This window comes from Uloborus diversus, chromosome 6 (assembly GCF_026930045.1).
Source record: "Uloborus diversus isolate 005 chromosome 6, Udiv.v.3.1, whole genome shotgun sequence".
Lineage (NCBI taxonomy): Eukaryota > Metazoa > Arthropoda > Arachnida > Araneae > Uloboridae > Uloborus > Uloborus diversus.
In genome coordinates this window covers 52,679,664-52,823,842 of record NC_072736.1, presented here as the reverse complement: position 1 = coordinate 52,823,842, position 144,179 = coordinate 52,679,664, and the positions used below count along the sequence as shown (strand labels likewise).

The following is a 144,179-nucleotide window of genomic DNA, read 5'->3' as shown; positions in this document are numbered from 1 at the left end:
CTTCGGTAATGTGATCTATTCTGGGTAAGGTTTTATGCAGTTTGTTCACGAACTTTTGGATCGTACTACGTACAATCTGTATAGGGTATAGTTATGTTTCTCCTTTTTTGACTGCTGTATGATGAAAGAGAAAGAACAACAACCAAAAAACAAAAAAAGAAAGAAAGAAAAAGGAAGGAAAACAAAGAGACTGTTTAATAACCAATTGATTTGTTTTTTTTTTTAATTGAACATATAACTAAGATTTCAGTAATATTGTAATAATGTATGGATTTAGGTACATTAAACATAGTTAAAAAACATTAAATTATGTTGTTTAATCATTCAAAAAAAATTAAGAGTTAGTCATCAAATAAAACAAAAAGGAAACAGATAACTTACAATATTAAATCAAAATAGGAATATTTTTATACTTATTTAAAATTTATGAATAGAAGAGTTTGCCTTTTTCATAAACGCTATAACAGTGACATAAATTTTGCTGAAAAAAGAAATACCCATGAAAAGAGCGAGGTTCTTAAAACGCAGCTACAATAAACAAACTAAATATTTACACCAAGTTAATAACTGAATACATATACTACTTGATCTGATGTTTGCACACATAATATTGAACAATTTGATTGTTTAACCTTTTATGAAGCTTTACAAACAAGTTCAAAATAAATTTTTGAATTTAACAATAATTTTCTGAAATTACAAAAATTGCACAATAGAAAATCCTTGAAACTTTTCTATAAAAAAGGAAAATAACTTATTCATTGATTTTATATAAATACATAAAAATAGTTACTTACAACAGAAAAAAAATCGATCGCTATTAATGATGCAAAAGAGATGGCGCATTACGAAACGAGGGTGAGAAATACGCAAAATGACATTTCTTGACCAAAATAAATAATCGCTAAATATTTAAGAAATGCTTGAAACGACGAGGTAGGGTAAGGGGGGAAGTCACCCTCTGATTTTGGAGTGACTCACACTTTGGCCCCAACCACGGCCTCATTTTTTTAGTACAGAACCGCTACCACCAATGACTCGGAAGAGTTTCTGAGTCTACTTCAGTACTTACGAAAAACAAATTCAAAAGTCCCTTTGATTTCCGAATTATGTCACCATTCAAAACGTCTTTAATCAATTTCTTAAATTAATGCTATAAATTTTTTCTAAACAATAGATAAAGTTTGTAAAAAAAATCTTCAATTTTATGAATGGTGTTACTTTAAACAACTCAGACGTACGACTAGAGTTTAATTTCAGAAATTGAGGAAGTGGGAGGAGGGGCACGCAAGTGCAAATTCAAAAAATAGTTGTAAACATAGAGTTTAAAATAATCATAAACATTGAGCGGAAAAACCCTTTCAAAACATGCACCCGAGTTTGTTTTGACGTGCAGTGGCGAATTTAAAATGTAGCAAATGTCGCAATCGTGCGAGAGGGCCCATAACCATAGGGGCACCGTAGGAGGTACAAAAATGCTCATGATAAATATTTTAAAACTTCTGTGATAGAGAAATAGGGTTCCAAAGTGTATTTCGACGGGCCCCAAACTTGTAGCTCCGCCGAAGCGATACTGAAAAGACTGCATTACTGTGATTCATATTACAAATATCGAAAAATTAAAAATTACCGTCGGTTCAACGGGAATCTCACAAAATGAAACAAAATCGGTTTCGCCATCTCATATTTGTTTCCATGGTCTCCAATTCGGCAATATATCAACAAGTGATCGTCAGTCTGAGACGCTATATTAGTTTTGCATTGAAATAAGTAATTAATAGCCACAAAAAATGAGTAAACAGACTTTTCAGAACATCCGATTGAAAACAAAAAGGGAAGTGCACAACTGGAACGTACGCACACCTCACATGCGAAAATTTATCCTTCCTTAGCTTACCATTTTTGAGTTATGACTTATGAGAGATACATACGTACATCCAGCGGCGAGAAACAACGCAATAATTAACTTGTTTGGTACCTGAATGCAGTATTAAAACCTCTTTCAGGGGGGACTAAAATAGAAATTCATACTGAAATTTAAGTAAACAATTTTATATGAAAACAATAACTCCCTTTACCTTGTTTTGAAAAGTAAAACAGTCAAGGTCTTTTTTTTTTTTTCAAAAACATCGGCCAATTCCATCGGCTTTTCGATGTTTTCTAAGGCCGATGGACCGATGTTTCCCGCAAGTTAGCATCGGCCGCCGATGCCGATGCCGATGGCTAAATTGTTGAACCATCGGCGCCAATGCATTGGCCAGGCCGATGCATCGGTCGAGTCCTACTAATTATATAGCTATAACCTTTAAAAAGCCGTTACTTTATTAAGAAATGGAATGCAAACATAAAACCATCTTTACCTTGATGATATCAGATGTTTCCATGAACTTACATGTGAAAATTTGCAGACATTAAAAACAATTGTTTAGACAACTTGCAATCATAACCTCAATCTGAAAGTGGCAGGAATAGCAGAAACTTTGTTTCATGTTCTAGCATCTGCCTAGTACTGCCGCCTGTCATACAGAAGGTTTTTTAAGTCTATACATTGAGTTTCATAGGACCAGGACGGATTTTAAACATTTTTTCTCATGGATTCAATAGCCCCTGGAGGCTCACGCAGCTCCACTGTACGGCACTTATATCTTCTTGAATATGAGTGCTAACTTCACGAAAATATAAAACTAAATTTTAATAGGTTCGTAAACTAATTTTATAGAAAGTTATCGCTTATTCCCAGCTATTTACGATGAAAAATGATAAAACAAAACTTTTGTTGTTTTCATAATTTATTACTGGTCATTTAAATGCATGAGTAATTCATTTTTAATTCATTTACAAAAAAGGAAATATTGTATTCGCGAAAACATGTTCACTCAAAAATCGGCCTTAATTTCCATTTTTCTCACCCCCGAATGAATGTTGAGCTTTTTTTTTCGATCCGATCACACGTGGATATATGCCTAGGAACGTACAGACACCCGAGTTAATTACAACGAATTTTCTCGTGACGTCCGTATGTATGTATGTATGTGTGTATGTTTCTCTTAACTCAAACACGGTATGTTCTAGAAAGTTGAAATTTGGTACGTACACTCCTAGTGTCTCCTTGGTTCTTCTCTTTTGGTTGTATTCGGATGTTTCTAAGAGGGCCTTTTGCCTCTTTTTGGGGGGAAACCATTGTTAATTTCGATGTAAACTCAAGTTGTGTTATAATTTGTCGCACACTTGACGATTTATCACCAGTCTTTTGGTCGCCAAGCTTTGTTGCCAAATTGGTGACAAATTTAGCGATTTTTTTTTTCTCTTTTTTTTAAATTTGGTTTCAATTTGGCCACTATTGGTGATATTTAGAGAGTAAACAATTGAATCACATTAAAATTGCCAATAATGGGGAAATGACATTAAATTGGAGTAAAAGAAAGTCATGTGATGCACACATCAGCTCGTTTTATTAAAAAATGACATCTGGAGGGAAAAAATATGCCAAATGTTCAGAGCAAAAAGTCTCTTTTTTTTTCTCAAGAAATCCTTAAGAATGCATTTTTGAAAGTGTTCCAATACTTATGGAGATATACTGTAGAACACTTCCTTTCGTAATAGGTAGCATCAGCGAGAACGCATAAATAGTAATGTTATTACTGCTTGCACTATCGCACTGATCATACCTGCTACAAAATGAAGTGTTCTTTTTCCGTTTCCGGCTCATCCGCCATATTTCCGTGGTTATGCTTTACAATTTTCGTAGCGTATGATTTTCCCTAAAATTAAAAAAAGAAATGTCTGCTAACCTTGATTGGGTACAGGTGTAGAAATGATATAAAATGGCATCTTTCAACTGAAGGCAGCAAATAAATGTATATTCCGCTTTACTAGAATAATTGCAAAAAGGAACGCATCATCCCTTCATTGATTCATAGTTTTACTTTAGTACAGTTTGACGTAGTTCAGTAAGTTTTTTCCGTTATTTTTAATTGAATTTTCCCGAAATATATTTTCAATTTATTTCTAAATCCATCTTAAAATTTTTAATACACGAAAAAAAAAAAAAAATAGAACAGCCAGCTTGCAGAAAATCTTTGGATTTAGGATATCTTATTTCAGTAAAATGTCTAAAAAAAGAGAGCTACAAACATAATTTTTAATGCATAGTTGACTTGACATTTCACATATATAAGAGCAGTAGATTTGATTTGGGATACTTCATTTCCAATCGCAATTACATTAATAGTATGCCAAATTTTACTTATGTGCGTGCTTAAAAGTATTTGCGCATATGGAACAGATTTACACACTTTCATATTACAATAAGCATTTTAAAAATTAACTTGAAACATGTTGTTACATTTTACGTGTGTGGGTGTGTACATACATGTTCTCCACTTAACTGCTGAACAGCTACTGCTGTAGTCGTTAAAGGGGACAAGTGGAGTAAATTCTCCAGTAAATAATCTATACACTATCAGATACCCTTTTTAGCGCAAACTTAAATAAAACGGAAGAATTAGAGTGAGGTTGTTTCCATCAATCAAAAGTACTACTTTTAGTCACTGAAGTTCATAGAATGATAAAAAAATAATAATAACATTGAGCGAGAAAAATCTTTTATATTCAAAACTTTTAAGTTTTAATTATTGTTTTAAATATCCGATTTTTCAAACAAGGCATATTCGTTATGACGTCACAAATGATGAACTTCAGTCGTACTCCACTGGCGCAATGAATGCTTACTTGCTGTCTTCCGCGTTTCCGGGTTATGATAAATCAGAAGGGAATTCAATGTTGCGCTAGACCATATCGTTGCCAGTACATGTGTGTAAAAATGCGAGTCAGATATTGCGCTAATGGCATCAGTGAATGAAATTTCATCACTTGTGGTGACATATGCAGAATCATAAAAAATAAAATTGAATCTGCGCACCAACTAAAATAATTTAAAAAAAATATTAATTTTTATTAAATTATTTTTAAAAAATGGTCAACCCTATGTTTTTAAGTATGCTCTTTCAGAAAAAAATAATTTTTAAATTTTGAAAACAACCCCATTCCTATCTGGAAAACAGTCCTAGTGAAAGATAAAACGGGAATTATAATGAAAAACAGATAGACACTGTACGAAAGGAAACTTAGTATATATTATGAATGCTGTAATGATAGATGGCTTAAAGTGAGCATTTGTTTGTTCGCAAACTTTTACTTTATAGCGTCACGAAATTTAAGTGAAAGGGGGAAAGGAATATATTATTACAAATATATATATGAACAAAAAAACTAATGTAGTTGATGTAGATATGTAGATATGTTTATTTTTTTTGTGATAACTACAGTTGGGACAAATCTAACTTGACAGCGTCGAAATGTTTGATTAGGATCTGCGTCGCCTTCACAATGCTGCAAATTTAGGATTACTCCAACAATAGTTCATTTTATTTATTTTTTTCTTTCAAAGCTAAAAATCAAAATTAGGGATAGGTATAAAATTTTCCCTTAAAATTAACTCTACCAGCAAGCGCATAAAGTAGCTGATTATTTTTTTTCATTGCTTTCCCTCCTATTACTGAAGATGCTTCTGATGATTTGTGGAACTCCCTGGGTTTTTTTAAACATAAATTAAAAATGTTTGAAGAATGAAAATTCAGAAACTTTTTGATTTCTTTTTATTATTACCCATCGTTGTTTACATACATTTGCACTGCTAGAAATGTTATAAAACAATGAAAAAAAATTAAGAAAGTAAAATAATTACCAAAACTTCTTCCAATTATGTTTTTTAAAGGAATTTCTTAAAATCATTGTGTGTTCAGTGCTCGATGGAAACAAGCTTATGAATATTTTATTATGGCATACTGATCAAATCGTACGCAATGCAAATTCATTAATAAATTATGAGTACTAATCTTTATCCAAAGTATAGGCAACTACGTATACATTTTTAATAAACCGCTACTTTGAACTTCTTTTCCTAAAACCTAAGTATAGAATAAAAACCGTGTTTCAGTTTATCGAGAACATGTCATCTGATCTTGACACCCACTGTATATTTCCCAGGAAAAAATGGTTGAGTGGGAAGAACAAAATGGAATAAAATCACTGGATGTTTATTTCCATTCTATGTGACGTGAGAAGAAGTGTATCTCATAGAGGAAAAATCTTCCCATTGGAGAACTGTCATTCCTTGTCGAAAGTTTTGTTCTATTTCAAGTGCCATTACCTTCGACTCTATCCAAAGAAATGATTCTCGCTTCATGTTAACATTCTTCTGTTCTATCGAATTTTTTTGTAGCTCTTTATAGATATCTACTAAAGGTATGTTTTATTACAACATTTTCATACGGTTAATGTAACTTGATATTAGTTTTTACCAGGGCTGTAGAGTTGGAGTCGGAGTCGGGCTGAGTTTGATGTAAATGAGTTTGAGTCGGAGTCGAAGTTTTAAAGTTTCAAGTGTCGAGTTCGGTCATTTTTCCCTTCAATTTCGCAATTCTGCCAGTGCTCATAGAGTCGGAGTCAGAGTCCGTGTCGAACTGAGTGTGGATTAAAGGATTCGGAGTCGCTGTCGAGGGATCTAAAATTCCTTCAGTCGAAGTCAAAGCAGATCATTTGTCTCTCCATCTCCGCTGCACTGGTTTTTACCATTGAGAAGAGATAAAATAGATGGAGTGAAGACTTAACTTCATGAAACCAAAACTCCAAGTCACGTGACAGATTTTAATGCAAAGCATTGGAAGAAATCAGGTTTCTTTTGCTTACCTCACGAAGAAACATGCCAACCATTCGTCCTTTTTGAGTCACGTGACTTAGGGTCAGCTTTTGCTAAGTCAATGATTGCACTTGCTTCCTCAATTTTAATTCCTGCTCTAAGGTTTTAACGCGGGCTGTAAAGTCGGAATTCGACTGATTTTGATGTAAAAGAGTCGGGCATTCGGGATTTTATTTTGGGGGGTGGGAATTTAGTTATCTTGATGTTTTCGGGTGTCCAATAGGTTGTCCTAAATCCAGAAAGCTGGAGGGGAAAATGCAGTAGTTCTACCGTGCTATATAGTAGTCTTAAAGCTTCAAAACAAAATATAAAGAATATTGGGAGAATATTTGGAATATTAAGAGAAGGTCAGTGTGTAGAGAGATGTAACTGTGTACAATTCACTGTTTGTACCTAAAGCATAGTGGTTGTTTTTTGTTAATGTTTCATATGGCAAATTGAAACTTAATCCATACATATCGTCTGATCAGAAGAATTGTTTTCAACAATCTGCGTCTCAAACTGAAAATCCCAAAAGAAGTGTGCAAGATAACCCGCCTTTAGTTAGATTAGTTGTAAAATGTAAATGAGTATACATTATGATGTTACATTTAAAAAATACAAGCACATGCTGCCCATGGAATGTATGCAAAAAAATACAGTAAAATTTTACTTTTGCTAAAATTTAAAATTAATTTTGGTTTTAAAACATTCAGGTTTTTCTCGCTCTCAATAAAGAACGGTTTACAGACTTCATCAAGAGTATCTACGACGCACATCGCAGCGTAGCGCTGTTTCTACTATCGGGTACATCCGGTCACTCACCATGCAAACAAAACTCTTAAATCCACCAACAAAAATAGCAAACTTTTGAAAATAAGCATGAATAAATCACATAGATACATACAAAGCTCTAAAAACCCTTAAAAAACGCACCGAGATTGAAACTCAAAGGTAAAAAAAAAAAAAATAATACTAAGTTTAAGAGGTTAAAGCAATTTAAGAAAAGTTTCTGGTTCTCCAATATGAAAGACAATAATCACTCCTTTCTAGTAATTCAGGACGTCTACCGGTAACTGAGGTTAGTTCATTTTTCGGTCTTATAAATAGACCATGTGTTATGGTTCAAAATACCAATTCTAGAAAGGTGTTCGACCAAACAGCCATGCTCGCATCTTGCAAAGAAACGGTATGAAGTTGTGTTTCCAGAAGAAAAAAAAATTGAATCATGGTCCTTATGTATATCGAGAATGCTGAATCGGAAGCAGAAGTCTTATTTCATTTTACTATTATTATTATTATTTATTTTTGTAGTTTTTCTTTTTTCCAGGTATACGCGATTGTAAATGTTGCATAAAATGATCATGCTGTATGGTAAAGTGGAAGCACAGGGTTACAAGAATAATTAGAATTTGCTTTGATTTGCGTTGTGTTTCTAAAAGGTTTCTTGCAACACCCGATTCGTATCACTATCCTCACCATTTTTGAGCACGTGCACAGAAAAGGCAAAAAAAGCATATCTTTGTCAGTCAGCTAAAAAAAAAACATGAAAACACAGTATCTCGGCAATGACGACACAGGTTGTAGAAAAAGGCAAATTTTACTTGTAAGATATTTTAGGGAAACTGGCTGGTGCGCGAAAGCCGGCAAGCTAAGCTCCTTCTTTCCATTCACTCACACTCAACCCCAGCTGGCTCTAATGCCGGAATGTTTGGACACATTGTAGATATCCTTTGGTCAAATAGCTTTCACGTCTTACACTTCGGAGAATTGCAGGCGGTCGTGCTTGATCAGGGCTATACCCTTTGCTTCTTCTGTAGCGTTAGAGAAAAAGGTGTCGAGAGAGTCTCATGGAAAGGATGTAATTTTTATAGTATCGTCAGCAGCTATCTGGTTCGCTTGTCTCAGCAAGGAGTCTGGATACTGTCTTTCTCATGATAAAAAAACGTTGTTGCTCCCTTATTATTCTGGGGAAGGTCCCATCTCCATCTTTACTAATAATAAAGCAGAAAGTCTCTCTGTCGGGATCTCTGTCTGTCAGGATCTCTCTCTGTACGGATCTCTGTCTGTCAGAATCTCTGTGTGTGAATATCGGTCTAGGCGCATAGCGCCTAGACCGTTTGGCCGATTTTCATGAAATTTGGCACAAAGTTAGTTTGTAGCATGGGGGAGTGCACTTCGAAGCGATTTTTCGAAATTCGATGTGGTTCTTTTTCTATTCCAATTTTAAGAACAAAATTATTATAAGACGGACGAGTAAATTACGAAATTATCATAACGTGGAACCGTAACATGGGCACAAGCTAATTGGCGAGAAAATTCACCATACATTATTTGTAAATGTACAGGCGAAACAAAAGGCCTTTTAATTTTTCTATTACGGGCAAAGCCGTGCGGGTACCACTAGTATTGAATAAAAAGCGTACTCGAAAAACTTGAGAGCCGAAAAAAAAAACACGGGGCAAACCCGTCAATTTTTGTAGCAGCACTGAATTTTGCACGTGTGCCAAACCGAGGCCCAACTTTGTATTGCCATTTTCATATAATAACTTTTCGACCAAATGCCTCTTCTTCCTTCCGAGAGCTGTGGAGGTCGAAATTATGTCCCCCGTGATAAAGAAGAATGTAGGAAAGAGAGGAGAGCCGTAAAATATGTGTCAAGCTTCACGACATATTGTCCGATGCACTAAGTATTAGGCCACTGAAATAAGCCATTGTGAGCTATTTTTCAATCGCATAAATCTCGAAAACAGAAAAAGGTGCGAAAAATTAGTTTTCCACAATCAACTTCATCCCATCGATGTGTAGAAAACTAAGTTTTATTTTTTCCTTAGAAAAAGAGATTGATACCCCTTGTTATTGTAAAGTAGCCAAATCCTCTATACGTGTTTTTGAATCTTGACCTGTCCAGCCATCCTTAATCCTTCCTCAGGCTGTTTGCAATTCAAGTAAAAAGTTAATTCATCACACTGCGGTGACACAATCCTGTTTCATATACGGGAAAATTATTTTTTGAAATTCCGTAGATTTCCTCTTTGAGCCTGGTAACTTCTACCCAAAAAATGCTCGCCAAAACTCATTCAGACTGAGTGTGACGTCACTTTCTCAGCAACATGGTTGCAGTGACTTTAGAGCCATTTTTCAGAAAAAAGAGAAATCATAATTTTAAGCAGGATGCCAATAAGCCAAAAAATTTCTTAATTCAAAATGGTTCGTTGCGGTATTTAGTATTTTAACTCCACAAAGACTTGTGTTGGAAAAATGACTCGTTGAAAATAAAAATTACGAACCATAACTTAAAAATATGCTTTCCGGGAGCTGTTTTTTCTTCTTTTAGTGTTATTTCCTCACTTTCACTTTCTGTAACTTTTGTTTTCTGACATTGGGAAAAATAAAAACATACAATCATGGAAACACATTCCCGTTTCGTGTGAGGAAGAGAAAAGAAATGAAATCAAGTATGTGTTTTTTTTTTCTTGCCATTCGATGCGTGCACAACGCAAGGAATCATTCCATAAAAGAGCTGCCATCACCTGTCAAACGTTCTGTTCTATTCCAATACCATCGCAAAAGTCTTCTCCTATGCAATAATTTGTTTTGTTTGGAGTATTTTTTCCGGAATTGACTATGCGGGGCTTTTTTTTTTTCTTTCTTTCTTTTTTTTTTTTTTTTTGTTTGCTCGTACTGTGTAGATAAGTATATAGATGAAATGATTTAAGAATTAGAGTTCTTCTTGTATAAAAAATTTATTATTCTGCAGTTGACGGGATCACTATTGTCTAAGGTTGAGAGTTTCGTTATTTTACAGTTCAACTGTTCTTCAACACTTACGTAAATATTTGTTATCTAAATATTTTTCTGACTTATATAAAACTTATGTTTCACTATATGCGTATTATTTTGAATCTATATATTCTTTGTGTTATTTTCACTCACATTCCACTTTCTAAAGTTTTAGAGACTTAGATTTGTTTTATCCCCAAATTTTATTGCACTTTTATTGTTCGGGGTACTCCGTTAAATGTTTACTTTTATATTTAACAAATACTTTTCAGTTAAAATCTATAAGTTATAAATAATACTAAAAATAATAAAATATATAAAAGTTAATATAAAATATAAAAACTATTTCTATGGTATTAAATTTCATTTAAAGCAGTTTAAAATAAAAAATATAGTATATGACATTTGATAATTTTTTGGATTTATAATCTGTTTTGAAACTACAATCTTTAAGTTGGCGCGTTTCGCTTTCTATAAATTTATTTCGTCGTTATTCGTCAAATCTGAACAGTGATAGCCAATTAGCCCCTGCACACACACATATGATCACAGTGCTGTGCCAAAGTAATCATGGGATGAATTTCTTCAACTGTCTACAAAGAAAAAAAACGTAGATTAACAATTTTAAGAATTTTACAAAATCAAACTGTCAATACATACATTTTTTTATGTTTTGATAAACGTATGTTAGTACATATTGGATATAGAAGAAAGCGAAAAGAAAACGCTTATAAATGTGCTTCATTCGATAATATCAGGATCGTCCTTCAGAGGGGAAACATAGGGCAATAGACCTCCCCTGGCGTTATGTATAGTTCATCTGTTGTACAGTTTAACCCCTCCCCCTCTTCTTGAAGAATTTTAAATTATTCAACCTGGATATTATTAATTATAATATTTTGAATATAAAATAGGTTTTACAAATATAATAATTTTTAATACATTACAAATATAAAATAGGTGCAAAGCGTAGGGCTCCAACATTTATAGTTTTTAGAGTACATGTTTGTGGTAAATTAGACATGAAATTTGAAGAATATTTTCGGTATCATTATACAGTGCACCATATAAAAGTAAAAATACAACGTATGACGTTTTCCTCACTGATATATTCTTGCTACAAAAACTAAATAACATCTTCTGTTACTTGTAACTTAAATAACTAAATATGAGAAACGCACGCATTTCGTTATAACAATAAGCAAAGTGCAAATTTGGATTTCATTTCTACATCAAGGAAAATATCATTTAATAATTGAACTTTTTGTGAATAATTTAGAATGGAACTACGGATAAAATGCGTCACTAGTGCAGCTCCTAGCTTGAATTCAGAATTTCATTAGGTAGAAGTACACTATTTCGATTAAGAGAACCTGGAAATTAAAATATGTTGCATTTTCTTCTGCATTTATAATATAGAAATTATGTAGTGTTCTCTGTTTCTGCGTAGATTTGATTAGTCGGAATAATGTGCGTCCTGTTATTCAGAGCAACGTTACCGAAAGGAACACGGCAAATTTATTATGACAGCATTACTTATTTTGACCTGAGTTTATCGATACATCTTTCAGAAGTATGTTAATTTTCGACAAAAATAGTAAGGAAACATCCAATTAGCACTTATTTTAAAACAAACTGAATGTACTTAGGTACCTTAAAATGGTTTCGCATGCAATATTTGATAAAATTTAATGGACAATAAAATGGACTAGTTCCTGTTATAAACTAAAAATTGATGTGATGTTTTGTACTTAACAGAGCATAAAATATAGAACTTTTGGCTGATGGGTTGCTGCAATTGATGTATGGGCTATTTCACAGCATTTGGTCTTAATGTAGAGTCCGTAACATGACTTTTTTTTGCCATAACTATTTTATTTACTGTTTGATTTGCACATCATTTTATTTTGAGTTAACCCAACCAGTGTGCTAATCAATCAGTAAATTAAACAGTTATGGCCAAAAAAAAAAAAAAAAAGTCATTTTGCAGACTCTACATTTTGAGGAAAAAAACTGAAATGGCCCATATACATTTTCATTGTTTTGGGTTCCGTTAATATTTTAAGACCATTCAGTAAAAACGCTTCTAGGTAAGACCTACTACGTATATTCAATAATATTCAACAATTTCTTGACGTTCTTGCTGGACAAAATAACATGTATAACTTAATTGTATGTTGCGCAGAGCATTACAAGATTGCATTATGTTAAAAAAACACTCTTTAAGTCATGAACACTTGTCTAGAATGCAATATACTTCCATATTTAAGAGGGCAAATAAGGTTTACTTTCAGAGACTCTAAAGTACTCCAAAAAACTACAGTCTTCAAACATCACTAGATGACAAAACAATTTGACCATTAGCATTGTTATTTTAGGTTTGGTAAATTAGGCTGTTATATAAGAGTCAAAAATTATATTTTACAGATTTTAATTACTTTCAAGTAATTAAAATCTATTTGAAGCCGATGTGTTAAAATAAATTTATATGGATAGAAGCTCAATTTATAATTGTTGTTATTAATGCTGATTTTGATGCGTATAAAAAAATAATCACATAATAAAATAATCTAATTTTAAAAAAGTTTCGAAAAGCTGATTGTCGCAGAGAAAATACTCAATAATTGTCCAATAAGTATCAATTGATTCATGTTATAAATCTGAATTTAGGTATATATGAACTTATATGACCATTTTCACATGCACACACGTTAATGTTTAAACTAAGCATGAGGAACATTGTATGAAAAAGTCGCCATATTTTTCCGTACCTGTGACAGCGCTTGCATTTCATAAAAAAAATCATAATTTCAAAAAGTTAGAAGATTAATTTTTATATGTTGTTATAAATTTGGATTTAGGTATGTAATGTATCATTCTAATTTTAAAAACTCTTCCAAAAGTTGACTACCATAGAGAAAATAATCAATATTTTTTTCAATGAATATTCAATTTATAATGTTGTCTGTCAGAATGTAAAGATATCTGGACTTTTAAGACCTTTCTTCGCACACATATACGCATAAATGTTTAAATTTAGTGTGAGGGTCGCTTCTTGAAAAAGCCGCCATTATGTCTTAAACGTAACAGCTTGTGTATTTCATTGAAAAATTATAACTAAAAAAGGTAGTGAATGCAATGTTTAACGTCAGAAATCCCACATACTTTTGTGATTAATAAATCAAGAAAATTTTGTTGATAAGCTGCCATTTATTTATTACGTAAGACTAATTCCCCTCTCCCCCATGTAATGGAACGTAAAATTTTTCAAACCCCTCTCACTATTCTTAAGTAAGATTTTATTTCATTTTTCAAATTAATAAAGTGACGAATCTTATATCACTGAAATCGAAATTGAATTCACTAAACTATAAAAAGTTAAACCATATTGTGTAAAGAAATATTTACTATAAAGTTGAAATTTAGACTGATTGTTTTTTAAACATTTTTTTTTGCATATGACGCGGTGCTAATTAAAAGTAAAATATGCTACATATAGTGCAATTCTTTTATTATATTTTACACTAGTGTAGCACCGTTTATACGTTTCTCTTTTATATGTTTTTATCAATTATACGTTTTTAAAATTAGTCCCTGCAAAGTCTAATACACGTTAACCTATACCTATTTTACGTTTTTTTGTTTGTACGCTTTTTTCATATAGTCTCTTCAAAAACGTATAAACGGTGCTTCACTGTATTTATTTTTTGTAAAACAAATAAAAAAACTGCTCATCCTTATTTTATACCTTCCAGGCACAAATGAAATATAATCCCTGTAAAACCACTTGACCGCGCGTTTTTTAATGTAAACTATCGACTTGGAAAATATTACGTAAGAATGGGTTTGAACCCCCTCCTCCCCTAAAGTAAGGGATTATAGATATTTTTCCAACCCCTTCGGTACCCTTAGCTAATTAATGAATGGCCCCTTACCCTTTTGAATTATACTTTTTAATGAAATATATTAACTGTCACGTACAGGACAATGTCGTTTTTTTTTTCCAGAGAGTGGCCAGTGGGGAGTTTTTATTAGAGCGATATACTTATGTAATATATCCAGATATAACTCTGTAATATATCCAGATATAATTCTGTAATATATCCAGATATACTTCTGTAATGTATCCAGATACATTTCTTTAACATATCCAGATATACTTCTGTAATATATCCAGCTATACTTCTGTAATGTATCCAGATGCATTTCTTTAACATATCCAGATACACTACTGTAATATATCCAGACATACTTCTGTAATCTATCCAAATACATTTCTTTAATATATCCAGATATTCTTCTGTAATATTTCCATCACCACTCCCATACAAGCCTCAACCTAAACAGTTGACTTCGGAAAGAATGCGGATTTCGTTACAAATATAAAAAGAATGCGACTTACGATTTGATTTAATCATCAAAGGAAATATCACTTATTAAATCGAGTTTTTGTGAATAATTAAAATGCAGAGATAGGAAACTCTCCCTTTGAAATGTCTTCCCTAACTCTACTTCGGAATTTCATTAAGTTGAAATACACTGTCTCGATTACGCGAAACACGAGAACTAAGAATTGACTATGTGTTGATTTGTCTGAAGCATTCGTTATGTAAAAATGGCGCAGTGCTGTCTCATTCTGCATGCGCTTGATTCGTTAAAATAAAATATGCGACACTGTGTATGGTAACGGGGACAATGGAGTGCCATAAGTTTTATTAGTAAAAATTTCGCTTACTTCAGTTTCAAATTTAGTTTGATGCACGCTTGAATAGTTACACGGGTTAGGAATAGAATAAAGATTATAGGGGAATGATATTTTGTGATTTGATAGAAATAAAAATTTTGAAATTATAGTGAATAGCATAATTTTTAATTTCCCAGCTTCAATAACACAAAGAGATTATACTAATGTTAAACCAAACTGTAAAAAAATACTGAAATGGAATTAAAATCTGTACGCAAACTTCATAATACGGTGAAAAAACTAATGTCTAAAGACATGTATCTATTTCATTGCGTAATTAGTTAAAAATTCAAAAAGAGTAATAAAGGTCATGCAAAAAATATAAAATAGGTAAAATATTTAAAAAAACGAGCTGATATGTGTGCATCACATGACTTCCTTTTACACCAATTTAATGTTATTTCCCCATTTTTGGCAATTTTAATGTGATTCAAAAGTCAACTCTCTAAATATTACCAACAGTGGCCGAACTGAAACCAGATTTAAAAAAAAAAAAAATAAATGAATAAAAAATCGCCAAATTTGTCATCAAGTTGGCGATAAAACTTGGCGACCAAAAGACTGGCGATGCATCGCCAAGTGTCCGCCAAATTTTAACACTACTTGAGTTTGCATCGAAATTAACAATGATTTCACCCCAAAAGGGGCAAAATCCCTCTTTAGAAACACCCGATTGCAACCAAAAGGAGAGGTGCACAACTAAACCCCGCTAGTAGTCTACGTACCAAATTTCAACTTTCTAACGCATACCGATCTTGAGTTATGCGATATACATACGCATATCCGCACATACACACATACATATGCACATACATACGTATATACAGACGTCATGAGAAAATTCGTTGTAATTAACTCGGGAATCGCCATTATGGATATTTCGTGTGTCTATACGTTTTTAGGCACTTATCCACGTGTGGTCGAGTCCAAAAAAAAACTCAATATTCATTCGGGGGTGAGTAAAAGGGAAATTAAGGTCGATTTTTGAGTGAAACTTTTTCGCGAATACAATACTTCCTTTAATGTGAAAGGTAGTAAAAAATGAACAGAATTATTTTTGTACATTGTAGGAAAACTTTAATGTATGAATTGCTGCTTTAACCTCAATGTACCGTGAAAATATTAAACATCCAAAAGTTCCCAAAAATATTAAAGATTTGCTTGAAGGTAATATTATAAATTCAAATGCAAGTACAAGTAAGTAGGTCATCACTTTCACATGCCCATCATCAATGTCACAGTTGATGACCTCATCTACCCAAAGGCCAAAAAAGTGCCCTTTAGATGGAAACGCATTCATACGTACGTACGTAAACAGATATTATTTACTTCCTTTTACAAAAAAGGAAGTATTGTATTCGCAATAAATATTTCACTCAAAAATCGACCTTAATTTCCATTTTGCTCTCCCCTTAATGAATGTTGAGTTTTTTTTTTTTTTTTTTTTTTTCAACCCGACCACACGTGCATGACTGCCTAAGAACGCATAGATCCCCGAAATATCCATTTTGACAATCCCCGAGTTAATTACAACGAATTTTCTCGTGGCGTTCGTTTGTACGTATGTATGTGCGTATGTGCGGATGTATGTCGCATAACTCAAGAACGGTATGTCCTACAAAGTTAAAATTTCATACGTAGACTCCTAGTGGGGTCTAGTTGTCACACCTCTTCTTTTGGTTGGAATCGGGTGTTTCTAAAGGGGGATTTTGCCCCTTTTGGGGAGGAAATCATTGTTAATTTCGATGCGAACTCAAGTGGTGTTATAATTTGACGGACACTTGGCGATGTATCGCCAGTCTTTTGATCGCCAAGTTTTATCGCCAACTTGGTGACAAATTTGGCGATTTTTTATTTATTTATTTATTTTTTTAAATCTGGTTTCGATTTGGTCACTGTTGGTGATATTTAGAGAGTAAACTATTGTATCACATTAAAATTGCCAGTAATGTGGAATTGAGGTAAAATGTGAGTGTAAATTGAAGTACAAGGAAGTCATATGATGCACACATCAGCTCGTTTATTTTACTAATTTCGATTTTGATTTTTACTGAATAGGAAAAAAAACATCGATTACTAATTGACACTGATCGATTACTAACTGACACTGGTCGATTTCTTCTGATCAACCACTAATAAATTCTGCCTTCTGAACTATCATAGAAAGTAATCATAATTATAGTATTGTACTGTATTAAATTATAGCTAGGAAAATGTTTCATTGTTGTCAACCCTAATACAGTGAAACTTGTAAAATTTACCATCCTTATAAGTTGAGCACCTCTCAAAGTCCTCAAGACCGTTTTTGTGACGAAAGGAATTACTATCATTTTTGGTAAAGAATGAAAAATAGAGCAACTTATCTACTTATCATAACCTCCTGTTTATGTAGACTACTAATACAATTCACCAAAACTGGCTATGAGTGTTCTAAAACTTCTTGTTAAGCTGGCTATTTGGTTAAATTTATTTATTTATTTATTTATTTATTTTCTTTTTTTTTTATCTGAAAAAAACACACACATGCATATTCAAGGATATTTTTAACATATGTTAAAAGATAAGTTAAATGAAATGCAACAAACTACTGGGAAGATTCATCTTGCTAAAAATAGCTTATAACGGCTATTAATAATTTTCGAGAAAAATATAACATTCAATCATGCCTAGAATTGATTGTACTTTTAAGAATTATTTATATCGAATAAGATACTTTTCAGGACATATAAGATATGTAGAATTATTGGAACTAATTTCTATAATTTAAACGTTTTGTGATTCTTTATAAGTCATTCGTGTAAATAATTCACAATGCTATTTCAGATTATTGTTAGATAAAATGTTTAAATATAATTTATAGTAAAAATAAAAATAAATTTGATGAAAAATGACTTTAAATAGCCAATAAAATGAAATAAAACGATTCATGTTGTAGAATGTGTAGAGCAATTTTTATCACTACTAATTATAATTTTGTAGTAATATTTTTATCGCTAGTTACTATAATTTTATAGGAACATCAAAAATTTTTATGAAATTAACGAAAAATGACTTTTATTGGCAAAAAAAAAAAAAAGAAAAGAAAAGAAAACAATGCATGTTCCAGAAAGTGTAGAGCAATTTTTATCACTACTTATTATAATTTTATAGCAATATTTTAATCACTCCTTTTTGTAATGTTATAGTATCATCAAAAATAAAAACAAAATAATAAAAATTGACTTTTATTGGCAAAAACAAAAAAAAAAAAAAAGAAAGAAAGAAAGAATACAATGCACGCTGTAGAAAGTGTACAGCAATGGCAAAAAAAAAAAAAAGAAAAGAAAAGAAAACAATGCATGTTCCAGAAAGTGTAGAGCAATTTTTATCACTACTTATTATAATTTTATAGCAATATTTTAATCACTCCTTTTTGTAATGTTATAGTATCATCAAAAATAAAAACAAAATAATAAAAATTGACTTTTATTGGCAAAAACAAAAAAAAAAAAAAAAGAAAGAAAGAAAGAATACAATGCACGCTGTAGAAAGTGTACAGCAATGGCAAAAAAAAAAAAAAAAAAAAAAAAAAACACAATGCATGTTGGTGAAAGTGTACAGCAACTTTTATCACTACTTATTGTAAATTTCTAATAACATTAAAAATTTTTAAAAAAATGAAAAATGACTTTCTTTCATCGGAAATAAAAAGAAAAAATGAGAACAATGCGTGTTGTAGAAGTGTACTGCAACTTTTATCACTACGCTCTGTAATAAATTTACCGCCTGCTTAGTTGATCACATTTCATTGTTAAGTTTCGTGTTGAAATTTTACTTCCATCAAGCCAAAAAAAAAAAAAAAAGGAAAATTTAAGCTCTTTTTGTCAAGTTTTATATTTTACCAACCTCGTTTCGGATCTGTCTTACTTAGCTGATGGCTGTCTTCTCTTCCACGGTGTCCCCCTCTTGAATATCTTGAATTTGCAACATTTCCTGCAAACCTTTTACACACTCTGTTCCGTAAATAGTAATTACCTATGCTTTATCAAGTTAAAGGACGCTCTTCTGTCATTACTTATTCATTTGAGATTGTATTTCTGAGAATGCTCATTTTGCTAAGTTTTACTGTGTCTCACATAGGTAACAACCTGCTAAGCGGAAAAGTTTGCTCTAAAGTTTGAGCAGTTTCATTTTCTACTTTCTCTCATATTTTATCTGAAGTAAAATGATTCTAATTTTTCTTTAGATTCCCATTGTGTTCCTATTTAACTCAAAACCATGTTTTGGTTCCAAAACTGTTATTTACCTGAAGAAAAAATATTAATAATCGGTTCTTTGTTTTACAAGCAATAATAATTTCGTAATTCATAGTTACGTAAAAATTATATGCTACCGTTTTGTTTCTTTCATTTTGTATACTGCACACTATTTTGCTTTATTTATTTTTTTCTCTTCTACAGCACCATTTTGTTTTAATATTAATTTGCAGAGATAAGTGTTTTGTTTCTAACTTTAATACTATTTGTGACAGGTTCTTTGTTATAAGTAGGATTTGATGCATGATTATGTAGCTTTCAACTATCCGTAGACGACGAGTTTAAACGCTCTCGTTTTTTAGTAATTTGAGATAACCTCAAAAACGTACTTGAAGGGCAAAGCGGATTGGGCAAAGCAGACACCAAATTCACCTTGCCCGGTCATGAGAAGTCACTTCATCCGAAACTGGAAATCTTCCAATTTTGTGGTCTCAGGACAATGCTACCATTGAAGACAGTTCTTATACTCCCATGGGGTCTGAAACCGCTCCTGGGGGAAGGGGACTCCCCTGGGGTCTAAGGCAATGATCTTCCCGCCACATCATCCAAACCTGGATATTCTAAGAACTGCTGTTGTCTTTCAGTTTTACAACCTATTCCTCAGCCTTATAAACAAATAACAACAAGCTACAAAGATCCACACTCCTGACAAGAACTCCAGAAAAGGAAGATCAGAAACAAAAATTTGAAAAAGCAAAAAAGACTGTCATGAAGTCACTAGATGATGTTTCGACTAAAGCTTCTCAGAAGACTTAAAATGACTACTACCGGAAAGACTAAATCAAATATCTCTACCACAATATATAAAACTGCAAAATAGAATAATATGAAGATAGAAGGAAAGAAATTTTAAGATGTGTAAGGTGAATTTTCTGTGATGAAATGTACATCGAAAAAGATGACCAGCCAGATGAAAAAGATGTCGGGAAACTGCATACAATGCCGTATTTGTACACAGTGGTGCCATAAAGAGTGTTCGTCATTCGAAAATGGTGATGAAATTTTTTTATTTGTTACAATAATAACTGCAATAATTAGTATTGTAGAAAAAATGTTTTTAATGTGTGCCTTTAATCTTCGATGTTTATTTCATTTTTAATGATTAGTTTTATGACAAATAATGTTGTTCGCTTTGCCCTAGTACTGAATCCACTTTACCCGCGGTATTGGGAAAAGTGGATATTGATGCCATTGTTGAAAACTGGCCTTATGTCTAAAAGTTTAATTAATATTAAGGACAACCGATATTGCATTACGTAAGTTCATTAAATGAAGAGCTACTATAAACATTTGTTTCAATTTTACAAGTTATAACTAAACGACAATAATCAAAGAAAGCTTAATTCACGTTGTCCGGGTTTCCCCTATATGTGTCCCGAATTGCAAGCTTCAGCATCATATGAAAAGCGTCTGCCGATTTTTTAAAACAGTTTTTGATTAAATTTTAGCTTTTGTGTAACAACGTACATTTTCAATAAGTAATCTTTAGCCTTTTTTTTTTCTATACACCCGTTTTGTTTTAATGACAAAGAAATGTACGCTTAAATGGGCAGTTAAAGTTGAACTTTATTTTGCTAGAACAACTATTCTCATCATTAAAGGAATCATCAGTAGATATTTTTTAGAAAAAAAAACAAAGGAAAAAATTTGATAAAATATTTTTATCGATACTTTCAAATTCAAATGCATGCAATGTCTATTAAGTTGATTACAAAGCAAATTTTTAGAGGAATTAAATGGCAGAATCTATATTTTTTAAACATTAAACACGCATAATCTCATTTCTGAAATCAATAAAAAATAAGTTTGTCAAAGTTGTGAGTTCTACAAATTTATAAATTAACAAACACAATTTTTTCTTTAAAACAAGCCCTCAATCTTACAGAACATTTTCTTCCGCGAAAAGTCTGAAGGAAAACTTGTGTGATATATTATTCGCTTTGGGCTACACTTGTTTGTTACATTTTTAGTGCCTTAAGAATATATTTCTAATGCAATACATCTTTTTTGGGCTCTATATTTTCTATGGAACAGCATTTCCGTCTCCTAGATAGCTGCGAAATCTATATTTTTCGCAAAAACATCCTTGTTACGTATTTGGAGCAATGTAGAACTTTTTTTGTCATATTTTTGGTCTTGAAAGCTACAGGGAAAAGACTTTTTCAGAGTATTTTATATAGAAATAAATTGTGTTAGAGGTAATGTAATTAGCTCTTGGAAAAAGAATTTTTTAGTGCTGGAAAATAATGCCAAAGTGTCTAAAGTAAACACGGAGTTTGAAAATTTTATAAAGCGAGTTGAGATTGCTTTGGAAAGAAGCCATGTTTATTTCATAAATCTTTGGATTCTTTTGTTTTTCTTTAGCAGCATTTAAGTTATGAAAAAAATTATGAATGATCATATGTTTTAACATTTTAAAACGAAACAAATATTGTAGCATTTCAAAAAATATTTAAATGTGCTTGGAGTATTTTTTAAAACTTTTTGCGTAGTTCGTATCTTTATAATATTATTGTATAAAAAATATAATGTTATTCACTCTTCTTTTCGAGAATGTCCACCGAAAGAACGAATTTAAAATTAACATTTTTTTTTAAATTTTTTATTACACTTTCTGTAAATCGGGGGGTTGAACTGCTAACAGTTGAGCTGTTGAGCCTCTTCCTCCCACCCATCTTTAAATATGAAAAAGACATCCCATCTAGCCAAACAAGTTCTCGGATATCACTTATCTCTTGACGTTCAAGGCTCTATGTCACTCAGATATTACACATCACTTAGGCCCCTATATATACGAGCCGGCGCATCAGCTTAAGATCAGCCATTTTGAATCGGAGCGCGTGTTTGCGTGGTTGTCTTTTCTGGCGAGTTATCGCGTTTGGTGATTGTTCACTGCGAGCGATTTATAAGCTGCACGCGGATTGTTTATTAAATAAAATATTATTTACGGCAAATTTGGCGAAACACGAAACTTTGCTGTGGTAACCCTTCCTCCGCAACAATGAAAAATCCGATCCAAAATGACTAAACTTAAGCTGATGCGTCCGCCTATCTATATAGCGACTGTAACATCACTTGGTCATGCAAGATGATACTACTTTGCTCCAAACTTTGATCTTAAAGCCACTTTTCTGAACATTATCATAGAATATAATTATTTTAAAGAAAAGGGGGCACTAGAGATGCATACCCTGTCGTTGTTTAACACACGAGTGGTTCCGTTAATATCGTGTAGAAAACCATTCATTTACTGCTTAATACAGTTTTATCTATTCAGGCAGCTCGTTGAAAGGCATTTGCTTTCGCAAGTAATGTAACGTCAGCCGTAACAGACATGATTAAGGCATCGCTCTCAGGTTTACTCAATTTTTTGAGCCTTTGAATGAATTTATACTTTTTAAACTGACTTTTCTCTCATGCAACAACATCTTATCTAACGTTTGGTTGCTTCTGGACATAGAGTTAAGAAATATACACAGATAGGACCCGTCTATGGTAAGGCCCCTAGTCTATGGTAAAAAGGAGATGGAATTGAAGCCGGAATTATGGGGGAAATATGGAAAACAGCGGTGCAATTATGGGCGGGGTTATGAAAGCAACCCCATGAAGTAGCTGGCGGATTGGTTTACATTTTAATTTATGTTGTAATGCACTTTCAAAAGCGTGCTTCATAAACTTGCAACAATATCTAATTTTAAATTAACTACCAATTGAGATTCAGTAATGGAATGTTTTGAATCAAAATGTATCTCAAGATATTTAGCAAGAAGCTAAGGATCTTGGGATACAGCGGTGCAACTTCCGGCTTCAATTTCTTAGTATAGCGGGGCCGCTCTATGTAATTTCTTTACTCTATGCTTCTGGATTATCTGAACTATTTAACTCTATTTTTATTTACTCGATTTCGAAAAAAATTCCGATCCCCAGTAACAGATACCGAAAATTCTGGTGACACCCAGCAACAGATAGGATGAGGAAAAGATGAGTAATGAACAGAATTCCCCTTTTCTCTCTTAAATTGCAAAAGTTCTTTATTTTTAGATCTAAAACCTTTTTAAATTAAAATTAAAACCGGCAGACCTCACGGTGGTTGTTCATAACCTTTAACCACTGCCTTATAAATACCAACTGGCTCATAAAATTCACTCTGATAACACCAGATGGTTGCACCGTATTCATGGGTTGCAGAAATATCAGTTTTACTAGCCTAAAATTCTTGTTGTTAAAATTCAAACTTACGACTGTTTGTTACTGGACCCTTGTCTGTTACTGGTACATTTTAATTTTGTGCGGTCAAGGCTAGAGTCGCTATATAGATAGGCCGACGCATCAGCTTTAGTTTAGCAATTTTGGATCGAATTTTTCATTGTTGCACTGCTTGGGTTACCACAGCAAAGTTTCGAATTTCGCCAAATTTGCAGAAAATAGTATTTTATTTTATAAACAATTCATATGCCGCTAATAATTGTTCACAGTGAACAATCACCAACGCAATAACTCGCCAGAAAAGAGAACCACTCAAACACGCGCTCCAATCCAAAAAGACTGATCTTAAGCTGATGCGTCGGCTCGTATATATAGGGGCCTTAGTCAAGGCAGATGTCTCATTGGACAGATCAAATCATACGTAAGAAGGTGGATCTTTGTTTTAATTCTTTCAGCAGCCATTGGACAGAGATAACAACACCTCTTGTAATTATTTTCCACTTAAAATTGGCGAGAGTAGGGTTGCAATAAAGAATGCAACGCTAGTCATTTTTCCTTTTTCGCCAACTCAATGCAGTTAGTGATTAAGCTTAAATATTTAAGGTCTAAATAATCACATAACGAAAATATACTAAGAGCACATTTCTTTCTCATATCGCCAAAATGTCGCTAAACTCAAAACTCAAACGATTGAAAAGGGTTTTATAAGACCCTTTGTTCGTGGTCGGTCAAACTATATTTGTATAATTTTTTTTTCTTTTTTTCCCCTTTTTTTCGGCAGCATTTTGGAATTCCGTTGGAGAATTATAATTAAATCTGCATTTTTGTAGATGGTATGTTTGCAGTTGATATACGCTGCGTTACAAAGATTGTAATTGGTTTTGTAAACTCCTACATCACGTTAAATTGGAGTTCTAAAAATGTAAATATTTTAATACTATCAATAAATCACATTGAATTTTGTTTTTAACGTTTCAGTTTTACTTAGGTGAATTTCTGACAGATAAAAAAAATTCCAATACTTTACATTACGGAGAATGAAAATTACTCATATTAAAGCCGATCACGTAAAATTGTAATTGTACTTACACGGCAGCCTTAAACGTTTGTGATAAATTTCGAGCTTTCAAATTGAAAGTATTCATTAGAGAAAATAAATTAACTATTTCTGCGTGAGTTGATTGCATTCAGTTGTAATTAGCTCAATCAATTAAGCAACCATAAAATAGCAGCATTCAGTTATTTCGATCTATTTAAATACTTCCCTTGTTCCGATTCACAAATATAATAGAAGGGATGTCTTGGAAAACACTTGATAGAAACGAAAAGCGAAAGATCAGTCCAGAAACTTTATGGGGTGTTTGCTGAAATATTGGTGTTTCTAACAGATGTTTTTATAGTTAGTGAGTTAAAGAATCTACTCGTAATAAATTAATAAATGTCTCTAAAAAAAACCTTGTTTAGTAATAAGTCAAGAAGTTAATATGCTGATGCAGAATATATTTTAAGACTTTAAAGATACAGGACGGTTATTTCAATGACAATATCATTGTTAACATTACAAAAAAGAAAGATACTTTTTTTTTATTATGAAGCAGGTTCCTTGTTTGCCTAAAAGAAAGTTTCAAACGTTAAAATTCAAGTCTACAACTCAATTTGTGTCAAGTATCTATCTAATGCGTATATTGCCGCTAAGATAATGATGGGAAAAGTTTAGAAACAAAAAAATAAAGGATATTTTTTTCTGGAATAACAATTGTCTTTTAACTGAATACGTTTTTATCATATTGATCTCTTAAATATGGGATAGGGCAATACGCATTTTAAATCTAATTTTTACTTTTAACAAATATTTATTTTTTGTACATACATCTTTTAACATCTAATTGTTTCATGTCGAATTGCAATGCTGGATAGTAATCATGTGCAATAATAATGTTTCGGTATGCGCACTGGGGTTTTCAATGACAACTACATAAAATAAGTACAAAATCCAAAGTGAACCGAACTGCCCAAAACTTTTCGACTGCGTCACTGGCGTGCCCAATGGGAGGGTTTTTAGAAGGAAAGCTCTACTATTATGGAAAAAATAATAAAGAGCAAAATAAAGGAAAAATATTATTTGTCTTAATTAAAGTAAATGTTAATGTACGATGTTTTTTTTTCACGCATTAACTTTGAAGGTTTTTTTTTTTTTTTTTTTTTGTCACATTAAGAGTTTTCTCTCTTAAACTCTTGAAATCATTATTTTTCAAAATCAGTAGCGGAAGAACCGTTAACTTGTCTGATAATGTAATGCACTAAACTGTGTTAACATTGCTTGTGACTGAGAAGCTATGACTATTTTCGCGTTTCCGAAATGGAAGAGTGTTCGAAATGGAAGAGTATTGCCGCTATGATCATGCACAGCAATTGTGTTTGCTAATATTTTACACCTCTAATCAAGCCATTAATGTTTAGTTTATCAGTATCATTTAAGGATATTAACCCTGATACATATTTTATGATATAAAAGATTATATAAATATATTTATGAGTCATTCTTCAAAATTTTTAACTTTTCTGTGACACGTCTTTTACAGTAAAAACTTTAAGAAACAATTCATTCAACAATAATTTTTAGTTTTATCAAAAATATATCTATTTAAAACTGCCAACAATTTTTTAATAGTAATTTTTATTTTAGTATATTTTTGGTTCACAACGTGTGAATTCTCACCTCCATGGCATGTCACACACCTTGAGTGACTGTTTATGTTGCTTAATAACTTGTTTAATTAGCAGTTATATACTTGTTTATTTGTTATTCCTTTCACAAGTGTCTCAAATACTAATTGTTTGAGTATACACTGCTCGACATTGAAAACGCAACATCAAGAAGGAGTGTTCAGAAATTTATGCAAATTTTAGAGTAGACGTACATCACTGAGTTATGTAAATGATGTGAAATGCGCAGCTCTCCGACGCACGTGAAGTAAGTTATAAGGGAAGAAACTTGCAGAATGGACAATATTCGTATCGTTATTTCTGACTGTATAATTATCGAAGAAATTTTGTTTTTGGCTTGGAGGATACCTGTAACACGAGAGAATGCCAGGCCGCAGTCAACGAAGGCACCTCCAGCAGATAGACATTTTTACGAGGAATATGGTGATCGGACTGAGAATGGGAGGTTGGTCCATACGTCAAATTGCAGCTGATACCACATGGATGCGAGCACGGTGCATCAGCTGTGCCATCGACACATCCACGGACAAGTTGTAGCAGACCCACAAGTCACTTGTTCCTCGATTCTGCAGCATGTGCAAGGTACCCTGAATGTTCCCGTGTCAACCAGAACCGTTTCCCGTCATTTGGTCGCACGTGGTCTGCAATCACGGCGTCCGCTAAGAAGACTGCCATTGACCCCACAACATAGACAGCAACGTTTAGTATGGTGCCGGACTAGAGCGACGTGGATGACAGAATGGCGAAATGTCGTGTTCTTGGATGAATCCCGCTTCTGTTTATCAGGTGATAGTCGCCGCTTACGTGTATGGCGTCGACGTGGAGACAGGTCTAATCCGGCAGTAACTATGGAACGTCCCACCGCACGAAAACGTGGCATAATGGTTTGGGTCGCAATTGCGTACAATTCTATATGACCTCTAGTTCGTATTCAGGGCACTATGGCGGCCCAACGATACTTGGATAATGTGCTGCTTCCGGTGACAATCCTTTACCTTCAAGGGCTACCTAATGCAATTTTTCAGCAGGATAACGCCCGACCACACAGTGCTCGCATCTGCCAACATGCTCTCCAAGGCACATAGATGCTTCCCTGGCCACCATACTCTCCTGATCTGTCACCAATCGAACATGTATGGGAAGTGATTGGACGTCGTTTGCAGACTCTGTCCTTGCCTCGTTCAGAAGACGAACTGTGGCAAATGGTTGAAAGGGAATAGAGAGCCATCCCTCTGGACGCCATCCGCACTCTTATTGACTCTATGCCTAGACGTGTTTCTTCGTGTATCGCTGTCCACGGGGTCCTACATCCTACTGAGCCGACGCCGTTCTCGCTCTGTATTCTGCCTACCATTTTGAAATTAAGATCATTTATTATTCCTTGCTGTCTCTGTCTTTTTTCCGAATTTCATCAATTTCTGACCACTCCTTCTTGGTGTTTCATTTTCAATGTCGAGCATTGTATTTAAATTTTTAACATTGTGTTTTAGTTCGTTTTAGAAGGATAAGGAGTCTTGTCACACAATAAATTCTCACCTCCGTTACCTAAACACAAAATGCCATTTCTCACTAGCACGTGGCAGTAATGGCATTAAATTTTATTTTCCATGATACAAGTGTTTATTTTCAGCCACACTTGTAGTTGTGAGATTTTTGTCAAGAATTAAATGTAGATTTTGCTTTAAAAACTTAGTGTGGTTATTCTGTCTTCTCACCTCCATGAACTTGAATTTTAGAGATGTACATTAATGTCAGAAAAAAGTGAACATGTTTTGATATGCTCACGTCCGTGACAGACCTTATCAATGTCATTATTTCCGAGGTGAAAATAACTGATGGAGGGGAAATACATGAATAATGGGCATTTTACCAAAATTGCCTGTATAGCCTCAAATTTACTAAATACTATTTTTAATGTACATTTGAAACTACCAACTAAGCCGTACTTTAATTAACAGAGCTTACTATTATATTCCTACTAATAATTAAAATAGCTGATCGTTTGCACAATTAACAAAATTACTACTTTGACATTGGCCTCGATTTTTAAATATTAAAAGTTTTTTTTTTTTTTAAATTTCCGTGAACAAGGCATTTTTTTTATTATTATTTATGAGTAAAATAATTGGAACTTAGCTGGACCATTGTTTATGGTTACTTTTAGTAGGTAACACTTTCATGTAAGAATTAAAAAAAGAAAACAAAAGGTTTCGAAATTGAAAAAAATTTGCATTCAAAAATTACGTTTCTGGAGAATGACCCTTATACATATATTTTTTGCAGTGTACAACATTCACTATGTGTACTGCAGTATGCAACAATATACATTCTTAATACCGGCCCACTCCTTCTTTTTGGTGCCCACTGGACGTAAATGGTATATTTGACACCCTAGCAGGTTTTACTGATAATGTAGGTAAGGATGATTAAACTTTAAAATCCCCGTCCCCCTTATGAAATCTTAGTCTCGGGTCTGATGCCGACAATTCAAGATATCATAAACCTAATGTTAAACGACGAAGTTTTCACTTCAGCATCATACTCTGGGAAATAGAATCGCTTCACTCCACCTTATTTTTGGTTACACAAAAGAAAAATTGCTTTATTAGCTGAACTGAAATTATTCCGACGCTTCAGTGTGATTTCAAATAAGAATCACTTTATGTTATGTAAAAAACAATACAGGCAAGAAAGTTGAAATTCTTCGTTTTAAACCGTTAGGCCAGTTAGTTTCTTTAATTTGAAGTATAAAGAACAATGTTTTTAAGTGTGAAAAATGAGTCAAGAGAATATTTTGTCATAACGGGGAACAGTTGCTGCAAAATGAAATGAACAAAGCTAAGTCACGTGTTGGCAATAGGTTTGCAGAAAAATAATTATTTGTGCAACACTTACAAATAGCTGTGTTCTATGCAATTTTTTCCTTTCCGCACTTATTTTCAGTGATGCTTTTATTATTACAAGAATAAATTACTAAAATATTCGGAATTTTTAACGTATTTGAGCTAATGCAACTTTATCCTTATTTGTGTTTAGATTTTGTTTTACCATTATATGAGTTAACAGAAAAAGAATTAATAACTCATAATTACTTAACTATAATAATTTAACTAGCTTTAGTTTATATTTTTCTCAAAGTATTAAAAAAAAATATTTAGAGAGTCTAGAGCTTCGAATTATCACAATTAGTCATTTTTTTTTTAAAATTTCGTTTACAGAATGTTGTACCGACATAAAAGTTCTTTCTTTTAAGCTATATTTTTTTCTATTACTAATATATATTATTCTCGGAATATTTGACTTCTCCGTAATTACTCAAACTATAGTTTTTAAAAAGACATTATTATCTTTATAATACATATTTTTGTTTTCCAGATTGTGGCTAAGCAATTATAATTATGGAACGTATAAAGCATAAAAATGAAAACTTAAATGTTAAATATGAATTCCGAGAACTTCTTGAGAAAAAAAAAATTTCTTATTCGTACGAGGAGGAATTAATATAGTATTACAGTTAAAATTTATTGACTTACAAAAAGATTACAATGTCGTTTATAAAACTGCAGTTTTTTTTTTTTACTCTTTGGAAAATATCTTTTACGTTGCAATATTTTTCTGTTTAATTTCTTACAAAAAAAAAAAAACATTTTCTACAAATACATGATTTTATCATATTATGTATTAAATGACACTAAGGGTTTAAAAATTAATTAGCTTAAAATGGCTGTAAAACACAACATCATGGTTATTTTCTATACTAATTTCCAAATGATATCCTCAAGACTAGTACAGCCACTTTTAGGTCAAAAAAGGACAAGGTTCTAAAATACACTTTCATATGTGTATGATTTAATCATATTTGGTATTAAATGATACTCACGCATCACAATTTCAATAATGGCTTCAAAACTAAAAAAAAGGAAAAACGCAACACCATTAACCTGTTCTAAATGCTGTCTTCCAGAGAACTTTAACCACTTTTAAAAGTCAAAAATTGAAAATGTTAAAAAAATACGCTTTCAAATGCGTATGATTTAATTACATTAGATGTCGAACGTTATTCATGCATCACAATTTAATTAATTGCTTGAAAATAAAATAAAACGCAGCACAGAGTTTTTTCCACAATGTTCGAAACGCTGTCCTCAAGAGTAGTTTAACCACTTTTAAAGGTCGAAAATTGAAAATGTTCTAAAATACGCTTTCAAATGCGTATGATTTAATCGTATCAGGTATTGAACGATATTCATTCATCACAATTTGGTTACTTACTTAAAATTAAATAAAATGCAACACAGATTACTTCATACAATGCTCCAAACGCTATCCTCAAGAGCAGTCTAACCACTTTTAAGGTCAAAAAGGGATAAAGTTCTAAAAACTTTCTATCCGTTTCAAAGCATTGCTTTTATTGCATTTAACAAGAAGGAAGGCGAAAGTACCAAATCTCATTCGTAAGGAAAAGTAATGCTTTTAACTTGAAGCGGCACATTCTTACTAAACTTGGATTTTACTGCGGCGGAACCATGGGAAGAGTTTGCAGATGTTTTGTCATAAAGGATCACTTTATAAGGGCTTACCGTTTCGTTTACGAGCGCTGTCTTTTTAATGAGCTGTTGTAAAATTGATGCGGAAATGTTTTCATTTTTAGCGTTGTGTATGGAATTAAAAGCTCCACTAAGCAATAACAGTGTTGCCACATTGCTGGATTAAAAATTGTCTTTTCTGGAATAAATTTCTGTCATGTTACTAAAAATAAGTTGTTGATATACAAAATTTATGAGCTATTTTTAACAGATGTTTTTGCGTTTTACTGCTTTGTTACCACAGTGAGAAAAGTCTTAAAAGAATTGCCATTGTGATATATATATATGTTCAGTCTTTAACAGCCTACATATATAGGAGAGAATGTTGCACCTTGGGGCATTTTTTATATTTTAATTTTTAACGTCAATTATTTGAATCAAATTTAAAATATAAAAGTTAAAACACCCCAATGTGCTTCTATGCAATACATTTTTTTAAACTCACAACGGTTTGAAAATAAAATATTGCCAGCCATTTAAAGTAAAAGTTACAAGCTGTCCTAAAAAGTACATCATGCTGTTGTACCTTGGGAGATATCCTGTTGTAAGTTGGGAAAGTCTTCATGATTCAGGAAACAGCTTTATACTTGAACCAATTTTCCACCAGAAAAAAAAAAAATTTCATGGTAGTGAATTAAATCATGAATAATTAAGTATGAATTATGAATAATGAATTATGAATTATTATCTAACATTAAATATGTTTAAAAAGCTACATAAGATCAGAACAACATACACGTTTCTAAACATATCTTAATTATTAAGAACCATGCATATTTTGTACTTTGGAACGGTTGAAACAACAATACGTTTGGCTGTCCCAAGATACAATCACCAAGTGGTATAAGAAAAACCAAAATGATGGTCAATCTAGATGCACTATCATTATTTTCTCATAAGCAAATTATTTAAAGTACTTCTCTTTTATAACAAAATAAAATTCAGTTGATTAGTTTTACCAATACAAAGACAGAAAATGAAAGAAAATATTTACTTTGGAGTAATTAAATTTTGCTTCTTTCACAAAATCGTCAATTTTACTCATTTGATGCTGACTTTTACTATGGCTGCATTTAGTAGTAAAGGTTACTGTTAGAGATTACAAAAACATGGCTGCTAAAAATAGATTCTTAGAAATAAGCACTGTCCCAAGGTACAAACGTCCCAAAGTACAACACTCTCCCATATGTGTTACTGGTCAAAATCGAAACCTGGTGAATTTTGACGTTAGAGGTATGAAACTAATCTGATTTGTGCAACGCAATCAATTCCCATATCAGACTACAAGTGGTTGGCAGAGTATCTAATTCAGGTACTTCTGTTTTAATGGCAAGCTATGGTGATTTTAGTGTGTTTGCATGTAGTGTTATAATTGGAAGAGGAGAAACGGGTCATCACATTTCAGAGGTTTTGCTAAAGTTTCAATTTTCTGGTACAACCATTTTTCAAGTGCGCCGTGAATATGGGGAATCCGGTAAAACATTTAAATTCAGACATCACGAGGCCGGAAAGAAAATAGTGAAAGAATGTGACCAAAGATGGTAGATGAGTATCACAAAAAGTAGCAAACAGGCAACCCTTCAACAAAATGCTGTAGAATTCGATGCTAGAACATCAAGGGTCAAATCAAGAACCGTTTAACAGATAATCAAGGGCTCGAGCTTTTGAAGCTGTAGATCTACTTGAATTACCAGTTCTTAAAAAGGTATAAGTAAAATTGTTATCAAGATGAGTTAGAATACGGTTTAATATTGTTTGAAAATAGAAAAATTGACTTGTGTTAAAAGGGTATTTCAAAATGTATCCATACTAGAAAATATAATGGTTTCTGTTCATTAAAATAAAAAGGGTGTTTAATATAAAGTTTTTTTTTATCATTTGAAAAAAATGTAACTTGTCTCACGCCTTTTCGACAAACCTCACTAACTTATGTACTTTTCGCTTGAATTCGCCAACACCACTTAGACTGTGGACGACAGGAAACAAGTTGCCTGCGCTGACGAGCCTTCTTTTTAAATTACATCAGGCAGATGGGAGTATTCATGTATAGAGGCAGTCTCATGAATGTATGGACCCTTCATGAAAACAAGGGACTGTTCATGTTGTTTAAGAAAATGCAATGGTATGGAAAGGATTCCTGATGCGTCTAAATACTAATTAAATGATTAACAAATACATAGACGTCCTATCCGACCATTTACAACGATTCATGTTCATTTGCATTCTGACAGACATGGCAGGACAATTCAGCATCAAACGCGTCAGGAATTGCAACAGATATATTGCTGGAATAATTTTATGGCTTAAAATATTTCCGTTGACCACCTAAATCCCTACACATGAACGTTACTAAGCATATATGTAATGTTTTACCTCGCGCTGTGCATTGCTGAAAAAAAAAAATTCGATTTAAAAAACGATTTAAATAAACGAATAAAATGTTCACTTTGATTAGTATTGTGTTTCAAAAAAAGTTTTTTTTTTTTTCATTAATGTTGCTCGAGGAAAAACAAACATTCAGCGACGTCTAAAATTTCCATTTTGGGACGACATTTATTTTTTAATGCATTATGGTATTTTTTTGTTATTTTTGTTATCTCTTATTGCAAAATACATCTTTCTATGCTAGAAAGAATTAGGGAAAATATAAATTAAAAAAATAAAACTTCTAAACTTAATTCCATTTTTAACTTCTAATGCCTATATGTTTTCTAAGAGCGATTTTTCTCCAGCATATCATATAGGTAGAATAAAAGAACCAAGTCTATAATTATAATCTAGTTGTAGTTGACCCCCTTTCATTGAATGCGTGAATATGTTTTTACTTTCTTGACCTTACACAAAAAATCAAGACTCATTTGATTGAAACCGTTTACGGGAAAATTTCTGGTAATGGCGATTTTTGTGGCAATAGTAAAAATTTAGTCAAGTTTTTCGCAATGACATTTTTTTGTGAATAAAACAAACATAACTTAATCTAAATGTTAGGCTACCGGCTATTCTTTAGAAATGTAATACATTTTATTTTATTGGCGTATCTGTATTATTTTTCAGAAAATTTAATAGTGTAATATGTGTAAGAAAATGTATTATGCTTTTATTTGGCGTCTCGTTATGGTTAACTGCAACGACAGCGGACTCACATTAAAGTTCCATTAAATTTTACTGCAAACAACGCTGAAGATAAACACCAGTAACAATGAAAAAAAAAAGAGTTTTACAAAAAAGGAATTTGGGACAGAGTGAGGAAGAGAAGAAATATGGCAAAAAATAAACAATTTCTCTCCTCCCGTTTTCAGTAAATATTCAATGCATTTAAACTTACACGTTTGTTACTTTATTTACAATACTAGCGGTACTCGCACGGCTTTGCTCGTAGTAGACAATTAAAGGGTCATTTGGTTCGCCTGTATATTTAAGTAATGGATAGTAAATTTCTCGCCAATTTGCTATGCTAATTTGCTTGCCCATGTTATGGTAATTTGCTAGTTTACGTTATGATAATTTACTCGTCCATATTATGATAATTTACTCGTCCATGTTATGATAGTTTGCTCGATAAAATGTTTTCAAAATTGTAATAGAAAAAAGAAAAAAATGGAATTTTCAAAAAATCGCATCAAGGTGCTCACCCTTACGCTACGAAATAATTTTGTGCGAAATTTCAAGAAAATCGGCCGAATAGTCCAGGCGCTATGCGGGTAACAGACATCCACATTAAAGATTATGTCCTGTTGATACTCGAAAACATTTTATTCTGAAGTTTTCAGTATCTCCGTACCTTTGTGCAAAGTTGTTATTTTTACTGTTTCTTCACAGTGGAAATTAACTAATTGTAGTAAGTTTTTGTTTTACTTTTTACTCTGTGAAAAAACTTTTCTGCGTCAAATGTTCTTCATCAACAAAGACAACTGAGCATTCTAAATCTTCAGAATCTTTTAATTTTTCTGCAACTTAGTTCATTAGGATTTTTAATTAAACAAAGTTTTAATGTTTTCCACTTTGATTGCTTTTTGAGGAGATATTCCATCTAAATTTTAGAAACGGTTCCAATTTTGGCACGCATCCGAACTATTTATTTTTATTTGTCTTTCCAAATTAGAGTTTTACTGCTAATTATTAATTTTTTGTCTTCTAGCTTCTTGAGCAATTTTCACGAACTTGTTTCTTCTCAAAAATAATGTAGACAACTAACAAAAGGAAACGCTGTTTCCTTTAAAACATTAAAGAAAGATAACTGTTCTCATAGATTTGAATATTTGATTTATGTTGAAAGAAGCTTCCCAAATTTGCAACGTTTCTCAAATACTTCAAAATGTTTATTCATTTAGATGAATCAAAATTATCAAATCAATCAACTACTTTAATCATGTAGTTCTTTATCATTTCTCTGAAGAGCTTTAAAGGGATTTTAAAATTAAGTTTTTAACTTGAATAACAACCCTAAAATATCCTGAAAATAATTGTTTTAATTCTCATTCAAGCTGCAGTTTCTATTTTATGTTTGATTCTTTTACATTAGATTTTTTGTCAAACTGAACAAAAAATCGGCTGACACAATCATGATCAATTTAATTCAAAATAATAGTAATGTTGGATTCAAAATAATTTGGAATATGTGTTAACATGGAGAAAATGAATTCCTTTTATTTTAGGGATCTTTTGTTTTAATATTCCTTAGTTAAGTAACGCAGACATGGGAGTAGGCACCTAGAAGAGAACCCCTGACTCCTACGCTCGTTCCAAATGCCTCAAAGGATTTAAAATTGCAATTTTAGAACTGTAATTTTGAAAGACTTCCTTGACAGAGTCACATAACCATTTTTTTGCTTTTATCTGACGAAAAAAAAACATAAAGGGGGGGGATATAATTTCAACGTACTAGAGAAAAGGAGGCAGCTAAAAACCACTATCTTAATGAATCTAACGTGTGCCCTTCCCTAAAGGGAATCCTGGTTATGCCCATTAACAGAAAAATGTTGGTAATGTATCCAGCGCATTAAATTTTACGATAAACAATTTTGTAATATACATTATTTAAAAATATATAGTTTTTTATACAAATATTGCACTAGTATGCTTTTTTGATTGAGATACGTACAAAAAAATCCCCTAATGACCTAGTGATGACATAGAGTAACAAATTTAACATTTATTTTTTTATTTTTTCCCGTTCGATGTTTCAAATGTATTAACAATTTTTATAATGAAAAAACACAAATATTTTGTCTAAAAATATATGTTTTTCATTTTTTCATTTCTTTTGATTTTTCCAGCTTTTTTACTGTTTAATATTTCAATCATTTTTACCTTTTTTTTTATCTAATTTTTTTTAGAGCTTAAATTTTATCGTTACTTGCTGTCAATCTCATATACTTTTAACTTTGCAAATGATTAATTTTAAAATGTTATACGTTTTTTGCTAAAAAAATATTTATTCAATAAAATTGCGAGACAAAAACTTTAATATTATTGCATCGAAAAATACTTTCCATCCTAGCATAGCTAAATTTGTTTCACAAAAAGCAATTCAAACAAAATTCACGGCAAATGTATTGCAAAGAGAAAAATGCAACTCTCAACTTTACATGAAGTATTAGCTATGTTATAATCGAACCTAATTCAACAATAAAACATAGCCAATAGTCAGAAAAACAAGATCTAAAACTGCATTTTTTCATAAGCTCACGCATTACCTAAGGGATCCTAATGGCTTTTAAATCTTAAAAAGACATTGACGATTCACTTTGACCAACAGCCACCAGCTGCTAGATCAAAGACGACGATAATAATGAAAAAAAGCTTTGTAGAATCCTCCGCGCCTGTTATCCGACCATGCGTAGACAGGAATCATTTAGGGTGAGGACCACCCCTTTCGTTCTAATGCATCTCTTGCGTGTTGGTGCCCATTACAAGGCGAATCAAACGTAATAGATTGTCACCGGTGGATAGGCTTTTGCTGACTGCAGCCATTTTGGGATACAAGGTTTCCGACGTTTTTATACATGAAAGCCATGACAAGTCACGCTAACGTATGGGAAGATGACTCTAGGAGGCTTTGAAAAAAAGGACGTAAGTTTTGAAGACATGCAAATAATTTTAACCTCTGTTTCAGACAACAAAAGTTGATGTGACGGGAGAAAAATTATATGAATTGTTGTCACATTTCATATCTTTGTAACCTTTATTCCAGATTTGATTGTAGATGTTTTGGATTATATGGTTGACCAGAAAATTTTAGAATTAGATCGAACGTTTATCGAACATTATTTTGATTCAACGGTCTACGCCCAGATATTAACATTAATTTGAATGCATTTTCCACTTCATAAAATCATTTATTCAAAGAAGTGGGTTAAATTACAATTTTTTAAAATAGTTTTTTTCTGAAAAAGCATGGTTTTAAAACATGGGGTAAGTTTGTTTCTTTTTTCTTAATTTTGACTTATTTTCTCTCTTAAAAAATAATCTAAAACGATTCATCCGTTGCTTTTAGTTTCGCTGCTGACGTCACAGGTGAGCAAATCGGTTAGGTTACCAAAATAAAGTTGCAAGACACTGCCAATTGTCGCAAAATGAAAATTTTATTTACTAAAAATTCTCGCTCCGCTAATAACTTTCCCGTGGTGATAAAAACATTTAAAGGTGATATCTTGCCAGAAAAGTCAACCACGCGCTCCAAATTCAAGATGGCTTTCATAACTTATGACGTCACACGGACATTTTGATTTCAAAATAAGACATCTAAAAAAATGAATTAAAAAATAAATGTTTGCAAAATAAGAGAATTTTCTGCGTACATGCTATTTTTTTTTTTTTTTTTTTTTTTTGCTTATTCTACTAATTACAGTGACTAAAAGTAATGCTTTTGACTGAAAGAGGCATTCCCATTGGCTATACTAAGGGATCCATAGTCAGTTATTGTTAAATATTAATAGTTTGTAGAATAGAGTGCCAAAGACTCGAGTGTAAACATAGTGTCTGTTTAAGAGTTGTTATGATTTATACGATAAAATGAGATGTTAGTAATAAAAATTGGAATGATATCGGGTTTAGGTGTTCATTCGTTAATGGTTTCATCCAAATGTGAAAAATTATCAAACTGAAAACGAGGCCGTAAGAAGCAAAGAGATGTAAGACCCAAAATCAAAAAATGGAGATAACCAGTACAAACTGAAGGTGAACATCTCCTCTGTTTTTGGGCAAGAAACAGTACTTGCAGCTAGGGTAGGTGCTGCTATACAGCATGATTTAGAACAAAAATTTCAATGAAAGTTTACCCAGGACTGCAAATTTTAACGCGTTTTACTCAAAACTTGAAAAAGTTCACATACATCCATTTGCTTCTCACCTCAAAAATGTTCTTTAACAGAGCCTCGAGAAACATATAAAGATATAGTTTTCTTTTTTCTAAAAATGTATTGTATAACATTTAATATATGAGTGCTACGAATATCTACTGCATATGGTTTCATTTTCATTTGCTTGATATTTATATGTTTATTCATAATACTCTCTTCATTGTTTTTCAGAATACATTTTTCCTTCCTTTCACCAATCTATCGAAAATGTGACAGTTCCCCTAGGACGAGAGGCCAAACTAATATGCATTGTGGATAACCTAGGACACCATAGAGTAAGGTTAAAAAATTCACTTTTCAAAAGCACTTTGGTTTCCAAAAGGAAGCTAATGCAAAATGTATATTTATTTAAACATATTCCTATTTTTTCCTTTTTTTTTCAACCCTTGGTGACACTCATAATTTTCTAACCAATACGCTCATAATTTTCCAATAGCTTGTCACTGGCAGCATTGTTTTGCGCAGTAGTTACAGTCTATAAAGACCCTTGTGCTATTAAATCTACTACAAGCAAGCAGCATGGATGTATGGTTTTCAAAGGATAAAAAAAGCATCATCTTAAATTTGGTAACCTTTAACTTTCAGGGCTCTACGTTTTACAAACTTCTCAACAATTGTAAATATTTTGATTTTTTTTATGACTAAGTTACTGTTACCCTCTCAGGGGCGGATCCAGAAATTATTGTAAGAGAGGTCAAGTTTCAACAGTCAGCGTTATACTTTCAAACGCAAAAAAGTATCCGTTAAGCAGAGGTGACCATTCCTCCAAGGGGTATAAACGCACCCTCTTATATGCTACAGAGCACCTTCTCCCAAGTGAGATCAAAACCTTTTCAAATTACCACCCTTCCCCTAAATTTTCCAACGATACGCAGCGCGCCATGAATGAAATTCCCACAAATTTTAAACCAAAGTCATATTTCTTCAGGCAAACAAACTAATTCTGTAAGCTTTGAATATATGAGATTACAGCCATAAAATAGTTGGGAAAAGCATATACGATGCATACATTAAGGTAGGAGAATGCTCTGAAAAAAAGTTAAGCTTATTAGAGATGATTGTTCTTTTGAAAATTAACAAATTACTCAAAATAGCAATAGATCAGTAAACAAACGCAATCAATCCTTTGAATGATGACGAGCGGAGAAGGAATATCTTACAGAACTAAACAAAAAAAAAAAAAAAAATCACATAATCCCATGTTTTTTACTTCCTTATGAAAAAGAAAGTATTGTATTCATGAAAAAATTTTCACCTAAAAATCGGCCTTAATTTCCATTTTGCTCACCCCTAAATGAATGTTGAGTTTTTTTTTCAACCCGATCACGCGTGGATATGTGCCTAGCAACGTACAAATACCCGAAATATCAATTTTGACGATCCCCGAGTTAATTACAACGAGTTTTCTCGTGACGTCTGTATGTACGTATGTATGTTTGTATGTATTTCGCATAACTCAAGAAAAGAGTGTCCTAGAAATTTGAAATTTAGCACGTAGACTCCTAGTGGGGTCTAGTTTTGCACCTTCTCTTTTGGTTGCATTCGTATGCTCCAAAAGGGGTCTTTTGCCCCTTTTTTTGGGGGGGGGGATCATTGTTAATTTCGATGTAAACTCACGTGGTGTTATAATTTGGCGCACACTTACAATATATATCGCAAGTCTTTTTCGCCAACTTGGCGACAAAATTGGCGATTATTTTATTTTATTTTTTTAAATCTGGTTTTCATTTGGCCACTGTTGGGGATATTTAGAGAGTAAACTATTGAATCATATTGAAACTTCCAATAATGAGAAAATGACAATACATTGGAGTAAAAGGAACATCAGCTCGTTTTTTTTTTTTTGGATCGAAAAATTTGAAGTTTAATAATAATCACAGTACAGATCTTGTCACATGGAGTCAACTGACCCTTTGACCCTCCCCTGAATCCGCCCTTACTTTCACAAAAATCAAAAGCTTGGAAGCAATAACTTACTTTGCATCCAACGTATGCGCATTTGCTTCTTGGAATTAATGATTCACGTTATTTAATTTCTCTATTATGCCGATTGCGAGCTATAGTTCAATATAACCCTATATAACCATTTCAAAATGTTTAAGTTTCCTTCACTTTTTCTTCTTTTAAAAACTAGCAAAACTATCTCTAAATTCTTAATCGCATTGAAAACTTATCATGTGATGACCCGTTGCTTTGCAATAAAATAGTAACACCAAATAATCCTGCAGTTATATTTCAAGGGTGCATAAATGATCTTGATTTTAGAGGGTTTATTTTTCAGCAATTTATTGTGGCAACAACAGTCGTGAGCACAATACTACTGAGGCATACGCTCATTTTTATCAGAACATTCAACACCAATGGCGGGGGTCATATTTACAGCAAACCGCCACATTTTGGAAAACAGACAAAATTCTTGTAATGACACTGATAAGCCTTAAATCCACAATTGCACTAAAAACTGTGACGAGTTCGAGAAGGTGCCATGAACATATATATATATTTAGTCTATTTTACTGAAAGAGGTTGACTGGTAAGGGGGAAAATATTCAAGAAGGTGATATAAATTCCTAAGACCGCACTGTAAAACGAACTGATGTGTGCATCACATGACTTCCTTTTATTTCAATTAATTGTGATTTTCTCATTATTGGCAGTTTTAATGTGATTCAATTGTTTACTCTCTAAATATCACCAACAGTGTCCAAATCAAAACCAGATTAAAAATAAAAAAATTTAAAAAAAAAATCGCCAACTTCGTTTCCAAGTTGGCGACAAAACTTGGCGACCAAAAGACTGGCGATATATCGTCAAGTGTCCGCCAAATTATAACACCACTTGAGTTTACATAGAAATTAACAATGATTTCCCCCCAAAAAGGGAAAATAGACCCCTTTTGGAGCATCCGAATACAACAACAAAGAGAGGTGCACAACTAGACCCCACTAGGAGTCCAAGTACCAAATTTCAACTTTCTAGGACATTCTGTTCTTAAGTTATGCGACATACATACACACATACGCACATACATACGTACATACATACAGACGTCACGAAAAAACTCGTTGTAATTAACTCGGGGATCGTCAAAATGGATATTTCGGGTGTCTGTGCGTTCCTAGGCATATATCCACGTGTGGTCGGGTTGAAAAATAAACTCAACATTCATTCGGGGGTGAGCAAAATGGAAATTAAGGTCGGTTTTTGAGTGAAAATTTTTTCGCGAAAACTACTTCTTTTTTTGTAAAAGGAAGTAAAAAAATGAGTAACCGTACTCCATAAAATCGGTGGCAGCTTAGTTAATATAACTGGTACAAAGTTACACATCGCTTGTGGAAGGTTACGCTATGGTAATGTAACAATAGCGTAACTTCTCACTCATTTCTACGTTAGGTCACATTAGCATTTTCTTTAATCATGAAGAAAATGATCTTACATAAAATTCAATACATTCTAGACAGTGAGAACATAATGCCATGTGAGCAATATGGCTACAGGAAAGGACACAGTACCATCGATCAAGTCCTGTTTTTCTGCCAGAACGTCAGAGACGTTCATAACATAAAACCTCACCTTAACAGAATTACGGCGCTCTTAGATCTTACAAAAGCATTTGATAGAGTCTGGAAACATAAATTTATAATTAAGTTGCATGAACCTTCAACATTCGCGGCAACACCTTGGCTTGGATCTCAGAATTCCTACACCACAGGACTATAAAAAAAATTTAACAGGACCTTTTCTGACCGAGTTAGGCTTATTTAGGTTGTTTCCTGAAGCTCGGTACTCAGCCCAATGCGTTTCTCTCTGTTTTTGGCTGGCATAGATAAATTACCACCCACAGGGATAGGAGTCGGTACGTTTGCCGACGACATAGTTCTCTGGTGTTCTGGAACCAACTTAATAGATTAGAGAGAAACCTTAACAACACTCTTTCCGTATTGTCAAACTTTGCTTCGGATTTCAAAATCTGCTTTAACCCAGCAAAAACCATTGTTACATTTTTTACTATCAACAAAAATTATACAACTACCAACCAAAATTAATAATGAACAATCAAGAAACTTACGAGAAACATCCTAAGTAATTGGGATATATTTTGGATCCCGAATGGGCAAACAACAAACATACAGAACCTATTGTCTCAAAGAGCAGAAAGAAGTTAATTATCCTGAAATTTACAGTTGGAAAGGACTGGGGAGCCGATGCTAACACTCTAAGAGATACGTACATGACATTAGTTAGGCCCCATTTTGAAGTATGGGTTCCCTATCTATAGTTGTGCCTCTGCCACCAACTTAGATATACTAGAATGGGTACAACTCAGAGCGGCAAGAATCATTACTGGACTTAAACACAACTGCCCTTGAGAGGTAGTAGTGATTTTTGAGGCTGACTTGCAGTCAGGGCTGCGGAGTCGGACGAAAAATGACCGACTCCGACTCCAGGCTTTTTAAACGTCCTAGTCTGACTCAAACTTCGATTCCGACTTCTCTATTTTTTTAATTTATTTTTTCAAATCACGCCCCTCATTGGACAGGGGGAAACAGCCCCAAAACGAAGACTGAAATATTAATTTCTTTTTATGAAATTTTCGCTTTTTTTTGTGAATCTAAGATGTACACAACTTTAGAAAATCAATTTGAAAATCAAATTATCCAATAATTGCGATTTCTAAAGTGAGTTTACTTGAAGATCCCATTTTTAAAAAAAAATGAAAATAATTAATTTGCTCCCCTTTAATGTTTTAAATAGATGTTGATCAAATCCTGTGCTTTCAATTTTTGAAAGCACAGAGAAGAGTGAGAGAAAGAGTTTTGAGAGAGAGAAAAAACTTTTTTGCTAAGGCAAAAAACTTCTCTTGAGATGGTGCGGTACCTCCCAACTGACACCTCAACTTAATTTCAGAGTTTGTAAAAATTTAAATACTTTAATTCTAAAAAATTTCCGCAATAACTAATTTGATCCCCTTTAAGGTTTAATAAATAGATGTTGATCAAATCCTGTGCTTTCTGTTTTTTAAAAGCTGTAACTTGAGAGAAAAAAAACTTTTTGGTTTGGTCAAAAAAACTTTTCTTGAGAGGGGGCGGTCCCCCCTCCTTTCGAACGACACCCATCTGGTGAGGGAAACATCAACTTAATTTCAGAGTTTCTAAAAATATAAATACTTTAATTCGGAAAAATTCCTCGTTAATAACTCTTAAGTTTCATCTTAAAAAAATTCAACAAAAATATTGCACTTTAAATCAGAGAGAGGTCGGCCACATGTACGTGAGGAGTAAATTTTACTCAAAATGCGGCGGTATACAGCTTGTACGAATAGCTTCTACTATACCTACATTTCTCGGCTCAATTTTAAATTTAAATTTTATTGACTGCTTCAGAATTAACCTTAATATGAAGATTTTAGGATTAACTACAACTAATGAGTTTTGTAACAAATAATTCATGTACTAGTTTTATTTTGTACTTTTCAGTGATAACCAAGCTTTCTTAGACAATATCTTTAGATTTTAAAAAATATATATATTCTATCGGATCTTTCTTATTTGCGCTTTCGTGCCCATACTGATTTGAATTTACCACATACCCTCTGAAATTTCCCAATTTGCTCAAACGATACATACATTCCTTTTACTATTTTATAACTGAGATCGAAGTAAAAAATACATTACTATTTTAATTTTAAAGTGATTACAAAGTGCTAGGCAACAAAACTGCTTGCTGACCGTTGTTATCCGTTAAATAAAGTTAGAAAATAAGCAAACTAGTAGACGGCGTAAGTAGCTGTTTCGATAAACAATAAAGCAGGCTGGTTGTCACAATGAGTTATTTTCTTATTAGCAGGCTTTTATGCATGTAATCAAATTAATTTGTAGTCAGTTTTTTAAAAAAATGTTTGGGGAGCCAGTGAAAATTAAAGAAAAAAAGACACTCGCAGTCGGAGTCAGCATGTTTTCGAACGACTCCGACTCCTTTACCTCATAATCAGTCTGACTCTGACTCTTCAACTCCGACTCCACTGCCCTGCTTGCAACCACTCAAAACTACAAGGCGAACCTTACCAACGGTGATCATAATAGAACATCCGCATACTTAAATAACTGGAACTACAATCAACGACTAAAGAAGAATAGTCCCTTAAAATACTGTCTGAATCCCTCAAAAGGCCTTCCCAGTTTCAATTCAATATAGCTACTCCGATCATCAAGAGGGACTTCATTCCTGATCGTTTCAGACAGTTGGCCTTAGAGATCATAAATGGGATCCCCGACAATGCCATAAAAATTTACACGGACAGCAGTAAACTAGATGACCAAGCTGGCAGTGGCATCTTCATAGAGAAACCGGGGGGGGGGGGGGACATGCTTTCAGACTTTGTAACCCTAATTCATCATCGGTCTTCAAAAGTGAATTAATTGCAACTGAGCGTGTCTTAAAGCTATTCTTGATGACAATGATTTTGGAAATTTCACGATCCTTTTGGACAATAGAAGCTCACTTTAGCACCTATGCAACTGGATTGCGATAGGAGATCAAACCAGTATTTCTATCATTGAGAAACTCAAGCTCATTTTTGAGTCTCATTAAATTTATTTTCAATGGATTCCTTCTCATGTAGACATTTTTGGTCCACGACCAAACACGATTGGCAACCACGACTATCCTCCCTCCTCATCACTCACCTATTTTGAACATCAGTCCAGAATAAATACTGAAATCTCGAATGCGTGAAGGATTCCTCCTTGCTATCACTGGCACGCAAGTGGAAAAACAGTCTCTTTCTTGACCATTGATTGTGGCACAGCTTCTAGAACTGCAATCTCAATACTAACGAGCGGCCTCATAAAGGGTCTCTCGTTTTTCGAGGGCAATTAAATCTACTAGGTCTGCACTAAATGTAAAACTGAGCAGGCCTCTTCTAAACATATCCTCGACTGTTTGGGACTTTCTAGAAAAGGCATTTATTGATCTCCCCTTCTGGTCCTCGATTTTCTCAGGGTCAACGGTCTGATGGACCTCGTCTGACTTCGTCAGACTAGGATAAGCAACAACAACAACAGAATTTTTTGTATGCTTACAGAGGAATTGCTTGAAAGGTTTGAACACGTTACCAAAATTAAGTTTTTATTTCTGATTGAACGGTTTATCGTCATGCTTTTTAACAACCAATATAGACCAATTAATTTAATATACAATATTTATTTATTTTAATGTAGCAACAAGACGTTTTCACTGCAGCAAATGACCTGAGTTACCGAACTAAGAACACGAATCTCATAGACTCGCGAAGCAAGAGCTTTTACCGCTAGGCTACCAAGGTCGATTTACGTTACGCTTATAAGAGATTACATGCTTTGCGCCGATTCGGATCTTGCGCATGCGCTTTGAATTCTACTGAAACCATTTCAGAATTCGTGTAACGTTACACCAATTAATACTGGTAACCTTACACGATTATTACAGTGCGTTGGCACTCTTCCAATAAACCACATACACACAAGCTAATCTAGAGTTCCATTATGTTTTCCCGACAGGATTGTCTATTGCCATTTTTGTACAGTGATGAACAATAAAGGGGAACGCACAAAAAAAATAAGGATTTATTTTTAAGAATACTAAAGAAACTGGAATTAAAGTATGACAATATAAGAATCATCTAACTTCTAACAAAAAAATATATCCTAACAACATTCTGTCGCAGTTCCAGAGAAATTTAAACATAAACAAGCAGAAAACAGTCTTTACCATTTTAAACCCATAATTTTTTGAACAAGAATTTTTGAGATTATGATACTTTGAAAAGAAGGAATTCAGAAAATTTTAAACAATTTCTTACACTTATAATTACTTTTCGTATTAGATGCATTCTTTACTTCTGCTATTCAAATATTTATTTTCTATGCAGTTCAGAGGCGCTTATTTTTACGAAAATTGTAGGAAACATGCAATTAACTCATTTCTGAAATGATTTTAAATGTCTAGTCTTTATCTGCGTTTACTTAAGCTCATTAATGGCTGGGTTCCTAACTGAATTTAAGTGAGTAAAAATTTCGATTTTGCGTAGAAGCGTATGATGTGATTTAACAGAGTAAATGAAAAACAGATGGTACAGCTAGGAGATGAAATGGGTTTTTGTCGTGCGGAAAAAACATCAGTGAAATGACAATATTACCTAAATTGGCAGCAGAAGAATTATTAAATCTTGTGCTAAAAATTTTTAACTAACATCTTTATCATAAAAAGCAATTAAGCATTTTTACTACCTTTTACAAAAAAGGAAGTATTGTATTCGCGAAAAAAATGTTCACTCAAAAATCGTCCTTAATTTATATTTTTCTCACCCCCGAATGAATGTTGAGTTTTTTTTCGACCCGATTACACGTGGATATATGCTTAGGAACGTACAAACACCCGAAATATCCATTTTGACGACTCCCTAGTTAATTACACCGAATTTCCCCGTGACGTGCGTATGTGCGTGTGTGTGTATGTATCTCGCATAACTGAAAAACGCTATGTCCTAGAAAGTTGAAATTTGGTATATAGACTCCTAGTGGGGTCTAGTTGTGCACCTTCCCTTTTGGTTGCATTCGGATGTTCTTAAAGGGCTCTTTTGCCCCTTTTGGGGGGAAAATCATTGTAATTTCGATGTAAACTCAAGTTGTGTAATAATTTGTCGGACAATTGGCGATATATCGCCAGTCTTTTGGTCGCCAAGTTTTGTCGCCAACTTGGCGACAAATTTGGCGATTTTTTTTTTAATTTGGTTTTAATTTGTCCACTGTTTGTAATATTTAGAGAGTAAACAATTGAATCACATTAAAATTGCCAATTATGGTGAAATGGCATTAAATTGGAGTAAAAGGAAGTCATGTGGTGCACCCTTCAGCTCGTTCGATATGAGTACTTTAGAGTACTTTAGAGCCATTCCACGAAAAAGTCAACCTTTTGTCCCGCACGTGACGTTTCATACATTTAATTAAAAAGTAACAATTTTAAAGGGTAATGACGAAAGGTTTTGCTTAAGAAATTACATATAAGTTTGTAGTTTGTTGAACAGAAAAAAATTGTTCACTGAAACTTTAAAGTATTATTTTTAATGAAATATATGAGGCGTCACGTGCGGGACAAAATGATCGTTTTCCGTTTAATGTCCTTTTAAAATATATATTTTTAAAAAATGCTGTCATGCATGATATACATTCACTGCAGTCTGGTGCGAGAAAAGGCAGTATTTGCAGAAATCATTTTTTTTTAGATACTTTAAAGAACGCTTTTTAGCTCCAATACTAACAATAGGGAAATGTCAGAACTAAACGGGTTGTTTTTTAGCGGAATCCCATTGAAAAAGTTTTTACAGTAAAGCAAAGATACAATAAATGGCAAAAATGTAAAAAAAAAAAAAGAAAGAAAATTTGCAATTGCTGCCCCGCGCCCCAGCAGTATGAATAAGAATCATCAAAAATCTTATTTGAAACTTTTGAATTAGATATTTCAATTTTTATTATATCCACGTACTACTCACTTTTTTGATTCGCCATCAATCTGTGTAATAAAATCTCAATGGTTTGTAGATTATGATTTATAAACGGTTTTTGTTTATTTTGACCACACCGCATAACAGAATGTGCAAATAAAACAGCGGACAATAAGCTTTTAAAATAAATTATACTTAGAGAACAATTATGAAATCAAACACTGGTTCTTAACCTGATTTTGTTAAGGATTTCAAGAAAAATCTTTTTTAAACCCTCAATACAAATGCCACATAACGACATAAAACAGTTCATATTAACTAACAAAAAAAAAATATCTTGTTTGCTGACTGGATTTTAAAGTTGCTAAAATCGAGAGTTACACTTCTTAGTTTTCTTTAAAATATTACTGGTTCAATGAAATTGCTTATTTTGTTTTCGAAACTGTTCTCACAGAGTAAAGAATAATAAATGCAACTAATGTTAGGACGCTAATAAAAATTTGATATTGAGTTGTAACTTAAATTTTAAAGTAAAAGATATAATGTACAGGTATGTGTTCATAACTTAGAATTTTTATTGCACTTCACCGGTTTCAGATGACATATTAACTCCAACTGATTTGAAGTTGGAAGATGTAAGATTATCTTCTTGTAAAAGCAAATTATTTTTTAACCGTTTTTAATTTTTTCACACAAACAACTGCTACTCGATTACACAAAATTTAATAGAAAAGCAATTAGTCTGTACGATGATTTTGTGGTAATCATTAAAAGTTATGGGGAAAGAAGTCCAGAGATTTGGACATGATTTGCACCATTTTCGTGACAATGACCTTTTTCAACCAAACTCTTTTATAGCGAGCCCAGTTTTAATGAAAACGCAAATTTAATAAGAAAATCAAAAAGATTTGGTTGATACAATGTTAAGTCTATGGAAACAAAACTTACTTTTAACGAGCAACCCCGTTTTGTTTGTTTGCTTTTAAGAAACAAAAATATTGCTTTAAAGCAAGCAATATTTTTGTAATTCATGAAGTGTAGGTTGATTTCCTCCTCAAAACAGATTATTGTACTTTTGGAAAAAAAATTTCGTAACATTTTGAACTTAACCAAAATGTAGAGATAAGACAAATTATGAGAACAAGTGATGACAGGGCCCTTTTTGTGAAATTCGTGGAGTAAAGGAGCATTTAAAAGTTGTATATTTGTTGTAGAGTATTATCATTTCCGAGATATACTTCAGAAGATATTGTAGTTGAAAATTAAGAGAAAGATAGAGGAACAAATATGAATAATTTGAAGCTAAATAGCCCTAGACATACTTGACTTCTAAAGAGCAGAAGAACTTCAAACTATTGTTTAGCCACTGATGCAAATGACGATGTTTTCGGACCCCATGTTAATCAAAAACAATAACAAAGAAGAGACAATAAGACAGTTCAAATCAAATAACTAACGTCTTTGGTACTGTAGAGAAATATATAAATAACACAGCAAGCATCAATAAGTTTTTTGTACATGCTTGACACGAACCCGTTTTTTTACGATTAATCGGTTATAATGAATAAATAACGCGGTCCCTTCCCGCTTGTTATAAGCGGGTTCGACTGTAATAAATTTACAAATCATGTTTAATGAAACTAGTATGTTGTGGCCATCACGAAACTTTCTTCTATATCTTTCTTATAATTCTGATCCTTCTCCATGTTTGAAAAGGAGGCAATATTTGAAACAAAAACAGAATCACAGACGCCAAAACTTGACGACCTTAAAAATTCCCTATTTATTTCAAAAGTAAAGCAAAGGATGAAAATTGAATATAATTTAAAAAGACTTGCTTAAAATAATTACACACTTATTTGCTAACAAACACAAGATGGCAACAGTTACAAATTTTAAATCATTGAGATAACATTTTCGATACAATTAAAATCACGAGAAATACGCAGAAGACAGTCTGTTACGACTTATCTTTCTTATTGTTGCATTAATAAAGCTATTTTTATTAACAAAAAAAAAAAAAATCAAAATTAATTTGAATTCTGAAATTTTGAATTCTAATTATGTTTTTCGCAATCAAGAGTTGCGACAGGACCCTACTCATTGGTTACTGCCCCACTCGCTTGTTTCTAGAAACGGTTCTTGTCCCTGCTCTTGGTTACGTGTGTATAGTTGTGTATATGTATACTTGTGTGTGGGTGCGTAGACCTGTGTGTATGCACGCTGGTGTGTGTGTATGTGTGTAAAGGCGCGTGTGTGTGTATGAGCGTGCGTGTGTGTAGGACACGGACGCCACCGACCAGGAGCAGCGACAACCGGGAGGAGTCGCGCCTGCAGAGGATGGTAGGGTTGAAAAAGGAACCGGAGATCAAGGACGGTCAAATGAAAAAAATTAGCCCGCAACCCCCCATGGAGCGATTAGCGCCAAAATTGAACCAACGCCTGTTTACATATGGATTCACATTTATTCCAAATTTCATCCAGAACGTAGGATTACTTCTTGAGATATAGCACTCACAATGGAAAAAACGTTAGATTGCGCGACCCTTTTCAGCTGTTGACGCTAAAATAGATCAGCTCTTATACCCTCTAAGGGCTACTTGTCGATACATTTTTGTTTGATTCCGTTCATTATTTCTTGAGATACAGCAGTCACAATTGACGACAAAAAAAATGTTCTATAGCTCAACCCCCGTTTTTGCAACTGACATCAAAATTGAATCAGCACCTGTACATGTTATGGGCAACATATGGACCAAATTTTGTTTGATTCCGCCAGTTACTTCCTGGGGAATAGCAGCCTCGCATAAGTCAAGAAACGTCACATTGCTCCACCCCCCCTTGGAGGAATTCGCGCCAAAAACCAATGGGCAGAAGTTCACATAAGGGCACATATGTGTACCAAATTTCGTTCGATTTCATGTGGTAGTCTTTGCTGTAGAGCGGCAACAAAAAACTAGTTCCACACATACGTGACACACACACAGATAGACAGACATTTTCCAAAAAGGGTCGAAATGGACTCAGCACACCTCAAAACGTTCGAATCTGTTAAAATTCGAAAAATTTGCACGAAGCCAATACTTTCTTCTATATGTTAGCAGTAGAAGAAAATTTAAAAAAAAAAAACCCTGGGAATCATAGTGTGTAAAAATTGAAAAAAAAAACTTTTAAAACCTTTATCTTTCTGACTATGCACATGGGATAAAATATATACATATAAATAAAAACACATACAAGTAAATGTTTATAGAAAGTAGATCTTGTTAAAGATTGTTTCCAAAAATTGATCTCTCCCATCTTGAACATTTCGCTTAGATTTTATTTTGACTAAAAATGCGTTCCTCCCGAAAGGAAAACAAAACACATGAAAAATACAAAATTGAAACACTTTAGACACATTGTTTATCAGAACGCTTTTTTGTTTTCTGTTTCCATACTTCTCTCTTGAGGAGAAACAATCATCTGTGCTCGGAGGGAGACGCGTAAGAAGGTGAAGCGGCAACTACAAAGACAGACCGCTGCTGCGGCAGAATGTTTTTTTCGTTGCCTATCAGCGATGCTTTCTTTGATGGGAAGAGACTGCATGTTGAAGCAGTAAATGGTGATTGATGACGGTGCTCGATAAATGTTCCCGAGGCTGTAGACAAGCGAGAAAAGGAGATTAAAAAATGTGTAGACAAAGGGTTGTGACGATCGATCAGCCCGTGTATTCAAAGCGTGACAGTTTGGCTTTGTTTCATACATTTTGAGAGAAATTTAACTTAAGATTTTTGTGTTTTTAGATGAATTTTTAGGAGCTCTCTCTCTTATATATATATATATATATATATATATATATATATATATATATATATATATATATATATATATATATATATATATATATATATATATCTTCTGTTTTATTTATATAGATAAGTATCTAATCTCATGTTTCACTTCCCTCTAGGTAAGTAACTGGTAAAAATTGTTAAAAAAAATTAAAACAATAAAAAAAAAGGCGCTGCAAAAAAGCGTAAAATTTTAAATAAAATTGGTTAGACCGGGGAACGTTTACGCCGATTTTTTTCAACGAATTTTCTAATTTTTATGTTTTAACTTAGGAAGTTTAAGAGATTGCGGCTTTATAAAGCAATTACTGGAGTCAATATTGGTATATTCTGTTATTGCTCAGCTTGTGTTTTTAACCGGTAAAGAAAATTATAAATTATAAAAAATGCATAAACGTGCCCTGGACACCCGGGGCACGTTTATGCATTTTTATTTTGACACCTAACGTGGTTCTGTTAGGGTTTTGAACATAATGCCTTACCATCGCTAAAATAAAGCAAATTTTTTACAGACTGGAATAGTATATAAAATTGAAACTGAAGGATCATGAAGACAGCACATTAATGATTGTAAGCTATAATATACGAATGTGTAACTTTATTAAAAACTAAATGGTAGTTTTCAAAACTAAAGAGCCGAAAAATATCAAAAATGTTTGAGACAGTTAGGAGCGAAAAAAGTGTCTGGGGCAGGTTTAAGTAAGATACAGTAAGAACGATCGTAAAGGTGCTCCGACTTTCAACGCTCAAACTTGCCCCTTCGCGAAGTTTGGATTTATTTCTAACGTGCAAAAAAATTAATATCATTTCAGTTCATACAAGTACAATTCTCAAAAAACGGTAAAATTCTGCTATTTTTTATAGTTTTGTTTTTTCCTAACTAAGCATCATTTGTTCACAATAAGCTTCGAAACTTTCAACACAAAATTTACTCAACTTGATAGAAAACAGATTATTCTTTTTGCATGCTGGGCCCAAGGTCGACTAATGCTCAAAAATTGTGAGAATATTTGCTAGAGAGCAGCATCAATCTGTTATGACTGTTGGCTCTCCAATTATGATTCGTTCTGAAAAAAGGGCACTGCGTAAACGTGTCCCGATCTACCCTACCCAAATTAATATTTTTTGGCAAATCAGTAATTAACTATGTTTGAGGTATCAAAACATATACATTTGAGCCTCCATATATCGAACTTCTACATATCGAAATTTTCTATATATCGAAATCCCAGCAAATTTCAATGTTTGTTACATAGAAAAATTGTTTCTATATATCGAAAAAATCTCTATATATCGAAATTTTTTTCGAGACATTCGTAGATTTTTTTTTTGTTTTTACTTCAGACTATTCGACTCATGAAAAATGAAGGTTAGGGGAAAAAATTATGTTTACTAAAGGTTGCTCAGAAACTCATAAGAAATCTAGGTGTGTAGATAGGTCGTTGTTCCGTTCTGGAGTTCTTAAATTGACTCAAGTTTATTTCAAATTTTAGTTGTAACCACTAATACTGTAAAATCAGTTTCAAGTTATCCTTTTTGTCTGTTGATTATCATTCCTAGTCTTTTTAGCTTCAGTAAAAATCATTCATGTCAAATAGATCGATTTTTTACTTTTCTCTCGATTACATTGTCAAAACGAAAATCCCCTCATGTTGCTAGTCAAGTTGAACTGCCGAAGAATAAAGATGTATGAAGGCACAAAAATGTTAATTTTTCAGTTATTAACTTTCGTTTAATCTGATGCTCGTATAAATTAGAAATTAGGTTTCATGCACGTAAATTAGCTTTAATTTTAATGTTTTAGGAGATTTTTATGATAAAATAAGATCGTTTCTATACATCGAAATTTCTATATATCAAATTTTTTTCCGGCAATTTGCTACTTCGATATATGGAGGTCCTACTGTATTTAATGGTAAAAACAACTTAAGTGGGGACTTAACCACAAATTACGTTTTTATTTTATTACTAGGGGGCTCGAGTCCCCTACAACTACAACAACGAGCCCCCTACAGCGGCTGCTGCCGCTCACCAGCCTGTCGGAACTGAAGACCGGAATTTGAATTCAACATTCTCGTTCCCTGCATGCTAATTATAGTGGGAGCAAACTTAACATGGCAGCATTTTGAAGGCTACGCAGATCTTAATAAAAGCTTTACGACGCTGCCGGTTTAGGTTTGCTTTTAGATCCTTATACGTTGTTTCAATTTAGGATCCCTGGGGGCAGTGAAATTGTCGACTCATTGACCAAAAAAACTTGCCTCCGACGATACAATCATATCTTGCTAGGTATAACTTTTGAGCAATCAAACAATTAATCAAAAATGCCATGATAGAGGAGTTAAAAAACAACCACGCTTTGGGAACAAGTGAAAAAATATTGGTATGTAACGTTGCATTAGGTCACGAAATGGCTCGGACATAAAATGGTGATTTAGTTTAGGCTCATCACTGGCCATGACTGTCTCTCAAAGCACCCTTTTTTTCGAATTATTTTACGTTCTTTCTGCGGTCTTAGTAATCTGGACGGATCATGAATGCTGACCCCATCTCGTCATTTTCCCTTCTCTTTCCAAATACTCTCTTGTGTACCGATGCTAGAAGGTCAGGGCACTTTTAGCTTCATAGACTTGCTCCAGATAGCTTTTAATATTTTTTTGTATCTTTGTCTTCTTGTTTTATTGCTTTATTCCAGTTGTTGTTTTGTATCTGTAGATGTCTTACAGTCCTTCCATTATGAAAAAAAAGTAGGATTTCTTGGTTCTTCTATCGTTTCAGGTCCGTCATTTGAGCGATCAGGGGAGGGGGGGTCAATTTACCTCATCTTGAATTTAAGAACCATAATGAAAGTAGGCATTTTTTGTACGTATTTTGCAGTTTTTTTCCCTGTAAAATGTATTGAGCAAAAAACCTTTTACCCCTCCCCCCCGACCCCCTTAGAAAATTTTTAAGTGATGAAGCTGCAACAAGAATCTCTGCTTTGACGAGCATACAAACTAGCTCTACCTTAAATATTTTCAAGAGCGACACTTCTCATCCTGCATTATAAACTTTCGTTATAAAACAAGGTTCACGAAAAACGAAATATTTTCTACATGCTCAAGCTTTTCCACAGGAGACTAGATAAAATTAATTGTGCTGAGTAATGTAGAAAAATCTTATGTTTGGGTAAAAAAAGGGAAAAAAAAAATCTTTGTTACTTGTGCGCTGATGCATGATGTTTGTCTCTCTTATTTTTATAAGATTAGAAATTTTACGTTTCGTACGTATATTGCTTTTCTTCGGAAGCAAAAAAGTAATTTATCAAAGAAAAACTTCTTACATAAATGAGTTAAACACTTAGTCCATGTATTTGAACAAAGTAATATTTAGTATTCGAAAAAAATCGTTTTACTTTTTTTTTTGTTTGGGAACTATTTCATTTGTTGTATGCCTTATATCTTGTACTCATCGAGGAAAACGGGAGCGTTTACGACCCTCATTTATCAAAAGCTAAAAAGGCATTTATCAAACTAAAGTTTTATGCTGTTGTTGGCAACGGTTGTGTTGTACCATGAATGCATTTTTTAAACAAGTGTTTCCAGAAGTCAATAGCTGTTTTAATGTAAAAAGAAAAGCAATTTGGTTACTGTTTTTTAATTTTTATTTTCATCCGAAATTGTTTTGTGATTTTTATCGGTTAGCTTAAAGTATTTTTTTTTCCTTGTAATGAAATTGTTAAGATTCAATATAAACTCTGATGGTTCAGTAAGTTCATAAGTAAGATGGTTCAGTAAGTTTTCAGTAAGTTCACTTGCTTATTATACAATGTAATAATAAATCTATATATTTGCTTTCGCTTTGGCTGCTATTTTGCCGAAAGACAGTGGGGAGAAGGGTTTTCTGACCTTAATAAAATCTAAGAAATTTGAATATTCATTGATTTTTTGAGACAATATTTTACTAACCACACACAGCAGTTTTTTTTTTCTTCTTTTTTCTACTGTAGTGCTTTTTTACAGTCTGTTTTGCAGTTGGAGAAGGGAGTAAATATCGATTGAATTACATTAAATCATATTAAATTGATCGCTATAAAAGATCAACATATATAAATAGAAGCAACTGTTGTGTATGTGCTTGCTTTGTATGTGTTCTTGTAGGTCGGTCGTCCAAATGAAATAGTTCAGAAGTACGAAGTTATAGTTGAATGTACCTTTTGGAACAAATTCTGAAGCACGTATTAGTTAAATTTTTTACTTTTATCTTTAAGCAAACATTATAAATTTTATCACGTCTCACTGATGTAACCTCGGACGTCTTTGATTATTTCAATAAATTACATGCGCCCTCACAAAATGATTTTCTTCCGGAAATTCTCAGAACAATTTAAACTTGTATTATAAGCATTTCAAATAATTTTTTGAAATGAAAAAAAATGGCTCGCGTCTAGCTACTGACACTGTATTATTGCAGATCTCCAAATGATAAAACTTTTTGTTGAAACTTTTTGTGTCATTTACCTTTTTACGTCTAAATTTCTGCCTTCGGCGGCTATCTACCTATACGATCTAGCTCTATTTTTTTTTTTATCCGTCTCTATGATATTTTTGACCTTCCCACCCATTCCCTAATCTAATCAGAGTTCATTTCAAAAAAAAAAAAGAAAAAAAATCTGTGCTCTTTATTCATTTAATTGAATGGCGCCAAAGAAGCTCTTTCCTTGTTCCCCGTAGTGTGCAAAAAGTAGCCTTTGCAAAAAAAACACCTCACTATTTTAATTGAATTAAATGCGCACAAATATGTAACGTAACGTAAAATAGATAAAACAGACAGCAAAACGTCCAGTGGGGGGGGGGGGGGAGAAGGGTCTCTAAAAAGAAAGGAATAAAATATCTCATTTAATAAAAAAAGTAAAGCAAAAAGCAAGCGCTGGCCGATAGCAATAGCAAAAAAAGAAAGAAAGAAAATGATAAGGATTGTAGCAATTCAGATTCGATTCCTCAAAATTGAATCGAAATCCAGGTTATGACGTCAAGAGCATGACATCAGCAGCATAACGGAAGAATTTTTTTTCGACCGGTCGACGGATGCTTGAAGATACGATGTGTTGCCCTGAATTTAAAAAATGTATAAAAAAAAAAGCTAATAGTGCTTATTTTTTGAAAACTTTTTTTCTGAAGAGGGTGAAATGTGTTGAGAATTACATACTTAATTTTCAGAAAGAACTCTCTCATACTTTTTGCGGGATGAGTTTAGAAAAGAAATTAAACCCAGGAAAAAATTGCAAAGTAAAGTTTTTTTTTCAAAAAGTCATAAACAATGCAAATATTCGTTTATTTTCAAAAAAATTTCGGTCATCATATTTAAAACTGAATTTCTTACACTATAGTACAAAAAAGATTTGTATGGCGCGATTAGTTGAGGGTCTGTGAGGTTAAAATGTACTAAAAAGTGCCAAAAATCACATAAAACATTTAATTATGAAAAAACAAATTAAAAATTTAGAAATTGGTCTTCGAGGCGCATACCCCCAGGGTACGTTTGAATTTTGTGCCAGGTTTCAGGGTTGTAGGTGCTATGGGGTATTTTGCCCATCGGGTACAAACAGACAAAGAAAGAAACACCGTCTTCTCTCTCTCTCTCTCTAGCCAATGATATTGTAACGCTCTTGACGTCATCAGCAATGAAACTCGCTCCACGTAATTTGATAATATGGTTTGGTAATGTTTAAACATGCAGGGAAAGACTTAATTGTGACAAGGTTGAACTGGATCTGGTAACTGAACTGTTTTTACTGGTAAGGCTGTCATTTCAGGGACACGAAGGAAACGAAAAAGTGGTCATCAATGAACGCTATCTACTGTAGTGTTGGGTTAATCCACTGGAGTTAGGGTTAAAATTTCACCTATCAAAATATCACCAAACAAGCAATTGCTTAGTTCAAATGTCAAAGCAATTTTCCCCCGTCATATCTTGACGGGCGATTTTCAAGTGTTGTATAAAATAATTAGGATAAAGGGTTAAGAAACCGTGCACATCTTTATTATTTGTGCACGGTTCTCTGTGGTATAAATACCTCCGACATATTAAAAAAAATATTAATCTTATACATATAAAATCTGAGTATTCTATCTATCTATCTATCTATCTATCTATGTCCAAGCTTCTTCTCCCGAACGACAGTGAACTGACCATCGAACCAGGTATCGATGGATTCGTCATCCTCCCGTCTTCATGTTTGGCTATTTAACACAATCCTCCGATAATAATTAGCGGAGATATCAATTAAAAATTATTAATTATGACTCTTAGATTTCAAAATCAAATCCATATTTTTCGAAGGCTTTCCTCCATTCAAATTATTATTCAGTGCTTCAACTCAACTTTCCGGATGAACGACTTTTATTAAAATTTACAGCGTGAAGAAAATCATTGAGATAAAAGATCTGTTGCCATTTTTTTCTCGAATATGAACAGGTAAAATTCTTGTTTTTGTTTTGAGGCTTTTCCTGTAATCAGGGGATTTAAAATGTTTACTTTATGGGGGTTTTCCGCAATCTGCCACAAAATTTCACTGACTTTTTTTTTTTTTTTTTTGGTTCAAGCCTGATTGTTAAATACGCGTCACATGACATAACTTTTCATTTTCGAGGAGGACCGTGCACGTCGTAAAGTAAATGAGTGATTTACAAGTTATTTGAGTTCTTTGAGGGTTTGTACCTGGAAAACGGATTGATGTAATTCTTGTACGACCATGTGGATAGAATCCATCCAAATATTTATCTGAGTGGTATGTTGCATTAATAAACACCCGGGCAACGCCGGGTAGTAGACTATTTTATGTAAAAAGTGGATTGTTATTGTGCATAAATATTTCCGATATAGACTATCAGATGTAATTCAGTTTAACGTGAGTAAGGATTATAGTTGATAATGCATATATTTTCCCCTTTTGTGCTGACTGAAAATGTACTCATAACTTGTATCATTGATAACGATTATTAACGTTGATGAGGTGTTTTGGCAAAAATATGTTTTACTGGTGTTTTGCAAACCTTGCTTTACGCGCATTTATTTATTCCTTAACGCGTTAAGAAACTAGTGTCAGTTGTACTACAAAAGCATCAACTGGACTGCCTCTTACATTTTTTTAGGTAGCCCGTGCAACGCCGGGCACGCAGCTAGTCTTATACATATAAAATCTGAGTATCTATCTATCTATGTCCAAGCTTCTTCTCCCAGAACGACAGTGAACTGACCATCGAACCAGGTATCGATGGATTCGTCATCTTTCCCGTCTTCATGTTTGGCTATTTAACATAATCCTCCGATAATAATTAGCGGAGATATCAATTAAAAACTATTAATTATGACTCTTAGATTTCAAAAATCAAATCCCTATTTTTCGAAGGCTTTCCTCCATTCAAAATTATTATTCAGTGCTTCATCTCAACTTTCCATAACAATGCTTTTATTAAAATGTATTAGCGGGTGAAGAAAATCATTGAGATGAAAGATCTGTTGCCATTTTGTTTCTCGAATATGAACAGGTTAAAATTCTTGTTTTATTTTGAGGCTTTGTCCTGTAATCAGGGGATATAAAATGTTTACTTTTTGGGGTTTTTCCGCAATCTGCCGCAAAATTTCAGTGACTTTTTTTTTTTTTTTCTGGTTCAAGCCTGAGTGTTGAACTCGCGTCACTTGATATAACTTTCATTTTTTAGGGTAGCCCGTGCAACGCCCGGGCACGCAGCTAGTAATAATTTAAATTTTGACATCTAGGAATTCAAATTATGTTTTTCGCAATCACAAGTATTTGTATATAGGCGTGGTGTGGGTATGTGTGTGTGTGTCTGTGCAGGCATGAATGTTGTGGGGTATGTATGTGCGTGTGTGTAGGCGTGGGATACGTGGGTGTAGGTGTGTGTATGTATGCTTGTGTGTGTGTAGGCGTGGGATACGTGGGTGTAGGTGTGTGTATGTATGCTTGTGTGTGTGTGTAGGCGTGGGATACGTGGGGTGTAGGTGTGTGTATGTATGCTTGTGTGCGTAGGCGTGGGATATGTGTGTAAGTGTGTGCACGTATGCGTGTGCGTGTGTGTAGGTATGGGTATGTATGCATGCGTGTGTGTGTAGGTGTGTGTATGTATACGTGTGCATGTAGGATATGGACACAATTTGGATACTGTTTTCGCTGGAGGATCAGGTCTGGAGGGGCCTGTCGACGGTGGTTATGCAGAGGGAGGCGGGGGTGGGGGATAAATCATAGGGAACACTCAAAACCGTCAAGTGAGAACAGTAAGCAATGTGATTGCTCAAAAAATTGATAACAAAAAAGTGACATTATAAAAGTGTAAAAAAAGATTTTTTTTTCGTTCGACTTCTGGTTAATGAAAAATATTAAAAAATCATAAAAATTTAGAACAATATATTTTCATTTTAAAGTAAATACAATATTAACAATTGATTATACTTTTGCAGTTTACCTAAAAAGCTTTTTGCCTACTAAATGCCTAAACATGCTCTTTTAATTATACGTTTCAGAATGTCTCTTTTGATAAGTCTCTGACTGTTTATCTAATAAAAAGGAAAAGCTACTTGTACCTCAAGTGATAGAAAAAAGGAAAATGCAGAGATCTAATCTACTGATGTAAGCTTGTAAAAATTTATTGCTTGGCTAAGAAAGGAAGCTCTAAATCAAGTCGAACATTAAGCCACGCCCTGTACCAGTTCATAATACAAGAGTCTGTAGTTTCTTACTAATGGCAAAAAAAAGATAAAGAAGAGTTTTAAAACGGAGAGATTCCACTGATTTTCTTTTCCATTTTCTTTTTCTGGGGGAAAAAAACACGATAGAACTCGGCAAATGACGTTCATCGGCATATGGTATTTTGTATATGATTTTTTCAAGTAAATTGTCAAGATTAAAGATACATTTTTTTTTTTTGCTTGGTATTTTGTATTTTTCCTATGCGGTTCGTCAAAATAGTAGGAGAAGCCGCTCAACTTTTGCAATTTAACTGTTTATAATAAGCAGTTTTTTAGTGTAGAAAATATGTAGTTTTCTGGAATTTTTTTTTTTTTTTTACATTTTTATAACGAAAACTGTTTTTCAAAAAAGAAACACAGGTAATCTGACATCATAACAATATATTTTTGATTTTTTTTGTCCATAGTCATTTTCTCGTGTGTTTTCTTTTTAATTTTTAATTAATCAAGTAATTATTTAGTACTCTTAAAAAGTAGTTTCTCTTATTTTTCAAACGCTTTGCTTTAAACCACAAAAAACTACTTTTAAACGAATTATATGGTGAAATTTGTTTAAGCAGATCGCAAAACATGGATACTTTCCGTTAAAAAAATTAGTAGTAATAATTAGCCTTCAAATATGAATTCTTTATACGGAGTTTTACTTTTAGTCTACAACACCATGAAGATATATATTTTTTATTTTTTTTCAAAATAATTGTAATTTGTCGTCAGTTTATTGAAAGAGTTAGATGACCTCCTCTTTTGACGCATAGAAATAGATTTCTTTGAGAAATGCTTATTTTTGTGCATCAATTAGTTTTAGAGAAAGATATTATTTCTCGAAATGCGAGTTCAGTTTTAATAAAAAAAAAAAACCTCTTCGAACTAAGTAGTTATATTTCCAAAAAAAAAAAATAAATAAAGTATTTTTTGTTAAATGCATGTTTTTTTGTTTAATCATTTTGTGAAAAAATATCGTATGCATGCATGATATAATAAGATGCTTAAAATATAAAATGTATGTGCATGATTTGGATTTGTTAGGACTAGTTTTGTATAAATATCTGTTCTAATCTTCTAAAAAGTCTTCTAGCTTTCTCAAATATATGTTTCCACATAAATGAGAAAAAACTTAATTGCTATAAAGTGTAAACTATATAGCATGTTACTGCTCGTAATATGCCAAAAAAAAAAAAGAAGTTCCGATTTCAAAAATTTGAAATAGCTATTTCATTAATTTGGGAAGAAAACATTTCAGAAACCACAAATAGCTAACATTTTATACGTTACAAAGATAAAAAATAACAAAATAGTGCTACTTAAGCAAGAAAAACACAAAACCTAATCTATACTAATAAGAATCTAACAATCATGGTTGAAAAGTTTAAATTATGGAGAATCATTGCATATTTCCGCTGAGTTTATCTTCATTAAAACTGAATATTATGTTTCTTTAGTTCTTACTTACACCGACAGTGTAGTGTAATGGTTAGACTCTGATCTTTTGCACCCAAAAGGTGCAGGTTTGTACCTGACATCCAGTTGGTGGATTTTCAAGATGCAGAAATTCGATAGTCTTCATGTCGAAATGATTATGCGGCATGTAAAACATCCCCTGAGTACTCGTTTGGCATGGAGTGCTCTTTACAGTATTAAATTCACAGCGCAGTTTCGCATCAAAGAGAGCCCCCTCTTTGGAGCCATTGGGGGACTCCAAAGGAGAGCCCCCCAAGGTGTCTCCATCTAGTGGGAAAACTTGGCGTCAAAATTCTCGTGTTCAAAGCATCCAATCATAGTTGTGCCACGTTCAAGAAACAGATGCTTTATCGGTGGGATGGCACTAATTTTGCTAATGGTTGTGGTCTCTAACGCAGTACCAGTAGAAAAAAAAAATTCTTACTGACAGATTATTATGTACAGTAAAAAACTATAAAGTTGTCCAACCTCCTAAGTTGATCGCTTTTTCAGGCACAGAATTAGTCTGATATTATACAAATCAAACTGTTCAAGTTCACTGTCGCACAGCAAAATTGATTAAGTAGTGCACCGCACGTGGTCAACTTACGCTGGTTTCACTGTAGTTACTTTAGTCCTTGTTTATAGCTTGTACTTAGGGTTATTATTCCATTAGGATAGGTTGTATTTTAAACCGTTTTAATCTCAGTATACTATACATACTATACGGCAGTTAGAAACTCTCGATGTCAATTAGATTATATTTCTCATTGCAACAGGTGGCCTGGCTTTCGATTGGAGACGAAGACCATCCTTACTATCCATCGCCACGTTATCTCGCGGAACTACCGGATCACATTAAGCCATAGCGAACACCGCATCTGGGATTTTGCACATCGAATGATGTCCAGGAGGTGGACGCTGGTGGATATATGTGCCAGGTTAATACGGTACCCATGCTCAGTCAAGTTGGGTACTTGGATGTCGTGGGTAAGTCAAATTAGTTCTTAGATTTTCCTTTCTTTGACAACATTAACGTTGATTAGTAAAGGGATTGAATCAACTAAATGAAAGCTATCGTACAACATTCAAGGTGCGAAACTAGATGCCTCTTGCTTCATATAAAATCATACTTATAAACTTTGATTAAGAAATTCCTTTTAACAAAATGTTTACCGAATCACGTTAAGTCATTTCGAACACCGCATCTGGATTTTGCTCATTGATGATGTCCAGGAGGTGAATATATGTGCTAGGTTAATGCGGTATCCATGCTTAGTCGAAGTTCGGTAAAGCAGTATAAAAATTGGGGCCCTCTGCAATAGAGAGTTCATATCGTCGCCTCAGAGCACCAGTAAAAGCATCTTATCCCAGTAATAACACTAAGATACACTAGTGTTGCTCTGAGGCGACTATATATGTAGTTTAAGATTATAAGTACAAGGCTGAACGTAAAGCATGTGCAGAATTGTGGATCCTGAAACTTTGAAACTTTTCAAACATTGCAAGTAATCCAGGTTTTGAAGGTTTTCCTTGATTGAAGTATGTCAATTGAAAGCATATTTCAAATGAACTCCATTTTCCCCATACCGGTCGCTTCAGAGCAACCTTAATATATTTTAGTGTTATTTCTAGGGTTAGATATCCTACTGTTGCTCTGAGACGACGACATTCTTTCACATCATTTAAAAAAAAAATGTTGCCATTTTGTTTAATGAAGAGTTTTTTTTTTAAATCTTTTCAATCCATAACAAACTACGAGTAATTTATACAGAGAGCCATTTCGTATTATATACAGGATACTAACCTTTCGTTAAACCCAATCCAGTTCACATACCACTGGTCTAGAGCAATGTCATATGTTCTTCTATTTTCTCTTAACTTGACTTTTAAAGTTATTCAAAACTTTGCCCATCTTTCTGTCTTCAGTTCCACCTGACATCAAGGACACGGAATCCAGCTCCGACGTGATAGCGCGGGAGGGGACAGACGTCTCCATGACCTGCAAGGCCAAAGGGAAGCCGAAGCCCACGCTTTCGTGGCGGAGAGAAGACAACCTGCCAGTTGCAATCGGGAACTGGCAAGCCAAGCACAAAGGTCTCAAACTTATCCTTCTATTTCCCTTCTTACCACAAATATCAAACTAGTTTTCAACACTTTGTACCCTCCTTGCTACCGATTTGCCACAGAGTTCACCTATACTCCCTTGTCTCATGTCACACGATATTATATAATCATGTAAGGAATTGTTGGTTGAAATAAAATAGTGGGTCACTTCTTTAACATTATAGTAGACTTTAGACAAAAAGTTAATAACTCTGAAGTTTAAGGTACCTAATAATACAAGACATTTTCAAAGTTCGATACACATATTGATATCTTGTGGTTTATCAAAAAAAAGTTATAAGATGATAAACTTTTTTTAAAAAATTTAATATTTTAAATTTTTATTGAGATCGACTGATGTCAAGAGTGTAGTACTTTTTCAGACAATATTAGTCATGTTTGGATTTTAATAAATATTTATCACAATTTGTTAAGCGCGCTTTGGGAAAAGTGAATTAATTCATTTCATTTGTATATTCCTTCATTTTTATACCACCTATGCATTCATTCATTCCTTAATTAATTCATTTACTTTCACTTATATCTTATAAATTTAATATTTTATTCAATCATACATTTTGTATACATATTTCTTTATTTTTTCGTTAATTGCTTAATGATCTAGTTAAAACATATTTTTTTATAATTAAACGGGCCACAATAAACCAGAGAATTATTTCGTTTTTCGCTTTGCTCCATACACAGCGTAAAATGAAAAGATTCAAAGACATTTTTTTGAAAGTTCAAATTGACTGTCAACATTTGAAAAACAACATTTTAATGCAAGTTTTACGATAAAACATCAGTTTTTTTACGTACTGCGATTTTCAAGATCATTTCTAATTTGTTCATTTTGTAAAAAAAAAGAAGTCAACTTTTTCCCCTTGCCCTAGATTCCCCTTCATGCATTTCAGGAATAAATTACTACTTCATAGATGTATTCAATGTCTCCGTGATATATGGGGAGGAGGTTTATATATCTTGCGTATTGTAATATACACTGGTGTGCAAAACTTAAGGACGAAGTCGAAAAATTAGCATATGAGCTGAACGAAGAGGCAGAGCAGACAGAAAGACCAATCAGGAGATTAAGTAAGGTGATGTACGGTAGCACATGCGCAGATATGCAGGCAGACGTAATGGGGGAGTGTCTGAGTAGTATAAAGCATGTTGTCGGTGTAAGATCAGTATTTCTGGCAAAGAGATTGCACGCCGTATAGCAGTTAAAATCACACTGAGTTGCTGCCTCAGCGATAAATGGCGAATAATAAATCTGTTAGACGATATCTGGATGCTTTTACCCGAGGTCGAATCATTGGGAAGTTGGAGGAAGGCCGCAGTGTGACAAGTGTGGCTGCAGAGTTCGGAATTGCTCACAGCATCGTTTCACTACTTTGGAGACAATTTCAAACTACAGGAACAGCTACCCGGGGGTGCAGTAGTGGTCGTCTTCGAGAAACCACATCCGCAGATGACCGGTATATTGTCTTACAGGCCAGAAGAAACAGGCGGCAGACAGCGGGAGAAATCGCTAGACACACGACACAGGCGACTGGACGACCGATATCGCGTTTTACCGTGGCCAGAAGACTGCACGGTGGTGGTCTGTTTGCACGACGCCCTATACGGTGTGTACCTCTAACGCCTGCCCATCGGAGAAGGCGTTCTCTGTGGTGCCGGGAACACCGGAATTGGAGAGACAATGAATGGGGACGAGTTCTCTTTACAGATGAGAGCAGATTCAGTCTGAGTTGCGATTCTCATCGCATACTCATCTGGCGAGAGCGGGGAAGCCGCAATCATCCCTCGAACATCATTGAAAGGGACAGGTATGGAGGTCGCGGTGTTCTCGTTTGGGGAGGCCTCATGCTTGGTAGCCGTACAGACCTTCACATCTTCGTATTCAGGTTCAGTCAACGGGACCCGTTATTGTAACAGATTCTTCTTCCATATGGGCAGACGCTGTGAAACCTGCCTAGCAGTCGGGGGAGATCATATCCCCTACTAAAGACTGGATGTTTCTTGCTGGACACCCATCACATGGATGTTTCGGGCTTCAGTCGCATTGCGCTAAATGCTACTTTTTCAATGAAGCTTCTTTTTATCCCTCTGATTTCTCTTTTAGTAAGTGTTGCTTACATTACACATGTCCTTACGTATTGGGGATCTTATGATATTAAATGTGTTGATTTGGAAAGCTTTTGTACAAAGTTATATTGAAAAAACCGTCTCGACCTTAATTTTTGCACACCAGTGTACAGTTGTTATGTGTAAATCCCTTAAAACATTTAGTTTTAAAGGCTGTGGAAATCACGTAATAAATTTCGGCTCTGGGTTTTATTTTGTCGTGTTTGTTTTAATTATATGCTATTTTTACTATTTAAGCTGTCTACACTTCATTTTTGAAGCTTTTATCGGGTATCTTTACCTCCAAAGCTCACTTTTCTTAGTTGAAAAAGGAGTTCCTTGAGACCTAGAAACACGTGTCTGAATTTATCCGTAAATTTGTGTGATAAAACGTTGCTATATTTTCTGAAACTTTTCGAATGTCTTTGAATGATTAAAATAATTTAATAACAACTAACAGATATTAAATATTGTTGAAAATTATTTTGTTTCGCATTTAATAGTATATGGATATGAAGTAAACTACATAATTTTAATTTCTTGTCTTCTTTTTCTTTCTAGTATCGAAAGTCATTAATGACACGGAGAAACCCACAAAAAGTAAGCTCAAGTAATTATGCATTTTTATCTTAAATAAAAAAAAATGACTTTTGCCTATATACATACATTATGTAAAAGAAAAATTAGAAGAAAGAAGTAATCTAAAAATTGTAGAAAAAACTGTTAAAGTGTTGCGTACATGCATTAGAGTCGAGTGTCGATTAATTTTTAGAATAAACAAATGTATGAAATATTTTGACGCAGCTACAACAATTTTTTAAACTAAGATCAGATTTTGCTGTTGTCGTGTGCCACCCAGGCTGGCAACTTGAGGTGCGTTGCTTTCACTTTTCCAACTGTACCTTAATTTGGTGTGAAGTTCGACTTCCACAATCCACACATACCAAAAGACCCGTTTATAGGATAAAGAACTATTAACAGCATAACAATACATTCACACACAAAGAAAGGACCAGGACAGGAGAAAGAAAGTACGTCCATGGCCGACCCGGGATTTGAACCCGGGACTCCCCATCGCAGTCAGACTGCTCTAACCTTTAGGCAAGGCTGCCGGCATTATATTTTGTTGATTTGGGTTTAAGAATCCCGTATTAAAAATTTCAAAGTTTCCCACTCTTTTGAAGTAAGCAATATATTACTTCAAAATACAACTAGTAAAGAGCAAACTTTAAGCGCAAAAGCTAATAACGAAGATGTTGCTTCTTAATTTTACTTAACATAGTTATGGCATACGTAGGAACAGAAACATATTGTACTAAAAGTAAGACAAAAATTACAAGACAATCGAAGTTTATATAAAAAGTAAATACAACGGTTTTTTTTTTTTTTTTTTTTGCTGTAGCATGCAGTTTATCGCAACAGGTGACAAGTTACTAACATTTTTACTGACATTAATTTTCGTTGAAGAATTTTTATTTATTCAGAGAAGATATTATTAACAAGTGTTCAATAGCTAAGACATTTGTAGAGATAAAATTGTTGCAATTTTCTCTGAGTTACACATTGTTGCCTGTAAGTGATTTTTCCAATGATGCAATCAGACCTGTTACTTTGATTTTTAAACTACAGGTATGAAATGATACTGGTATTAGCGTAGATTCAAATTCACTGTTAGGGACTGTTCCTAAAAAATATCACACTTTTTCCCTAATATAGACCCTGTCTTTTTTTGTCACAAAGTAATACCCTTCACTTTACAAAATCCCTCTGTCACATGTCAAATGGTTTTTATAAGTTTATAGCTATAAAAAATGCGCGATGTCCCACTTCTTGCTACCACTTCCTCCTCTTAATACAAAATCACAACTTTACGATCCCCCCCCCCCTTCCATTCAAAGCGTAGCATCCTTTGCGGAATTGCACAAAATTCCACAAAGAATGCACTTCATCCACAAAGGACGCAAAAATTGCACTTAATCATTTCACAAAAATAAGCAACAGATTTTGCCAAAAGAACTATGTGCGTTTTACTAAGTGAAATTAATCAGAGCAATATATACTCGTAAATCCTTTTTGTGAAATGGATGAGTCAAATCTATTAGAGTAGTGATTCTCAACCTGTGGAGCGCGCCTCCATAGGGGGCGCGAGTACACTCGAGGGGGGGGGAGGGGCGAATATATCCAATGAGAAAAAAATATTTAAAATAATTGATTAACTGACGTAAAGGAAAAGCAGACATACAAATAGAAAAGAAAATGCATTTCAACACATTTAATAATTATCTTCTTAAAGTAAACGACTTTTGAATCAAAAAATACTTAATAGAAACATACCAAATTAAAAAAATTTGTAATTATTAGTGACTTCCTTGTCCCGGTCTTGAAGAACATAATTCTTCGAAAAAAGGCTCAATATTAGAAATCGACACTCTCAGTTCTGATTCTATACTTAGACGAGATCTATATTTTGTTTTCAAAGAAGCTAAACAGCAGAAAACCCAGTTTTACAAAGGTAGGATGTTGAAAATGGTAATAGAATGCGAAATGCCCTCGAATGCGGAAAAAGAATCCTCTACTGATGACCAAAATCCAAATGGTGATTTATTATTAAATTGTCTTTTAGTTTCGGCACTTGTTATTTTTCTTCCTCATCAATGGATTTTCCTTCGGGAACCTTATTAAATTGATTTTTAATCCACTCGTAACTTGATATTAGCTCTTGCGTCAGTAAGAAAATACTTTTTAAAATTATTTGCCAGTATGGCTAAATGATTTTCAGTGGTTACAAAAGCAACTTTTACATGTTCTTCTTTAGCTTTGTCAAGTTAGCTTTGTAAAGCATTGTTAGAGGTTGATAATCAACCTCATCTAGAACCAAGATAGCTTCCAATTAATTTGCATCCAGTTCTTTAATTTCCTGTATTCAAATAAGAGTATGCTCAAAACAAAGTTATGCGTAGTAATATTAAATTTGTTTACGAAACTATAAGTATTTTTTGGTAATAATCTGCTTCAGCTATCCCAACTAGCTGCAGTTTCAATTTTTGACTGGTCCCTCGTATTGAAGGGGAGGGGGGGGGGGGGGGTAGGCATGAGCTCCCGTCAATGTTCAAAAGGGGGTGGGGACGTAGAGCTTTAAAGGTTGAGAGCCCCTGTATTAGAGACACATTTTAACCAATGCAATGCAAATTTTCAGAAATCTTCAAACTATGGAGCTTTCTATTATTTATGTAGACCTTATTGTTGTTTAAATGTAAATTATTAGAGCAAGTTTGCCCCGTTAGAACGCTGGTCACTCCATCTGGTGGAAAACTGCATGTCAAAGTTAACCGTACCATTGACAACAGCGCCTTAACACACGGAAAGCTGGATGCCATATCGAAGGTTGCACGAGGTTTGCAAAAGGCAAAGCTTTCTGCGCAGCTTCGTTGGAAATTTATAAAAACAATGTTTATCTTTGTGCCTGACTTTCTGTTGTTATTTAGGCAGAATTTCATATAGTTACAAAACATAGTTCAGAACTGAAAAATAAAAGAACAATCGTTAAATCATACTTTTCGGAACAGACAAAAAGCTTTCCCCCCTTCCGACCCTTCAAATATTCACCATCAAGACATCTTGCCAACGTAAAACTACGACAGCATGATGCAAGAAGGAAAACCAAAACTCATAGATTATCGGAGCTTCGCGCAAGATTCCATTAGGTTCTAAACCCACATCTCTGTCTCAAAACCATTATTATCATTCCCATTCTGCCTTTCTGTACATGCAAGCCCAAAACTTTCCCCACACCTTCGAATTCCAATAACTACCCTAAAAGAACCACTCACAAAAGAAGAATTCTAATTCTTAAAAGAGCAGTATCTCTCCTTGAAAAAATATTAACACAAGTTCCATTTCAATAATTTTCAATTTAATATTCCTAATGTTCTATCTGTTTCCATTTCGCTGCTCAATTGCTTTATGTTAAAGAAATGGATACTTTTATTCACTTTTTATGGAAACACATTTTTCTCCCATCCATAGGTCTTTCGCTTCTTTTAATAGCGAATGAAAAACAACACGGTCCTTTCTCAGTAACTTCTTCTCGCTGTCTGAATGAGCTTAATTTAAAAATGTAAATGATATTTTCCTTCATTGCTGCTCTTGTATTATTTTTCATTTAAAATTCGAAGCTGATATTCATATTTCAAACGAAGAGAATAAGAAAATCTTCTCCGAAAAAAATGTTCAATCTAGGTAAAAGGCCATTAAGCAGATAAGAAATTCCTTACCCATTATTTTTACGAAAATTTACATTTTCGTTTGAGCTTTTTTTTAACACAAGTGCTTTAAGTTTCCAGTGACACAACATGAACGTGAATTTTGTTTAAGTATTTATTTATACGTATAATTGTAAAATGTCCAAAAAAAAAAAAAACTTTTTTTTAAAAAAGATGGTAGGAATAAATAAGGTAAAATCGATATTGCTGTTTTTTAAGATAGTAAGTATTTTTTATTTTATTTTATACATTTATGCTTGACAAGAAATTCATAAAACGGATGTGAAGTCTTCTATCAATGTTCAGTCGTAAAACTGCATGAAAATGTTTTAACAATATTTAATATATAAGATACAGTAGAAGATTAGAATAAAATTAGATATCAGGTTCTTTTTAAAAATAGCAATGTACATATTCTGGTACTATTTGGTGGTTTAACGGAAGTTCTGGGAGTCTTTTCAAGCACGTGAAATGTCGGACATCTCAAATTTTTAAAGGGGCCAAATTGTTGGAGCACGTCTAGCTGAAGCAAGTGTAACTGAAACATTTCAACTTTTTGGAGCATCTAAAAGTACAGTATCTAAAGTCATGACAGCGTACACACAGCGCGGTGAGAGAAGCTCTTCAAAGCAAAATAGTGGGCGGAAAGAAAAGCTCAGTGAAATAAACAGACGGGCATTGAAGTGGATTGCAATGTCGAAAGCGAACAACAGCAGCAAAAGTGACCAGAGAATTCAATCGCTATATAGAGTCACCAGTGTGAGTGATCAAAGTTAGAAGGGCACCTTTATAAACAGAACATAACATTTACAGCATAGTTCCCAAAAATTGTTTTCCAAGTGTTTCCATTATTTTGATAACTACCTGTATATATTTATGTATTGATAAATATATACAGGTTGCACTTGATTCATAAAACGGACTAGCTAAAACACATGCTTTTTCTGCAGTCTTCTGTCAACGTGCAGTCAAAAAATAACAATACTTAAAGTGTGAGAAAAAGCGGTTGTGACTAACTAACTAAATATTAATATCTTTCGAGAAAATTTTATTTGATTTCAAGCCGCTATTTTTTTCTTAGGTTCGTAGCAATAACCTAAGTAAATCGATGTTGTTATTTTTAGCTTTACGTATATTTTAATGTCATTTCATATATTTTTCAGAAATATGTAAATTACAAAACTGATGTGGAAAAACACTCTTGTTTTGTAATCGTTCCTCTAATTTTCAGTCATAAAACTGCATAAAATGGATTTAGAAATTCAGTATTTAATGTGTGTTGCAGTGGTTGTAACTAAATATGTGCTAACACTATACCATCGGGGATACCATTTGGAAGAATTTAAGTTACATTTACGTAAACGTTGGATTCCGGTTCCGAAACTACTTTTTTTTTAGTAATTTATCATTGGAAAAAAAAATAACTTTCAATACATGAAACGCAAAAAAAAGTTAACAAATGTTTTTTTCAATAAAGCATTTTTTTTTCAACCTTTACAGACCTGAGTTTTGCCGACGTTAACAAAATGAAATTGAGTCAAATCTTTCTTCATTTATAATTTTAAAAAAATGTAAATGACGTTGATGATTTGTTTTGTGCACCTGAACAAAGATCATCTTGAATTATACTTACAATTCAAAATATAACCCAACGAAACAAATTCTCTAAAGGGAGTTTCCATCCGAAATTATATTAACAGAACATGCTTATTATTGTTGGAATTTAACTGCTGTCTAGCCTTATATAAAGTAGTAAGTCGAGTATTTTGTTCTGATTTTAATTTATTTTAGTTTAATTTTGGGGAGTATATTGCGTCAAAGTAAGAAATGCCTAACTACAAATTTTTTAAGAAATAATTTTTGGCACGTTTATTATTTATTTTTTCATTTAATAACTAAACTTATAGTGATATGGCTACGTTAATGAAACAAAAATATATCTATTAGTGTACTAAAAGTAAGTCAAATATGTGCTCTGGACAAACCTGAATTATAATTCAATGTGCACATCCTTATCTTTCTACCAATATCTAATTTTTAACAAGCACTGTTTCTTTTACATCTATACCTTCTAAAATGTTGCAACTATTTATGAAAATCCAAGTTATAATAATTATTTTTCTGTAGTTATTCTCAAATAATTGGTATAGAGTTTCAATAGTTCGTAAACATGTATTTTGTTTTCTGTGTTTGGAGTGCAATTTGCTTAGATTATGAACTAGAAAATTATCTCTCTTGAGATTCTTTTTACTAACAACTCAGAAAAACCAAAATAGAATTCATTCATTATTATTTAAGCTGATAATTAAGATAAAATGACTTTTTAAAATACGTAACATAAACTAAAAGCATTTCAAGTTGGGCATTGTCATGTTTTTCCACGAGTGTTAATCCAGACTTTTAACTCCCTCGAGGTATACTTACAGGCAGATTAAACCTGAATAGGTGTTTTCTAACATGCAGGCAGAAAGAACCTATTCAGGTTTTATCTGTCTGTTCCTATTCATGTTATGGGAATTTTAAAAATCATGCTGCAACGCAATTATGCCACATATTTTTGACTTTTTAAATTTTTGTATCGTCTTAATAGTTTTAAATTTAAAAACTTTGCTTAAAATATGCAAAATCAACATATTTTACGACATTTATATGTCCCCCCCTAAACTTTGAAACATTTTTTTAAGTAATACAAAGTATTTTTTTTTATTAACTAAAAAATGTTACTTTCCTTTTCTTAACTTCCACACGTAATCCAAGATTATAGACATAATCCCTTTATGGATCTTTAAAAAACTAAACAAATTTGCTTTATTAATTACAATTTTTTTTTCTTCGCGTTATTCTTGCTTATCCAATTAACAGTCTATCGGGGACGGCTCCTCTGTATGAGTATATATTTCAAAGCAATATGAATCTCATTGTTTGCTTTAAGGGGACGTCCATAAATAAAAGTGTTACACTTATTTACTTATTTTCATCATTTTTACAGCTGTTGCCACCTTGTCACGATGTGCCACACTTCACCATACCTCCTTCAATCCTCCTGTCACATGTCACGCTATTTTTCATGAACCTAATTTTAATAAAAATGTCCTTGGCACTTCTTGTCACTCCCTCCCGCCCCCTAGTCACAAACTCACACATTCACGAACACCTTCAAAGCATGACATCATTTCATACTACCCTTAAGGCCTCCTGCACGCGAGGCGGTTAGTTGAATTAGTTTTCCAAAAAAGAGTTGCCTATTAGCTAGTTGACTCGAATTTTTCTATGTCTTCGCACGAGGCAACTAAAATGAGTCGACTTTTCTTCAAATACACCGAGTTTATTTGGGCAGCTGCTGCACAACGCTGTCAAAACTCAACTGAGTTGACTCAACTAGTTGAAAGGACGCTTGGCAAAGTTCCAATGAGTTAAATAAAATGGCGATTAAACTCATCAGGAAAGGATGCTGGGCAATACCTTCACTTTTATACCTGATTACACACACAGGTCTGTTCGAAAGTTGATTCAACTAAGTTGCCTCGTGTGAATTAGACCTAAAGTTGTGCTTAAGAAATTTATTCTCTTGAGTTAAAAAGAATCCGTTGTGTTTGATTGGCTTTATTTTGTTCTTCTTACAGAGACCCTTCATCATGGCGAAACGTTGACTATCAAGAAAGTAAGCCGACTGCATATGGGAGCTTATCTGTGCATTGCTTCAAACGGGGTGCCCCCTGCTGTTAGCCGACGAATTTTGTTGCAAGTTAATTGTAAGTGATCCTCATAGTAGTTCCTACTTCTTATTTGTTCCTGGTGAAATAATTAAATAGTTTAACTTCACAATCAGTTAGTTCTCAACCGTGAATTTTCATTTCATAAATTGATTTTTCTTTGAGGATATTATGCTACTATTATGCTTGTTTTGAACGAATCGTGCACAAGCAGGCGGAAAACTGCTATAAAAATAATAATAATAAATAAATAATAATAATGCATGAAAAGTTTTTCCCCCCTATCTCTTAAAAAAGTTTAGCAGGTTTTACTACTACACAATTCATTTAAAAAACCATTAAAAGAAATACAATAACTTTCAGGGAATAAAATGTTAATACCAACAGCTAATAATTCAGTCTTACACTGATTTTTAAAAAAATCATTAAATAAAAAAAAATCTACTTCAGATTCAAACCCAATATTTTTTTTCTTTTGAGCCCAAACTCAAAAAGTTTAAACACACCTTTCGTATTTCTGAGAAGATATAGATGATTTTCAACTTGACGCAAGGTATAAGCGCAGCCAGAGTGCAGTTTCTTGGGTGTAACGGTTCGGTGGTACTAAGACTGGAACTCTTCATTAAAACCAAACGTTCTTGTTGGTTGACTCTCAAAATCTTCATTGAAATGCTACCCTGAAGTTTTTTCTATCATCAACGCCATATTAAGTTTTCGATGTCAGCGTCACCTACATGCATTTGATCAAAATTGTACCAACGCTTAAAAACACTTGAGGATAGAATGATCAAAATGAAAAATATATATATACATTAATCCTAAGTAGCTTTTTTAAAAACACAGTTTCTTCATCAGTGGACGACTTTATAAACACTGTGTTTTACTTAGATGGTAAAACCATTTCTTATAATATCGAAAATCACTTTTGTTTCATCCAAAAACGATTTTAACAACAATACCATGCCAGTGATAAATTCACGGAAAAATAAATAAGAACAAATAGATAAGAGCATAAGTTAAGGAAAAAAAATCAGTTCTGTTAAAAAAAATTTAAGTAGAGGGGCGCTACTGTAAAAATGAAAAAAAAGTAAGGCAACAACATCTTCTTGCGTCACTCATCAACCACCTCTGTAGTACACTATTCATTCATTCCTCTTTCTCTGCATCAAGCAAATCTGGAATTAATGAAATTTAAATGCTTAAATCCTGCAAGCATACTATGCCTGTATATTTCTTTTTGTCCCTGTGGTGTCTAATCCTCATCGCTTCTCTACATAGTATAAAATGAAGTCTCCAAAAAGCATCTGTTTGTTTAAACGCGCAAAACTCGAGAACTACCCGGCCGATTTCGATGAAAATTTCACAGTATCTTTTTTTTTTTTTTCAGCACCGGAAAAGTTTGCAGACCGGTTCGAAAAAAATTCGATGAGTAATTCTTTTTTTATTCCAATTTAGGCCCAAATTTTCACATACATTCCCGAATATGGGGGTGGAAAATTACTTGCACATAATAACAATACATGTCGTTAGAAAGAATAAAATTTTCTGTGTCCTACGCAATTTGTTTTAATGCTCTGAACTACTTACGGCGGGAGTTATTTGCTTTTTTAGCTCGAATTTTTTTAGGCTTAAGCTGAAATTTCGGCACTACTTTCTTCATTAAATCTATCAATAAAAAGTGAAGGAATTGTCCCACAGTTTTTTTTTTTTTTTTTTGACTCCATTGAAAAAAAAACATCATTTTTTATTCCAGATCTAACTCGACCTTTAGTCGAAAAAGTTAACTTCTAACTCCAAAGGAAAAAAGTTACAACACTTTTTAAATCAAGTTCAAAAAATTCCATTTCCATTCAAATTGTTAACCATATAATTTTCGCGTTTCCATGGTTACGCTTTTTGAATCCATTTTATCTTTCACATTTTTAAACTTATTTTATGTTTTGATGGTTACGCTTTTTAAATCCATCTTTTCCATTTTAATTTCTCAAAATTGTTTTCTGTCGCCATTGTTAGGAATTGAAACTCTGCATGATGTTTTTGTTTTCTTTTTTTTAACCCTGATTCTTGAATATACGTAACTTGACGCAATGTTTATTTTCAAGGTAGACCGGGCAAATTCGGACAATGCAGCTACTATATATAATAACGAATAATTGAGTATAGTGCAGCTCTGGTTGGTTGAGCTGCGACCTTGACTATGTTTACCTGTTTTATTAGAGTTTAGTGAAAAATAGGCGCGTTATTGGCTCGGATTTTAGTTGGAATATTTTAGAAAAACTGCTAAGAAAGTTTCTCAACTCAACTTAGCGCCAATTACCTTTGCCTATTTTCCAAAACGAAGGTAAACATTTTCAGAGTCGGAGCTCAACTTCTCAAAGTCGCACAATAACGCGGACATCATCAACAATGAAACTCGCGCCACGACATGATAAAATGAAAATATGTTTTGGAAATGTTTGACATGAAGGGAAATTTTTTATTTCGACAAAACTGAACTGGATTCGGTAACTTATTAACTGTTTTACTTGTAAAACTGTCATCTTAGGAGATAAAGAAGAAAGGAAGAAGTGGTCAAAAAACAAACGCTATCTACTGGAGTTTAGGGTTAAAATTTCAACTATCAAAGTCATCAAACATTTCAAACAACAACTATCAAAATCATCAAACATGCAATCGATTCGTTCAAATGTAGAAACAATTTTCACCCGTCATACCTTGAAGAGAAATTTTCCAGTTTAGTAAGAAAATTAAAAAGCCATAACATCCAGGTAGGCACAAAAAACGCAAAATGGCTTTATAATAACCAAGGCAACTTCTAAAATTTTAATTATATTTCATTTAGCTCGTATCGTTAATTTACTTTTATTAGAACTACATATGTATCAATTTTTCTACTGTAAACATCAAATGCGAAATTATTCCAACATTGCCATACAAGAAAACGAATTTATTTTTCAAGATATTTAATTAATTTACTTAAGTGGACTTTTATCGCATTTTATGACGCAAAACATATATATCACCATTTTTGTTACAACTTAATACCTGGTGCAATACAAAATTTAAAACTGTTCCTCCATAATTAATGTTCAAACTCTTAAGTGCCCAATTTTCATTTTTCAGGAAAATATACAACGATGATTAGTGACAATAAAGCTCGAAATAGCTCCTATTTCAGCAATCTGTAGCACAAATGATGTTATAAATAATACTCATTTTTAGAAAAAGCCATTTTCTCCTTTCTACATTACACATTTTATGACTTCCTATTTCTTCCTCCCTTCTGTAAGACATAGGAGTACCGTTTTCCGCTATATTAGCCACATCTGTTGCAACAATGATTTGTTTAGGAGTTTACAAATTTAGATTATTTTTTAAGACGTGCTTCGTTGCGGGAACGAGGTAACTGTAAATGGCAAACGGTTTTTATGATAAGCGCAATTCAAACTTGATCTCCAAATCCCAAACACGATTAAGAATATGATATTGTAAGAAATACACAATAGCATTAATAGGTTCAAAATGAGAATTTCTGAAACATTTCCAAGTCTTTGTCTTTTTAGAAAATTTAGCTTGTTTCTTTCTTTAAAGAACAAAGTGGACCCAGTTATCATTCTTTGAAGATATGGACTTACTTTAGCTTAGTCGGAGAACAAACAATTTTACAACCTATTAAAAAATTTAAACTAGGTATTTAAGTTTTAATAAATACAAATGATATCGTTGCCTTTAAAAATTGAAATAATTGCCGTTAACCCTTTTGAAGAATTTGGCTCTGTTATCGATTCAGATTAAATATTTATTCATACAAATGTCAGGCCTTTTAATCTCCCAAGTACGGGACACAATTAGATGATACAATTAAAATTTTTAAATGCAATGCACGTGTTTAAATGCAAACTGCTCACTGAGAGCTCAGAAATTCAGATCTTCATGGAAAAAATCACCAAAGAGCCGTAGAATTTCCTATGCAACCAAGCAGATTTTACAGAGAAAGAGAAAAATATGTAATTTGTGGCTTCAAGCGCTTAAGAATAAGTCCTCACAATTCAAATGAAAATAGCCATTAATGACAAATTTAGTGATTGACATTTGTTACAAGTTGACTAAGTAATAAAAATGGCAATTAAAAAAGCATTAATTTGTAGTGATCTAAAATCTTTAAATTTTTACAAAAACGTGATGTCACATGCGATTGAAAACATATTTTTGTTTATTCAAAAACACCAGCTTCCTCATTTTTCAGCAGTAAATTTTTCCAAGGAACACCTTTTTTGAAAAAGGTGTTCCTTGTAACATCGAAACACGTGTCTGCAGTAATTTACAATTTCTGTGCTTCAAAACGTTGGTTAATTGATTATTTTAATTTTTCAGCAAAAGGTATTTATTCGCAATTGTCTGTATTTAAAGCTATTAATTTTAACAAAGCAGAACAGCACAAGCTAAATTATCTTTCAATGCTTTTGATTTTCAAAAAAAGTGGCGACTGCCTTTAAAAAGTGGAACCTAGAAAAATTGCTACTGACGGCAACCGGCGACTAAAGAATCTTCTATTTAGTCCTTTAACTGGTCAATCAGTTGTCATCTCAAGAGAAACGATAAACAGTCAACAAGAACCAGTACAATCAAATCTAAGATTGGCGTCTCTGACAATAAGGATTGAGAGCATTACCCATTTGGAACTTTTAGCTGAGACTTGTTTTATGAATTTATTTGTGCCTTAGATACAACTAAAACTGTGTATAGGTTTAAGCATCTCAAATGAATTTGAGCTTCAATTCCAAAGTAAAATAAAGCCCTTCAGATAAACGTAAATTTTACTTCTAATAAATACGTCTGTTACAAGTATTTTTTTAGTTAACACTAGCAGTTTTACAATGGGGACGTTTCCAATATTTTAGAAGTATTTTTTTCTAAAAGAACGTGCTTAAAAACATAGGATCTAACCATATTTTAAATAATTTGTTTAAGTTTAATATTTAAAAAAAAAAACTTAAATCGGTGATATTTCATTGTTTACGTTTCTGTCCGATGACATCACAAATGATGAAATGCCATTCTGTGTTGCCATTCTCAGATGAAAATATTTAATTCACATCTTTACTCACATGTATTGGCAACGATATGGTTAATAGCAAGCGTAGAGTGCAATATTTAATTCGCTTCTTGATTATCATAACGTGGAAACGCGGTACAAAGATGCGCCAAAAAGCGTCATTTGTGACGTCATAAAGACCACGCCTCCTTTGAAAAATCGGAAATTTTAAAAAATTAATTAAAAAAAACTGTTGGACCCGGAAAATTCTTTCATTTTCCCATGTTATTTTATTTCATTTTATTTTATATTTGCTTATTCTATCAATTTTAGTGACTAAAAGTACTATTTTTGACTAAAGGAAACAACCCCATTGAAAATAAATAATCAACATCCCAAAGAACATGGGTATAATATTAAAATAACCAAAACAAAAGAAATAAAATATTATTTAAATTAAGATGGCGTAAAAAAAATAATTCGTTTAAGTTAATAAATATTATTATATCCCCATAAATTTAGTGCATGAGATGCAAAAAACTGTGTCCAAACTTCATTATTAAGAAAAATGCACCAATTGCAGCTCTCACAAAAAAATTGATTTCCTATGAAACTACAATTTTTTATTTAAAATGCAACAAATCACTTTCAGTAAAATTTAAATTTAATAGCAAATTCCCGATATCAAGAGCATAATAATAGCGAATCCTCGTTTAATAAAAAGAATACCAGCTGTTATTCCAGCTTATTATTTTCCAGTCTCGTTTCATTTTGGAAAGGAAAAGCTCCAGAAAATACAGAATACAGACGTGAGCCACTGATTCATAAAATATCGGTTGTTTATGAAGCCGGATTATAATAAAGATAAATCGCAAAACATTGCTATTACTAAGCTTATTGAGTTACAGAAGTTGCAAGCTCCATCTGATATTTATTAATAATTGACTCGCGCAGAATTTTTCTGACTTGCTGAAGTTTCAGCGGAGTTGTTGGTAATATTTTCACAGTTACACGCTCTTTTAATCTGATTTTAATAAGTTATAGCTCTAATGGGTCACAAAATATGCACACATATAAAAAAATGTGCCACGTTTATCACTACTTTGTATCTTACTTCTTTACTCTTAAGAACCGCGGGTTTTGTGTGTTCTGTTTTTAAAAAAAGTATTTTATAAATGATCAAAAACAAATCCTTTAGATATATTTTTTTCAATTTTGTTGAGACATCAGAATCTAAGTATTGAGAAATAATAATATTAATAAATTATTGATTAAAATGAAACTATTTTCTTTCACCTCATCACAAATGAAAGACTTCAGCATTCATTCCTATTTATTTTCTTTCTTAAAAGAAGAGAGTAACGAATAAATACCTTTGCGCTGGAAGATTCAAAAACTCAGTAATCCAACGTCATAAAGCACAAAAATTGCAAAATATTGCAGACACGTGTTTCGGTGTTATAAGGACACTTTTTCAATGCAAAGAAATGTGAGCTTCTGGATGAAAAGTCATCCGAGAAAAGCAACGCGGTGGAACAGGAGATAGTATAAATATCAAAAAATAGAAATTAAATTTAATTTATACTATCTCCTGTTCCACCGTGTTGCTTTTCTCGGATGACTTTTCATCCAGAAGCTCACATTTCTTTGCATTGAAAAAGGTGTTTCTTGTAACACCGAAACACGTATCTGCAATATTTTGCAATTTTTGTGCTTTATGACGTTGGATTGCTGAGTTTTTAAATTTTAGAGAGTGTATAAAAAGGGCAAAAACAGGGCAATACTTCAAATTAAGTCTGTCTGACTTGGAAGTTATTGCATTGATGATAATGATGATGATGATGTCATGTCTATGATAATGTGCATTTATATGGCTCCGAAGCTGTCGTAGACAGCCTTTGCATCTTCGACAGCCTTATCTGTATAGAGTAGGTTCACTGGGTCTTCTAAGTCGATGATAAAAAGTTTGGCCTGGATTGCTGGACAGCTGAAGATGTGTTGACGAGACAGTGGGATGTCATCTGGGCAATGAGGACAAAAGTTGGTGTAACTACGCTATCCGCCCGCAGAAATCCTCATCCCCTTTAAGTGATTTGTCCTAAGTCTGGTTATAGTATTGCATTAAAACTTTATTCTAAAGATCAGTTTAAGTAAAAAAATTAATAAAATACCAATAAGTCCGATGCTCTACATTTGCAAGTGGAAATTAGAGTTCCAATTTCGAAAATATATCCGTTGCACTCAAACCTGTTTTTGTACGATTTTTTTTAATGCGTTTTTTTTTTTTTTTTTTTTTGGTACTGTGTATGAAAGCTTCGATCAGATTGTTACTCAATTGACGAAGATCTTTATAAAAGGGGTGAAATTCTTTATAAAACAAAGGTTTTTTTTTATGCGATTTTTTATGCGGTCCCTATCCATCACACAAAACAGGTTGATTGTATCTAGAAATGTTACGAACATTCTATTTAACAACATCCGACACTTATTAACATTTCACCATTGCAGTTCCCCCCATGATGTGGATTCCAAATCAACTGGTAGGTGCCCCCCTAGGTAGCAACGTGACCATTGACTGCCACACCGAAGCTCATCCAGAATCCATTAACTACTGGACCAAGGATGAGGGCACGCCCATTCAGGACGGCAACAAGTACAAGGTGGTCAACGACATATCTTCCTACAAAGTCCACATGATGCTCACCGTGAAGAACTTAGGACACTCGGACTATGGAACGTACATGTGCTTCGCTAGGAATTCTCTAGGTACGACTGAAGGATCGATTAGGATATACGGTAAGTTTCACCTTGCTGTTGAAAGTTGAAGGTTTTAATTGTAGATTAATGTAAAGTAGTAAAGCAAGCACGAAATGATGCAGTTCAGCCTAATTGATGCCTTTACAATTTTAAATAGTATTTGTACAGTCTGCCGACGGATCAGATGAAATTGGCACACGTCCAGTTAAGACTAGTCAATCTAAATGAGAGGGAAAAGCAAAAATATTTGATATGCGTGTTCTTGTTTGAATGTGACTCTGCTTAATGTAGAGGCTAACATACATCTATACAAGCTGACATCCCTGAAAACTAATAGATGCGTCCATTACCGACTGTAAACTGGATTTTTGCCTTTCCATCTAATCGGTGGTCAGACAGTATTTATTAGTTAATTGCTGTGAATAGGTTGTCATTTAAAAAAATCACTGCGCTCGTGTTTTTTAAACCATTTTTCAGACAAAAATGCTCAAATTAAATGTTGAATTTGTATCTATGATTTTATTTCAGTTGCTAAACATTCTTTCAGAAACAATTTTTGCAATGATTCTTTCCGATGGCTGAACTGTATGAATTTTACATCTATCATAATTCTAGATCGATGCAAATTTAGCGAAAAAGCTCACACTAGCGGAATGAGCTTACCACCATTAGAAGGTCGTGGTTTTATAATGTCAAAACATAACGTTTTTAAACTTCTCGAAAATAAAACTGTTTTTCATTCAACAAAGATGGAATTGTATTAATTTCTTACTAACTTCAGTTCTTCAATACTATGTGCTTGTAACAATCTTTATTTTATCATTTTCTACATTGCTTGCCGTTCTGCAAATGTATACGTTGATCTCAGTGGCAGAATGTATGGAAGATATCATAAACCTTCTAGAACTTTAACCCTATTAAATTTTACGTATGTAAGGTTATTGTTAGAAAGACCAAACGTACGAGTTATTTCTTCTTTTTTAGTAAATAAATTTCCAAACTGTTTAATTTACCTACTATTAGTTTTTTAATTTGCTAGCACTAGTTTTCTCCCAAAAGATCTATTTTTAAAAGTTTTTTTTTTTCAACCAGTTTACCATAGATAGCTAAATAGTAAATGAAATTTTCGTTTGCATATGTTTCTGAAATTACAAATATGAATCATTCACTGTAAGTTCTTTTAACCTTCAGAAACAAAAACCATTTAGAAATTGAAAAGAATGTACGATTCAGTAAACAGGTGAATATTTTTTATAGCATTTTAATACCCGCAGTCACATGCGGAATGTTAAATTTGCCGTTGTAAATGACGTATCTAGATTATGTAACTCATCCACATCATTACCAAATTTTTCGGTTTCATATCGAATACGCACTTCCGTGCGTTCAATAAAAAAATATGATTTTTCTTTTCTGAAGAAAATAAAATTATTATGCTGTGGTGCATGTATTTTATTTAATTTTAAAGCCTCAAACAGTCTGCATTCCAAAAGTCTAATCGAAGTTAAATGTCTCCAAAATTTTGTAAACATTTTAGAAGTGAAGCATGGAAATGCGGGCAAAGTAAAATAGCAAAATATTTACTCTATTTTTAGCCCTACTTATCAGGTGATATTTTAACTATGTAATGTGTACGCGCAATCTATTCCAGCCGGGAAAAAGTTATTTCTGAATATCAATGCATATGATAACACAATAAATTTTCAAAAATTGGTAGTCATATTCCATTGTAACATTTTGTTTAAGTCAACATTTTGTTTTTCAATTATGAAATGAGAGAATTCTTGTTGTTCACATTTTAAATATTAATTCAGACCTACTAATGTTTGGTGCAGTATTTATTTATTTATTTATTCAATAAGTACCTATTTGCTTCAGTTAAGGTGCTGCATCACAATGGATATTTGATTCAGGTAAACAATATCTAACCAATTTATAGCTGTGTGGAGAATAAAGTATGTCAAACAACATTAATATCAATGTTTACACGGATAAGTATAAATTAAATTTGTTTATTAATCAAGAAGCTAGCAATTGTTGTACGCAAAGGAGGAAAATGTTGTCTGTAAAACTAGCGGTCATTGAAATAAAATAATCCTGTATTAAAAAACTTTAACCTTAACTTGAAAAACTATACTTGATACTTAACTTAAACCTTAAATAAAATTGAAAATAAAAGCTATGCGTTCGGAAGTGTGTTTTCCCCTGAAAATATAGCATACACAACTATAAAATCCACTATTTGAGAATCATCAGTATCTTCAAGAAAAATGTAGTTGATACTAACTAATGTAATGCACGTCAACGTCACAGCACATATCCCTTCCGCGAACCTGAATGCAATAATGGTGCATTATCCTCCTGGAGTCCATTATCCATTAGGCTTCCTGTCTTTTCCAAGGATTATCCTCCATATTGATCTTGATCCATTGTCCTGTTAAGCATGTTCTTATCTCTAATGCTCAATCAATAGTGCTTAATACATCTGACAGAATTACTAGCCTTTCATATTGAGCTAGCTTTTGTCCCGTAAAGAGCATACTCCTTTTTAGGCCTACTTTCTCAGTAAAAGTAAAAGAAAGAAGCAAAAAGCATGAAAGAAGGCGAAGTACTTTAAAATTATCGTTGAAAACGAAAAAAAAAAGTCAAAAATAAATAAAATAATTTAATAAATATCGAAAAGTTAAAAATTGGAAAGTAGGGTGTTAAAATGGGGTAAATGTGTCTGTCGGCAGAGTTGAGCAAATTTTAATTGCATTGACAATTAAAGATTAACAATTGATTAATTGGAAAGCGTAACCACAACTAACAATTGATCAATTGTAATTGTGGAAAATTACAATTAATTAATTCTTAATTGTAGTTTACTACAATTAACAATTAATTAATTGTTAGTTGCAGTTTACCACAGTTAACAATTAATTAATTGTTAATTGTAGTTTGCTACAATTAACAATTAATTAATTGTTAGTTGTAGTTTACCACAGTTAACAATTAATTAATTGTTAATTATAGTTTACTGCAATTAACAATTAATTAATTATTAGTTGCAATTTACCACAGTTAACAATTAATTAATTGTTAATTGTAGTTTGCTACAATTAACAATTAATTAATTGTTAGTTGAAGTTTACCACAGTTAACAATTGATTAATTGTTAATTTTAGATTACTACAATTACCAATTGTTAATTGTAGTTTATACAATTAACAATTGTCGATTGGTCTGTGAATTTTAATTAAAACTAACTCATAAAAAAATTACTGGTTTTGTACAATATATTCTACAGACGACATGTCTACCTGGTACATGGACGCTAAACGGATACCATATTACTATCTATTTAAATACACATGTTAGCAACAAATAAAATATCTTTAAAATATCAGTAACTTTCAGTAAATTACCGCCCAATAGCCAGGGTTAAAGCAGAAATATATGAAATACTCGAGTTGAACCGAACCATTGCTTCGGTCACTCGTCTGGTCCGCGCTAATTCTATATTAACTACCAGTTTGTTTGGCACTCTTGGCTTCCTTAAGAGATTTTCCATCTCCAGCAGAGACACTCTCTTATGCCGGGCTAATGCGGACGGAATTGACTGAGCTGGCGGAGAGTTTCACGTACCAGTAACTTAATTAAGCGCAATAAATTATTTACTGCAGCATATGACTTTGCTCAGAAAATCTTATGGCTCCAGCAAAATATCATAAAAAAGGGTATATTTCAATTAAAAATTAAATTTTTTTTCCGTACTAGTAAAAGTCCGAAGAACATCTGAGGGAAATTACAGAAATGCATCTTAATTACACGATTAAAAAAAAAAATTAAACAGAGCGATCTCTGAGATCTTACGTCCCCTGTTATGTCCTTCGTTCTGATCCCCCCGTGGATTACCCCCCCCCCAGGTTAAACTATAAAACAATGATTTGCACAATTTTAAAACACTTAATTAAAACACAAATATTTACGTGTGGAAAAAACTTGTCAAGACGAGAATAGTTCACACGGCGAGCGAAAAATCAATACTGAACGAAAATACGAATTCGAATAATACTTTGAACTCTGTTCGCTGCGCTGTATCAATTGATACATTAAGTTAACTGTTAGTTTTAATTGCTTCAAAAAACAATTAAAAAAAATAATTGCAATTATTTTAATTGTGAACTGCGATTAACGTACATTAATCTAATTAAATTAATTGCAAAGTACAATTAACAGTTTAATTGCAATTGATTTAATTGCAATTAATTTAATTGCAATTACTTTTTTAATCAATTGACAAGGCAATTGAAAAAATAATTGATGAATGCCCAACACTGTCTGTCGGTCTGTAGCTCCTTAAGGACTTTGAAGTAAATCGTCAAATTCGAACTTTTTTCCCCCGAAAGATTTCGACAAGGACACATTTCCATACTTCACTTTTTGATTTGAACAATTTTTTGTTCAATTTTGAACGGTTAAAAAACTTAATATCAGCGATTACGAAGAAATTTAAGGCACATATGAATCCCGCACTTAAAGGCGAATTTTCTTCAAAATAACTTTTTGGAAATTGTTTTTTGAAGAACATGAATAGAAAATATCTTTTTGATTTGAACAGTTTTTTGTTCAATTTTGCACAGTTCAAACCCCCTCAACATAACCAACTGTGGGGAAACTGAAATGTGATATAGATCTCGAACTTAAAGGTGGATATATGTATGCTTCAAACAAACTTTGGGGTTAAATAGCTCTTGATGATCAACTCCCGGCTTCAATTCCGAATTGTAGGACCATTGACTCCGGCTCCAAATCCTGCAAATCTTGTATTGTAAAATTATTCAGACTCCGACTCTGCCTCCGTAGTTTGGTAAAAATTTTGTCACGGAGGCAAAATGGCTGACTACGATTCTTGGAATTTTAAAATCTTTGACTCCGTTTCCTTTATCCCAAAATAAATCCAGTTATAATTCGAGAATTATTGCCACTTAGAGGAAACTTAGTGAAACTTAGAGGAAAAATGACCGGCTCCCACCTCGAGTCTTTGTAATTCAAACCTTCGTCTCCTGATTCTGACTACGTTGCCCGAAATTCAGATCAACTTCGACTCCGAGTCCGCAACCCTGGGTTTTACTGAAAAGCGATATTTTTTAACATTTGTTTTCACTCTCAGTTTTAATTTATTTCTAATGAAGCGAATTTTGGAGTCATTTACGCTTTCACATAAAGAGCTGCGCAGACATATTCTGGACTCTAGCATATTCATGCTAGAGTTTCATACTATATTGGCTCGAATTCTAAAATTTTGTAGGTTTTGTACATTAATTGCGTTTATTGGATTTCTTCTTGCAGAAACTGGTAGTAAAATGAACACAATTTTCGAAAGTGTTTTCTTAGAGTATAAACTTGCCACAATACAGGATTGTAGTTATGCTTTAAAAAATTGTTTTTTTATTAATCCAATCATTCTTTTTTTCTCCCTGTTCAAATTTTCGACTCTGTATGGTTGATTATAACATTCTTCTAAAAAGTATAATTTTTCGAAAATGTCAGACTGTTACAGTAAGCAACAAGAAATATGTACTACTGTAATGCAGTTATTTATCTGTTTAACGATGTCATACTTAAGGGCAATCTATACTGAAGACGAGATTCGTTGTCTTGAACCTTACATGGTTGCAAAATTCCTATATCAGGAAGACTATTTCTGTTTCACAACAACTACTGGTGACTTTTACGTTTTATCCTTTAATTTCATATTTACTAACATAAAAATAATAAAATAAATTTCTATCAATGTATCTAATATTTTTGACGGTTTTGATTCGAAAAAGAAACTTATTCGTCGCAGAAATAAACAAAACCAATCCCATTTCCTTTATCATAGCAAATATATTCTGCAGTCTAATCCATCTGACGAGCGATGATGTTGGACAAGTCAACTCCGATCGTAAGTTTTGGAGCTGCTTCTAAGATCCAAAAGTTGACACTGGCTGCAATAGTTTCCACATAACAATCTTTATCAGCATTATAATTAGCAGAAAAATGCTTTGTGAACTTATGGAAAATTTTATTTTGCAGTTTACTTGACATGCAATTGCAATTTATAGACGTTACCTGCTGGACAAAATGGGTCATCGTCCTATTTGAACTCAATTCCACCAGAATAAAAAATCGATTATTGATACTCTGTAAGTTACCGTAGAATATAAGCTCATACCAAACCGCCCGTTGCTACAAGCAATTAATAAACAAGCAAACCAATAAATGAAAATAATTTAAAAATGAAAACTATTTTTACGTCTGCGAGAAATGCAGACAACTATATTAACCTTCATAGAGGCGATTGTTCCTTAATAATTTAACTTTCATGAATCTTATTGGCTATACCGCAGTGAGTTATGTAAAACACCATTAACCAATCGCAACGAAATTATGAAATAAGTAAGTCAAATCAATAGTACAAATTTTGATTTCTCAATAAAATGTTCATGCACAAATGTCATACAGATAAATTTTAATTGCTTCTGGAAGGAACCATTGTATATCCTAGTAACAGCACATTTAAAAACGAAATGAGATCTTTTTAACTTTTTACGTATTAAACATGTTTTTAATTTGTTATGTGCTTTCACATTTTTTTTTTCATGTAATTTGTCTTTCATTTTTGTGAAATAATAATTTCGAATCACAGAAATCCATGTTCCTCAACTTGTGAAGGAGCCTTCCACGGCTAAAATTCAGAGCGTAGATGGGACATCAGGTAAGAACGAAATGTAGAATAGAAGCAGCTTTTGTAGATTTAGAAGAAGCTTTATTCTGCTTTTGTGAAATGCTTTTTTTGACAATGCGGGTACACCGCGTTTGCTTGCTTTCCTACTTTCAATATCATTAATAATTTTTATATAAAATGCCTTTTTTGCAATTTCTTAAATCTTAGATTGTTGATTAAACTTGGATTTGGATCTTGGAATCTGAAAATTTGCATTGATTAGTTTTAATGACAAGTATAAACCCCTATGAAATTTCATCTAAACCGGAGATGGTCGGTGGCGGGTGATTTGAGAATTTCGGACAGTTTGATGTGGAAGGACGTATACATGAGTCATTTCATGCAATCTGAACTAATATTTTATGTAAATAAAAAACAATCATTAATATATATATATATATATATATATATAACAATCATTAATATATAATTGAAACTCTCGCGAATTTCGGGTTGTGTTGGTGAGCTTTTTGCACTGATGAAGAGGCTCCATTGTAGCCTTGAAATAGCTATATGCTGTATTTTCTTCAAAATTTGTGCATTATTTACGTTGGGTTTCACTTTAATCAAATATCTTATATAGTCTACGCTTTGCCAGCTCTATTTTGGGGGAATTGCAAAGGCGCCAGTATGTTTGAAACTAGCATATGTAAATTTCCTGCTTCCAAGATTGAAATCTCGAAGCTCCAGGATACTGGAAATCAAAAGCTCTAAAGTGTCGGTACTGCAGTAAAAAGCGAAACGCCATCCTAAATCTTAGCCTGCAATGAATTTAAAAACCATGGAGACTAAAACTTAGGAAGCTTATAATACTTTCTGTTGTTATAATTCATTCTACCACTTTCATATTAATTTCATTGGCGAAAATTTTCTCCGTTATTTAGGTTGACATAAATTATGAACAAAAATCACTTAATACATATTATCAGTAAGTTACAGTTGTAACTTACTGAATATACCTGCCTTGCCTTTAAAATTCGAGTTGAACCGAGCCATTGCTTCGGTCACTCGTCTGGTCAGTGCTAATTCTGTATTAGGTACCAGTTTGTTTGGCACTCTTGACTTCCTTAAGAGGTTTTCCACCTCCAGCTCAATCACTCCTATGCCGGGATGATGAGTGCTAATAAGCACGAAACTGCAGTCCTCGGCTGGAAATGACTGAGCTGGAGGTGTATTTCACGTATTTCTGCCTTAGCCCTGGCTACAGGGCGGTAACTTACTGAATAAATGGAAAACCATTTTTTTTTTAAATTATGTGATGATGCTTTATACAAGGTCCGGCTATTAATTTCCGGGACTGACGTATTTGTAGGAGAACGAAAAGTTGGAAGATTGTGCTAATGATTACATATTGAAGAGTGTTTTCTTGTGTATGTGCAGTGTAATCGGCGTCATTCTAAAATAAGTGGTTTTAGTGGAAAAGCGCATTAAAACTTAGCTCTTGAATTCCTGTCGTCGAAATAAAAATGCAGCAAAGAATAAACATTTAATTTCGCTTCGAATTGGACAAGACAGCTGCAGAAACATACGAAATGTTGAAACAAATTCACTTGAGATTTTGAATGGTTTATACACTTTCGGAACGGACGCAAAAGCGTCGATGATGATCCACACACAGGTCGGCCACAGTCCGTACGCACGCCGGGAGCAATTGAAAAATTTTGCATTATGGGGACAACAGGATTTGAAGAGCAACGTTTTAATGCTCCTTTCTACCCCGAGAACCTCTTACTTCAAAGTGGCGCAAATTGTACTGCGCATGCGCAAGAAAACACTCTTCAAAATGCAATCATTAGCCCCATCTTCGGGCTTTTCGTTCTTTTACAGTTACGTCAGGCCTGGAAATTAATAGCCGGACGTTGTATATCCTTTCATTATATGCAGCTATTCAACGTTCATACTTTTTTTTAAATCGTACGACATACTTCGGAGTTTAATTTGGCAAACATAAAATGCCTCCCCCCCCCCCCTCCTCCTTCAAAAAGAAAGAAAAAGTGCGGATGCTCCTGTTTGAACTTTTTTTAATTCAAAATAGCTCGGATAACCAACGTTTTACTGGATAGGTTTATTTAAAACAAGTGATTTTTTTTTTTCTCATTCATGACATGAAAGAGGAGGGAGTATCTTATTTATGAGTATCTATCCTTTGACATTGAAAATTTCATCCTCAACCTGCATCAAACTGCGAATTATGCTATTTTTAATAAAGCGACGGCGCTAAGTAACATCTTAAATTCCTCTAAATGCCACACATTACTCGCTGTGTCTAAAATGTGTGTCTTTTCCTGGAAACAGAGCCAGTAACAAACGAGGCAGACAGAATTAAATAACGAAATGCGTCGTTTCGTTTTTGTAGATTAGAAGAGAACACGCAATAGCTACTAACATAAATCGGGGAAATAATTCCGATGTCACGCATTTCATTACATTTCCGATTCTTGAGTTGCTCTCTAATATACTGCCTGCATTACCGTTGCTTTCGCAATACTGGAAGATGATGTACGTCAGATGGAGGATTACTTTAGAAACACCATGGTATTGCTACGACAAAGGAAATTGTGTAGTTCTCGAAACTGATGTATATTTTATGTGAATAAAGTCTAATATCAGCTAGGTGAGAATAATATGTACGTACAAATTGCTGGTAATTACTTTAAACTACGTATATGACAAGTATTGAGCATATTTAGATAAATTGAACCTTCCGGTAGTTTTATTTCATGTATTGTCATTTAAAACGATTTCCGCTTATTTTCAGTTTATTTTATGTATTTATTTTATTTATTTATTTTTTGAAATACTTTTTATTTTTATTTATTTATTTCTTTTTGCAATAATTTTTATTTTTATTTATTAATTTATTTAATTATTTTTTGCAATCCTTTTTTTATTAATTAATTAATTATTTTTTTATTTCATTTTTGCTATCGTAAACGAGTAAGCAGTAAAACTCCAAATGGGACACGACACTATCAAAATCTCACTTTAGCTGTCATCAATATCATTTTATCAAAACGTATTATGTTAATGTGTGTTACATGTTAAAAGTGAGTGTGCTTTTTTTCTCTATACTGGAAACATCATATCAATACTTAGGACTCAAAGATTTACGTCATAACATTCATGTTACTAATATGTAACATTTATTACTAACATTACACAGCATATATTACTAAAATAAATAGCTCTAACAGACGACGACACAAATATGGACGGATAGATTACGTTTGTTTCGAAAGGGGTGCTAAACCATGAATTTATTGTACTCACAATTTATTGTACGGTCCTTACAAAACCTTTTTTTTTCTGGAATCCACGAACAAGTTTCTGGTAGTGTTCCTAAAATTGTATAGTCCATTAGTATAATGTTATCAAAATGACAACTGGTGCTAATTTAATTTTATTTACACTTTCTTTCAAAATTCAAACATGCATTTGCAAAATATAAAAAACACTTTTTAATCTTATAGTAACTAAAAACAAATTATTTGAAATAAACTTGTCGAAGGAGAAAACACAATACTTTGGTGTGAAGAAAATTCAAAAAACATTTCAAACTTGCGGAATTTCCAATTTCGGGTTTACACTCACCCCAAACATGTAAGCGTATGAATGCGAAAAAACTATGAAAAAGCTGGTCCAAAATTTCGAGTGTTTGTCAACCGTCTTTACATTCATAAGATGATATATTTTTGCTTTGATAAGGTTGTTCCGTGCAAACAAGAAACACGATTCTGCAAACTTGTGAAGATGTGTGCCTTTTTAAATGTTTTTGTCCCCCATTTAACGTAGTTCAAGTCTAAATTAGTCTTTGTTGTTGTTGTTTTTGTGTCAATGGAGTTATAAATCATATGAAATGTTAGGACGATTGTGGCCACCAGCTCCGGCACATTTTGCCTGAAACGAACAGCTCTTAGATGATCTTTAAGTGGCCTCATTCCCAATTTTAAAGAATGTGGTGTGAGTACTGTGCACACGAAAACGTGTCTCGATATAAGGTTGACATCCGAACAGTTTCTACAAAAAATTGATCTTCAATTCTTGTCCGGAAGATTTTTGATACGAATGAGATGATTGATTCTTATTAAATTTGCTGTAACCGATGTCTAAGTAATAGGGCAGTTGAAGTCGACTATAAGTGTCCTTATAAGGGGTGTGAAGTAGGAGATCTTAGGCCACTGCATCTGCAAGTGTAATGGTGTTACCCAGTTGGTCGTCTTCACGGGCTTCTTTAGCCAATCAGTCTACACACTTGTTGCCTCCAACGTCGACGAGCGCACATACCCGTAGCAGATGATATGATTTTTTCTTGCAGAACAGACACTCAAGCAGTGCTTTTATTGCAGAGATGTTGTTTGTGCCTACATTTGTAGCTGATTTTAAGTCCGATTCTAAGTCTAAAAGAGTTGAAGGACCAGGCAGACTTCCATTCTGAAACTAACATCTTTGTGCATTGGTAAAGGGAATCTTGTAGCGTCGGAGTACGTTTGTACATTTATAGTTTTGGCATTGTGTGCTTCAGTTATGTTTATTTACTATTATAAGCTTCTGTACAGAAGTAAACTATTTTAATTCTTTATTAGGAAATCCCACAGCAATGTATGAAACGATTATCATGAGTGCTCCTTATACAAATTTTATAATTCTGACACAGCAAATATTTCGTAATATATGTCTGAAAGTAAAGTTCTTCTTTTCAAATTAAGCCTTTCAGTGCGATTGCGTAGTACTAACACAAAGGAAAGTACAAAAATGACGCAGTAGGAAAAATTTAAACAAAGCTGAATAATATACAAGCATCAAAAAAGTTAGTGTACTTAACATCATTTAAAACATATAATGCCGATAATCCTAAAGTATAAAAATCGAATTATCACGAATCCACATCTCCAAAAAAGAAAAACATAGAATGAATAAAATTAATAATAACTAAGGTAGAAAAAGTAATAATAACAATAATAATTATTCTGCTTTTAAATGTTATGCATTGTCAAATGAATATGTATAGAATTTTTATTCAACTAGGTTTTAAGAAAGAAAGTATCGTAACCGTGAAAAAATCATTTAGACGGTAGCTTAAAAACTTAATTCAGACGAAAAACATTGCATTTAATGAAATAAATATAGCTTAATCATTTTCAAAAGCTTTTTTGTACGCCACTAGTGTCAAATGCAACTGTTATTCTTTTTATCTTTTTTTTTTTTTTTTTGAAAAACTTCTTACTCAAAGTTTATAAAAAATATTACATCTGGAAATATTTTTTTACCAAAATTAGATTTTAAACATTTTAACTTAATTTTTTTTAATTTGTAAAAAATGTTTATTTTTTAAGAGCTTTTATTTTATTTTAACTTAATTTTTTAGAGCCCCTTTTTTAAATTTTATAAAAGAAAATCAACAGGAAGTAAGTATTATCTTCCTACTAATTACATTCTCTAACAGAAAAATGATGCAAATCCTGAAAACACTTGTAATCTGAATTTTAAAAAAAACGTTAATAATATTTCCATCAATACGTTATTAATTTATTTACGGAATAAAAAAGGTTTTAAACTATGTTTATGCGAAGGATCAACCAAGTACTAAAAATAAGAAAAAATCACTAAAGAAAATAGAGATAAATTTTTTAGTTACAAGTTTATCTTTATAGGCAGCTCTAAATATCAATATTTGAGACCAATGCTTCTCTAAATCAATGACAGTCTGCAAATCACTAATAGGTTTTTAGTAGTTCAATATTTGGAGTTTAAAATATTTTTTATTGCTATATATTAGATACCTTTTATGTCGTGAAATAGTTTGACATTACTTCTGAAATGTGTTTTTTTGTGACAAATGCCTCTTTCAAATCTTTATAAAACTTCTTATTTAAGACATCATCTGCTTGCGGCGAAAAATAAACAGTTTACACAGATTTGCTGGGGTTTTTCCCCAAAACCATTTTCTTTTCATTAAGCAGTGCTCAAATGTATAGAGCCCCGCACTGAAAGTCAATTGATTCAGATAGTTAAAGTGGGGTCATACTAATAATGTGAAGATCGGAGATTCAAAACCGTGTGGGGGAAAAACCTGTTTTAATACCTTTTACCTTTAGCAGATTTCTGATCCAATTTTCATGAATATAAATTCTAAGCTCGTTTCAAGGTTCCGAACTGCAGCTCTGTTAATGCCCTAACCAGGAAACAAGAAATTAATTTAAACAAGGTAAATTACAGTATAACTTTAAAAAAAAATATTTTGGAAAAAGAAAGGCCTCGATTTAAAGTTTATTTGTTGCTTTATTTCACATTGCTTTAGTATATATCAAAAGCCCTATGACTCAGTGGTAGCGCTTTGCCCCACCACGCTACAGCCTCGAGTTGAACACGGATGACCCAACCGCTCATCCTTTCAGTGTATCGATAAAATGAATATCAAGCGTGCTTGGGAACCAAACCCTGGGGTTTCAGCTTTTCGCTGATCACCTAACCGGAACGTGTGCCTTGAGCCCTTGGTCAGGAACACACACGTGTCAAGATATTTTTCTTCTACCTCATAATCCAACACAATAATTTTCGAAATTCGGAAAATGCTAAAACTTGGACATGCCTAAGTCCCGAGGATTATAAATTTCATTCTCTGTACTGCATTGGAATAATTCTATAAGCATCGTTTCATTGTAGGTCTTATAAAATGCACTTTGCGAACAATGTATGAAATAGCCTAAGGCTTAAGAAATAAAATCAGACACAAAGACAGCCCCTTCACTTTTACAGATTGGATATAAACACGCAATAACTTATAACATAAATCGCGGAATTCCCTTGTCTTGCATTTCATTACATTTCCTGTTCCCGTGCTGATTTGTAATGTACCGCCTACATTATTGTTAGGTTTGCGAAGGTGGAAAATAACATTCCGATACATAGAGAATCATTGTGGAATTGAATGATTTAGTTAAGTTAAAAGTAAGTTATAATGTCCTTTATTTGAAAAACTGATCTGGTGGGACATGAAATTTGGCTTTCTCATGTATAGAAATGTTCGAAATACACCGTAAAGTGAAAAAACATGAATTATTTACGTGTTTTGAGTGTGATGACATTATAAAATATTTATTATTTTGAGAGAAAACAAATATGCAATGACTACAACCTAGTAGTACTTACGTAATCGCACGCTATTGAATTGTTTATGTTAAACTGTACCGTAACACTTTAATATAAAATCAAAACTTCTAATAAGGAATAAAGTTTAATATGCGTTGCATTTATGCAACCCATTTAGTTGATAGGGGAGAAAGTTGTATCCAAAGAGAAAGTCGAGCTCTATTACTTGAGTTTTAAATTTATTCTCAACTGCAATGTTTTCTCTTTTCAAATATTTTTCATTTGAATTCAAAGGTGCTTTATTTTTAAAACCTAAATATCTTAAGACATCATTTTTTTTCATAAATTCTCCCTCATTTCTATTGGTTTCATTTACAGAATAAGTAATTTCTAGAAAAGGTAATAATTACAGCCTTTTTTTTATTAACGCATTCTTAATAATTGCAAACTTAGTTTTTTGCAAACATATTTTCATATACTTTTGATTGAAAAATTTTAACGATTTTGATTTTCTTAAAGAAAGTATATAGAAACATATTTCTTTCAAAATCTTTTAAAATCTTTATTTAACATGCGACAATGCAAAAGGTCAAACGTTTTAAAGATACAATGCAGAGAACAAAGTCACTTAGACAAAATCCTAAAATTTGAACATCTATTAACATTTTTTCAATGTTGATGTTTAAAGCATAATGTTTTAACTTTCACTGAAATATGTTACAGTGGTTATTACGAGACTTTCTTTTTTATCTTTCTTTTTACTTCTCCGATATTACGTATAACCGCCACTATTAAATTTATTATCACCGTGGTATCTCATATTTGAGTATTGAGGCTCTACTAGATTTTGAATACTTTACCTCAGTGGCATTAGTAACTTAGGTTTGAATCCAACGATAGCATTAAAATTCTTCATTTAAATTAAAAATAAATAAAACCGAGCATCGTCGATATTTCTGTGGAAAATAATATTAAAGTCACGATATACTTATCAAGATAGAAAATTGAAAATCATTTTAAACCGGTTGCGTATGTGCTAAAATTAATTACAAGTATCATATCTTTTAAAGAATGGAAAATTGCAATATTATTAGATTTTAAATCGTTGCGCTTCTCCTAATCGTCAGCTTGAAAGAAAATATCAATACTTAAAATTTTCGTTTGGTTTGTGATTTTTCCGTAAGAAGGTAAAAGTCAATATCTGCGCAAATGAATATTTAATATATTTAAAGAAACGCGTTTCTGTTCCAATCATTGGAACCAATGTTGGATTTTCGTGCTTTATTTTCAGCGGAAACCAAATAAGGAAACTTGTACAGTAAAATAAAGTAAAATGGATAGGAAAACATACAAAAAGAAACATGAAAAAGTTATAGGTCTCTTTACCTTCCCACGGATTTTATTATAAGTATTTTTGGCAGGCTTACGGAGTCAGAGGGAAAATGACCGCCCCTATTCCCGGAATTTTAGAAGCCTCTTCCTTTACTCCAAAATCAGTCAGGTTCTGTCTCCACAGCTTTTGCAGAGCAGTAGGGCCAGATCGAAGGTGATGGACTCCAGCTTTTAATTTTAGAATCCACCCCCAAAATTAGATAAAGCCGACCCTAGCGGCATGGTTTTCTTTGAAAATTATATATATATATATATATATATATATATATATATATATATATATATATATATATATATATATATATATATATATACAAGCTTCAGTTGCGGTTGATTGTTGTGAATTGCTTATGAACTCTGAATATTTATGTTCACTTATTGTTTAAAAAATTATTTTGTTTTGCGTAAGTTCAAATATTCTTTCGGTAATTCAGCATATCATTTGATGCTACCAACCCTCATGCGGGGTGAATTTAGATTTGGGGCCAATTGCCATTCATTGTGAGACCCCTGTTTGTATTTCTTTCGAGGACTTATTATCGTAGGGGTTCCTCGAAGTTGCGACATTTGCGAAACGATGAATCATTGACTGACCCCAAACGTAATTTCAGTCATCGTTTTTGGTTATTGATTTTCATTTATTTTTGTTGTGATGTCAAAGTTCATTCTGTTCAATTCAGTCTCTAACTGCAGTATATTTCTTTGTTGCATTAGGGTGAATGAAAAGTAATGTCGTTATGTTTTTAAACGAATATTTTTTGAAGATTTTGTTTTTTTATCAAAGATGTAATTATTCTCACTAATAACAACCTTTTGTCATGTAGTGCAAAAATTTTCAATCCCGCATAAATAGAAGTCGATAGGTTTTTGAACAAAATATCTGGAAATGGCATTATGGATATCGGAAAAAAAAAATAGAATGAACAAAGGGAAATTTGATGGTGCTATGTCAGATGAGTACGTTGGGTGAAGTAGGTCACCAAAGGTCATTAATCTTTAAAGGGTTAACCTTGAGCAGTGCGGTCATGCATTATTATGTTTTTATATAATAGTGGAAATATTCTCGCCACAAATTGCAACATCGGATTTTCCTTCTTTCCAATCGCTGAAACACTTTCTATGAGACAAAAACTTTAAATTTGGCTTGTATCTAAAATGCTATTTCCAGATATTTTGCTAAAAAAAAGTTGATTTTTATATTACTTTGATTGAAAATTTCCATACTAAATAGGGCAAAAGGCTGTTACAAACGAGGGTAATTATTGATCAAAATGGAAAATTAATTGAACTGTATTTGTTTGATAAAAATCACATCATTTTCCTGCCCCCCTTATATTTAGGTATTTCGAGTTCTGTTCCTCAAAAAATATTTCGCTTCATATTTTATCTCTAATCCTTCAATCTTTATTCATTGTACTTTTTTAATGATATCATTATTCCCGCGGACAGTTTATCAAAGAATATTTTTCATTCTAAACATATTTAAGATAAAACTGTATTTTTCTTCTTAAATAGGGATTGGATCGACGCCGAGACCTGACGACTCTTACTGGGACGACAAAACAGAAACAAGTTCGCAGATGATGAACTTATCAGTGGATGATCCCGTTAAAGGTAAATATAGACTCAAAGTCAAGGACAAAGATAATAAATTCAAGTTCTCTTCTTTTTAGTAAAATTTTGAAAGGTAAAAATGTCTTCTTGTATGTTACCTTAAACGGACTTTTAAAACTAGACGTCGGGAATCATTCCAATAAAAGAGTTTGGGGGGAAAATGAACCAATTTTCATTGGTAGGTGTAGTATGAGCTCATAATTAAGACTTCTAAAGCAATATAATTAAAAAGTTACATTAGAAATATTAAAAAATATTAAAGCAATGAAGATAATTATTAAGTACTGTCTTCAGCTTTTATTGTTCCAAAAAAAAAAACGGATCACTGAAGTTTTAAGTCATTGATCATGCGTCCATTATAAGAGTAAAAAAAATTAAAGAAAAGACGTAAAAATAAGTGCCTACATAAATGCATTTTTGATAAATTTATGTTCTCACAGTTTTACCGATTGGCAGTTTAGCTACGAGCGGTTGATTTATAAATCTTAAATAAATTTCACTGTGAACAGCAATTTGATCGTCTTGTATCTGTAACGCGTTACTTGTGGCTTCAGAGTGTTAAAAAAAAATCATGTTTTGGTTGATCAAGCCACATAGGTTTTTCAGACACATGTGATCAAAGCGAAAAATTCGGAAAATACAGTACATTCTTGAAATGTACAGAACAAAAGAAAATGTTTTTAGGTAAGCCACAATTGCAAGAACTGCATACAGAATACTTTTATATGCTACTGACACACTACTTACTGGAAGGTTAACTTTTGGCCGTAATAATAAAATGAATCATAATTTATCACACAGGAAAATAAACACTTTGTTTCAGTTTAGCAGTAGGAGAGCTGTAGAGATTCCAGTGATACACGCTTTCTAACAGAAAGTGGTCCCATTTACAGGAAGTTTAGAGAAGAAAACTACTATTTTGAAATCACCATGCCTATTATACATTAAAACGACTCAAAAAAGTTTAACTGAGCACATTTGTTTTTGCAAATTACTTAATGTTCTAAATGTTTTAGCCTTATATAGGCTTTTAAAAAGTGGAGCTTTATTTCTACGGTTAGGATATATTGTTGCTCTAAAAACAATTACGCCATGCAATGGACGCCTGCGCGTGCACATGTGGAAGTCGATGGCAATAAGGCAGCTGACAAACTGGCTTAAGATGCAAGGAATCTAAACAATAATGCTAAAAACCTGGTGACATTAGATGATGCAAATAATATTGCCTGCCTTTATCGACTCAAAGTGACAACCATCAAATTAGATCATCAAATTCGCAAGATAGATGCCAACAAAGAGGTCACAAAGACCATTTCCCAGATTGAGAACAGGCCACTTTGGTGGCATGAAAATAAATGCAGACAATAACTATACAGACACAATACCTATACATCTAGAAATTGGCCGGGTGAAGAAGTTGCTAAGTTTCATATTGTCAACTGCCCAGCATTAATGGCATTTCTCCAGAACATCGGAGCATACCCATTTAAGGGAGACCAATACACAGAAGAAATCGTCGCCTCAGAGCAATACTAAGATATACAGGGTGTTCCGTTTTAACCTGCAAGACCTTCATTTTCGCAACCGCTAGTCCTAGATGTATACTTCCAATTGCAAAAATGTTCAAAATCAGATGCAAAGCTAAGATATTGAAAGTTTGAAGCAAAAATATAAATGAGTCACAAAATGCAAAATTTAACTTTTTATACGGGCCCTAGGTCTCCTAACTAATACTTAGAGAAATAATCTCCACTGAAAACTATTACTGACACAAAAAACTTGACATTTGTGGGAACAAAACTCAAGGAGATATTCAAGTTTCAAGTTTTAACGGACAATACAAAAGATGAGATTGAAACTTATCGCACTTTCAGAAGAATGACAGGTCGTCAAAATAACAGGTCGGTCGTAAAACAAGGTATTCATATTTTTCATTGCTATTCAAATAAATATGTAAATGCTATGCCGTGATACGAAAAAACACTTCTCAAAACCTCGAACAATTTGAAAACCCGCACTCTATGCACACATATAATTTCAAACACTTGTTAACCGTTATATTTTCACCCAATATAGGTATTATTGACGGCGAATAAAAAATGGTGTAAGTCACAAAACGCTGCATTTTATATCTCGGTGAGTATTGCTCTTACTAATTTTTAAACTTTTTGTGTTGGAATTATTTTTTAATGGATATTATTTCCCTGAATATAAGTTAGGAGACGTGGGGTCCGTATAAAAAGTTAATTTTTTTTTGACTTATTTTTATTTTTGCTTCAAACTTTCGATATCTTAACTCTGCAGTTGATTTTGAACATTTTTGCAATTGGAAGTATACATCTAAGACTAGCGGTTGCGAAAATAAAGGTATTGCAGGTTAAAACGGAACACCCTGTATATCTAATCCCAGGAATAACACTAAGATATCCTACTGTAGCCCTGAGGCGACGACATAGTGCCGCTGAATAAAGCAGTCGCCCAAGTCACGGATACACCTCAGAGTGAAGATGGGGGATACACTCGACTTCCTTTTGGACACGACACCAACCAACCAGGAAACATCTGAGTTAATGATACACAAAAACTGTGTTATAAAAATTTTGCACCAATGTGAAAAATGATATCCTTATTCCTCATGTTTTTTCACTTTCTTTTTCAGAAGAATCAACTTCTAGTAGTACGCATGAGGGCTTCTACTTGGTCGTCATTATCGCCGTGTCCTGTCTCTTTAACACCTGGGTAGTCCTTTTCGGCACTTAGAAGTTACCTCAGACAGAATGAAAGCCGGCGAAAATAAATGTAACAAAATACAAACACAAAGCCTTACGGGATTGATGGACTGGATGGATCTCTCGATCTGCTTCGTCGTCAGTAGGGTTCCCGCGCAGGTCCCGGTCTGATGCCATTCGATGTAACCGAATCAAGAATATTCTATATATTCCGTCATGTTGTGCGCAGTATTAATTCTGTTAACAGGATTCTTCATCGTCGATGTATTTGTGATAATTAATTGAAAGGGAGATCTATATTTTTTTGGATGTCCTTTACTCAATTTCACTTGCAACGGATTTCTCTGCATTGAACGGAGCCTCTGCATTCCAAAATGGCGACGAAATTTAATTCATGTGTCAATTTCATTTCAATATTTTATGAATTTCCTTTGCGGGAATCAGTTTTTTTTTTTTGATAAAATACCATATTTTAATACGTCTGAATGATCCCTATATATTACCAATCTTCAAGCATAGGAGATATATTGGAAGTAAACGTAAATAATCAAACATGCTAAAGCGTAAAATATTCCATGGAATTCGCAGTTGTAAAATATCTGTCAGTGGATTTTAATTAAATTGCAATGCAATACCAGCATCAATATAATACTAATTAGAACCCATGGGCTCGATTTTTCTTAATAATTACGAAAATTTGAGCAACAGTTTTGAAATGCAGAGGTTTTTCATTTGTAATTTCTCAAATCTTAAGCTCAATCAATTTATAATGAGTTGCGAATGTTTTATGTTTTCTATTCATACGATACTTTTCCTTATCCTGAATCGAATTTCGTTCAATTCTTCTTTTTGATCTTTTGCTCATATTATTATCTAATAAAATGTAATAAAGTATGGTATATCACGACATGCAATAAGAACCATACTGTAGTCCAAATCTATCATATCATATAAATTGTTCGCTACAAAAGTATGAAATACATGTACTGTTAGTTGAATAATTTTAAGCCAAAGATAAGACAGCCTGAAATGCTTCTTTTACTTATTATAAGTCATTTAGATAATAAAAGTCGCCATAAGTATTTTTTGTACTGTTAAAGTTCAGCATCAGAAAAAAAAATAAATATGGAACACACATGTTCAGTTTAGTATTTAAAATCTTCCGAAAATCATTCATAGTTATTTTTCTACGATGATAAAATACTAAATTTCTTTGAAAGGATTATCACTTTTTTTAAACACATTTCATCGCTGAGTCAGATAATCTAAAGTTACTTAAATTTGTTTATACACGCTTCATGGTCAACACTCTGAGTCTCACGAAATAAAAATTTTAGAGTCCAATGTCAAAGTTATATATAGTTCGTTTTCACGCATGCGTTCAAGTTTTAATTGAGCTCAAATTCCTTAGAATTCCTCTTTTGTAAAAATAGGAAGAACGGAACAACACTATACCTGCATATATTTTTTTTCATTTAAAGCAATACTTATTAAAATGTAGTTAAAATATAATAGAAATAATAGTTTCTAAGTAAACACTACAAAAAAATGTTCTTCAATGCCGTCGTAGTTTCTGAAAGTTAAGAACAAAAGAATTCATTAAAAAAGTTTCATCGTTACCAAAGAAAAAAAGATTTATTTACAAAAAAAATATTTTTTTCACACGTCGATGCCATTAATATGGCCGATGGCTGAAATTCGAATGCGTTAAGTGTTGCCATAAACAATACTTACCATAAATTAGAAGCACATAATAACGCCTTTTGTGTAATTGATGTTTGGAGAACATGATGTATAAACATGATTATCGCCGTCGCAAGTCGCTTAAATGTGTGATAACATGAAAACATGACACGAAATGAGCGAGGGATGTCGTTTTCCTAAAATTAGCAATCAAAAAGCAAGGCTGGATTTTACATTTAACTACACATGCGCTCCAACACATCTTTTACACTTTTAAGGGAACACATGTTAACCTTGATTTTATAATTAATAAGCCTTATAATGACTGTATAAATGAAAGTTACTTATAAGTATAAAAAATAAATTAGTATTCTTTTTTTTATTTTATGAACATTTGTTTTATGCATGGCATACTTCTTTTGCTGACGTATTAGGATGCATTTTAAGTTTAAAAATAAAAAAAATAATAATGCAATTTTTAACTTTACTGATCATTTACATACATAAAGATTTTAAAACGTGCGACTAATTACACAACATTATCCAATAACTGTGACTCTCTTTCTTTCATTTATGACATTTTAAATTCACTAACATTATTTTGAATGCTCTGAAGATTTCAATTATTGACCAGAAGCTTAATAAGATTCACAATCAAACTGATTGAATATCGGATGTTCTTAAAGTATTTTTTATTGAATTTCAAATAGTGAAAATAATAAGTAATAAACCTATTAAAATGAACTAATTATATTTAGCAAGACGCATATATTGCAAGGACCATATACAAAAATGTCTACGTTAATATTTTTACGATTGTTTTTAAAAACAAGAAAGGTTTTTGAAAAAATAAATTCAATTGACGAAGACTCCATACAAAATGCGGGTTTTGTTGATACGAAAGCGTTTCTTTTATATTTATTCAAGTATTATAAAATGAATGGCAACTTTGGTATAGTATTTAAAATAAGCATATTTAAATATATGAATGTGCTTTATGATGTCTTGAAAATGATACTTCTAATGCTTCATAAAATCTATTTGAACAATTGGAAAATAATCTATTATCGGAAATACATGAATGCAAGAACTTCTGAGAGCCTTTATGAAAATGGTGGCTACAAAAGGGCTTTTTCCAGAAGTAAAGTCGAATCTTTTCTGTATCTGCATAAAATATTCGAATTTCATTGAAAGATGTTTACATTATCAAAGGGTTGGAAGAAAGCAATATGACAAAAAACGTTTATCTAAAGTATGTATTAAAAGTAATTCGCTGAAAGTGTCAATATATATTCTATGTAAGAGCTACGTATTTCTCAAAGAATTTTCTGAAAGAAATCATTCAACTCTTTAATTTCCAAATGAACCTTTTTCTGAAAATCTATTTAAGAAACAATTATGAAAATTTTTCTGTACCTTAAGTAGACTCTTTTCCCGATACTGAAGTAAAATTAGACAGAAAGAAAGCTTAGTTTTTGTCTTAAAAATTGTAATGTATAAGATTCTTTTTTTTAATGCCATTTTACAACACGAAATCAATAAAAAATATTTTTTGAATATGAGAAAAAATGTACTTGCAAATGTGTATGCAATTAGATGTATGGAATAGGTGGTAAAAATTTCAAAGTCTAACACAATTTAGTTTCTGATGAGAAAAAGGAACATTTAGTTTCAAAAATACCATTTCGAGATACTGAAGTTTAAGGGGGAAAATCATACCTCATCAAAATAGGTTTACATTTTTTAAAGTTTGTTTTAACTTACTTCTTATATGATCACCATCAAGAAGTGTGTATAATCAAAAGGGTATTGAAATGGAGTTTCAAAATATATGAAAATAAAAAAATCGAATTTTTGGAAGTATTTAGGGTATTTACAGTCTGATACGTTTTTAAACTAAGGAGAATAGTATTATAACGAAGAAAACTAAGAACTTACAATTATAAAATGTGTTCTATATGCTTATTTATTTCTTTCATTCTTCACCTCAGTCAGTTTAACTTTTTTCATTTAATGGGAAATTTAATATTTAATGCTATAAAATTTATTACTGCTAAGGATTTTATTACTTTAAGAAAACAATTTAGGAAAAAAAATTCTTTTTTTATATCGTCTCTTTTTATTAGATAGGAATTTTAAGAGTTTAATTTTTTACATCATATTTTTATTGCGAAAATTTTTGCTTTTTAACTGATGTAGTTATGTTTCATAATATTTATTCGTTTATTATTTTTATTTGAAAAAGAAAAGAAAAACGTTCTATGAATAATAAAATAATAAGTAAATTGCTATTTCAAAATTATATTTTTGAGGCAGTGCCATTCGTTTTCTCCTAAAGCAGTGACAAAAAGAAGGGAAAGCTAGATTTTCAATATTTTTTGAAAAATAAATAAAAGACAATTTGTTTTTATCACTTCCCCCCACAAATACTAATGTCCATTGTTATTCTAGTGTAAAGTAATAACATTTTCATTGCTGATAATAAATTATAGTGAATAAATATTTTTAAATTAATATTACTTCACTGCGATTCATTAGAATAAATACTTGGTTTTCGATCTGTTGCCAAACTAATTTGTGTTCTGAGTTTTTATTCCAAAAACAATGTATTTAGTACCGCTATTTTAAAACCTAGTCCAGTTATAAGCAATTTGAAACAACGAGGAAGTTCTGCAGAATTTTCTACTAAAAAAAATACTGCTTATGTATTTTCATGACCATCTTTATTTTCTGTGACTTTTTTAAAATCTACATAAGAATTTACAAAATTTTTCATCTTTTGTTAAAATTTCTTTTTCCTAAGTGAGAGGCAATACAAAAAACATACGTTTTTTTTTCCAGAGCCTAAAATTATTGAAAAAAATAAAATGAAATACATGTAGTATTTGAAACTCTTATTTTAAATTCAGGTTTTACGTAATATAATCCGTAAAAAATGATTACATAATACGAACTAACTGAAAATGCAATAGATCACGATCTTTGTACAGTATCTATATTTTATTAAACTTCCCACTTTCTATATAATTTTAGACAATTTGCATAAATTCCAAAACCATGATATTAAAAATATACTTCATAATGCTATATTAAAAATATTCAGAAATTTCATTTCTGTATGATCGCCTTTTGTTGGTGACGTATTGCTTTAAGTTTTGAAAGCATAAGTAACGATGTCCTCTTATTTTAAAATATTCCCCCCCCCTCCCCATTTACTTCTTTCTGCTTAATAAAAACTGTTGCAACTGAACGAGAGAATGTATTGTGGTTTTGTCTTTGAAGATGCGATTTTGAGAACCGTTTTAAACGAAATTTAATGATAAAATAAAATCCAGCCTTGCTTTCTGAATAAAGACCTTACACGCACCCACGCTCTTGTGCTAGTTTGAAATCTTCAAACATTAAAGTGCTTGCGTAACAGCAGCAAGAAAGTTACTTTCTTCTGCAACTAAGACGAAGCAATCAAAATCGCATCTTCCTTGAGTACGATTTTTTATTTATTTATGTCCTACCGACTGAATAACGGAGGATCTTGCAGCAGAAGACTACGTTCCAAACAAAACGCAAGAAAATATTTTGCACTGTAAATAATATGTTGTGTTAAAATAAACTATTTGATAGTATTTGAGCTTGGCGTAATCATCAAGTCACTATGAAAACATGTATAGTAATTTATTAGTTTATTTATTTTGTGTCATATGTTATGTATTATGTCAGGTGACTAGTAATATTATTAACAATTTACATTTAAAGACGTCTGATTGGTTTTAATTGCAGAGTTAGAAAAAATGTATTTTGATTGAAAAATAATAACATGAAAAGCATAACATTCCAAATACTCCATATGTATGCAAATCTAGCTCAAAAGCACCAACACGACTTCTTCTTTCTGAATGCTGATTTTGTCTTTTTTTACATAATACGGATTGCGTTGAGATTTTAACCCTCTGAAGACAATGGTCACAATTTTTACATTTAATACAAATTTTTTCGTAGATTATAATATTATTTTCACATTTTAAAAGACATAATAATCACCAGTTGGATCAAAATATCACGTTCATAGTAAGTTGTTGAACGTGACGTCAGGTGCTTCCGAACATAATTCTAAACATAATTTGATAATTAAGAACGTTAACTAAAATATTTCGAAAAAACTTAAATCAAGTTTTTGACCGAAATTTTATTTTACATTTTAAGTAGATTCAAGCGGTAAACTGTATCAGCACCATTTTTGCACTAGGGTGCTTAAATACCGTCATTAATTCAAGACTTCGACGCAAGAAACCGACCGTTTCTTTTCTTATGGTTTTGGCAATGCCTTAAAATACATGAAGATAAAGTCTTGCCTTCTGTATAAGAATAAGACACCTCCAATTAATATTAAACAAGACATTAAAGAAAAGGACTAAGCCTTGGGAGAAAGCGAAGAAAAAAAATAGCATTTTTTTTCGAAACTAAAATGTTATTTACCACAAGATCTGTAATGTTTTCTCAGTGGAACCAAATATTATTTCAGTTATTTTTAACGATTCAAAATCTTTCCAATCCATATGTATTTGAAAAGAAAACGGAGCAGCTCAAATATGTAACAAATAATTACAACAAGGTAAAGTTTCTTACTGAAATAAAATTGAAATTGGTCTCGTTGTGGTACATTCTTACATAAAAAACAGGAAGACAAAACCTTAAAAATAATTTAAAAAAAAATTTTTTTTTCAATTCCTAAAAGTTTAAAACAAGTGGAGATGTTCCTTTCCAACTCCGAAGTCTTCAATTGCAGTCAGCGTCAGTCGAAAACGTTTAATGGGAAGTCTCAAATCAAAAGGCGTATTACAAACTTCAAAAAATCTATGAGTCTACTTTTTATATTGTTTTTTACGAATGGATCGCTTATGGATCTTTAGAGGGTTATATAATATTCCAAACCACATCATCTGTATAATGCATGTTGACTAATTGTCATGTAAAGATAAATGTTTTCTGTTGTACTTACTACAAATTTCGGAAAGATGGCAATGGTGTTTTTCATTCTCATTTTATGTCCTTTTTGTTGGTATCATAACTAATTTTAAAATCAATCGTGTAATTTACAATGGATTTTTACTCATTGTTAAACAAATCATAACAATAAATACATAACAGATTTAATAAGACTATTCAAAAGAATTTCTCTAGAATTTACATGTGAAGAACTATTTGAGCGGATCCAAACTGATGTTTGTAAACAAACTCAAAATGCGTCATGTTTTGACAGCTTTTATGTATTTCGTAATGCCTACTGTAAATATACCCCTTCTACAATAGAAATTTTCATTTATTACATCTCTAATGGATAACTTTTCTTGATCGTTGGTGAAATTTCTATCTGAAAATGATACATGACTATAAATGTTATATTTTTTTGAAGAAAAGATGTTACAATCGTGTAGAAAATAAACGGTATTATGGATTGGAGCATGTGTTGAAATTTCTTTTTCACTCATTAAAAGGTTTTTAAAAACAACAGATAAATCGTTTACTTCAAAAGTCAGTCAAGCACCGAAATTTCTATATTCAGCAGAAAAAATTGCATTATCGTAATATAGATTGTTTACTACCGACTGCAGCGCGTTTTACAAGAAGGAATTTATAGAAAGGGTTTCAGTTTGAAACACTGTAATCTTTATGGGACAATTTTAATATAACGGTAAAAATGCTTTCACTAAGTATCCGAACTTGGTGCTTGACTGCTTTCATAAATAAACTGTTCAATCTCAAATTGAAGGTTCAACAAAGAGAGACCGGCACTTTTTGTTGGTTTTGTATTGTACATTGAAATATATGGGAAAATAATTGTCATTAATTTTATACAAGAACGAAACACCGCGGACCGAGATTCGGTAAGATACATTCTCAAGAACGTCTGCATAACAGTTAAGCTAGATTCATTCTATGTAAAACTTGTGGTAACCGCACGACTTTGCCCGTAGTAGAAAATTAAAAGGTCATTTGATTCCTCTGCATATTTACAAATAATGGATGATGAATTTCTCTCCAATTTCCTATATTCATTTGCTCGTCCATGTTATGGTAATTGACTCTTCCACGTTATGATAATTTCCACGGTAAAATGTTCTTAAAATTGGAACAAAAATAGTACAAAATTAAATTTTTGAAAAATGGCTTCGATGAGCAGCCATTTTTCAAAAATCCCTGTGCTACTAACTAATTTTATGCCAAGTTTCATGAAAATCGACAGAACAGTCTATGCACTATGCGCGTAACAGACATCCAGACAGAGATCCAGAGACGCAGACTTTAAGCTTTATTATTAGTAAAGATTTCAGAACAACTAAAGTAAGATAGGGTAAAGTGGTCATAGGTTAGTCTTAAAATATATCTTTCATCTAAAACCATTTCTTTATTTTTAATGTGGTAGATTTCAGTTAAATATTAATTTAACTAAACATTTACTTATTTTAAGGTAAACTGGATTAAGTAAAACTGAGCTGAATGTGATATTTATCAATTGAATTATTACGAAATTTTAATGCTTTAATACATAAAATATGCCTAACATTTCTTCTGAAACCAGTTTTGAATTTATTCCAAAAAATTAATTTATTCCTCCCCCCCCCTATAAAAAGTGGAATATTATATTCTATAAAAAGTGGAAGCTTAGAACTTGGAATATGTTTAAAGCTAAGACATAATTATGTGTGCACATTTAATTAACAAAAAGATAATATTTCTTTTTATTTTGGAGTGAAAAGGGAAATTTATATTTGCTCGAAGTGATTTTATTTTTATAGCACTAGCAGAGCCGTAAGAGTACAGCTAGTTATTTCCTAAAATATTTGTACTTAGTGCAAATGGTGCGTATATAGAACCGCTAGAAAAGTATTTGTTTGAGAAAAGAAAACAAAAACATCTAATTGCTTTCATTGTTCGTATTTCAATTATTTTCATTTTATTTCTGGTCAATGCAATTTACAATTACATTATTTTTAATTTTTTGTTATGTCAGTCAATAAAAGTCTTATTTTTGTATTGTTTTTTCTCATTCACTTACCTTTTTTCCTTTTAATCAATTTGAAAAAAAAAAATTGATTGCTAAATACACTAATGAATCAGTTTTTTTTAAATGCACTCTTTCTTTTTACTATTTTGGTTACAGCTTTTTCAGCACCCACTTGGGGGGGGGTGCCCACAAAGGGCACAACCCTTTGATGACGAGAATTGCAATTGTTTTTACTGTAACCTTTATTAAAATAAAATATAAATAAGGACATAAATTTCAAGACGATAAATTTTGGAATGATTAGCTACATTCTTTTCTGATAATAAAACAGCGTATTATGTTTATCTGCCATTTTTGACTGCGTTAAAAGTGTTTCTGTTGCTCTTAAAAATGAAATTATTTATATAGTATACGTTCTTTGTCTTGAATATTTAATACGACAGATGTAGAACTATATATCTTTTTTTATAATACTTGTTTAAAAAAAATACATTCATCCCGCCGAAACCTCGCTATACTCGTAAATTTGGCACACCTCGTTTTTCCTTCTTTACTTATTCTAATCAATGGACTCGTTTTTGAAATAAATTTTAGATACCACATTTCCGCGCTAGGACTATGGCTGTAAATTAATAATTTAAAATATTACATTATAGTAACTTCTACTTTTAAAAAAATCTAATGATTCCTTAGGTTTAGATTGTACAAAAACGCTTTACCCTACTTTTAAACTTTCACAACTATACTTGTTTATTTTATGATACTATTCTATATCTTTCGAGAATGTAATAACATTTCCAGAAATTCACTCAATACATAATTTTATTTTCTTTCCTTTGCGTTGCGAGAGTTCCCAGACTAGTCGATTGATCAAAAATAACGTTAGTGCACTAGTATTCTACAATTACACCTATCGATTTGCATACGAAGGCTTTGAAGTTGATCCAAGCAGTCCCTACATTTTATATAATGATAAATGCAATGCTGCGGGAAAATGTTGCAAATAAAAGTTTTTTTCGTTCGTTTCTCTGAAAATGGGTAGAAAATAACGCCTCATTTGCATTTTTGAATAATTTTGATGAGATCTAAGAAAATTTGAAAAATATTAGAAATGTACCTTCCGTTTTTGATATTGTTTCTGCCACCTGATTGGACTTGTCTGACGAATTTATGATTTTCAGTCAGCTGTGTGTCTTTGCCCTACATTTTAAAGCCACACACACACGTATGTGAATGAATGGTTGCTCACAAACTTTAAATGATATAACGCTGCCACTTTATGAAAATTTTGACATCAAACTCAGATTGTTAATCATAAAAAGACAGTTGTTAGGGATAGGTACAATAAAGAAATATATTTTCTGCTTGCGCTGCAAGACAAAAAAGAAAAAAAAAACTCAAAATACTTCTTTTACCAATCTTGATGATTCTTATGCAAAATGATCCCTGAATCCGAACTAAACCACCTTTTTCGCCCTGTACCCTCCACGTTTTGGAGCTAGCTCTCATATTTTTTTCCAGTCTTCAGAAATTTCGTAGGCAATATTTGGAGAGGAAGGGAGCTTTATATTAAGCATTAACTTTCTTCTGAGGGGGTAGAGAGATGAGAGACAATTTAAAAGCATCTGTAATAGTTATCATGGATGTAACCCCTCCCCTTAAATAAAAGATGTCCCAAAATTAACGCAAGATTTGAATGTGCCGCAATTTTTGCAGTAAATTGTTGTTAACCATGAAAAAAGACCAATTCGACAGCTGAGAATTTAGGGTTTTGAAACTGGAGCGCGATACGATACACACAATAATGCGTTTTTACTATTGAACAAATATTTCAAAAATAATAAAAGTTGAGGCTGGCCAAGCAGTAACTGTTATTGGCGCTCGATATCGGTAATGCACGGGTGGTTGTGGGCTTGTTGACATAGGACTTTGACTTCAAACAATGACATGAGAAGAAATCTAATGATGCTAAATCACACTATGTAGGGTGCCAATTCTGATCACCGAAACGCAGAATACACGACCAGGAAGTGCTTCATGCAGTAATTGAATTGTTTCACTGGCTGAATGGTAGCATAAAGCCCTCCATTTTTACTAAACTTAAACTCTCAGCTGTCAAATTGTTCTTTTTTCACGGCTGCCACACTGTCAAAACTACGGGTGCCTTTGACTAACTATTTGGCTCCCTGGGGTGAAATAGAGGCTAGGAATTGTGAACAAGGTGAATGACGCTAATAAATGTGAAAACGGACCTCCTAAATGCATGGGTGAAACGCTGGCGCATGCGCTCTCCGCTCTGACATCATTCAACCACAATCAATGGCAGACGCAAGAATAAGTACGCACATGCACTTTCCCATTGAATGCAGTTCGAAATTGGATTAAAACTCATAAGTTCTCTCTTCAAAGTTTCGCGTAAGTACAGGCATTTGATCATAGTGTAGCTTTTAAGGCTTTCGAGCATATTTAAAATTGTTTCAAAGGTACGTTGATTCTTCAGTTAGCCGTTATGTACATTTGCTATTTCTATCATGCATAAATTTTACCTAAAAATAGCTATCAGCACCGGATAAGTAATATTTAATAATCAAAACGCTTAAATTAGATGATATTTGAAAAGTTATTTCAACTATTAATTTTGATTATGTGGTTTTACTTGCTTGTATTGTCAACAATCTTGTGGATTTTTAACTAAGAGATTTATTGTTAGCAATGTGATGCACTCAGCAAGTGAACGGAAACTCTAATTACGATGATGCAAATAACAAAAACATAAAAGCACGAAAAAAAAAAGGAAAGCGGATTGAGAAAAAGAAATTTCTTCTCCGTCTCGATTTTTTTTTATTTATTATCTCGTGTCTAAGTTAACTAGCTTTCCTCGGCGTTATTGCTTAGAGCGAATGACTGAGCTTTTTTCGTCACTCTAGTAATAGTAAGAATGAATAACTCGTTAGAATTTGTTTTGGCTTTTAATTTATCGAAAGACTTGTGCTCTTTTATATTCTATACGGATATTCAAATGTCGAATCATATATACGTACGTACTAATATGGTGCTCTTGATTAAAATTTCGAACGTGATGAAACGATTTTATTTTTCCATGATTGCAATATGTAATTGAATATTTATTGTTCGTGTAAATGATTTACAAAGAGTACCTACACTCTTCATTTTCGGTACGATCGTGCTGCAGTAAATGTCAATAACATATTAAAATTACTGAGCAATCCAAGTGGATGTACGAAAATTAGTGCACGGCAGAAAAATTTAAGTCATGAACACTTCTAAACTATGTTCGAAAGTTGAAATGTGATCAAATGCCATAAAGTACAAGTTTTAATCATTTTCAGAACTATTCAATGTGGAAAATGTACCAAGACTTAGTTTTTTATAACTCAAAATAATAAATAATAACGTATACAATTGTTTACGGAAATGCACACAAAACCGAAGGGGGGGGGGAGGCTCAGCAACAGGAAACAGAGGGTGCCAATGTTCTGCCATAGGGTTCCGTTTTTCACCGCGGTGCACGCTGGGTGAAGGTTGCCGGTTTTTCGCCCGTGTTAAATGTGCAATTTCGGCGCCGTAAAGAGTGCCGCTGGTGAACAAACTTTTCACCCTTGAAAAGTGCCGAATGCAACCTGTAGTTTTAACAGTGCAGCATTTTATTGCAAATGATGGCAAATTCAAATTTTGCGTTAATTTTGGGACACCTATTTTTTAAAAATATATAAAACACGATTTGTTTGCACACCTTTGAGTTACCATTTTACTTGAATAACCACTTAAAATTAGAGAAATATATTCTGAAAAATGCATATGAATTAAACATCTAATGAAGAAACATATATGCCTTGAAGTGAAACGTTATTTTACTTTATGACAATTTGAAAAAGTATTAGTACTTACAAAGCGTGAAAATTCTGTGTTTATGGTAACACATTGCACTAAGAATTGTCAAAAAGGATAGTTTACAATATTATGTATGAAGTTAAAGACATCAGTTGTGTTTCCTCGTTTCCTTTTTTTTCCCAACTTGAACTCAACTTTTATGATCGTCGACATTCTTATTCTTCTGATTTGCATTCGATGACTTCAAAGCTAAATGAGTCATAACTGTAACCTTACTCCCGAATGGCGAATAAAAACAAGACTCCTAAGCGCATGCTGATTTAGGGAACTCATTTAAAACGCACAACACGTTCCACCAGCTCTATTTTATTACTCTGTCCTGGTGGGAACTTTTAAAAACGCACGTGGTTATCATATAGAAGTGTCGGCAATGCTATCGCGCTTCAACATTCACAACATTTTCAATTTCTTTGCACTTACTTATTTATCCACCCTTTGGAGATAATATTTTTAAGTTTTTTCTTTTCATTGAAATTGCTATTACGGCAACATTTCGCACCACGTCTAAAAAAATGACGCGACTGCAACTCAGAAAAATAGCATTGGAGAAAGTCAACGTTAAATGCAGTACTACTATGGGCTGATTTGATCTCAAATGCTACAATATGTGCAATATGTTTGCTGATCTTGGTAAATGGTTGATTTTTGCATGATTAATGTGTTGCACTTAAGTTCAAAAAGTTTTCTTTTTAATTGCGAAATTTTAATGAGATCAATATTGCTTTTATCTTACATAATAGAAAATTGCCCGTCAAGATATGACGGATGAAAATTGCTTCTACATTTGAACGAAGCAATTACTTGTTTGGTGATAATATGATTCTTGAAATTTTAACCCCAAGTCCAGTAGATAGCGTTCATTGTTGACCACTTCTTCGATTCGTCATGCCCCTGAAATGACACAATCTTACGAGTAAAACAGTTAAACTACTGGATCCAGTTACGCCTTGATACAACAAAGCCTTTCCTTGCATTTTGAACGTCACCAAAACAAATGATCAAATTATCAGGCAGTGCCACGAGCTTCATTGTTGATGACGTCAAGATCGTTGATAATTGGCTATTATATACATGAGGATTTCACCACGCAATAAAGTCACAGTAATTCAGAGTTTTATTGAGCCAGTCCCGTAACTTTGCACTACCTCATAGTTTTCACTTTATTTAATTAAAAAAAAACATACTACACAGGATGCGGAGAAAGTTCCCACAATTTTATTAGGTATTTCAATAGGCTGTAACTAACACATAATTCAACAAATCAACAAGTTAAAGCAATAAAAACTCTTTATTGAAACACTAATAATAACATTAAACAAAAAAAAATATTACAATTGTTCAAAATTGGCTTCTTAGGCTTCAATACATTTACGGAGCCGCAGTCTGAAATTGCCAACGATGCTCGCGCACGCATTTACCGTTATCTCATTGCAGGCATTTTGCAATGGTTGGACGACCACTCCGTGGACGGTCGGCAGTCCCTCCAGTCTCTTTGTAGCGTTTCACAGCATCATAGACTGTTTTACTCTTGAATCCAGTCGTTCGAATAATATCGGCTGTTTTCATTTTCTTCTTGTGTAATTCAACGAGAGTAAGACGCACATTTTCACTATTCATTATTCTCTAACTCAATGAACTAACAAAGAACAAATGATTAAACCTCAAATACTTTTAATGCCAATAAACAATATGTGCCAAATAAATCGCCAACATACGATTTTAACGCCAAAAAAAAAAAAAAAAAAAACCCGTTTTAAACAAAATTGTGGGAACTTTCTCCGCACCCTGTAAGTCCATACTTTAATGAGTCGTTCTCACGGGCTAGGTCATAAAATAAGATTTCCACCCTTTTTGACTTTAAAATATACTATAATATAAACTAGTTTGCTGTGGCTATTAGAAAACTGTATTCTACATCCATCTTCTAAGTTGTTGTATTTAAAGTATGATCGCTCATGTAACCAACAGGGGTGGAAAAACTCGCTTAAAAGACCATCAGATTATGACGTTTGGAGGGAAAAAAAACTTCGAAAAAAGCAACGCTTTCATTTAATTGAAAGTAGAAATATTTCTCTTAATCTGTTAATCATATACTCAAAAAAATATTCCTAAATAAAATATGAAAAGAAAATAAATAACATCCATAGGTCGTGTAAAAAATACAATTTCGGAAAAAAGGCAGTTTTTTTTGACAAAGTGGGGAAAACTCATTATACCCTTTGTGAAAGGGGAAACTGCTTGTTATTGATTTAAGTCGAGGAATGTATTTGGAATAGATCTAAATTCCTTAATACTCCTATTTTAGTTTAGCAAGAAACTGCAACCTTAGATACCGTAAAGTGGGGCTTCTTGGACTTTACTTCCTACTTTTTTGCGAATTTTACACTGAATGCTTTGTTAAACCCATAACTTGAACTGATAACCTTGTTTTTTCCACGTTTCAGACGTTCTGCTACTATCTAATTCCTTTTTTAAACAACAATTTTAACTCTTCATATTTTTTTTTCTATTTTTAAAAATTGAGTTCAAGTAGCCACGCGCTGGGGCTACTTGGTCCCACTCAGCAAATCCATTAGAAAAAGCTGTAAAACAGGTGGTGGTATCAAGAAGGACTAATAATTTTGAAAAATAAACTCAAAAAGTACATTTTAGTTAGCAAAATATTCATATAAATTGCAAATTATTAATATAAAATAATATAAAATCAACGTATACATAAAAAAAACATATTTTAGGCAAACATAATTTTTCAAATAGAAACATAATCTAACTACAGCTAAAAGCAATTGAAAGTTTAATTTTGTAAGCATTAGAAAGAATGAAAACCCCTCATATTTATGGCTTGGGTGGATTTTTTTCTCTCTGATATTATTTAATACTACCTGCTCTTCCCAGCAACTAAATACTACAGGATTCCCAGGCTTGTTTTGTGAACGATCGTTTAATTTCCTTTTTAGAGTTGATATCCTTAAGTCAAAATGGTATGATGCCACTCTCTAAGACTCTGGAATTAGTTGAATCTGGACGCAAGGGGTTCTCGTTTACTTTAACACACTTTTTATCCCCAGATCTGCAAAAAAAAAAAAAAAAAAAAAAAATGGGTATAAATAGAAACTAACCTTTTTATTTTAAAAGATTACAAACCTTACTTAACATAATTTAGTGATGAAATGTGTTTTGTGGCTGTTTGAACGCTGGGTTCAAGTAGCCCCATTTTAAGGCAACCAGTGCACTTTTGCTAACTTATAGTAGTTTCTGTGTTAGATATATAGCTGTAACCTTAAAACACTTATTTTATTAACAAATAGAATGCAAACATAAAACTTTCTTGACCTTGATGATATCAGACGTTTCCATGAATTTACATATGAATGTTTGCAGACACAAAAAACAACTGTTTAGACAACTAGCAATCATAATAATATAGCAAAAGTGCTAGTAACTCTCTTCGAAATAAGTTTAGAAGATTTGGATTTATTATTTTTTTAATGCAGAAAAACAGGACTTTTGAACGATGAATAATGCTACTGCGTTCAAGTATTTTTATTGCTCTTATATTTGGGAAATTATTTTAAACGTTCGTCTGAAATTGAATTAGAGAAAAGAATTACGCAGCTAACTTTTTCGAACGGGTCTATAAAATTTCCCCGTCTAGTACAAAAGAACTAAAATTTTCAGCGAAATATGTCGTGTAGTTTTGACACATGTATTTGCTGATTTATTTTTATTCATACAAACTTACAGGAATACGCATAAGTTGATTGTTTACTCAAGAGGTTTTTTGTTTAGTATATATCAAAGGGGTAATACCAGGAAAAGAAGGTATATATAATGGTTATTTGAGACAACTTAAAATTTATACTATGTAAACTAAACATTTCCTTTCTTAAACTGAGATATTAACTCACAGTAAATACAATGTTAAAATATCAGGAAACGTTTATGGTGAATATTAGAGTAAAATGGAGTGTTTACAGTAAAGCAAAAAATTACACTAATTTATGCCGAAAAAGAAATAAACGTTTGCAGCACCAATTGATATACCACTTGAATTATAGCGCAAAGTTGATAACACCGTATTTCCTCTCTCTCCATGTGGCATGACTGGAATGGTGGTCAGTAACGTTGCCCGCCAATGCGAAGGTCTCGAGTTCGAACCTCTAGCTCGCAGTTTGCCTTTTTTACACCTTCGTTTACTCTACTGTAAAGTGATGCAGTAAAATAGGATTTTACGGTGATAGACCGGCAAAATGGATGCCAGTAATTTTTACCGTAAAATTTCAAGATATTTTTAAACAGTGTAACAGTAAAAAATCACTACCGCATTTGAGTTTTTCCAGACATACATAAGAAAAGTTTTTGTTACGGCATTTTTTGTTAGTATTAGCATTCAAAAATTATCAAAGTGGTCAACGGTGCATTTGCTATTATGCTTAAATGTGTGTTCATGAAAAATGGAAATTGTTATCTTGTTAAAATTACTGATATGTACAAGCCAAAGAATGCATAAAAGTATAAACATACCTAAGGCGTAACTTATTATCAGATTACGTATGTAAGCACAGAAAATAGGAAACACGGAGTATTTACGGATTGTGAGAATAATTTGAACAATAGCGCAAAATGTTTACAATTCGAAAGAATGAATGCAAGGAGAATTGAATTCTTCCTGATTTCAGAATTATTTTACTGATGAATTTCCTTTTCTTCTCAATCTAATCTTATTTCCAAAGGCATTTCTATGGTGAAAATACCTTAGGAATCCTAAGAAAAGTCAAATGTATATTCAAGGAACAAGCATACCGGGATCTAAAGAAAGGCCTTCTACGAAATTTAATCAGAAAAGATCTTTTGTTAACGGAATGTGGAAAAAAAATTGAATCTATAAAATTCAATAGATTTTACAGAGAAGAGAAAGTGGATGATACAGAATCTCAGAAGAAAATTTCAATTAGATAAATACTATGCTACTTAAAATACAGACTTAATAGATATGAAAATCATAATTTTTAAAGAAAATGTTTTCTTTTCATGCAGTAATTCTATCAAAAAAAAGCATTTTTATTTCAAAATTACATGAGACATTTTCGTTAAATCAATTATGTTGAAGGAAGGCCAAACACATTCCCTTCATATAGCAGCCATGATATCATTGAAATTAAGTTATTTTGCAAACGCTGTTTTATATCATGAACACGTATTCAACGCTCCAGATTTTGTTAAAAAAAATTTAACTGCGATTCTGATTGATATGAGGAAATTGTGAGAAAGATAACAGAAGTATTTTTATGTCATTAAAATTACTATTAGTTAACAGTTTAACGTAACTCGCGTATAGGTCGATCTCGCGTATAAGTCGACCCCCTCTTTTTCAGAGAAAAAATCCAGAAAAAATCTAAAATCCGCGTATAAGTCGACGCCCATACTTTCCAAAAACATCGCGAATTATTTTCAAAGAAATTTCAAAATAATGAACACATTTATTTACAAATAAAATAGGAATTAAATAGGAAAACATTTCTAAAATCGGCGGCTGCGGAATCGTCAATGATATCAGAGTTTGAATCGCTGTCGGCACTAAGAAAACAGGAGGCAGAAGTGCGCACGTGCCGTGGGCCACGCACGTGCTTTGAAAAGATATGATTAAGCAAGTATGTGGTCACTCTTAAAACAAAAAGTATAGCAGTTAATTATTTGAATGGCGTGACAGTTGACGATAAATATTTTCATACGTTTCACGATATTTGTTAATTGCTAATTTGATCCTTAATAAAGAGGAATAAAATTATCTTTATTTATGTGTATTATTTAGGTTGTTTTAGTTATTATTTTTGAATAAGTTTACTTTTTCACACGATCAACTTATCAGCAACTACCTGTAACCGTACATCAGCATTTCTCGTAGCTTCCCAGCTCTCGTTGATCGGAAAAAAATTTTCAGAAAATTTGACCCGCGTATAAGTCGACCCCCCCCCCTTCCTATGATCTCATTTTTTGGACAAAATTTTTCGACTTATACGCGAGTATATACTGTATCCAAGTCTGGAAGAGTTTGCGCGCAACTGGATCCGCACTTGCTCGTCTTCTTTTTATCATGAAAACATTCAAAACTTGCTAATCTGGTGGAGAAAATGGGAATAAAAGAAATAACACAATGTAGAATAATGCTGCGCATGAAAATATATATTTTTGTCGATGTAATAAATTGCAATAATCTCGTTTGTACTTAACCTGCCATCGTTGTTTCGAATATGATTGGATGGAATGAAGGACAATTTTAGCAATAAAGTCAAAAGTAGGCACTTAAGAACATAAACAAATTATTAAATAAAAAGAAAAAAATCGACTGCGTAAAAGTCAAAAAAAAGAAAAAGAAAAATGTATAAGCTCAGTAGTTTAAAATGTTATTAAGTACTACTGAAAAACTACACCGTTGAAATAGTTTTAAAACCGTTAACAGATAAGACAAATCATATATTCAAAAGCAGAATAGAAGGATCAACATTCGAGGCCCATTCAAACTTTACGTGATTCCTTGAATCAGAAAGGAATGGGCCCCGACTGTTGATCCTTCTATTCTACTTTTGAATATATGATTTGTCTTATTTGTGTACGGTTTTAAAACTATTTCAACGATGTAGTTCTTCAGTAGTACTTAATAACATTCTAAACTACTGGGCTTATACATTTTTCTTTTTAGTTTTTTTGGTTTTTACGCAGTCGGGTTTTTTGTTTTTATTTAATAATTTTTTATTTTACACTTTTTAGTTAATTTTCATTGACTTAGTTATTATGGTTATGAGACCGTATATTTCGCAATCTTGTCATTTCATTGAGAGAGTTTGTTCGTATCGTGAGGTTTATTTTAGTAACTTGCGGTGGTCTAGACTACTGATAATTAGTCCCTCTAGGGACCTAACGCGGCTTAAAGCTAGCTACATGTGCTTCACCTTAGGCAAAAATGTGCGAACTTAAGTCAACCACGGCACAGCTATATACAAGGTGACCCAGCGGGTAATGTTTGAAACAAATGAAAAAATAAAAACAAACAAGAGACATGAGAAGAATTTAATGACATATTGAAAGGACATATTTGGCTGTTAATGATATAGAGGTTCGAAGTGACCGCCATCTTTAACAAGGACAGCAGTTAGGTGGTTCTGCAGATCGGGTCTTATCGGCAGCGAAAAACCGTCTGTGCCCACAGTAGCGGTGACTGTAGCCATAGCTTTTTATCGTCTTCCACCGATCCAGTACGTTTGAACTTGGCATACAGTCTACAGGGAAGAGGATTGAAACACATTTTTCAGAACAAACATGGAAGCAAAAAGGAAAACATTTGTACCGTCAAACGCACGAAATGACTCACTTTTCCATGGTCCTTTTGTTTGGCCAATTCTTGTTGTGAAACTTCTCCTGCCATGCTCGTTGAACTGCCTTCACATTTTCACCGCATCTGGCCATTTGTAGCACAATAAATACGCGAACTTCTATCGAATATTTTTGTTCAATTTTGCTAACGAGAATCACACGCTAAAGCGCACCGCATACTGAAGGAACATCACATTTACAATTGCCAACTCAACGGAGCATGCGCACCAAGTTTGGCTTCACTCACTTGCACCTAGCGCCATCTATTGGACTTTGTTTCAAACATTACCCGCTGGGCCACCCGGTAAACAGCCTGTATAACTCATGATGACGCAAAATCGGAAACGTCGTCAGTCGATTTTTTTTCTTTTGGTGCTAAATTGCACAAGTATATTTTGATGAGGATTACAATCTGTGTGCCTTCCTCCCTTATGCATTGATATATATTTTTATTACACATATAAACAACACTGAAAGAATTTAGACCACAAAGAAAGGAAAGTCCAACTAGAGCGAGGGTGGGAGTCGAACCCACCGCCTCAAGTGTGGCAATATCAAGCAGTCCCTCAGACCGCTCGGCCACTGCCCCCCCCCCCCGTCATTAAAATCTTTCTCGCAAAACTAAAAAGGCCTGTCAAGAAAGTACACATTGCTCAATTCAGTCGTTTGAATCAAGGACAAAACAAATGCAACATGTTAGAGATAAAAATAGAATAAGTAGACTTTCTTTCTTTTGGTGCTTATTGCACGGGTTTACTTTGATGAGGAATACAATCTGAGTGTCTTGCCTTCGTTACGCATAATATATTTTTATTACAAGTACAGAATACATATAAAGAACACATGAAATAATTTACATCAAAAAGAGAGGAAAGTACATCCGGAGTGAGGGTGTCTTAATCCACCGCTTCAAGTGGGAGAAGCAATCGCTTAGATCACTCGGCCACTGAGACCCCAATTAGTTGACTTAGTAAATAAAAAATTCAGGCAATGAAAACTTCCTGCATTTGTCGCACGCAGGTAGCGTGCGACACAGTGTGTTTCCCAGCGTGCGCCGATCCCAAACTGACAAAATGGTAACTGCTTTTTGAAATGGTACTTTTGATTACTGTCATGTGTTTAGTGACACTCCCAAGGTTAAGACAAATCGATTGTCGTAAGAATTACCAAAAATTGGATAAGGCGTTTTGTAAAAAGAAGCTAGAAAGCCTTATAACAATGAAAAACATTTCTCAAAAACTAACATTACTGTGGAGTCCATGATGAAAATACCCTAGAATAACGATTACATTTTTGAACATGTTAGTGTTTTTTTTTTTTTGTTTTTTAAGTGACATTAAATCATTCAATTTTTATTAACGGAATCAAATGAAGTTTAAGGTACCTTCGTGGCCGAACGGAGAAAAGTTATTGCACTGTAGCCTTAGCACTGTAAATGCGATCGTGGGCTCGATTGGGGACACCTTGCTTGAATTTGTTCTCATTGTCACACCTTCACTGCGTATTTTGACCGGGGTTAAAGTGCTCACGATACTGTCTTATATGTAAGGCTGGTCAGCTTCTTGTACTGTAATGTAGTAACCGACGCATAAAATGCAACTTTTTTCATCAATTTTTTTTTAAAATTCGGAGACTCGGTTAAGTTGACAGTTCAATGTAGAAAGTTTCCTGAAAGCAAATTTCAATGTCAGCATGATCCCTCATAGTACCAGACTAGAAATGAAATAAAATATTTAGACAATGGTACAGATAAAAGATTTTTAACGCAATTATTAGTATGAGCTTACTAATATGTCACGTAACTATGGAGCTGGCATTTCATCTTTTAATGCGAAATTAAAGTCCAAGATTACAAATATTCGTTTAAGGCAGAAGATTCAAGAAATTACCATCATTGGTTCCGTTAAAATTAAAATGAAGCCTTTAGGCCACTAATTCCGATAACAAAAAATGCAAGCAGCGAAAACGCGTGCGATACGATGCCGAATTAACAACAAAGCGACTGGTTGTTGCTATGGTGAATTTTGATTACTGTGTTTAGTCACACTTGTAAGGTTAAGACGAATTTGATTGAGGTAAGAATCATCAAAATTGGTTAAGGCGTTCAGTTTCTACAATGCCACATATGTAGGAACAAACATACATATATACATAGACCCATAAACACATTACCCTCCTTTGCTTCGCACAAAACGGGTGAGGTTTTCAAAGTGACGGGCTTTTTACCTGCGTTGTTGGTAAAAAGCCCGTCAAGAAAGTACACGTTGCGAAACTCAGTCCCCTGAATCACGGCAGAAACAAATGCAACATGTTAGAAATGAAAACCGTATTAGTAGACTTTCTTTTGGTGCTTATTGCACGGGTTTATTTTGATGAGGATTACAATCTGAGTGTCTTGCCTTCGTTACGCATAATATATTTTTTATTACAGTGCAGCTTACATATAACGAACACATGAAAGAATTTACATCAGAAAGAGGAGAAAGTACATCCCGAGCAAAGGTGTCACCGCCTCAAGTGGAAGAAGCAATCGCTTAGACCACTCGGCCACTGAGATCCCAATTAGTACACTTAGTAAATAAAAAATTCAGGTGGTGAAAACTACCTGCATTTGTCGCACGCAGGTAGCGTGCAACACCCAGCGTGCGCCGATCCCAAACTGACAAAATGGCAACTGGTTGTTTAAATGGTACTTTTGATTACTGTCATGTGTTTAGCCACACTCACAAGGTTAAGACAAATCGATTGACGTAAGAATTACCAAAATTGGTCAAGGCGTTTAGCCTGTAGAATGCCACATAGAAACGGACATACATATATAGACTGATAAACACATTTACACATTACCCTTCTTTGCGTCGCACACGCGCAGTCGGGTAAAAAGGACTTACGTTTTTTAAATTTTGAACCAACTTTCTTTTTAAATGTTTTGCTATGAAATTGTATTATTTTAATAGACTTTCTTTTACAAAAACAATACCTTTTATTTCCTTTTATAAAGCAAAAGCATTAAAAATGTGATTTTTTTCGCTGAAAATTTAGGCCTAAATTTTTATTTTTCTCAACCCCAAATGAAGATGGAGTGGTTTTTTAGACTCTCCGTACGAATATATGTCCCTACAAACGGATGGGCAACCGAAATATCCTTTTTGACAAATCATAAGTGAAGCATCACGAGTTTTCTCGTGGCATAATTATCGCACATAACTCACAAATGTTACACAAAAGATGGTTGAAATTTTTTATGTCGACTCTGAAGAAATTCTAGTCACCGCCTGACTTTTTAGTTGCATTCGATTGTTTCAAAAGTTGTTTTCTACATCTTTTTTAAGGCAAAGCGGTGTTAATTTCAATGCAGACTTAAGTGATGTTTGAATTTGGTCAGCATTTGGTAAAATATCTCACAGCTTCAGGTCGCCAATTTTTTGTCACCAACTTGGCCACAAAAATCATTTTTTCTATCTGGTTTAAAATTGTCGCTAGTGGCAATATTTAACGAATAATCTATTGAATCATGTTAAAATTGTCCAAATTTAGAAAATCAATTTCTGAAAAACACTTTTTTGCATCGGTTGCGATATACTAGGGTGTATTATTTTAAATTCATTCTATAAGTTAAAGTTTATTTTCTAGTACTGTTTCTCGTACACGTTCCATTTAGCTTGTGTTGCTTCAAACTCAGATCTCTGACCCCAACAAAAACTCTTCGCCTTTGTTTACTGTGACGTTCTTTTTTTTCACTAGGTGTAGAGAAAAGTCTGAAAATGTATTAATTTCATAACTATTGCTCCCAAGGCTGTTACACGAGAACACTCACCCATTCTTTTGAGGCATTAAAAGCATCAGTTAGTTAATAGGTACAGAAAGAGTTGTGTGGAGGAGTCTTTTTTTTTTTCAATAACTTTTGTGTGATTGTGAGTAGAAATGTCCAAGAGACACGTTCTAGCTATTTATTTTATATCGTCTTAAACAATCAGATATCTATCTAGTGATGTTATGTTTTTTAAATTTCCTAAGAATTATTTCTAAGATATTTTTTTAAAGCCAGGTGCCTTTTCCGAAACATTACTAAAATATCAACTTTATTTTATCAAAACGAGTATAAAACTGATAAAGATGTTTTTAAGTCTTTCAGTCAAAGAGACTGTTTCAGTGATTTATTGGAGAAGTTTTACAATCTGAAATGTTTTTATAAATGACTTGCTTAGAACAGATAACTTCTGCCGAAAAGTAGGATTTTTCGAAAAGTGATAAGAAATTTGAACCTGTAGATTTTCCTTAAAAGTTCATATCTAAACTGTAGTCCAAATGATCTTCTGTCTTTAAACGTTTTCAATTTAATGGGAGTTTTAGGTTGTGATTCTCACGCGACTTTTCTGGAGAGAAAAACCCTTTAACGTTAAAATAGTCACAAATCAGGATTCCTTTATTTTCTACCGGCGTTCCGATACATGAAGACTAAACTACTCACCCCTCTCCTCCCAAATAAACTAGTTAAAATAATCGATTTAAAACTGTAATATTTTTAAACTTTTTTTGATTAATGGGGTTGTTTCCTTCAGTCAAAAGTACTACTTTTAGTCACTGAAATTGATAGAATTAGTAAAAAAAATAACATGGACCCAGAAAATGCTTTCATTTACCCAACAGTTATTTTTTAATTAATTTTTTTAAAATGTACGATTTTAAAAACAAGGCGTGGTTTTTGTGACGTCAAAAATGATACAATTTCATCTTTCTACCACGGTTCCACGTTATGATTATCAAGAAACGAATAAAATATTGCGCTATCCTCCTGCTATCAACCATATCGTTGCCAATACACGTGAGTAAAGATGCGAAGTAAATATTTTGTTCTGTGAATGGCAACGCTGAATGGCATTTCATCATTTGTGATGTCACACGACAGAAGCGTAAACAATGAAAGCGCACCGATTTAAGTAAATTTTTTTTAATATTAAACTTAATTTATTTAAAAAATGGGCAGATCCTATGTTTTTAAGCATGTTCTTTCAAAAAAAACTACTTTTAAAATTTTGGAAACGACCCCATTGTCTGCTTAGTTGCACTGCCAGATTACGCCCTTCCTGTAGTTGATTCAACTAAGTTGCCTCGTGCGCAGGAGGCCTTAAGAGTCATAAAAGTCTATTGAACATCATCCATGTCGTAACAACAGATTATTTACATTTTGCCCCGGGTGGTGTAACAATGAACCCATAGCGCAGGTTTCAAGTTACGTAGCTCTTTTCCCAAAATGCATCTGCCCGTGTCTTTTGTAATAGGCTGATGCATAACGCTGTTTTTGAAATAAAAGCCAGCATAATTACTTAACAAATGAAACCTACATTTACGCAAAGTATTGAATTGTACAAAAAGAGTGACAATTTACCTTGAAAATGTCTCAACCAACCCCAGTCTTTCCTAATTATATTTAATTTCGCAACCGCATACAGTAAATAGTGTAAGACAACCACTGACTAGAAAGACAAAAAAAAATATCAATTTATAGTACTTTAAGTAATATAACGCTCATTATGTTTTCCTTTCTCAAAAGCAGCTTCTCAAGATTATATTTCATTGTTGAAGAACGGTTTTCTGAAAATTAAAATTTTTTACACAAAAGCAGATGGGAAGAGTTTTTAAAATATAATAATGAAAATGAGACTTTCATTCATTAGGGAACTATTTATGATTAAAATATAACTAATTAATAAACAAAACGAGAAAATGAGATGATGTGGGATATTCTAAATTTTACAGCTGAAGCCAGGAGTTCGACCAGTTCAAAAATCGGCTAGCTAATTGGCGTTTTGGACCAAATTCAACAGAAATAGACAACAAATAAACATCTTTAAATAAGACAGCAAAACAGTTTTATGTTCTCATTTGTATTAATAGCATTTATATTTGCTATTTGCCTTTGCAAAACATTTCCTATTTTTTAAAGCAATTATTTAAGGAGACAATATTTTCTAGGATCTTTAAATTAGGTCTATACAGAAGAAGACTAAGAATAGCCCTTAAAGGTGATTATTAAATTGAGACCACTCAATCTGCCTTTATATTCATACACGGTATGCTACGCATTTGCTGAAGGTATAATTCGTCCTTTTTAAGGGCGAAAATCTAATCTTTTCACGCTATCACGTTGTTACAGCATGTGTGTCCACTGAATAGTTTTTACACTCATGTCCAGTATTAAAGCCACAAGTATGTTTTTCACAGTAATTCTAAATTGCTACCAGTACAATTTAAACAAATTATGTGTTTCGTATTGTGAGTATCACCGGTGATAAGATTTTAACTTTTGTTTTGGAAAAAAAAAGTTGTTTACCATTAGTTTTTGAGGAACTGCTGTAATTAGACCGTTTAGGAATCTGGGATTTTTACCTATCTTTTTGTGAATACTGCATTAAAACAGCAAGAAGTTCCGTTCAGAATTAAATGTGCCTACTTTCCCGTAAACTATCCCGTATTGACTTTCAGTTTCCTTTAGGCGTTAACGTTAGTGGTTTTGAACTGTTCAAAATTGAACGAAAAATTGTTCAAATCAAAAAGATATTTTCTACCCATGGTTCTTCGCCCTACAAAGTTTATCAGACGCAAATTCGACTTTAATTTCAGGATTCATATTTGCCTTAAATCTTCTTGTAGGTGCTAATGTTAAATTTTTTTGAACTGTTCAAAATTGAACAAAAAGTTGTTTAAATCAAAAAAGAAAATTTGAGAATGAAGTGTCCTCACCAAGATTTTTCAAACAAAAGAAAAATTGTTCAAATCGAACTATTCACTCAAAAAATATTGGGGCGGGGGGCAGACAGACGGACAGACATCCCCCCCCCATCTAAATACACTACATTCCAATTTTTAATTTCTCGATATTTATTCAATTACTTTATTTATTTTTGACTTTTTTTTTGTTTTTCACAATATTTTGAAGATGCACTAAGCCTTCTTTCATGCATTTTTCTTCTTTCTCTGACTTATACTGGGAAAGCAGGGTTAAAAAATGTAACCTGCTTCTGGTGATAATGCGTTCTCATAATCTTTCAAACGATTCCTTGAGATGAAGAACCGTTGGCAGGCTTGAAGGTGGACAGTTTCAAGTGGAGGTGACTCGATGGTTACAGGTGGCTTAGAAAGTGTCATCTAGGTTGCAGAATCAATTCTAAACAAGTGGTACTGCAACCAGTAAGGCCGATCAAGGTCGTCACACAGCAAAGACGATCGCTATTTAGCACTAAGCGCAAAACAGCAAAAAAAAAAAAAAAAGCAAAAAAAAAACCTTTCTTTTCGATTCGGCCTAGTACACAAGTGGTGATTCAATCTTTCAAAAGCAAGCAGGATGCAACAGTACGTGTTGATGCTCTATTGACTAGTGCAACAACGATGAATACAGTTAAAACCAAGGAGAAAAAGACGCCATATATGTCGTTATGTTTAAATTTGATACAACTGCCGTCGCACTTCCATCACATTATGTTAGTTTGGAAAAAACCATTAGCATACATACTTGTATATGTTAAGATAAATTTATATTTTTTAACTTGCACATATATGCAAATATGATCAATGTTTTCAGTCTATGAAGTCACAAAACGGAAAAAAAAGACATTTTCAATTCTAATAATGTTAGCAGAATTTCAGTTGTTTTGTATGATAATAATTAGTGATTGAGTAAAACACCTGCATTTTCGATATTAGCTGAAAATAATTAATCCATTAGAAATCTTGATTTAACTTTTTAGATATCTACTTTTATTTTAAATGTTCAGTTCCTTTTCTAGATTACAGTACCAAAATCAATCTAGTGATGTAAAAATGCGACTTCAAATGCACGGACTAATTGAAAACAGAAGTATCATATTTATGTATTGATGTAAAAATTTGCCTTCAAAAGCAAAAGCTAATAGAATATTATAAAACAAAAGTAGCGGAAAGATTGCAAAATGATATTTTCATTTCTAGATAGTCAGATGAATCGCATATTTGTGCGTTTTTGTACACCATGTCTTTATGTTTTCTATCTCCTTGATTACTCACTTTCCCTTATGTGAAAGTTAATTTCAAGTGTAATTTCGAATGTAATTGTTCTACGAACAATTTCTTCGAACCATCAATTGCAGCAATACTTCATGATTTTTTTACTGTCTCAACTGTACTGAATTTTGACAAAAAAAATTATTTCGTTAGTATGAGAAATATTAATTGGTTGTCACCGGTTTTGGTTTGTTGTCCTGTCTCGCTATTTAGCTTTATATACTTGGCAAGATAATATTTAGAAATTATACAGTGTCTTTAAAACACGCTAAGAGTCAAGACATAATCAACTGGAACATATTTCCAACATTTACATAATAATTGTAAGAATTTTGAAAAGAAAACAATAATGAATAAAAGAAGCTAACAAGATTAAGTTTAGTGAAGCTCATTGTAAATTTCAAACTAAAGGGCTAATAAAAAGCAAACACACACCTATCCTGATCAAGAGGAAAGCGTTGATGTTAATATTAAACGAGCTTATGTGTGCATCACATGAATTCCACCAATTTAATGTTATTTTTCCATTATTCTAATTTTAATGTGACGACTTTTGAAGACTCTAGCGAAGAAATGTATAAATAACAATTAATTTTTTAAGAAAATGCTAATACGTTGATGCAGAATAAGACCAGAATAAATAATACTTTTTATGAAAATACGCTGACGAATTAAATCGATTAAAATAATTTTTTTAAAGCATGGGTTTTGCATATATTTTAATGCTCAAAGTTTTAAATCCAAGCTCTGAGTAGTTTTGTAACCATTCATTATTTTTCCCTATATTTCAAAGTGTTCATACTATACCCCATGTATTTCGTTGCAATAATTTGGAAAGAACTGCCAATTTAAAAATAAATAAATAATTGCAGAAGACGCGCCAAACTTATACTTACACGAAAGATAAAAATTACATACTAAAATTTAAACATTTCTTTTCTGTACTTTATGTTTAAGTATATCTTTTTGCAGAATATTTACATACCCAACAAGTGACACCTTATCTGAAAACTTAATTTATGACCACAAAATTCATAATGCAAACTATTAATAATGCGTGCATGCTATAAAATAAGAATTCGCACAGGCTATTTTTTTAACATTTAACTTACTTAAAGTTTCTTGTTTTATCTGATTTCTTATCTATTTTAACTGAAAGAGATTTAGAGTTTCATACGTCAGCAGACAGAGTAAACACTATGAGGCTTTTGCTGTTTAAGCTTTAAAAATCTATAAATTTCTATCAAAATATATTTCCTAAATGTTGGTAGCGATTCTAATCTTTAAAAAATTCCATTTTCACCTAGCTTTCGTTTTCTTCCTTTTTGAAATACGCTATGCGAAAAAAAAAAACACGCTTTAGACGGACTGCGATAAATCTAAAAAGTTAAACCTCCGTTTTCTTCCATTTTTAAAAACATAATGGATTAAAGCAAAACTCAAACTGGACGCTCAAACACTCACTTCAAGACACATATATCTGATCAAATTTAGAGAAAAACGTACAAGACTTAAAAAATGCGAGTAATTCATGTTAAAAACTTGCACATTATTCTTTGAAATTATTCATTTGAATATTTTACAAAATTCATGCTTAAAATGCTGAAGTCTCAAAGTTTGGGGTTGACATTTCACCACAAACATTGTTGTGAATTGACAGATACTTTCTTTGTATCTGTAGTGCGTGTATATGCCATAATTGTTGTTTTAATATGACTTATTGCTTGTTTTTTATTATTTCTGCATTAAAGCAAACATTTTCGCTTTTTAACAAATGGTTATAACATGCAAAACGGCAATGCTATGGCTAGGTTTCTTGTTTTTTTACCAACTTGATACTCTTTTTAAAGTCCAGATTCTAATTGTTGCTTTTAGTAGTTTAGTAATTCTCTTCTTCACTTAATTCTTTAAGGCTTTGCGTTGAAGAGGATATCATTGTGAACTTCCATAAGATCTCTTAATTGTGTATGCATATTTTGTATACATTGTATTCAGTACATTTTGCACCTTTTTAGCAGTAGGGTAAGGTACTTATATGACAGAAATAAGTTTTTAATATGCGTCGCATAATAAAGGTAAGCATTTCAGACATCCCAAAATATAAAATCAGGAAATTAAGAAAGTATCAAACTCTAAACTTCATGACTTATTTTCCTTTGAGCTTCTTATACTCTGATTGGCTACTGGTTAGTCGTTTGTTGTAGCTTTTTAATGTGATTTTTGCTCGATCTCGTTGCTTTTCTAAAATGTTCTTTCAGCAATAATCTGGCATCATTTGCGTTGAAAAATAGCTCTTTGTGACCTTACATAGGTGTATGCAATCAATTTAGCTTTGTGTTTGTTTTGGTTTCATTAATGCAACTTTTATAACTTAAACTTTTAGCACAAAGGTATTGTTTTACTTCGAGTTCGAAGTATCATTTTTGTAAATTCCTACCATTAGTGGTGTGCCATCGTCGATATTTCCGGTTAATTCACTTTCTACATAGACGTGAAAGCTTACAATGATAGAAGAAAAATAGTTGAATTACAACAATATATAGACTTTAATGTTTCGAATTTGGATAGGTTAGACATGAAGAAATATTCAACGTAAGAGTACATTAACACAATACTTTACAAAGACATCCTGTTTTAAATAGATACTTTTGAAAGTACACTGCTATTCCTGAAGAAATCCTAATACATAATGATCGAGTATCCCGTGAGTTCCAACAATGAAACACGCGCCACGGCATGATAATTTCATAATATGTTTGGGTAATGTTTTAAATGCAGAGAAATTTTTTATTTTGACAAGGCTGAACTGGATCCGGTAACTTGACTGTTTTACTGGTAAGACTGTGTTATTTCAGGAGAATGAAGAAACGAAAAAGTGGTCAACAATGAACGCTATCTACATTAGTTTAGAGTTAACCCACTGGAGTTAGGGTCAAAATTTTGACTATCAGAATATCACCGCTTCATTCAAATGTAGATGTAATTTTCACCCGTCATATCTTGACGGGCGATTTTCTAGTAATAATATATTTTTTATTAAATGCCAAACAAAAGTAATGTTTAAAAACCCCAGAGTGAAATAAAAAATTTGCAATTCAATACTTATCTATAGCAAAAGAGAAGAAAGATCATTCACATCACAAACCTCAATAGAGAAATATGAATTCTATAATAGTTTTGTAAATATGAATAGCTAAGCGCTCAGAAAATGGGTCTTAGCGGTTTAGCACGATTTCGAATTCTATCCTGTTATCAATAAGATATACCGCCCTTGTGCTGAAGTAGTAAAGATAAAACATTAAATTTAATTTACCACTGTCCTGAATACATCGAACACATTTTATGATCTGTTAAAACCGGATAAGAAATTAAAGACATTTTTGAGCAAATTTCAAATTGCTATAATCTCTGCGTTTGACCCTGGCTGGCCACAAACTACAATTTTCATACGTGAAATACACCGCCAGCACAGTCATTTCCTGCCGAGGACTGCAGTTTCGTGCTTATTAGCAATCATCAGCTCGGCATAGGAAAGTGACTGAGCTGGAGATGGAAAACCTCTTAAGGATGCCAAGAGTGCGAAACAAACTGGTAGCTAATATAGAATTAGCAGACCAGACGAGTGACCGAAGCAATGGCTCAGTTCAACTCGATGATTGAACGCGAGGCAAGGTAATTTACTGTAATTTACTGAATATACAATTTTCCTGCATTTTTTTTGATTTCTACTGTTAATCACTGTCTTCTATATACATGCCATCAGTCTAGTGGATAGTTCTGATTAAAATATTCTAGCATCAGATCAATGTTTTCTTAATAAACTAAGGACGCAAATTATGTCAAATGTACCATTTTAACATTTGAAACTAATTTAAAACAACAAAACATGCCTATCTTCTTATGAAAAAACGCGACGACGAATTTATATCAAGCTCACCAAGCATTAACAGCCTTGTTCATAACTACTCGTCACAGCGAGTCTTCAAACCAACTCTTGTTTCGAGTCTTAGAGAAAAATTTTGTCGTCTATTTAAGACATCTCTAAATTATTTGACTTGCCTTTTCTCCTTTTTTTTCCACAATTATCAACATTGTATAACATCGTTTAAATGTTTAATTTCTTATCTAGTAATATAAGTAACTTTAATCAAATTCTTTCATTTATTTTCACTTCTTTCCTAAAGTATTCTTCTCACATTTGAAGTCATTTTTATTGTCTTTAAAGAGTTTTGATAAATCGATTTTGAATTCTGAAGCATTAAAACAATTAATTACCAAAAAGGATTGGATACACATTCTTTGTTTAATTATGAATCTCTGAGAAACCATACCGAGATCCATTGTTCGAAAATGATAATTATTTCTGGAGTTAATCAAATTTCTAAACGTTTTGTCAGAAAGAATAGAAAATAATAGATATTTTTCGTAAATCTTGAATTTTGGTGACTGAAACTGACTAACTTTCATTAAATGTTGAATGCCATGACATCTTTCAATTTAAGGAATTAAAAGGATGTTTTCAATCTTTCTATTGATAGTCAAATTTACTTCTTTAATTCAGTTAATTGTTTAAAATGCTATTAATTACTATACTGGCGTGTGCAGGTAAACTGCAGTATCTGCAGAAATGAGTTTTCGAGACATTTGAAGAAACGCGTTTTGGATTCCATTCTAACAATACGGAAATATTGGAATTAGATGTCTTTTTAGAATTTTTTTCCAGCGGAAACCAAATAAGCGAGTTGTACAACAAAGATAGTACACTAACTTGTACAATAAAGATAACGTACACTAGATGACAAAAAGGGGAAAAATGAAAAATGAAAAATTTGCCGTTACTGCCCTTTACCTGCACACAACAGTATATTTGTTTTAATTTACTTACTGAGTTTGATTTAAGTAACAAATATTTAAAAGTTGCCAAATTCTGTAAAATAAAAATGATGCTTCCATATCTTAGAGATGTGGAGTAAATGTTACTACAATAACATGACAAAATACAGATAAAGAACATAATTAAAAAAATTATTTTAACAATAGCAAACATCGTTTTATTAAAGAACTATATAAATATCTATTTGAATGTGATCACTTCCCACTGGACAGTAGGGGAGATTGGGCTTAGTTGTTACACGGGGTAAGTTGTTACATTCAAATTTAAAAACTAACCGCCAGGAGAAACTGACTTTCCTTGCAGTAGATGATAGCACTCACCCATCTGCATTTCCTGACGATCACCGGAGTGCTTGCAGTCAGTAGCAGGAAGAGTGCTCAAGGAAAACGGTTTTTTTGAGTCTGGAAGTAATTTTTCCTTCCGCTGTTAATTTTCTATTTGTGACAAAGTTGTTGCAGATAACGAATTTATTTATATACCAGGTGAAAGCCTACATTTTCAGGTAAGTGCTAACATATTCAAAAGTTTTGTACAAAGAAATACCAGTAATATGTGCCAATAATTAAAGTGGCATCATACGGGGCAAGATGTTACAATTTTGTTGGGGTTAGTTGTTACAAGAAACAACTTGCCCCATGCAAGTTTTGATTTAATATTATGTTTTCTTTTTAAATGTGATGTGGCGGGGGACTATAAAAACAAGACAGACAGGGGCAAAACACCTAATGGAACATACTTGGATGGGGCTAAAAGAAGTAATTGCAGGTAGTTCATTACGAAAGGCAGCCGATTAATTTCATGACACTAGAGAGATTCTGCAGTAAGATGAACAATGCTAGTGGTGGTAAGTAGTATTTTTGATCTGTTTTTTTGTATGATTTAATTAATATAAAATACTGTAGTTGGATGACGATAATAATAATAATAATTCTGATCTCTTTCATTCTATGATTTAATTGATTGTTAATATGTATGGTTGAATAAATAATAATAATAATTGCAACAATGATAATAATAATAAACTATGTATTATTCGAGTGTAGGTCTTTTTCAAACGCTGCAGGCGGTGCAAAAGTGAAGACGGTTTGCAAGCGGAAACCATTGGTCAGCGTCACTTTAACAAATACACCAGTAAAAAATGTTTTGCAAGCCGAAGCTGGGAAAAAAAATCTATGAAAAGGAAATTGTGTCTAACAGAGAAGGAATCAACAGACACAAAGACAAAAAAAAAAAAAAAGTTGCGTCTAAACAGTGCCTCCTTCGGATGAAGATGAAGAAGACTGGTTCTGCATAGAGTGCTCTAAACCGTACTCAGAATCCAAAAAACCAACTAAACGGCTTCAATGTCGTAATTGTGACAAATGGGCACGTGACCGATGTGCTAAGTTTGATAAATTATATGTTTGTTAAAACTGTAATTCAGACAATGATAATGATGATGATAGTTTATTAGAATAAGTCATTAATGAAGAAAATTTGTAAAGCCAAAAAGTTTTTGATTTTTAACGTGGTTAAGAATTTTTAATATTTATCAGAATAAACCAAAAAATGTGTAAAATTCATTTTATTACTAAAATATACCTTATGTAACAACTAACCCTATATACTGTAACAACATGCCCCGTGGAGGGGTAAGTTGTTACAATCTACATCTATTCAAAAAACTTGAAATATTTGAGTAGTGGCTTCTAATCATTTAAAAAAAAAATGTTATGAATATTAAACAATCTAGATGCATTTTAAAGTTTCACGCGTGTAAATAATTGAAATAGTTTAGCGTAAAAAATATTGAAAAAAATTGTAACAACTAACCCCGGTCTCCCCTACATACCACAAGAAACTCTTATCCCCTATTGGCTGGCGTAACCGTTTTTTGATTGAATTAAGGTGTAATAAAGTAATTCTGGAGGTCTGATGATTATAAGAATTGTTTCTTTTTATATTTTATGCATTTCATTTTTTTTAAGGTTTTAACAAATTTTAGTAATTTGTAAGCCTTGTTTAGAACTAAATGAGGTGAATCTTTATAAATAGATTTTATCTGAACCAAACAGAATGACTATATTGCTGTGCAGCAACGTGTTTGACTAGAAAAGGTTCTCTTTTGGAACACCTTCATGTTTTATTTTTAAAAAACACACGATTAATATGGTTTTATTGCTCATTATGACTTTTACACAGTAAGTAGAGTTTCATCTTTATATATATCTTTTAAAGTTTTTAAGACCATCTTCGATGTTGTTACGGGCAGGGCAATTCCGGGGCTCTCCCCGGAAACTATTTCAAAATTGAATTCTTAAAAAAAGTAAAAAGTTTTAAAGAGATACTCAGTGATACTAGGTTACTAGGTGGAGGTATGTAAATGCTCTTACGTATTGTTTGTTCACTTAGCAAATATTAAACTTCTTAACGAAAAAAAAAATATTTTAAATGATTTTAACTAACTAAAGCTGAATTTATAAAACAAGACATTTACTTGCCGAATTGTAGGCTAATTAAAATTCAAAACTTTACATACGGTTAATCTTACTCGAATACTTTAAAGGCTTACATCAAACCTTTTCGGCCTCACAGCACCAATGCTGAAATATAAAGTCATACTAACTACTTCCTTTGAAAATTCACATCGCATTATGATTTTTCTTTGCGAACTTACGCTATTGAAAATGAATTTTTCAATCCTTTTTTAAGTAGCGTGATTGAGTATTGTATTAAAAGTTTCTAAATTAAAGAACATACATAAAAGAACTGGCATTAACATTGCAATTTCAAAGAAATATCTTTTTTTCGCAAGTTCACTGTCGGAAACGTTGTTTAGAAAATTGCAAAAGTTTAACGCTCTCTCAAAAGTAAGAAACGTTCTTGATTACTAGCTGAAGAGAGAAGGGAGTGATTGATTTAAAAAATCTCGACTTAGTAGTTTGGGACGAAAGATTATTTCGTCCTTCTGTTCCCAGATGAGACTTTTGTTTCTGGAAATGATTCAAGAATAGTCATCATATTTTTTCCTTCCATCGTATTTCAATAAAAAAAAAGTAGTTTTTTTTTTAACATGGGGTAAAGTAAAACTGCGGGAGAAAGTGAATTGGTGACATTTTTACTCTGTTTTTATCTCCAGTGTATCTGGTATTGTTTTAAGTTTATATTACCATATGTATTCTATTCCCATCAGGACAAAAATACCACCGAAGATTAAAGCATATGATAATGCAGGCAATTTAAAAAAATTGATGCTCGTATTGTAATATTTTGTCGTAAGTCAAACATTATTTCTGTTTCATTAAAATTATAAAGTTCTTGTTATTAACATTTCAAATATTAATTGAGACTTCCTAATATTCAGTGCAGCATAAATTTAGTTAATATCAAGCTTATTTGTATTTTAATTAATTGTACACTTTGTCAAGTACATGCGGGCAAAGTGGATCGGGCAAAGTGAAATAGTTTGTTTCATTTAATCACTCAATCGTTTAATTATCTTTTCATTTATTCATTTAACCTTTTATTTAGTGATTCTTTTGATCAAAAATATGTTTTTTGATCGAATAGATAATTTTTCATTAGAAAAATATTTTATTTTTCACTTTGCCCCATGAAAAAAAAAAAGAAAGAAAAATTTCCGACTTTTTTTGAAGATTCAAATTTAGTACCAAAAATAAAAAATATTGGTTCAACGCAAGTTTTATTATAAAATACAATTCTTTATGTACTGTAAGTTTTAAAACAAACTTCCGATTTGTTCATTTCGAGAAAACTCAGTCATCTTAACCATTTCATTTTGCCCCACATTCCCCTACATATTTATTTCACATGATAACAAATTGCATTTTGAGGAAAAGAACCGCATTTTTTATTTCCACTTTGTATCTTGGTGTATGTGATGTTAAAAAAATAAAATAAAATGTGGTGATGTGTAGATTTTTTTTTGTTTTTTTTTTTGGTTTTTAAGACGTAAAAAATCAATTGATGAAAATAAAAACACGTGTATGCAACAATCTGCGAATTTTGTGCGTCAAAACATTGTTGATCACCATTTATTAACAAAAGTAGTCCGGTTTCAGAGGCCAAACGCTCCCTTCATCAGTGCATCGCAGAGAAATGAAAGCTACTTCAATAGTAAAAAAGCAGTAGAAACACTTTGTGCTAAGAAATGGATGCACTAAGAAACCGTGTATAACAGTACAGGTTAAAGTATTAAAAAGATTTTAACACTCAGCAAAGAACTGCTTCAAAGCTATAAAAAAAAAACCTTTTATCTGTACATGAAAAAAAAAGAATGGTTCGCGAAGTCCGAGCTAACGGTCAAGTGAACGAGAAATACAACACTCAAAAGAATAAATGAACCACGAGAGACTGGAACAGGAAACGCTTCATCAGAGCAACAAGAACATCTGTATTTAGGAAAAAGTCACAGACAGAAAATTTTGTACATAAAAGATTTACAAATAATAAGGAAAGGGAGCGTGCTCTACAAATCATTAATCACAGAAGTAAACGTTTTCCAGACGAAGAAAGGGTCGATTTAGATTTTTGGAATCTATGAGTGGCAGAAGAAAATTCGAAACTATTATTGGCGAGGTGAGCTGTGCGAGTTGTGTTGGGTATGCGATGGTGGAACCGATACCGATACATAGCAGTGTAGGAGAAACGGGCAATAGTAGTAATAGCACGGCACGGTGAGCATTGTTATATGGGTCATTTTCTCTAAAGTACTAAATTCTTGTCCTTGCTCCAAAAATAACAACTAACTAGTATAGAAATAAAACTGACGCTAGAATGCTTTAACAACATGTTTTTATGTTTGTAAAATAAGAGTTAAAACAAACACTCTATTATTATTATACATTTAAATAATTTTTTTACATGATAAATGTCATTCCCCTGTGTGTCCCTACCTCCACCGTAAAGCAAAATCAGCTCTAAAGATTCAGGAAGCCATGCATATTTGTACAGAAATTGTTGTTTAACCTCTTAACAAGTGTTATGCAATGTTGTAAAATAGAAAAATAAAAACTTTTCAAGGTTTGCACTATTTAAAAAAAAATAGTAAAAAATGTCCTTTGATTTTTTGTCATTCTCCTGTCGAGGAATGGAATGAATGTTTCTCACACCTGGTAATAGTTGTATTAACTCATAATTTAATCTTTGAATTCTGGTCTCATCATAGAAATAATCTTAATTAGTTCTTTTTGAATAAATAAACGGTGTCGAGTATATTCGGGTGATCTCAAGTTAAATCTTGATAAGTATTTTTAATGACTGTCATTACCCTGTCTCTGATAATTCATTTAATTTTGTAATAATCGCTCAATGAATGATTGACTCTTGTTTGTATAGAGTTTCCCTCCTTACTTTAAGTGACATTGATATTTGTTGTTTGCAGTTATGACAATATATAAGTTAACTTTAATTTTTGTCATTTCCCTGTCGTCATTCCCCTGTAAAATGTAAGGGAAACAAATAACCACAATAACTACTTTTTGAACACCACCACATTGGATCTTTTTCAATTTCATAAAAGTAGTGTTTCCTTTTCCCACATAAATCATAATATCGTCAATAAAACGCATTATTTCCTCTAAGTATCATTCCCCCGGCACAGTGAATGCCATTCCTTGCCCTGTTCAAATTGCGCTGTTTAGGGAAAATGACCCATATGTTGTGAAGGAGTGTATTCATTATGCTGCTTATTTGATTAGTACTCAGCAAGAATGTTCCTTTTGGTTCAATTTTTCCGACAACATCACGTTCCAGAGAGAAAGAAATGATGTGAGAGACAAACTTTTGAGTCACAAGTACGGCAACGAAAAAAAAAAACACCTGGACGACCTCAGATCGTTACATTCTTGGAAAATGTGACACTCGTGAAAGCGTCCATCCAAGTATTCCAAAGTGTTTGACGGCTTAAACATGCAGCGTCCAGCGATTTTCAGTTAGGAATGCAGGAAAAATGTTGGACTGATCTTTACAATGTGAATAGTTTTTCTAGCGTAAAAGGACAATGTCGGCTTAGCTGGAACCGAATGCTGAGTACTAATTAAAAAGAGCACCGCTTTGCATCACTTTGAATGCACTCCTCCACAACACATGACGATGCTTACCGCGCCATGTCATGGCTACTACAGCAAATGGCACATTTAATGCTATCTGTCGATACCACTTCAGTACCGTATCCCCACCACAGCCGTCCACAGCGCAATCTCCAAATGCAGGAGGTTGATATGCCGCAGCCTGTGAATGCCTGTAAAGCAGGCGCTTTAAAGGCATCTACGTCGCATGCGAAATATATACAATAAGGTATTTCAAAAATACATGCAAAAAAAAAAAGTTTATCCTTGATAACGGGACACGCATCAATATTTTTAGTGCTTTGGATAGTAATATACTTTAAGAATTTTAGCTTCCTATTTCAACTGAAAGAGGGGGCTCAACCCCCTCTCCCAAACTTCAAACGTATGGGGAGGGAGATTAAAAAAAATACAGTGAACTGAAAAAACAATGCCACATATAATATACACTAGTAATATGCACATACATTGCAATAAAATAATTACTTACAAAAAACAGCTGGGGAAATCAAATGTTCCTCATTTTTGGCCTTTTCTATGCCACGGTTAATGTTAAATTAAAGAATCATTGAGCATTCTCTTAAAATTTGAGTAAGAAACTAAAACTTTTACGACATAATACTATTATCTAGTCTAAAAAAAATAAGGGGTGTCCTAGATTCTAGCAGAAAAATGTTTTTTTGAACCACCCTAATATAATGCCGTATAATATTATTTTTTTATTATGTGTTACTGTAAGGGAGGGTGGCCCAAAGCGGATAGGTCTTCGAAGAACGCTCGATAATTGTAGTTTTTGGATTTTAATCTCAACAACTTCGGTTTTATATCCTAGCAGAGTTCTTGAAATTCAAAATAAAAAGTGATTTTTGTATTATTTCAAAGCAAATCATTATTTATTATCAAACTTTACAAACATGTGAAAAACCCGCTTTGCCCTTTCAGTTAGCCTGAAGCGGGTAAGCTTAACTAATTGTGGTTTAGTATATTTGCCAATCAACTATGTAGTTCTAAATGATTATAATAGTTGACTAGCTACCTGCAATTACATAAAAAATATAAAATAGTTGTACTTATCCAATTTAAAGTCAGCACATTTGTTTACAAAACATAAAAAAATAACTGAGTTAACTAATAGACTAAATAATTGCCATCCTAAAAAAATAACTTTTTAAAGTTACACTTATCCCATTGAAAGAAAAAATCTAAGTCAGCACACGAGTCAAGAGATTTTGAATAATTATATAATTAAATCCTATACCGCTTTGCCCAAAGACACGTTTTTTATTTCAATAACTTTAACCTTAAATTAATAATTAAAAAAATGGAATGAATATCGTAGTTTATAGGTTAATAGTGTCAGAATAAGTTAATATTATTGACAATCAAAAAGATAAGCTAGTCTTTGACTAATCACAATTTACAAAATTTCATTTTTTAACAAATGTATCGTTTTTTCATTTTAAGCCTGGTTGCGCCATGCTGTTTTACTGCTGCTTCGCTGGGACTGATAATAACTCGGGGGAGTTCGGGTAAACACGACATACGTATTCATCACCGCTAACACACCGTGGGGCGGGGGGGGGGGCATACGGCCTACCCGCTTTGGGCCACCCTCAACTACCATCACATACAACAGCTACAATGTCTCTCAATCGATTATTTTCCGAAGAAAGTTAATAACAACACAAGCACCCCCCCCCCCAACAAGCTTGCTTTGGGTGTTGAAGTGCTTGGAATAGCGAAGCCAAGCGAAGCAGAAAGAAGTTTTTTTGATTTCAGAAATGTTTTTTTGATGTTGTACTGACCACTCAGGAAACAGAGGTCGAGTCGGTTTAAGAGTTGTGGCTGCTATTCATTTAACGAGCACCACTAGGGTCGAAATCTGTTTTAGTTCAGAACACCCAGGAAGGGAGTAATTTCTTATTTAAAACAGAAACTGAACGATCTTTGAGGCAACTATCGGATGTGTGCGAACATGGAGAACCTAGTGAACACGACAGGTTTAGTGACAGATTAGCATGCACGGAAGAACACCGATTTGTCAGCGTTTAACCCGCAACACTTCGGCCATGAGTTAGCTGCCTTATCTATTTAGCTAACTGGACCACCAAAAGGTATCCTTCTGCAATAACTTCTCGGTCTGCAGTAATTCTCGCCATCTTGGGACTATATTTATTTAATTCACATACTTATTTTGTTATCCTTTGTTTTTATTTATTGATTTCTTATTTATTTAGCTGTTAATTTATTTATTCATACATAAATAAATAAATAATATTTATGTATTTTTTTATTAATTTACAATTTTTTTTTATTTTTTTTATTTTTACTATTAAAGAATGATGCTGGAGGGCTAAAAAAAATTGATGTTCATTGCTACCGTTTGTTAAAATTGTGGCCTACTTTACACTTCCTGAAGGATAGATAAAATTAATTCATAACTGACAAATACAGTGGTTCAATTATAATTTTTAAGATATTAGACTAGAGTATATAAAAAATTACTTTAGTACAGATATGATAAGTAATGACTACAGAACAATTTTGATGTTTAGACACCTATGAAATAATCCATAGAAATCCTTAAAAGTTGAAATTAAACTCAAATGTTAAAAGAAACGACGGCCTTAAGAAGAGCAAAAACAACGTGATTGATTAAAAGAAATCTTACTTTAGTCGTCACTATTTCATTCTTTTTTCGTGAAGTCTCTTTAGAGTTTGCTGGCTATTTTTCTTCAAAATATACCAAAATGAATCCTGACATCTCGCACATGAAAGAAAACACTCTGAAGTTACTTATCATTAGAACTGTTGTTATTTTTGCGAGAGGAAATAAAGCTATGCTATTGTCACCGACTCATTTTTCACCATTAACTTAATTAAGTTTAATTTTTTAATTCGATTGTTCTTATGTTTCTTCAATAGAGAACACGTGTGCGTTTATTTTACTAAATTAAAATATCGCTACATGTTACACATTTTTTAATGTAATTCATGCTAAAATGATATTTAGTTATTCTTCACTGCTATTATTGGAAGAATTTTAAACAAAGTATATTCGTTTTGTGCTCGTGCCCAGTATGCTTCGACTGACGCAGTTAAAAAAAAAGGACTATCAATACAGGCAACTGTAATTTATTATTTACGGGCTGCCTTTGGAGATTCTTATTTTTTTGGCAACTCGCTTTACGTCTAGCAAAAAAAAAAAAAAAAACTTTCACGGCTGTAAAAAAATATTTTAATAATTTTCATCAGCATCAATGCACCTGCCCTTGTACATCTTCTTTACTAATGATAAAGCTGAAAGTCTGGATGTCTGTTACGCGCACAGCGTCTAGACCATTCGGTCGATTTTCATGAAATTTGGTACAGAATTAGTTCGTAGCATAGGAGTGATCACCTCGAAGCGATTTTTCGAAAATTCTATTTTGTTCTTTTTCTATTCTAATTTTAAGAACATTTTACCGAGGAAATTATCACAATGTGGACGAGTAAATAACCAAATCATCATAACTGAAACCATAACATGGGCAAGCAAATGAACATAGCAAAATGGAGAGAAATTCATCATCAATCATTTGTAAATATACAGGCGAACCAAGTGAGCTTTTACTTTTCTATTGCGGGCAAAGGAGGTACCGCTAGTAATACAGTATATTAATCTCTGTATCTCTATAACTTTCAATCTAT

General features: G+C 32.7%; 1 protein-coding gene across 1 annotated transcript; it reads left to right on the top strand.

Annotated features, from left to right (window-relative positions):
- Positions 1-32,143: 32,143 nt before the first annotated feature.
- Positions 32,144-101,803, top strand: LOC129224758 (lachesin-like). Its single transcript, XM_054859306.1, is given in 10 exon segments — positions 32,144-32,165; positions 38,613-38,721; positions 62,720-62,835; positions 62,838-62,930; positions 63,870-64,037; positions 74,059-74,187; positions 81,692-81,979; positions 88,617-88,685; positions 98,691-98,789; positions 101,766-101,803. Coding segments are annotated over 10 exon segments (1,131 nt in total).
- The last annotated feature ends 42,376 nt before the right edge of the window (positions 101,804-144,179 follow it).